The following is a 144,179-nucleotide window of genomic DNA, read 5'->3' as shown; positions in this document are numbered from 1 at the left end:
CTTTAAGTGATCTCACACCTTTTTTATGCCAAAAACTTTTTTTCACCAACCACAAACATCTCCTCACTATCCTCTAGTTGCCTGTCCCTAACACAGTCTCATCCCAAAACGGTGGTTAATGGTTAGGTTTAGGTATGGGTTAGGGGTACCGCTAGGAGGCGCTGCTGGTGCGCTTATGTCTCCGTCTCATATTGACGTTATAGTGGTACCCTTTGCGTCGTATGTTGCCGTATGGTCAAGACACGTAAGTATGTGACGTCTTGGGATGAGACCGGGTTGCTGTCCCCTGAACACACTGTAAAATGCTGTCTCTGCAGACAGCCTAGTCTCCACAAAGACAGAAAAAAAAAACATTTAAGCTACAAACAGAGTTAACCCGCAAGAACGAAACATAACAGACTATTCCAGACAGTCACCGGATGTGGGGTGGGGTTTGGGGTGTTATTGCGCGGATTAGGAGGAGGGGGTTTAGCTAGCCTCAGTTTTGTTTGATAATAATTCAAACAATACCAAGAACAGGCATGCTCAACTCCCAAACCGTTTATGGGTGCGGGTTTAAAGAGGTAATAATTCAAACATCAACAAGAGGTTACTTCAACCAAGAACAAACTTGTCTACACTTTGTCTTAGAAGGAGATTCCTAAAGCAGCAAAATGTTCTATTACAGATGTCTTATTTCTTAGTTTACAATCATTAAGACTGGAAACATATTTATTACTTGTAAAACATTTTCTAAAAATGTTTTCTCATTTCACTAAATCTGTTCAACAAATTTGAATAATGCAAATTTAGATTTGTATTTGAATTCCATAGAGTCATAATATACACATTAATTAGAAATGTAATTATATTTAATTAAGCAAAATGTTTAATTGAGCCTCTTCTAACCTTGTGTCCAATGTATCAAATACAGGCTGTACTAGACAGTGACGATGAATATGGAGATAGAAGTCTTTTGCAGAATACATCTCCCCGGAAAACCAATGTTGAGCTTGATGCTGATGTTGTCAAAGCTTTGAAAGGTAAAGGTTTGTTATTTAAAACAAAATCTAACTTGTCGCAACGGACAAACAAATTTTATAGTATGAATTAAGGTGAAAAGCATGACCTATGCTAATTTGTAGTGATGCCTTCTTCCTTTTTTTATGTACGTGCATTACTATATACTCTTCATATGATTCAACAGTAGCTTGTAATTTAGTCCGTAACATTGATTTGTCTATAAGAAAGTAGAAAAGTTTAGCGTCTTTTTTAAAGCTTTCAATTTTAGATAATAAAATACTTTAAAAAACTACACAATTTTTTTAGCTGAAGCTAATATGATGCCTCATGGAGGTGTCTGTGTTTGATCAGTTAAAGGGAGCATGGGGAGGAAAAGTCATCACGGTGATTTTCTTAACAGCTATGGCCAAGTATTGCTTTAAGACAGACTGAAAAAAAAATTGATTTTCTGATAATACAGATAATACAGTAGCATGTGTTATTTTCTCCAGATTTATGAAGCTTTTATAAACATGACTGTTATACATTTATATGCTTGTGCTTTTTTTTTTTACATTTAATCAAGTCGTAGCATCAAGTGTACCAGCTGCCACCAACTTGTAATTTTTAATGGAATTTTCTGTCTTTATTAATATTGATTAATTACTGCAATAATAACATGGAAGTTACAGTAATGTTTCATTTCAAAATATGGTTTCACTTTATTTTGATAGTCCACTTTAGACATTCTACTAACTATAAGTAACTTTTCAACTACATGTCAACTAACTCTCATTAGAGTATTTGTAGGCTGTAGTAGACTGTCAGTAGACTGTTAGGTTATGGTTAGGTGTTTGGGTAAGGAGAATAAGTTGACTTGTAGTTGCCAAGTTACTTATAGTCAGTAGTGTCTGTTGGGGAACCAACAAAACAAAATGTTAGCAGATATTAAGCAGACAGTCTACTAATACTCTATTGACAGTTAGTCGACATGTAGTTGCAAAGTTACTTATAGTTAGTAGAATGTCTAAAGTGGACTATCAAAATAAAGTGTTACCCAAAATATATGTCAGCATTTAAAAAAGAGACCAAGTACATGTACACAGGAAAAACATAAATTAGTGTTTGTCCTGCCCTTACTTTGTATAACGCATCTTAATTTTGTCTTGTAGATCTTCCAGGGATAGTAGCATCTCTCAAAGAGGTCGTAGAGTCCATGAAGAGAGGCCCACTCAGCTCAAGCCCAAATTCAAATGAGATGTGTCTTTCTGAAACCTCAGAAATGGTCAAATTCTTTATGATAAAGAAAAGTGGTATTTGTATCGTTTTATCTGTATTTTTGTGCATGAACACTTCAGTAAGTGATTTGAATCAAGTAAAAAAATTATACCTTTTTAATTGAATTATAAAGGAATATATTGATGTTTTTTTTTTGTTATGTTTGTTTTTTAGATTTCCCTCTGTGATTCTGATGTAAAAATCCCTAAAAGAGTCTATGACAGACTGAACAAGTCACGAGCTTCTCTTTTTACTCAAGAATTGGCCACTGTACTTTTTGGAAGAGAAATTTTTGCCAGATGCACCCTTACTGGTAAATCCGGGACTCAATCAAAAGACCAGTTGGACCCTCACAAGGTGCAAGCCCTCATCGGTATGTGTTTTTGTACATCACTTTTATTTGGTCTTGAAGTTAAAAGGGGACTGATAAAAACAAATATTAATTCTAATATTAAATATTGGCATTATGCATTATAATTATTATACTTGTTGAATGGGTATACTGTTTCAGTTAATCAGTTAAATTGCCTATGATACAGTAACATAACATGTAGACTTCACTGTTGTTCAGCCAGACTTAGGGCCTCATTTATATAGCTTTGCGTAGGATTTGCGTCAGAAGTGGCGTACGGATGAAACATAGGACGTCCGTAAGCACAGAACCAATAGTTGCCCATAAATAGTCCGTGAAACGCCTAGTTTTACTATGCATATCCCCATTTGCATATCATTTGCATATGATTATTAATCCACATGATAACGTTTAATGGTACAAAATGTTAGGAAAATATGAAATGTGGATGTCCGTCACATTACGTTAATAAAAATAATTTAGTAGCATATCCTTGCACTGTTTTTAAATAAATTAATCAAATAGTGATAGGCTATTTAATGAATATATATATATATATATATATATATATATATATATATATATATATATATATTAGGGATGTTCCGATACCACAATTTTTGCTTCGGTACGGTACCAGAACCTAATACCTCGGTATCGATACTTAATCGATACCACAGGTCATAAAAAACAGCCTCACAATTTAAGTTCATTGAAAAATTTGGTTGAAAAACAATGCTTTAAACTCCAGTACCAAATGTGCAAAGAAAAAGTATCAAAATGTAAAAAAAAAAAAAAAAAAAAACTACAGTCAGGGAACATATATTCAGTAGGTTAAACTTTGATTTAAAAAAAAAAAAAATTATACCATTAAAATAAGTTAATATATATATATATAATTATAGATTAATTTAGAATAATAATATCATAGTGAAATGACATTTAAACCATTAGCTGTCATGCGTCAACAGAATTATCAACATTTATAGCATTTATTCATCCTATTTGGTTTGTGTTTGGGTTCATATTAGTTTAATCGATTGCATAAAGTAATGTTAATATGCTAAACATGTATTAATATATTTAAATAATAATTACTGATTGATCTAGCTTAATAAATGCTATAATACTGTTAGGTCAGGTTACCTAATCGATGTTGACAAACTAGCAGACTATTTTAACTCTCTCTTTTGGTTTATTCATCTAGGGTTTGCCACAGCGGCAGTAATATGCCATTCATTTTACTATCACTACTAAAATTAATATTACTTGTCTCTATCCATTCAAATTCAATTAATATATGATTGTTTCAAAGTGTAAAAATGATGAGACCTAAACTGAATTGGTTCTAGCGTGTCATGTGAGCAGATTTTAGCTTTCGTGTTTACCGTATCACATTTAGTTGATAAGCTCTTATGTATGTGCGCTGTTCAGTGTTGTGAATAAAAGCCTACATTAAATCAGTTTACTGATGGACTGACCTGTCGATCTCTGAACTCTTTGAACAAGTCGGGATGAGCAAGTGACAGATTTGATGCGTTTCCTCTCGTGGCAAAACACATTATTTAAAGCAATGTTTGCAGAGCGGTGCATTGAGGTCTGTTGCTTTGACTTTCTCATTACTTTTGTAGGCAAAGTAATGCCTTATTTCACTCATACTGCCCTATTTATTAATTTCGGACGTCTAGAAATTAGAATGAGCTTCATCTGCTTGATCCATTGTGTTCCTTCGTTGTCATGTTTGCCGGTTTCGCGTGACCCGCGTCAGTTTAACTAGCGCACTTAGGAACAGCAGCGCATTAAATACCGAATTCAGCAAAAATACCGAATATGATTAAATATTCGGTATTAAATACCGAAATGATGATATTGTACCGTTTGAAATATAATATATACCAGTATTTTTGCAGTACCGGTATACCGCACATCCCTAATATATATATATATATATATATATATATATATATATATATATATATATATATAGCCTATATCTTTTCAGTAGCCTACATTTCATAGTATAAGTGTATAACTCCATTAATGAGATTAATCTAAATGTTTAAATAGAAGTAAAACAATTTAGCTCATTATTTTATTTAAAGCGTTATTGTGAACATTTATCATTATGACTGAAGACTTATGGTTTTACTTCATCTGCCGATATGTGTCAGTTTCACTAAACGATCCAACGTGGCCGCTGGTGAGGACATTTAGGGTGTGGCTGTGGATATATTTGCTTTAAGTGATAGGCTAGGCTGAGTGAAATTATATTTATATTATCTTTCTCTATAATTTTATTTAGATTTTCTATCTGTCTATAATTGCATCTAGGCCTATTTGCTCCACCAGACGGACAAATTGACGAAAATATCAGTTGATTTTGTTCTGTTTACCATATTATTTATGAGAATAAATTGCATAATGCCAATATTATTGCAGAACAATCCTTTTGCAAATATGTGTTAATTTGCATTTCTGTTAGGTAATCTTCTTTTGATTTTGTTTGTTTTACACTGCAGATCAATCAAACGGGTGTTAGGCTGTTAATTTTAAGACTTGCTTTGTGAAGCAAGCTTCATGTTATTTATGAGAGGCAGTATTGTCATTTCTTTTACACAACGGTCTACAGTTTCACACACTTTCACGTGTTTCTTCCATCTGCCAACGTTGTTGCAATTTCTCATTTCACCCGTTTTTGGGCGTACGCCTGGGTCAGAGTTTGCGTGAAGGGCCGCTCTTTTTCCTGTCAAGTTTGCTTTTTATAAATAATGTATTGCGTAGTATAAAGTATTTTTATAAATAAAGTATTGCGTAGAGAGCGGCGTACGCCTTCTTTTGTGTGTACGCAACATTTATAAATGAGGCTCTTGATGTTTGTTCTTTTTGAACTCCTTATTTGCATTATATTAACATTTTATATTGAATGTCTACTTTTAAAATATATGAACTAAGCATTACATGCCATATTAAAAAATTGTCTTTACGACTGTAACATTGGTTCCCTGAGAACAGCTGAGAAAAGCCATAAAATCACAGCAATTGAATTTGGTGACAACCAAAAACACTGTTAAGTATAAAGTATAAAAAAGAAGTATAAAAGGGGCGCCTATACACAGTGCAATTCCCTTTCGAAAGGGAACAGTTACATTTTACAGATGTTCATTTTGCATTAATATTTTAAAAAAATAATAATAATCTTTTTCCCTTTTCAAAGATACTGTGATCAAACAGTTTCCGACCACGACAGTGTCTGAGGTGAGAGCCTTAATCCGAAGAAAGTGCAACAATGAAGCCAACTCCAAGTTTAATAACTAAATTCTTAAATTCTAAATAAATTAAAACTTTATCTTTTTTTATATCACTTTGTTTGTTTGTTCTGTTATACAGATGCATTTTATGTTAATGTATTTTGTTTATTTTTCATGTACTAGTTCATTAAAGTTTACTATCTTTCAAAGTGTATTTGTGTTTTATACAAATATTTTTTCTGTGTTTTTTAATATATATTTTAACTGTACTTTTAATACACTAAAATATATTAATTTCATAATGAATGGTTTAGCATAAAAAAATATATTTTGAATGTACTAAAAGTGGGTCTTATAGTGTTTTACTAATACATTAATAATAAGCTAATATCATATTTAATATATATTGGGAACACATTAATATTTTAAGTATGTGTTTTTAAAACATATTTTTTTACTACTTTTAATACATTAGAATATATTAAATTCATAAAGAATGGGTTTGCAGAAAAAATAAATTTTGAATGTACTAAAAGTGGGTCTTATATTGTTCTACTAATACATTAGTAATAAGCTGATATCATATTTAAAATATACTAGGAACACATTCATATAAAATTAAAAATATACTTAAGTTGTATTTCTAAAGTAAATTTTAAATGTTTTAAAAATGCAATATAAAGAAATACTAATAAAATACACTAAATGTACTTAAAATAGGGCCATTTTAACACAATTAAGTATAATAAAATATATTACTATTATCTTAAAATTGAACTTAAATATATATTTTAGTACATTTAGTATACTTTAATAGGTTCCAAAATAACACAATTAAATATATATTTAATACAATACACTTAAAATGCATTAAATATATCAAAATAAACACAATTTAAATATATTTCCTTTTCACCTGGGTAGTGCTGCACAACTGGCACAGGCTGCCTCTGCGGTGCCACAGGCTACAGTGCCACTGAGAGGATCACAGCATCTCTCTCAGTCTACAAATCTATATTTCAATGACGTTACAGTTTGTTCTTTGGTTTCTAGATACAACATTGTAATATTTGGTGGAGTGGACGGGTATTCAAGAAAGGCAAGACTGCATTTCACTTCAGTGGACACACATTTTAAACAACCTTGTATTTTTAGGATAACTTTGCTGCCAGCCACCTGATATCACAAGTCAGGGACCAATTCTATATCCTTCATTTATGGAATTGTAGGGATAATAAAGCTTTTGGTCAATGACGTTTATGATGCTTTTAGCCTACAGATTGCTCTTGGTGGGCAATGCTGGGCTGCACTTGTATTGCGAGTCAGTATTGGCCATGCTTGCTTATTTATATTCCACCAGGAACTCAATAGTCACTTTGTAATTCATTTGTGTTTTATGACTTTAATAGAAAAAATTCTGAAAGTTGTTTTCTTTTCTGCAGGTAATGTACTTGAACGCGTCAACCAACAACCGTGCATCAACTGCCTATAGCTTCTTCCTAGAGGCAACTCAAAGACATGGAGTGCCTTCAAGGTAAATTCATAGAAGAAAACCAAAAAAATATATAATATAGCTGCAAGCAGCAATACGGGGCCAAGCCGCTGAAAGGTCTGTAGCACAATGCGGAGCCAGAAGAGCAAAAACAGCAGAAATTGAATGTACATGAAACTGCTAGTGTTGCGGAGCAGGCGTGTTATGGATACGTGGTGTACATTTAGCAATCAAAAAGCATGTCTAATTAATTGAAATCATGTATTTTGAATCATTTAAATGATACAACATTTAAAAAAAAAAAATATGAAAAAAAATGTCACACTAATTCTGTGGTTTTTCTGGTAATAAAATGAAGACATAAAACACACATTTTATCATTTATCATCAATTTTAATCATATGAAATTAAATAAACTTTTTGTCAAATAACGTGCTGCACAATGTGCTTTACTGTTAAAATTAAAACATGGATTATTCCTTAAATTCAAGAGCTCCTCTTGATAAACCGCTTGGCTCCTCTTAATAAGACATGAGCTCCCCTGAAAAAAATCATTCGTGATATTTTGAGGGGGTCTCAAACCATATGCTATTTTTGCCATTTATTCCTATTTTCTATAGTGAGTTACAAACTGAACGTTGAGCCTACTATTTTTCTAACTAAAAACCCAACTATGTTCAAGTTCCACTTAATTACATTTAATTAGGCACCGCTATCGCCAAGTGTATCTGCTGCAGGTTCATCAAGTGTAACACACAAAGCTACACAAATTGGACACGTTAAATATAAAAATCAATGTTTTTCTGTTTTGTTTTTTTGTTTTCTGTTTTATCTGTTTTTCCATTTTGGTTTTAAAACCGAAAACAATCAATTTGGTCAATTTCAGAGTCAGAGGTGATCAGGGAGTGGAAAATGTACAGATTGCGAGATTCATGTTTTCTGTTCGTGGCACCGACCGAGGAAGCTTCATCTCTGGTAAAAGCGTTCATAATCAGAGGTAAGTGCAACATTTTCATTAATCTACTCAGTGTTTCCCCTAGGATGGAGTTGTAGCAGCAGAGGTGAAGCAAAAAGATATTTTGTGCACATAGTGCACATGCTGTATGTCTGAATATAAAACCCCAATACCACATGTCTCAGCAGCAAACTACAAAGCTGGTATTTCCCTTAACACTATAATTACATCCGTAGGATTGAACGCCTGTGGCGAGATGTCCGAGTCATAGTTACCAACAAGTACTATGAGTTGCTACACTCCCTGGAGACGGATGGACTGCTGGACATCTCATCAACGGAGGACCTGTTCTGTGTGCACTACATCATTCTTCCCAGACTTCAGACAGACTTGGGGATATTTACAGAAGGCTGGAACCATCATCCACTCAGAACTGAAGGAAACCGGAGTCCAGAGCAGATGTGGCAGATTGGATTGATGAACTCAAATGTTGATCAGCCTGATATTCCAGAGGTATTGATTGTATGTTTCATAACTGGTATGTTTAGCAACACAACTTTGCTTATGATTGTCACTGAATTTAGTAATAAAAAACTTTACTTTTATAAAGGTGCAATTATATCAAAATCATGTGTTACTTTTACTGTACAGAGGCTTTGCACAGAGTATATGGAACACGGTTTCCAGTAGTTACAGGCTACCAAATTGGAAGAAAGTAAAAATGTTCTGTATACAGTGTTGGATATTAAAATGATTCAAACATGGAAAAACTTTATATTACTGTTCAACTGTGACTTTATAATTTCCAGTAATAAAACATGAATTTATTTCACTTCTTAAGCTCATGTAGTAGCCAGTGTCTTCTCCAACATTGAGGGACAGTGGACATTCAAAAAAAAAAACTTCTATTTTTCAGGAGCCCGATGTTGACTGGGAAATGGCTGCAGACTATGATGGAGAGGACGAGGATGCAGGGATTGTTGTCCCTGAGTTTGATTGCCCTTTGATTCCAGAGGACCTAACTGAACTTCAGTCAATATTTGAGCAAACTGACTCTGACACTCCAGTCAAGGAACTTTACCTTCTTTGCCGTGAGTATGTAGCGGCAAGATGTGGCTCTTAAAGGGATACTCCACCAATTTTTATATTAAACTATGTTATTCCCTTAACTAAGACGAGTTGTTAAGTGCACTCAATCGCTCTGTCTTGCGGCGAAACTTTGTTAGCACTTAGCTTAGCCCAGTTCATTCAATATGGGCCAAGCAGAGAAGCTACCAAACACCTCCACGTTTTCCCTATTTAAATACAGTTACTCGCGTAGTGTAACTCGACCTAGGACGGTGACACAAAACAAAACGTTGCGCTTTTCTAAGCGTGTAAAATGGATAACTATATTGTATGGCGGAATACCATAGCAAGTGCTTGTAAGCACTTCGACTTGGCGCAGTAATATCTTCACTCGTGAAAAATCCTCTCACCGGCCCCGCTCCCTCTAGTGAAGATATTACTGCGCCAAGTCGAAGTGCTTACAAGCACTTGCTATGGTATTCCGCCATACAATATAGTTATCCATTTTACACGCTTAGAAAAGCGCAACGTTTTGTTTTGTGTCACCGTCCTAGGTCGAGTTACACTACGCGAGTAACTGTATTTAAATAGGGAAAACGTGGAGGTGTTTGGTAGCTTCTCTGCTTGGCCCATATTGAATGAACTGGGCTAAGCTAAGTGCTAACAAAGTTTCGCCGCAAGACAGAGCGATTGAGTGCACGCACTGAGACGAGAGAGGTATGTATCAACTCGTCTTAGTTAAGGGAATAACATAGTTTAATATGAAAAAACGGTGGAGTATCCCTTTAAAAAGGAGGCATGGAGACAGTAAGCCTGTGGCACTGCTGAGGTGTTATAGAAGTCCCTGTTGCTTTGATAGCAGCCTTCAGCTCATCTGTATTGTTGGTCCTGGTGTCTCTCATTTTCCTCTAGGCAATACCCCAAAGATTCTTTATAGGGTTCAGGTCAGTAATACCATGGTCAGCCATCCAGTTATCCAGCAATCCTCTTAAGGCTGCGGTCATCTCTGTTGCTTGTGCACCTTTTCCTTCCACACTTAAACCTTCCAGTCAACTTACTATGAATATGCTTTGATACAGCACTCTGAACAGCCAGCCCTTTCAGCAATGACCTTATGTGGATTCTGTGTCAATGACTGTCTTCTGGACAACTGTCAAGTCAGAAGTCTTCCCCATGATTGTGGTTTTGTGTACTGAACTAGACTGAGAGATTAAAGGCTCTTCCCTGGGTTGATATTTCTGTATTATACATTCTTTATTCTAATATTCTGAGATATAAAGTTTTGATTTCTATGAGCTGTAATCATTGGCAGAACTATTCAGATAATTTACTTAAGTAAAAGTAATATCACACTTTAAAATTAAATCGATCAAGATAAAATCCGATGAGACCTGAGTCGATATTCATGAAATTAAATCGAATTTTACTGTTTCCATAAGGCATTTTTCATTCGATATCACTAAATGCGGATAAAAACGTGTGGATGGAAACATAGCTAGTGTGAAACCATTATATCTGATGATTCTGGTTTAAGAAGACTGCTGCATTGATGTGTATGTTGCATTTTACTGCTGTAGATGTTTGAGCTCATACTGTTGGGTAGTTTAATCTACAGCAATGCATCATATTGAAAAAGATCTTGTTCTTAATATCACTGTCCTTTGGGAACCATGTATCTCTACAAAGCCAACTTTTCATGAGCTTGGGAACATATTTATCTGAGAGTGCATAATTTTTTTTTAAGTAGGAGTAAGAATTTTCTCAAATCATAAAGGGAACACTTCATCCTTCAGTCACAAACATTCAAAATCAACATCTGAAGATATGTTGTGTATACATGATTATTATAAGATGCAATGGAGTGTATTGATATAACTGCATAAAAGGGAAATACTAAAGCTTCTCAAGTTTGTCAGAAAGTGTCTTTTCTTTATGGTTTACTATTCAACATATTAGAATAAGAAACTGACATTGTGGAGATTTCATTTCTTTTTATTTCCAGTATTCTAATCTTGAAAACACAGAAATGATGCACTTGTGATGTTGCTACCATAGTGCACTCCACAATGATGGTCAAATTCAATTTGAAGCATAAATCCATCTCCCTGTTGAGGTGATGGGCCTGTCCAGTAGGCAAATGACAGTCCTCTCCTGTTTCTCAATCTCTCTCAAGCTCGTCCGCTGTTTGCATCTGTCTCCCTGGTCCATCCTGAAGTCTTTTCCACATTTGAAGAGGCCTGGGAGACTGAGAAGTTAACGGAAATGTGTAAGAAAAACAGGGTATTTAAGAAGCGCTTAAAGGGGTGGTTCGGGATTTTTGACATCAGACCTCATTTTTAAGTCAGCCTGGTTGTTATTCATCAGTGGAGACATTTAAAAAAAAAAATTATCCAGTCCTTATATTTGGATAGTTAGCCGATGCTAGGCTAGCGCGAGTCAATGGTATATGTTAGCCAGCCATTAAAAACCGTTTTACCCACTCCACAGTGCACCAAACGCAAATCAATTATAACACTAGACTATCGATGCAAATGTCCGTTGAGAGAATAATGTTAGAAATCAAACTTGCCTTTCATCTCAATGATCCCAAAGGAACTAGTTTCTCAGCAGCTGCGGAATTTTACTTTGCTCCGGTTAGTAATGCGTCAAAAAGTAAACACAGAACAGAAGCGCACTGTAATCAGTGTACCAGCGGCAGGTAAATACACTTGCATCATGTGTGTACCGGCTCACTCGGTTGCCTAGGTAATCAATATCACTCCGCTGCTGCTGTAGACAAGGCTTATGATTACAGGGAACAAATTATAACTAATGCAATGTGATGAAAGGTAAGTTTGATTTCTAACATTATTCTCTCAACGGACATATACATCGATAGTCTAGTGTTATAATTGATTTGCGTTTGGTGCACTGTGGAGTGGGTAAAACGGTTTTTAATGGCTGGCTAACATATACCATTGACTCGCGCTAGCCTAGCATCGGCTACCTATCCAAATATAAGGACTGGATAATTTAAAAAAAAACATGTCTCCACTGATGAATAACAACCAGGCTGACTTAAAAATGAGGTCCGATGTCAAAAATCCCAAACCACCCCTTTAAATAACATTAATTTTATTACATCTAACAATCCAAGCTAACGTTAGCTTACGTCAAGTCTACAACATGCTGCCGGCAGATAGCGGCGGCAATGTAAGGTAAGCTAGTAAAATATTTAACTGAATGTCAAGCTAAGGAAATGATAAGCTGTGTTATACCCAATATGCACAGAATATTATATGCACTGTAAGACATAACGTTACGTAACTTACCTCCTGATGGTCAGCCATGACCCTGTCCTGGCTCTACTTTTACTGCTATTGCCGCCGCCGCTCTTCTTCATGGGATTTTATTGGCGGTTGGCACACAGCGAAATGGTACAGCCAATCACAGAGGACAGGAACTGTAACCAATCATGTGTAGTGAAATGATGCAGACTGGATCCGCCCACCTACTGCCAAAAAGATTAACCGCGAGCGAGCAAGCAGGTTAAAGTTTCGCGAGCTGCAGAGATGGATGATGGGATGAGATGTACATGGGATTCTGCTCGTGCGAGCAGAGAAATTCTGCGCGCAAAAGTAATGTGCGCGCATGCGGCTTTCGCTTGTGCGCGCGCGGATCTCATTTCCTCTCGCGAGGATCTAATTTCTTCTCGCGATTATTGACATTAGCGCGCGCTCAAAGTACAGTTTTCTCCTTGCGGGTTATAATCCTGCTCGCGCGAGCAGAGAAATTCTGCGCGCAAAAGTAATGTGCGCGCGTGCGGATCTCATTTCCTCTCGCGATTATTGACATTATAATGCCGCCATAGGACTCGGAGAACTGTTCTGGACTGGAGAGAGTGAGAGAGTTCAAACAGCGCGCGCTCACTCAACCGTTGAGCTGTCGTCACGTCAGAGGGTGGGGGAGGGGTGCATTGCTTTAATTGAGTAAACTTAATCAATTTCTTATGCGTGTTAAATATTAATAATATTGATTTTATCTAAGTAATATTTGTGGTTCTTGAAACAGTTTAGTTCAATTATACATTCTCAAATATTGTGATGGAAATTTCACAAATATATTAGCTCAGTGTATTTTAAATAAATAATTGGTTAGTCAAATACTAAATTATTTTAGTGAAAAACTTCAAACTTACATATAAATGTAAATTTCAGACAAAATTAATTGTTGGAGTTTTAGTCAATTATTCCGGTATGTTCAACTCAAACTATCAAGTAAATGATATTCAGAGATTTTATTTAGTTAATAAAGTTAATTATTAATGTGATATTTACTAAGTCACTGAATTATTTTTTAGAGTGATACGCATACGAATCACTTCGACATTTAGGAAAGTTTTATGTTTGTAGGTTAAGAATAGAACTGTTGTATACCATAGTAGTACTGTGATAAAGTTTAGAGAAATTGTCACAAATGAAAATGAAATCTGGTGATGCAGGATTTAAAATGAAAACTATCGATATGTGAAATATGCAACTGTATCTTGTAGAACACACTCTAATAAATCATTTTGTAATTAAAATGTGTGCTTGTGTGTGTAGTTTAAATGTTGTGTTTCATCTAAGGCTGATTATACAGTACAAGGTTCGTACGTTTTGAAAAAACCTGGAAAAGTTATGGAATTTGAAAAATGCAAATTCCAGGCCTGGAAAGGTTTTGAAAAAATAAAAAGACCCAGAAAGTTTTGGAAAAGTCATGAAATTTTTTTTTAACACAGCATAATATGTGATTAATACAAAAACTGTTTAATAAAAAAAAATATTTCGCGTTGTCTTAACGTCCTTATATTCGGGCGGCATAACGTTCAGTTCACTTCCGATTCACTCACTTGTTGCGATGTTGCCTGAGGCGGAGTCGGTGCTGACAGAAATTTAATTGAAATGCCAGGAAAGTGGCACGAGCATGCTAAAGTTTTGCAAGCACCGGTGGGTCGAGAATGTTAACGTAGCGGAAAGAGGATTGCAGCTCTGGCCGCATGTGAAACGATACGCAGCATATAAGCCTACGTATGTCTCCAGCACGCGAGAGGAGAGAAGAAAACGAGTAAATGTCAGTTCAATTGTAAGTTCATTCTTTATGTGCTTAGGAGTGTGCGATATTGTCTATGAACTATGATGATATTGTAATCAATAAAATTTATTTAATGAAATCCGCGTTTTGAACGAATCATTTTAACGATTCAATGAACATTCACTTGTTTTTCTGAATGAAACAAATCGGTTGAATAAATGACTCCAACAACTCGCTTATTAAGACAGTGACCTACTGGTGGTTTTAGTTTCATATTTAAAGTATCCTTTAATACTGAGGACACTGTACATTTATTTTATCCTGTGTCCTTCAAAGATCTTGCACTTTGTGTGTGTTTAAATAAATGTTTATTTTGGATTGTACCACATAAATTGTCATCCATTGTATTGTTAAACCTCTGAGGGTAAACTTTAACACATTTTTATTCTTATAATGTCGACTGACATTTTCAGGAATACATAGTCATGGAAATGTGCCGAAAAGTTATGGAAAAGTCATGGAAAAGTATTGGTTAAAATGTGTATGAACCCTGACAGTATATACAGTAACCATGATTGACTACAGGCATAGGGCTTGATTTAGGACAAGATAAGAACAAGCATGAGTGATGTACAGCCTTATACTGATTGGTAAACTGCACTGTGTTTTATACACGTCCATGCTGGACATTCATATTAAATTAGCATTATTTTCCTATGTTTTTACATCATGAAAATCTATATGGCTTTAGTTGTATGGAGGACATATATGACATAATATGATTAAAATACATTAATATTATGCAATTTATAAATGTGGTTTTTGCAGCATATATGTCCCTTACAATATTCTGTTGGAACATATAAGAATCACAGGTGTTTTTAGCAAACCTTTTCCATATGGGGAACTGATCCATTTTAGATCATTTATGCAAGATGAAGAAAAAATCCCCCTCAAAATGCTCCAAACAATGATTAATCTCAATTTACAATCAACTTTCCCAAACGTGTACATTGCGTTAAGACTTTTTCTAACACTGCCAGTTACGAATAGCGAGGGAGAGTGCTCATTTTTTAAAATGTCTTGAATTAAAAATGAACTGAGAACGAGAATGTGCCAAGAACGTCTCAACTCTCTGTTGCTTATGGCCATTGAGTCCGAACTCTTTTAAGAGCTCAGTTTTGAGGAAGTGGTGGATGACTTTGCGAGGAGGAAGACAAGAAACTCCTGTAAATTTAGTGTGACCGGGTTAGGTAACCATATTTTGGATTGGATGCTTGAGTTGCCAGGGGCCTGTTTCAGAAAGGAGGTTCAACCAACTCTGAGTTAAAACTTGAACTCTGAGTTGACTTACCCTGAGATGGGAAACTCTGAGTTTTCGGTTACAGAACAGCTGAAATTAGTTAGTTCAATCAACTCTGAGTTGACTGACTCTGAGTTAAGCGCGTGCGCCACAACTATAAAAAGCCATTATCAATGGAGCGCAGATATTATGAGTCACCATAGCAAAAGTGCCAGACAAAAAGAGGTCTGCATATTTCTCACCAGCAGAACTGGATGTGCTTCTGCAAGCACATGGAGAGTACAAACACATATTATTATTATTATTTAAATATCGGCTCCAGCAGCGAAGGACAGAGAGTTAGCTAGGGAGAAAATAGTTGCTTGAGTCAATGCGTAAGTTTACATTTTAATTACTGTTATACAGTGTTGGGTGTAATTAATTACGAAGTAATCTAAATACTGTAATTGAATTAAAGGGATTACTCTTAATTCTTCTGTAATTTAAAGTAAAATCTGATGTAATTGCATTAGACTATAGATCAATTCTGTATATTTAACATACATTTTTAAAAGGTATATTTTTTATGTAACCTTCTCCCTCTACACACTTTGGTCAATTCAAGAATAATTCATGCAACTGTATATTGTTTATTTGAAAGCATTAAAAGTGCAGTTTCTTGTCTCTCCTTGTATTGTTCAAGTGGTTGAGGTTGATATTGGATTTAGTAATTAGTAATAAGTACACCAATACTTTCTAAAGATAGTCATTATTACATTAATTTAATTACACTGTTGAAGATGTAATTTGTAGTTAGTAATTAATAACTATTTTAGAGTAACTTACCCAACTGTTATTATATCAGAGGTGAAACTGGAAGAACAGTATGTTATTCAACCTAATTTTAATTTTCATGTAGGTGTAATCCTGCAGGTATTAAAAGAACATGGCAGCAGCTGAAAATTAAATATAAAAACATAATTCAATCAGGTAAGGCTTGAGCATATCATAGGTGTAGGCTACCTGACTTTACAAACATTTGACATATTAAACAACTAAATGGCATCCAGTGTCTAGCAGTGCAGAAGCATTTTTGGCTGAGGGAATTCCTGGAGGGACTTCAGAGCCAGTCACTCCCGAAGATCCAAGGGCCTTCATAAAATGTAAGAGGTTTACATACGTGTTATTTTTTATATAGGCTATGTGGTGTTTTTTATATAGGCTATTTTTTTCCATTTATTTTACTCTGGTTTGGGTTTTTTGTTGGTCCCAACTGATTCTGATGGTAATATCTGTCTTTTGGAGCTTCCTGTCCCAACAGAACCCTAGGCAGTTGTAAGTAGCCTACTCAATACACCAGAAATTATGATCATCTTCACAGGACGATGGGGATAAAGAGTTTCTGCTGCCACAGAGAGGCCTACAGAGGTAATGTTAATATTATGTGTCTACACATCAAACAATCTTCACATTCAGATTTTTTCACATTTTTATGTGGAGTATAACACATAAAAACATAACACATATGTTCTTCCCCCAGAGTGTGGAAGAACAGCAGGAGGACGGTCCATCAACTTCTGGTGCACAGATGAACACAGTTCAGTGATTTTCAGTAAAAGCCACAGTTTAATTCTGTAGAATTTGTTTAGAACTACATTATGTAACTCTAATCTACTACTGTATTTTCAGTTGGCAGTTAAGGAGTTATATAGACTTCATCTTATTAAAAAAAAAAGAAGAAAAAAAACAGCAGTAAAAACAGCAATGAATAAATTGCTAAAGGCAGTTGCTAAAATTGCCAAAAATAAATAAAAGGCAGAAAGAAACTCTGGGTTTACTGAAGAAAAACTGCTTCCGACCAGGTTAGATTCACAGAGTAAGTTACCATGGTAACTGACTCTGAGTATAAGGCCCCGTCCACACTACTGCGTTTTAGTTTAGAAACGGAGAATTAAAACGAATACGATCTCCGTCCACACCAGCGTTTTAGCTGCGTATTAGAATTGATCTCCGTCCACATTAAAACGACTGAAAACGCGGATCACGTGACCATTCACCAACACTGGGCATGCGCGTACCGGTGTAAACACAACTTCATTGATACAATTATCCCACCATGCGCTGGTTCTTCCCGGGTTAACCCAAAACCGATGCTCCATGGGAATTGTCACAGATCGCTCGAATAATAGCTTGCCTCCGGCGCATGTAGGCAGTTATAGCATTGTAAAATGCAGAATTTACTTGCACAACAGCTGCTGCTAGCAAAGATATACGCCATGACTGATGACACCCAATCATAGAGCCGAGCGTGAGCCTCTACTACGTCATCGTTTCTAAAGTCCTCCGTTTTGACCCGTCCAGACTAAAACGCCCTCCGAACAAAAGCGGAGCTAGTGTAAGAGTGAGCCATTTTATCAGAGCAATATTGTCAACGTCAGCCAGTATTTGCATTAGATTATTATTATTATTATTATATAATGACATCAATAAAGCTTACCCGCAATGAAGTGTTGGGTGTTTTATTCGCGGACCCTGATTCTGAAGGAGAATATCTGCCTTCAGAAGATGACGGTGATTCTGAAAGTGAAAGTATAGCCCTACACCAAGCACAAACGGTGAATCCTTTGCCCAATGTAACTTTAGATTGTCCTTTTCCCAATGTCAGTGGTGGAAACAATGTTTCCCGGGGTCGGAGTGTTCATCGCGAAGTTAGCAGGCGTGTTAGTGTTGTGGGGAACGAGGCGGGAGATTTTTACCGCGCTAGCCATGTAACTTCCCGCGATCGCGGCGGCGACAGTATTGTGGTGGAGACTTTGTCTAATGCCACTGGGTATGTTAGACGAGGTCGAAGTATTCATAGGAAAGTTAGGGGGCAACGTGGAGGCAGGGTGGAGAGTCGCAATGACAATGACAGTAGTCCGAGCTGTGCACACTCGGCGCGCGCGCGAGGCAGATCTGGCCGCGCCCGCGCTGCTCGTAGCAGGAGCAGAGATGGTGTGACACGGGGCAGAGGGGCTATTATGCATAGTTTATCGCAAGCTGATGGGAATGCCAGCTTTGAGTACTTGGCCAATGAGGATGAGTACCAAAGTTGGATCACACACTTTGATCAGCCAGTGGGATATCTGGGGGAAAGAGAACTCTCCAATGCCAATTCGCCCCTAGATTTTTTATCACTCTTTCTCTCTGATGATTTCTGGAATTTAGTTGTAAATGAGACAAATCGCTATGCCCATCAGTTTTTAGCCTCCCATCAACTCCAGCCACACTCCAGATTTCATCAATGGTCTGACGTAACTGTCAGTGAAATGAAAGCCTTCTTTTCTCTGCATTTGAGGATGGGTCTGGTAGAGAAGTCAGAGTTGGAGGATTATTGGGCCGAATATTGGCCAACAGCAACACCTGGATTTGGCAAGGTGATGTCCAGGAATAGATTTGAGATGATTTTGTCTTTCCTTCACTTCACCAATAATGAAGAGTGTGTTGACAGGGGTCAGCCAGGGTATGACAGGCTATTCAAAATCCGCCCAATCATCAATTTGGTCATCCCCCGGTTTTCAGCAATGTATGGTCCATCTAAGCAGCTGTCATTGGATGAAATGACCATTGCGTTCAAAGGGAAATCAACTCTAAAAATGTACAACCCAAACAAACCAGACAAATATGGCTACAAAGTATTTGTTCTGAGTGAAGCCAAGTCAGGCTATGTGCTACAGTGGTCCATGTACACTGGACAAAGTAGGCCTAATGCAGGTGATTTCGGTGCTACACACCTTATTGTCCGTGAGCTGATGGCCCCGTACACAGGGAAAGGGCATGAGGTGTACATGGACAGCTATTACACCTCGCCAGCCATAGCAGATGAGCTGGCAAGCAATGATTCGGGTTTGTGTGGGACTGTCAGCAGTAAGAGGAAGGGGATGCCAAAGGGCCTCACCCGTGAACAGTTACCATTGAGCAAGGGAGATGACCCAGTCTTCATGAGGAAGGGGAAAATGCTAGCTTGTGCGTGGCATGATACAAAGCGCCTCACAATGCTCTCTACACTGCATTCCAACTCATGTGTCAGAAAGCGCATCAGGACCAAACACACTGATAGTGGCTATAGGGAGATAAATAGGCCTGTTTGTGTTGATGACTACAATTCGTTCATGGGGGGTGTCGACACAGCAGACCAGAGAATGAAGACCTACCTCTTTCCCCATAGGTCAAGGAAATGGTACTACAGGATTTTTAATGCCATTCTCAGTGTAAGCATGGTGAATGCCCACATCATTTACTGCCGCTGCACTGCTGCTCCTCACAAGCCCCTGAAAGTCTTCGTGCAGGATGTCATCACTGCTTTACTGGAAGGCTTCTCCAGGAAAGAGAGCAACAAAGGCCGAAAGTCTTCCTCACTGGAAGACTTGCCACAGAGACTCACTGAGCGCCACTTTATCTGCCAGGCTGATGGTTACCCAGATTGTGTAGTTTGTTCTGATCGGACCCGCCCTAAAGGCCGCCGTCAGACAAAATACATGTGCAGGCAGTGTGGGGTGGGTCTTTGTGTTGTGCCTTGCAATGAGAGGTACCACACCATGAAATACTACAAAAAATGTCACCTGGATGGATAGGGAGTCATTATCTCTACAGCAAAAGGCCTGCTACATAAATTCTTTTTTTTTTCTTTTTTTTTTCTGGCATTTATTAGTAATGATTTACACTGTTGATTTACTATCTATTTCCCTGACCATTTAGTAGTGTACAATATGTGTTCTTTTTTGTGTTTTCATGTCCTTGTGATGTGTGCGTCTTTGTCAGCTAAAAAAAAAACAAAAAAAAAACACATCAACAAAAACCACACAAAAAAAAAATACTAACATTGTCTCTCATCTTGTCTCGTCTTTGTCTCGTCTTCTCACTCATGATCTGTGCCTTGCCGTGGCGAGTGAGCTTTTGAACTAAACAGGTCTTGTCTACTTGTGTTTGTGTGTCATATGAATAATATGTATGTGCCCCATACATGGAATCAGAGTACAGTAGGTATGTAGCAGAGCATGTGAGCGGAGTGGAGCGGGAGCGAGCGGGGAGCGCGAGCGGGCGGATCTTGGACAGAGCGCAGAGCGGCAATTTCAAAAGGACGGAGCGTCGCCCTATTTCCCGCTCCAATTCCGCTCCGCTCACGCCACGCATCAGTCAAAAAATGCGCCATGAAGAAGAAAAAACATATATAGGCATAGCCTAAGTCGCACTGGACTATAAGTCGCATTTATTTAGAAATTTATTTCACAAGGGACAGTTCTCCAATACGGACGTGAGCGCTCTGACAGCGGCACTTTCACTGAGACCTCAAACAGAATCTGTATCTTAATTTTGATCAGTGTTTCATCAACCAATTGTCTGGATTTAATAAATAAGTAAATATATTAGAAAATAGATAATCACGACACGAAGGCGCCGCCGGGTGAACCTGGAGTTTGTCTCATAAATGAACTGAAACTCAGTGTATAGCCTACTTGCCTGACAGACCTGAGACATATATATAAAGCTTGAAATGTCTACTTTTAAACAGAACAATTCAAAACGAAAGAAAACAGACTGCTCTCTTATGTAATCCGTATGAAATGTGCATTTCTCTTTGGGGCGTTCAATACTGCGAAGATCGCGAGTCAGCATTTTTCCAGCCGACACAGACATAAAAAAAATGGTTTATTAGTAAACAATTAAAATGTCTCCTGCTATATTTTACATATACATAATCATTAATTTTGCCGGTTCGTTGTGACAGCTTTTAGGTGCGTTATTGGCAGTGCCACCCTTATGCTACATGAACGCATCAGCACCGAAAACATGGAGATTTTTTTTCTTTTGGGGGCATTTTGTTTGTGTTCAGACTTTCTCAGTTGTCTTTAGGCGCGATGTTAGAGAACGCTGCTAATAAAGTTGCTAGTATGGCCTACACATATTGGATTCACATTTATTATTATAGGCTATTTAAAAAAAATACCCCATTTTTTATGCCGTTCGTATCATTTTATTTTGTTGTATTTATCCGCCACACCTTGGCCGGTCCGTGAAAATATTGTCTGATATTAAACCGGTCCGTGACGCAAAAAAGGTTGGGGACCGCTACAAGTGATATACATGTAGATTTTTTTCCTTTTTTGGAGCGAGCGGGGGGCGATTTGAGTGGAGCGCGAAGCAAACTGCGTTGAGCACTGAGCGAAAATGAGCGGAGCGGCCTGATGTAACTTTGATCGGGGGAGCGGAGGGGTGAACAGTTCCGTGAGCGATGAGCGGAGATTCTCACCGCTCCACTCCGCTCATATGCTCTGGTATGTAGTAAATGGAAAATCTCTACAGCAAAAGGCCAACCGCTACATGCATTCGGTTTGTTTCTACCATTTATTAGTAATGATTTACACAGTTTGTTTACTACTTACTATTTACCTGAGCATTCAGTATTGTGCAATATAGCATACAGAAGGTGAGGGACATTTTGGGGGGGAAAGAAGTGCTGCATTTTATCATTTAAACATGTGACTTTTCATGAAAATTCTATAATCCAAGATGGCCGCCACCATATGACGTCATAATATGCAAATTAGATGGAAAAATTGTATCCCTACATAAACTTTGGGTCATCCTTAATATTTCTCTAATTTACAGAAAGTCTCCATCTTTTATCACTTTTAAGATATATATAGCCTTTTGAAATTAAGATGTCAAAATCGAACGTTTTAGGAAAAAACCTCTGGCGCCTAAAGGGTTAATTCATTAAATACGTGTTTCATAAACCTCAGTGTGGCGCATTGTTGATTATTCGTTGTGTAGCTAATATTAGACTTGTAGAGAGAAAAATAGCAGAAAAATGTATTAGTCCTATGCCTCGATTCTGTAAACCCTGTACAATGTAGGCCTATGTTTTTTTTTGCGCAGGTGTAGCGCAGACATTTTACGCAGAGTGAGAACGGTTTCACAATCATCATAACTTTCACGTTCTGTTACTGTGAATGCGCAGCTAACATAACAGGGAAAAAAATAGTGGGAGTGGGGGCCTTTGAGATAATTGGCCCCTGGGCCTTTGCAAGTCATAATCCGTCCATGACTACGGGTGTCCCCAACTAAGGATTTTCATAGTCGAATCATATGTGTATTTTAACATTACATTTTAACTTTTTTTTCTTATCCCAGACATTGTTAAAGATTTAGATCCCTGCCGCCAAGATGCTTCTCTGTTGGTCACGGATTGTGGAAAGTGAAACATAAATCTGTCACGGGTGAGACATTATAAATATTTCTTAAAAGTTTCTTTCTTTGCACTGTTTTATTTATACTGTATCATAATAGGCTGTAGCTATATTAACTTATAGACAGAAAACCGGTAGTTGGATGTAAAATCAGACAATGAGCACCCTCATATAGCCAAAATGGCACGATCTTCGTTTCATAACACCTCTGCGAAGATTCGACCGTGAGATTGGTAGTCGAATCAGGCTCCTCCTATCAAAGCATTGAGGGTGTACTCACACTAGGCACGGTTGCCATGAACCGGGCCCGAGTACGATTGTCCCCCCTCCCCACTCCCCCTCTGGCCTGCACTCACATAGGGTTTCAGTATTCGTGCCGGAGCACGCTTACTTCATTATGGTGCGACGGTTTCGGGATAAACAGGAAGAGCGGCGCTCTCACTGAACACAATGGAGTCCAGCACGGTTAGCGCTCACACTGCATGCGAACCGCGCCCGAGTCCAACTGAACCGTGCTCTGGCCCACCTCTTCCAAGCGGGCCAGGGCCGGCTAATCGAGCCGCGCCCGGGCACGGTTCGGAGCACTCACACTAGTCAAACGAACCGCGCTTTGGAGGTCAAACGCACTCGGGCACGGTTCAAACTGGCTAGTGTGAGTACACCCTGAATCTTCAACTATTCGGGGTCACCCCTAATACATAAATTATAATTGTCAGGGTGCTGGACGAAGGAGTAACAAAACTTGTCCAAAACTTAAACTCAAAAACTGAAATCTGAGAAATTGCAGGAGAAATACTAACACAAAACAACAATCTGACTAATACCAGACAATGAGTAAACCAAGACAGAGGGTAAAAATGCCAGCAAACAAGGAACATCAAAGGAGTAAGTAAGTAAGTAAAATTTATTTATACAGCGCCTTTCACAGACTAGGTCACAAAGCGCTTTACAATAGACAATAAAACATAATAAAGAACAAACTAAAAGAAATAAAATAAAACGGGTACAATTATCAATATATATAAAGGACAGAGATTACCCAAAAGCTAACCTGAACAAATGAGTCTTCACTTGTCCCCTAAAACTATCCACATTCTCAGCAAACCTAATACTGGTTGGCAAAGCATTCCATAGTCTCTGTGCCATAGCGGCAAAGGCTCTGTCCCCACATGTCTTTAAACGAGTGCGTGGCGTAGATAGCAGATTTTGGTCATTAGACCTGAGAGACCGGAGAGGGGTATGAAGATGAATTATGTCAGCAAGATAAGCAGGGGCCTGGCCATGTAAAGCCCTATAGGTTATGGTTAACATTTTTAATTGGATCCTGTAAATTACAGGAAGCCAGTGAAGGGAGCAAAGTATCGGGGTGATATGGGTGCGCCTATTTGATCTAGTGAGTAACCTAGCAGCAGAATTTTGAATAGATTGCAGCCGATGAAGAACAGATTTGTTAAGTGAGGGGGAAAGTGAGTTACAATAATCAATACGGGAGGCATGAATGAGCATCTCCAATTCTGAGTGTGAGACTACAGACCTCAATTTACTAATATTACGTAAGTGGAAAAAACAGGATTTGGTCAGTGATTTGATGTGCGTTTCGAAAGATAGAGATTTATCAAATGTCACCCCAAGGTTCCTTAAACTAGGCCGGACCGCAGTCTGGTGCTACAATTAAAATATCTGTCTTATCTTGGTTTAGCTGCAAAAAACGTTCAGCCATCCAGCTGCTTATGGCGTCTATACAATCTAAAAGCCTTTTAACCCTCTGGGGTCTGAGGTGTTTTCTGGCCCTGGAGGTGTTCTGACATGCTCTGACATTTGTGCTTATTTCTGTTACTTGTGACATTTTCATGGCTAAAGTCTGATTACACTGTATTCAGCACAAACTCTGCTACAATAATATATCAGCAGCATGTATGTAAAAGTTTGTAGTTTTGAGATAATGACATTTATGCGTGGTTTGTGAAAATACAAAAAAAAAATTTGTCACTGAAATAAGGTCATGAAACCCATACAGATTATTTCTTCACAAGACCTTTGAAATCACATAGCCTAGAATGTTTGCTCCAAAACTATGTGAAAATCATCCTGACTGCTCATTCAGATAAGACAATATATTGCTTTAAAATTTGTAAGACGTGTTTTGTGTAAGAAAGCTTTATGCGAAGAGGCGTAAACATGTAGCGGATGAGCAGATCATTCATTTCACTTGGTTCTGAATTAATGAATCATGACCCGTTGAATCTGAACACAAATGCACATTCCTTCTTGCTTTCACACTCTGAACCCCGAATGCAAATCATTTGTGTTGGCCCCAGCTAGTCGGCAACAAATGGTCTTTCGCGACACTTTATGGCACCCTGGAGTATTACCAGAACCTAAAATCAACATTCTCTTGCGAGCTCCGCAAGCCTTTCTATGTGACATTACACACACACACACACACACACACACACACACACACACACACACACACACACAAACATCCTTTGTGTATAACTTAGGATAGAAATATCCTTTTAATGTATGTAACTCAGACTTGTACCTGACCTTCCTGTATGCATGTTTGATTAGTGTTGTTTTGATCATATAGTTATGATCTTCTAGTGTTTGGCTCTGAAATGTATTTTTGAAGAATGTTTCTCCCAGTGGAATCGCATCCCGTAGCCCGATCTCACGGCAGGTCATAAAGTTTATGACCAACAAGCTTCAGCAGCTCATCCAGTTCCTCTGCAAGAGACATTCCGACACACACATTAAACGCACACACATACACAAACTTTGAACATTAAACCACAGTCAAGGTATATTGTTATCAAGATACCTAAAAGGGATAAATGAAAATGAAAATCATGTCATCATTTATGCGCATAAACATTGATCATAAACCTGTCCCCCCATAGACTGCAATGCAACTTCCATAAATGTAAAGATTCCTCAGTTCACTTTGCAGGTCTCTGAGAGAACGCTGAAAGTGGTCGATGTGGAGATCATTGGATTGTCAGAGGTGGATGACATGTTAATTCGGAGAACAGATCACGGAATACATCAGATCACGGAATACATCAGATAATACAAACTGCCATCAGATTTGTACATGGGTACCAGCGAAGACCTGCTCGGCGAGCTGCCCATGACAGTGACAACTGAGCACTACACTTTTAAAATAGTCAAGTTCACTAAAAAGTGAATGAAAAAAAAGTAGCAGTCAGATTTAAGGGATAATTCACCCCAAAAAATTACATTTCTGCCATTATTTACCCATGCTCAAATTGGTACAAACCTATATTTTTGCCTTTCTTGTGCTGAACACAAGAGAAGATATTTTGATGAATGCTTGTAACCTGACAGTTTTGTGGTCCTTGTTGACTATAATAGTATTTTTTTTTTCTATACTATGGAAGTCAATGGGAACTGTCTGGGTACAAGCATTCATCAAAATATCTTCTTTTGTGTTTCAGCAAAAGAAAGAAAGAAATATAGGTTTATACCAATTTAAGGATGAGTAAGTACTTGCAGAATTTTCATTTTTGGGTAAACTATCACTTACATTTTTGGTTTATTTGACTTTTTTGTTATATACCTGCCATGTTCTGCTGCAAGTTCAGTTGTACATATATTTTAGTTGTACAAATAAATGTTCCAGTTATAATTTAATGCTATGTTTTCAAGCTATGTTTTTGTGCTTCTCCAGTTACTCAGTCTCATCTCAAAACAGAGTGTCCAGAGCGGATCTTAATGGGGCAGAAAAACGGGCGCACTGAAATAAAATCACAATCATCATTGTAGTTTTGTTTGTTTTAAACGCCATGCGACATTTAAACAATATGTTACTCTTGGGATGCCTGGAACACACAAGCCTTTCCACCACGTCAAGGTGTCGATCCTTGGAAAGGACATTCACTCTCTCATTCATACTTTATCTAACACACACACACACACACACACACACACACACACACACACACACACACACACACACACACACACACACACACACACACACACACACACACACACACACACACACACACACACACACACACACACACACACACACACACACACACACACACACACACACACACACATAGCCCCTACAGCCGGCCCTCACCCATGAGATGCATTTGTGTGGCAAACCGCAAAATACATGGGGGTACAGCATTTGTCCAGCAGGAAGGCGGTGAAGTCAAAATAACGGCCTTCAAAAAAACAACAACTAGTGCGTTCGGCACTGGAAATCATATATATTATAGCTCCCAAAAGCGGAGAAGAGGCCAAATTTGAGGAAGGGATTACATTATGTAATAAAAAAAAAATTACACTCTGTCTTTTAAAGATGGGCATGAGTGTATTTTCCTGGGACCCACAACAGCAAATATTTAAAAGTGCTCCACTTTCTCTGCCGGAAGAGGCAAGGTCAAGGGCACAGGAGGCTCTTTGCCCATCGTCATGCTGGACGAGTGGCGAGGACAGCGATGTGTTCCTGTGTTTGTAGGTCCTCTTTGCATGGCTCTGGTTCTGAAAGGGAAAAGTTTTTTAAAGTGTCTTCACAGCAACTGGGATGCCGAGTACAGTGTCCAGAGCGGATCTTAATGGGGCAGAAAAACGGGCACACTGAAATAAATCACAATCATCATTGTTTGTTTTTAACGCCATGCGACCCCTTTGTGACTATATTCATGGTGAGAAAAATTTTTTTTTACTAAAAACTTAAAAATATATTTGATTTAACTTTAAGTTTCTCACTGGTTAAAACCAGCACAATCTACTAAAACATGCTTTAATGATAAATAATTGACAGAAAGAACATGTTTCACAATTGTACAAACCATTTACATTGGTTCAAAATGGATAACATCCTATTGTACCTCATTCCCCTTTTAAACGCCCATTTGTATGATACTTTAAATCAAGTAACAAGAAAGCCTGTCATTTTCTTCTTAAGGAAATCAAAATTAAGAATGTTTTTTTTAAGAAAATATCTGAGTGCCTAAGAATTTTTCAAGGAACAATTTATCTTGTCTTTTTTTAAACTTCTTTCTTAAAAAGATTTTCATTAATCCAGCCCAATATACTTTCAAATAAAGAAAAACAAATCTAAATAAAACAAATCTTATAAAAAAGCAGTCAAAATAATAACATTATTACTTAAACTAGATGCGAAAGTTCGTCGAGACAAACTTTAAGTTGGCTTGAGAAAGCCGGGCCAGAATGTTTGAAGGAGTTTGAAGTTTAAATTAGTTTAAAGTTTATATTAAAACTATATAAAAATTTTCTCACCATGAATATAGTCATATAGTAAACTGCTGCTCAGCTCAGCTACCGTTCGGACGCTCTTGCTTACTGCTCCGCGCTTTGCTCTATCGCTTTTATATTTTATCTTCTATATTTTTATATTTTAGCTCCTTTTATCACCTAATTTTAACTTCAGCAAATCAGCACAGTGCTCAAACGACAAAGTTTGGATTACCACAAAAACGCAGAATTCTTCTACCCGACCAGCTTACATTCCGGGGAAAGGAAAACACAACTGCCTACAAGGATAAGAGAGAAAATGCCTCTTCTGGAATCTACTTGCTGCACTAACTGCCACAGACTTTTACAAAGGATTGCAGTTCTTGAAACAAAGTTATTTACGGGACCACCAAACCAGACGGAACACACAATAGAGCTTCGTCATGGACACCCTCAGCATATAGCCGGTGAGTCCCATGAAACTAGTGCTCCTCGACAGGTAGAGAAACAAGCCGATCGACTTACAAATCGATGGCACAAACAGGGAGCGAGACCCAAAGGCACTCGAGACATCAGATTGTCACGAGCCCCACATATTGCCGCAGTAGCATCCTCTACCCCAGATACAGCTCTGACAAGGATGGCAAACACTGGTCTCCCACCAACACCTATACATCTTGAGAACAGATTTGAAGTACTAATGAATGTAAATGAGGAATCCCCAAACGTGATGAATGTGATCGAACACAGACTGTATCAGCCAGTAGCTAACACTGATGCTAACTGGCGCTCAAGGTCGAGCAGACAGCGGCACTCAGCTCAGAGCACAGCCGAGCCCAGGACTCTGATAGTGGGGGACTCCATAATCAGAAACATTAGCAGCAGGGATACAACTACATGCTGCCTTCCAAAAGCAACAACTTCTGATATAAACAGGGAACTTCAGAACATTCTGATGAAACATAAGACTGCAAATCGACTCATAATTCATGTGGGGAAGAATGATATTCATAAAGAGCAGTCAGAACTCCTTAAGAAGGATTTCAATGAACTTTTTGAAACACTTAAAAGACTGAAAGTTCAAACATTCATCAGTGGACCACTCCCAGCAAGAGGAACAAACAGGTTTTCTCGGCTGCTTGGGATTAATACATGGCTGCAAAAAACCTGCAATATAAAAGGAGTAAACTTCATTGACAACTTCAATCTTTTCTGGAGTCAGAGACAACTATTTCATCGGGATGGCCATCACCCAAACAAACTTGGTTCAAGAGTGTTAAAGGACAATATCGACTTCTCCCTCAATCATCCTTCTGCAGTGTGTGTCAATCTGAACGACACACACACACCTGGAAACAGTATGAATGAACACGGGACTTCACTTCAGCAACAAGATGGACATGCGGTTGACATATCACACAAGGACAATGATAACACCACTGAGCCACAACAACCTCTGCTCACGGACACAATCTCAGCTGAGCCATGCCCACAGAGCTCACCACAGACAGACACATTAGAACTGCTCCAAGATTCAGCACCCAAGGACGACTTCCTGGAAAACAGCCAGGGAAGCCAGGACAGCATATCACAGCCTCCTATAACACCTGAGCAACAGCCCCTTTCACCAGATACTTTCTCACTCTCGCCAGCGACTCCACTCCTGTGCTTCTCACAGAAAATGGAAGAATTAGTGCATGCTGGAACCAGACTATCCCACTCTTTTGCTGCAAGCCCCCAGATACCAACCAAAAATCGTCAGGCACCTCAAACACCGAAGCCTGCGCGCCGAGCTCGCCCGCCCCCTCCTCCTGTGAGAGCTCTTCGGCCTCTTCGGCCAAAACGCCAGGGCCCACACCCTCCTCCATCTGCTCGAGGTGAACCAAAAACAACTGATACCAGCTCTCAGTGATGTGTTTTGGGTTCCTGTTATGATAACAGTAACTTTCTCAAATGTTTACAGAACAAGCGGGAACCCAGTGTGCCTGTATCTTTCTCTATTGCTGTTCTATTACAAGATAGAAAGTCTAAGGCCTTCAATAGCCGTACAGCAAACCCAACTAATCTGGTGCCTATTACATGTCAAACTAAGATTGCTGTGGGGACAAAAAGTAAGACTGTTAAGTTAGCACTTTTAAACATTCGCTCACTTAAAAATAAATCACTTCTAGTCAACGACTTAATAACCACAAACAACCTGGACTTTATGTTTCTAAATGAAACCTGGCTAGAAGCCAGCTGCAGTGCAACAATCCTCAATGAAACATCCCCTCCTAACTTTACTTTTATGAGTGTCTGCAGAGCTGTTAAGAGAGGTGGGGGTCTAGCTGCTCTTTTTAAAGATATCTATCAATGTAAGCAAATATCATTTGGGAATTACCCGTCTTTCGAATATCTGGGTACTGTGTTAAAAGGTGCTCCTCGCATTTTACTTATCATTATTTACAGGCCTCCAAAATATTCTCCAGCCTTTGCTGAGGACTTTACAGAACTGTTATCAACAATTACCTCAGAGTTTGACTGTTTTGCCATTGCTGGAGATTTTAACATTCACATAGATAACGCAGAAAACAATATGGCAAAAGAAATCAAAACTGTTTTAAAAACTTTTGATCTGACTCAGCATGTACATGGACCCACACACAATCATGGACACACTCTAGATTTACTTATCAGTAAGGGTCTAAACATTTCATCGATTGTTATTAAGGATGTAGCACTGTCTGATCATTTCTGTATTTTCTTTGATATATTGATCTCTCCTGCCACTGAAGCTAAATCTGTGTCTGTCAAGAAGAGATGCTTAAATGAGAACACTAGTGTACTATTTATGAAGGCTATATCCTTAACACCAAGCATATCTGCTGACTCTGTTGATTTTCTCCTTGATTCTTTTAACTCAAAAGTTAAAAATATAATTGATGATATTGCTCCTGTTAAAGTCAGGAAGAAGAGTGGCAGACAAAAAGCACCTTGGAGAAACTCAACAGCAGTGCAACATATGAAAAGACAATGCAGAAAAGCAGAGCGCATGTGGCGGAAGACAAAACTTGTAGTCCATTATAACATCTACAAAGACAGCCTGCATGCTTTCAATATGGAACTAGGCAAAGCTAGACAGACTTTCTTCTCAAATATTATAAACAGCAATTTAAACAACACACGCACTCTTTTTGCTACTGTAGAGAGACTGACAAACCCCCCAAGCCAGATTCCTAGTGAAATGCTCTCAAACAGCAAGTGCAGTGAGTTTGCTTCTTTCTTCTCTGACAAAATCAATAATATCAGAAAGGTGATCAGCACATCCTTGAGTTGCACTGAGGTCAGACAGATCAGACCACCTGAGAAAGTAGTTACTATGTCTGACTTCAAAGAAATTGATGGCAAAATTTTGGAAGAAACCGTACAACACCTTAAAACATCAACATGCGCTCTTGACACACTTCCCACATCTTTCTTCAAAATTGTGCTAAACAGTTTAGAAGCAGATCTTCTAGAAGTGGTAAATGCCTCACTTCTCTCTGGGAGTTTTCCAAACTCCCTGAAAACTGCAGTTGTCAAGCCCCTCCTGAAAAAGAGCAATCTGGATAAGACCATATTAAGCAACTATAGACCGATCTCAAATCTTCCTTTCATAGGCAAGATCATTGAAAAAGTTGTCTTCAATCAGCTGAACAAATTCTTAAGCTCGAATGGATACTTTGATAATTTTCAATCTGGTTTCCGACCGCATCACAGCACAGAGACAGCGCTCATAAAGATAATAAACGATATTCGCTTAAATACTGATTCAGGCAAATTATCAGTGCTGGTACTACTCGACCTCAGTGCTGCATTTGACACTGTCGATCACAACATACTTCTTGACAGGCTGGAAAACTGGGTGGGGCTTTCTGGGATAGTCCTAAAATGGTTCAGGTCATACTTAGATGGGAGAGGTTATTATGTGAGTATAGGAGACCATAAGTCTGAGTGGACATCCATGACATGCGGAGTCCCTCAAGGCTCAATTCTTGCGCCACTCCTGTTCAACCTGTATATGCTCCCAATGAGCCAAATAATGAGAAATAACCAAATTGCTTACCACAGCTATGCAGACGACACACAGCTGTACTTAGCCCTATCGCCTAACGATTACAGCCCAATTGACTCCCTGTGCCGATGCATTGACGAAGTCAACAGTTGGATGTGTCAAAACTTTCTTCAATTAAACAAAGACAAAACTGAAGTTATTGCGTTTGGAAACAAAGATGAAGTTCTCAAAGTGAACGCATACCTTCACTCTAGGGGTAAAACAACTAAACATCAAGTCAGGAATCTTGGTGTGACACTAGAGTCAGACCTTAGTTTCAGTAGTCATGTCAAAGCAATAACTAAATCAGCATACTATCATCTGAAAAATATTGCAAGAATTAGATGCTTTGTTTCCAGACAAGACTTAGAGAAACTTGTGCATGCTTTCATCACCAGCAGGGTGGATTATTGTAATGGACTCCTCACTGGCCTTCCCAAAAAGACCATAAGACAGTTGCAGCTCATACAGAACGCTGCCGCCAGGATTCTGAGCAGAACCAGAAAATATGAACATATCACACCAGTCCTCAGGTCTTTACACTGGCTCCCAGTTAGATTTAGGATTGATTTCAAAGTATTATTACTGGTATATAAATCATTCAATGGCCTAGGACCTCAATACATTGCAGATATGCTCACTGAATATAAACCCAACAGATCACTCAGATCATTAGGATCATATCAGCTAGAAATACCAAGGGTTCACTCTAAGCATGGTGAGTCTGCTTTTAGCTATTATGCCAGCCACAGCTGGAACCAGCTTCCAGAAGAGATCAGATGTGCTCCTACAGTGGTCACATTCAAATCCAGACTCAAAACACTTCTGTTTAGCTGTGCATTTACTGAATGAGCACTGTGCCGCTGTTCGTCCGACTGTTTGTACTGTACTGTATTTTACTCTATTTTTCTAAACTGTTTTAATTATTCTTATTTCTTTTAATTATTTTAATTTCTCCTATGTCAGCAGGGCATTTAGCCCGAAACTGTAAATGCCCACTCAGAAGGTGATAATGTGAAAGTGATTAATGTGGGTTTGAAAGTAGAACAGTATTTAAATGACGATATTAAAGTTTTCGTCTGAGAAAGAATGTGAACGCAGTGCTAAAGTGCTAAAGAAAGTGAAAAGAACGTGTGAGTAAATGAGGGAGAAAAGAAAGTTAAAGGAAAGTTGATAGATGGAAGTCGTAAGAAGATTGAAGGTTAAAAGAAGGTTGAAAGATTTAAGTCTTAAGGGAATCCTTTGAAAGAAAGATCTATAATAAATATTCTTTTTTATTTTTTAAAAGTACTGTATTTTATTTTATTTTTCTAAACTGTTTTAATTATTCTTATTTCTTTTCATTATTTTAATTTCTTCTATGTAAAGCACTTTGAATTGCCATTGTGTATGAAATGTGCTATATAAATAAACTTGCCTTGCCTTGCCTATATTAGTCTGTAGTTTAAAGTAGTATAAAGTTTAAATAAGTTTAAAGTTTAATTTAGTTTAAAGTTTAAATTAGTTTAAAATAGTTTGAAGATTAAAGTAGTTTGAAGTTTAATTTAGTTTAAAGTTTAAATTAGTTTAAAATAGTTTGAAGATTAAAGTAGTTTGAAGTTTAATTTAGTTTAAAGTTTAAATTAGTTTAAAATAGTTTAAAATAGTTTGAAGATTAAAGTAGTTTGAAGTTTAAATTAGTTTAAAGTTGTTTGAAGATTAAAGTAGTTTAAAGTGATTTAGTTTGAAGTAGTTTGAAGTTTAAAGTAGTTTAAAGTTTGATGGAGGGATAGATAGATACTGTAGCTAGATAGAGCCTCAATGGTTAAATTTTATCATTGAGCATATTTTAAAATCTTCATCATAACTTTTATATCAACAACTCGTAATAATATGAAAATTATATTGCAAGAACCGCTAATGTGGTGATGGACGCGCGTTGTCACAGTAACCAGGTGAAGGAAATGAGGAAATTAAATTGCTACATTATGAGACACAATTGCCCTGCTTCTTAAACCTCAAGGGTTAAAAAACTCCCCCTATATAGTCAATTTTGTATTTAATGACAAAATGCATTTCTGATAAATGTGACCGTTGTAATGTAGGCTACCAGGAAATGTTGAGCATGTTATTTTGTGGTGTAAAAAATATAGTGCTGAGAGGATCAGTTTACATGACAAGATATACGGATTAGAACGTGGATGGATAACGACATTCACATTTGAAGTGAAATATGAAAATGAAGGAAAGTGTTGAGGCATTACAGGTAAAGGTGCTCACATGCAAGATTACTTTTCTTTTCAGCGTTGAGCATTACCACCAATCACACAAGTGTCTGTTGAGCTCATAATGCAATAACAAATCAGATTAGTTACCGATGAAGAAACAATCTGCGGGTTCGCGGGTGCTTTTTGCCGCATTCACGTCATGTGCTGTTCACCTCAGTCAGTCAGACACTCTGGCTGGATTCTGCCTATTCGCTCGAGGAAAAGTGTAGATGCGATGTAAGTAAGATATTAATTTATAATCCTTTAGATTTTTCATGCTACTAAAATAACAATGTCTTGTTTTTCTAATGCGTAAAAAGCAATTAACTGATTCCTAAATGGTTCTTGTCATACAAGAATGACATTTTCCCCCTCACATAAAAAACGTTTAATATTATTTTAACAGACTTTATTCATTATTACAATATCCAGAGCAATAATTATGTTTTTTTACTTAGATAGATTACAGCCTCAATGGTTCAATGTATCAGTGAGCATATTTTAAATCTTCATCATAACTTTTATATCAACAACTCGTAATGTGGTGATGGACGCGTGTTGTCACAGTAACCAGGTGAAGGAAATTAGGAAATTAAATTGCTACATTTCCCTGCTTCTTGAACTTCAAGGGTTGAAATAAATCCCCCAACACAGTCAAACTGAATCTATAACGACTTTCACTGAAACGTGAAACGTGAGATGGGAAACTAAAGGAAATTGTTGGGGCATTACAGGTAAAGATGCTCACATGGCATGCAAGATTACTTTTTATACTTTTTTTTCCATCGTTGAGCATTACCACCAATCACAAAGGTCTCTGTTCTGTCTAGCTCATAATGCAATAACCAATCAGATTAGTTAACGATGAAGAAAGAAACTGCCGGTTCACCTCAGGCGTTTCCATTACAGATTTGCGCAAAGTCACTTTATTGAGTGGGTCATTGAGATTCAACAGATTCATTTAAACAGCGTATTTATTAATGAACGAAGCAGCGAGTCATTGATTCATTCGTCAACCAATTGATTTAAAAAGCTGATTGATTCATTCAGTAATGTAACACCCATGTCATGAAATTCAGTCATTAGTGATCTTTTAAGAAATGTCGATTTTAACCAAAAATTGACAAACGACATTGTGTGTCTTTGAATGCATGAATATGTAGAGCTAATCTCAGCTATTGTGTTAAGCTTTATATTTGTGTGTCTACACTGTATCTGGAAAATTAGTCACAGCGGAGGACATTACAGTACGTTAACACAGTGTTAATGTTTTGTTGCTATCCTGAGGGTAAGAGAAAAATAAAATAGAATGTTGATTCTGAAAAATATACAGAACATAAACATGGGCTTTTGTTTCCTCTTTTGTGAAAGGCTGAGGATGTTGGTGCTAAAGCTAGCATGTGCTCCCCAGTTGGACATGACTAATTAATGAGGTAATTTTTAAAAGCATGTAGCGTTTATACGCCCATATAAATATAACTAATTATTATTCATAACGGATTATGATCAATAATTAATATGAATTTACTGTAGCAGAATCAATAGTATGATTGATTATATGACTAACACATAAAACTAATATCTAACACACGCACACGCATTCATACAAGTTGCCGAAAGAAAGAAAGAAGAGTTTGGAAAGAATGAGTTTAAGAGTGAGATGATGAAATCTCAAGATTCTATGCACTTATAAGACATAACCTGAACGAACCATCAATAATTAATTTCACCCTTCGTTTCTTAGGTGGGTTACTAAATCTGTATCAAATACACCAGTTCAGTTTAAGAGTCCGGAGGCAGTACTTGCTTTCGGTGTAAAAGGGGTTTCCCGAGTTCGTTCATTGGCTGGTCTCCGTGCCTGGTCTGAGGCGGCCAATCACGTGGTGTACTGGCGGGTTGATGGAAGTCTTTGTTTGAAGCTGGCTTTGCAGAAGAAACGTGGACCGAAACTTTGCCGCAAAACTGAACTTAGAACCGAGACTCACAACGGAAAATAAAGGAAAACTTAGAAAAGAAAGAAAATTGAGACGAGAGTAGATGATGGCTTGAATGAAGCTGTTCAACCCGTTCTTTTGATCTTAATTTGGGTTCTTTGTCTCTGCGTGTCTACATGGTTACTATAACCATCGTCTGCTGTCTCCACCCGACTCGTTGTTCTGCACCCCCAACCTCCTCGAGAACTTTTTGAAGAGACTTTTTCGAGAGCTTGTTTCTTTGTTCGGGTCTAAGATTTTAAACTCCAAGTTTGTCCAACCTCCAGGATGAGTTCTGGCCAATTAGACACTGGCTAAATTTAGGAGGTGGCGTTCTTTTCAGTTCTGATCGTAAATCATGCTTATCTGTGCTCTCCTTACTAACAGAGAGAACAAATGCTACAGTTTAGACATCAATAGTATTATAAGAATACAAAACATTTTACACAGATTTCACTCAAGCCATCTCTTGAGTTAAGAGCATACAGTCATATTGATATGAAACACAACACACTTTCATTCAAACATCTAACAGTTATAACCATTAAATGACTTGTAATGTAGTCTAAGCAAGTATAGACACATATAGGTTGTAGACAACAAATAATTATGTAGTTGAACGATTGTTTGATTATAGGTCAGTCAAGAATTGTTCTGGGATGAGTTTTATGGATTTTGATATGTAAAGTGTGTTGGTGTGTAAAGTTTATGTGTTTTAAGACATTCCAATCTGAGGTCATGGATAGTTCCTGCTGAAGTCTGTTTTGTTCATCTCTCGTGGGACCTTGGTCCTTAAGAAAGATGGGGTCTGTTAGTCGCAGGGGTCAGGTGACCTCTTGGTAGGGCCCTGAGCAGTACCATTTCTGAACAGATCTGTCTTGCAAAATTATCAAACGTTGACAACGTTCTTCCTTTAGTTAAACAATAAAAAGTATTTTTGGTTGCAGACTCTCTGGAGCCTGTGGGTGATTTATGGCTCTGGGTTTGGTGATTTGAGTCTTGAATGTGAAGACTCTTTGTGGGATTATGTATGAACAAAATCACCTAAAAGCTTCAATTGTGTTTGGTTCATTCTCGTAGTCGTTACAAGCATATGTTTAAGAAAATATCACACAAACAACTTTTTGAAAACAAAATATTTTATAAAATGTAAAATGTGACAAAACAAACAGTTACAAAATTAAAAATGAAACAAACACGATAAAAACAAAAACACTTTCAAATAACCACTAAACTAACTTATTACTACTTATTAATACTAAACTAACTTATGAATATATAAACTAACTGAACTACTAATATTTAAGCTCTGCAGCATATTTTGGATTTTTTACAGAATCAGGCATACCAGAATTTAAAAGAGTGCCCCATTCACATACTTTGGAATAAATTGATAAAAATGGTCTCATTTGACAGGAAACTCTCTGAATTTTAAAACATGGGTAAAATATTTCATATTTTGTATTTCATATGTTTATAATATTGTAATAAACACAGACGAAAAGTCAGATTTTTTATTATTTTTCAATTAAGTTTTTATTTAAAAGTCTGTTATTTAGGATCTGTTTGGTCCACATCTGTTCAGAAAGTTTCTTTTGATTCCTCTAGGTGGCAGTAAACAAAGGAAAAAATAATTTTGTTGATAACATCTTCTAAGCAAAAGTTATTTAGCTTTAACCAAAGGGAGGCGTTGGAGCATCCAAGTGTACATTTCGAGTCACCATTTTTGATTTCTGAAAGCAGTAGGCATACCTGAACTTAAAAGAACGCCCTACCCACATACTTTGGAATAAATTGATAAAAATGGTCTCATTTGACAGGAAACTCTCTAAATTTTGAAACAAGGGTAAAATATTGCATATTTTGTATTTAATATTTTTACAATATTGTTATAAACACAAGACGAAAAGTCAGATTTTTATTATTTTTCAATTAAGTTTTTTTTTTAAAGTCTGTCATTTAGGATCTGTTTGGTCTACATCTCTTCAGGAAGTTTCTTTTGATTCCTCTAGGTGGCAGTAAACAAGGGAAAAAAGAATTTTGTTGAGACCATCTTCTAAGCAAAAGTTATTTAGCTTTAACCAAAGGGAGGCGTTGGAGCTTCCAAGTGTACATTTCGAGTCACCATTTTTGATTTCTGAAAGCAGTAGGCATACCTGAACTTAAAGAATGCCCTACCCACATACTTTATGCATAGTTATGTGTGCATGCATAGTTATCTATCACCCTCTTCACAAAAGTTCTGTAGCTTTACCAGAAGAGTCTTATGTCTCCAAGTTTCCTCCATAAACTCATGTCATGTAATAAGCAAAAGTACCGTTCTTGCATTTTATTTTACACATACACAAAAAAACTCAAAGTAAATAAATCTAATTTATAGAGGGAAAAAGTGCAAAAACAATATACAAATCTGAGAAAAAGTAATGGAACACAAGAGCTCACTTAGACAGTCTGAGAGTGTCCATCAGTGTGCCATTTCCTGAAGCAATTTCTGGATGCCACCAAGCACAAGGGTACACTGCATTTTGTACAGTACACAGATGTCTTTACTTTCAGGCCTGAAAGTTTGCACAGAGCACAAACTCTCCTCCCACTCCTGGCATCTGACCCAAAGTACTCTGGACAACATAGCTCTACTGTTGCTTTGGCAGATGCAGGCAGGTCTGGGGCATGCGATGTGGATGCAGGCGGGTCTGAGGCATGCGATGTGGATGCAGGCGGGTCTGGGGCATGCGATGTGGATGCAGGCGGCTCTGGGGCATGCGATGTGGATCCAGGCGGCTCTGGGGCATGCGATGTGGATGCAGGCGGCTCTGGGGCAACTGAGGTGCTGGAAAGTGCAGCCAGCTCAGATACAAGTTTCTCTCGAAATTCTTTCTGGCTGAAAGGACTTTTGTTCTGAGCTCTGGAGAGATGCTGGTGGAGAATAAAACTGTTCACCACTGCGATATCAACAAAATGAAAAAAAAAAACGTCTTGTACCATTTAGTGGTTTTGTGGAGCACATTATAATACCCAATCAGGGCATCAGACAGGTCCACACCTCCCATGTACTTGTTGTAGTCCTTCACTGCCGCTGGAATCGGGATTCTGCTTATTTCCCAACCGCCATCTGGATTTTTGACACGCCTAAGGACTGTCTCACCGCCATAAGCCTTGTGCATGGTTGAGCACATTGTAACTTCACGTGTGTCCTTCCACTTGAGAAAAAGCAGCTTCCCATCTCTAAGCCATCGTATGGTTCCCCTTGGGTCTCTCCGACTGAGATCATTTGCTTTTGTTTTTGGAAAGCCTTGCCGATTTGTGCGTACTGTGCCACACGCCAGGGTCTTCTTGGCCAGCAAGTCCATGAAAAGGCGTGGGCTTGTGTAGAAGTTGTCCGTAAACAACTGGTAGCCACCACCAAGAAAAGACAAATCCAAGAGCTGCATAACAGAATCATAACTGAGCCCTTTTCCAGTGGCCAGGGATGATTTGCCTTCATAAACAAAGTTACATGTGTAGCCACATGCAGAATCTGCAAGCACAAAGAGTTTGTAGCCCCACTTTGTCGGCTTGTCTTTTATGTACTGCTTGATTCCGATTCGTGCCTTTGAAGCCACCATCCTTTCGTCCACTGCCAGCTGCCTGTCTGGATGGAAGTAAGTTTTGCATGCTGTGATGATGTCAGTGTACAGAGGCTTGATTTTGAAAAGTTTGTCGTAGACAGGAGTCCCCTTTTTTCTTGCATTTTCAAGATCGTCCTCAGGATCACAAAGATGGAGGTTCCAGGAAATGGCCTGAAATCTGGACCTGGACATGACAGATTTTGGGAAAGGCAAGCGGTAAATTTCTTTGCCAGACCAGTAATCGATGATGTTTTTGGCACCAAGGAGCCCCATGTAGATCACAAGCCCAATGAATGAACACAGTTCCTGCACTTTCAGAGGCAACCAAACGAAATGTTTTCCAGCCTCTGATCTCGTTCTTGCAAAGGCGTTTGTATTCTTCACAATTGTGTCCACCACAGAACCTGTGAAGAAGAGCTGAAAGAGCTGCAGAGGGGAATATATCCTGTCCATTACAAGTTGTGGTCGCGGGATTCGTTTTGGCAAGAAACGTGGTAACGCTGGAGCCTCATCCTCCTCACTGCAATCATACCACCTTTCTGTGCCACTGCTCTCTGACATCACACTTGCTGGCCTTTTTGTCCCCTTGACAGAATGAGACCTCCCTCTGTATTGCTTGCTGCAAGTTTTTGTCTTCACTGAATCACCTGCAGAGTGTGTGGGGGTTATGGTGGTCTGAGGTGTGCTGCTGGTGGATGCTGAGCAAACATCCTGATTGCTGCTGCGTGGCTGCCTTGCTGGCTGCCATTCTTCATCACTGGAGGCTACACTGCAAAACAAAACAAATGTATAAATCTACATTGCAATCCCAAAATGCATGCTGAAATTACATACACAATTCAGATATGTAAGTAACACATACAGGGAAGCCATCTGATTATACATACACAAATACATGAGTATGCGTAAAAATGAGAACAACCCTTGCATACATGCAATAATTCAAATATGCATGGAACGAACACATGCATGCAATTTACATATAAGATTTAAAAATGCACAAAGCAATACACTTAAGTATACTATATGTGACCACCAGGGGTCTTTCATATATTCTCAATAATACTTAGAATCAAAGACCTATAATTATAAAATAGTCAGTTCAAAAGAACTACCAGGTGGCACGCAAGCCACCCTAATTAAAGGACGCAGATGGAAGCTGGTGTGTCAAAAAATATACATTTATTTATTTCACAGTAGTTCAATTATAAACAATTCTAAAAGACAGCTGTAATACTTTATGAAACTTCTCTCAATCAAAACACCAAATGGTTAAAGGGTGTGTACGGAGTTTCCCTCCTGAGACGTGTCTGAATATAAAACACACCACACGTCACTCTTAATACATAATTTAAGAAGAATACACAGGTAAAACAACCCAGTTAAATATTTCACGTGATTCACAGCAATATTACCCCCTTCACTTCACACACACCACTGCAGGCGTTTGTCTCTTTAGAAAACTACACATTACCCAAGTATTTCAATTAAAAGAACCTCACCATGTATACATGAGTTATCAGAGAGAGTCAAAACAAAACAAAACAAAACAAACGTACAATGTAAAAGCTCAAACCTTCTCTCTCTCTTTCTCACTGGGGCCCCTAGGGCGTTCAGCAAACGGTCATATAAATTATGGTAGGCAGTTTGTATAGCTAAAACTAAGTAGGAAAAACAGTGACTGGACACGCGTCCTGAATAGCAAACAAATGTTTGCACAATGCGTCTTCACCACAATCGCACTGCGTTACCGTGACAGAATAGGATGCATCCTCATCACAATCTCAAACTGTGTTTACTGCAACACTTTTGCCCCAAACAACCGTTTTGTCCACTGGCCAATCTCCAGCCTCAAGCAATGACAACAACACTGGTTTGAACCATCGATCCTGGTGCTTTCATTCCCCACGCTGTAACGACACGCTATGCTGGAATGCTAGCTTGGCTTGTCGCTTTGTGACTACGTCACACTAAATAGCCGGCTGAGCAATGACGCGCTCTGAGGTGGTGTCTACTGGGTCCTAATGTCCTACCCCTTACATTCACCCCCCTCGTAAAATGTCACCGTCCCGGTGACAGAAACAAAATAAAGTCAACACCAGGGTCTAAACACAGCATGTAATGCATTGACTGTAGGGTGAGTTATAACCTCCTCCCCACCCCCATTTCTTACGGCTGCACGAGGGAGATGAAAACGATTTGAGTGCTGGCCTGCTGTTAGCCGTGTGGTTCGTCGAGTTGTTTGAATTGATGCTTGTTCCTCTTCCTCCGATCTACCACACTCAAGGTCTTGACTCAATTCCATGGAGTCAGAACTTGGACTAGCAGGTTGTTCATTTAGCTGCCCGGATAACAACGGGGCTGCAACACATCTCTGTCTTTCTGAATCATGTGGATTCAACGGTGCACACACCCCCAAGTCAAATTCCTCGTCTGTACTAGGGTCAGGGCTAAGTTCCACATCCCCCTTGGGCACATCTCCAAATAACTCCACCTCAATCGCACATGGGTGCGGGGAGCCTAAATGGATTGGCAATGGGCGCAATTCTTGTCGATGGATATTCCGCTCTGGGCCTGACTGACCCTTGGGCTTGATTTTGTATAATGACCCAACCTCATCCAGACATCGCACTACTTCATATACAACAGGCTCCCACTGATCTTGGATTTTATGGCGACCAGGGGGATGACTTCGCCTGTACACAAATGAGCCAATAGGCAGAATTGGCAATGGGACCGAACGATGTTGTGCTCGAGAAGCGGCTGCAGCTTCCAATTGAGTTCGCGCTTTAAGATAAATTGATGTTAAATGCTTCTGATGTTCTTGAACCCAATCTTCTACTGTCCCACCCGATGTCACCTCAGTTAGTCCCAGAAGCGAATCTATAGGAAGAAGAGGCTTTCTCCCAAACATCAACTCATAGGGAGAGAATCCTGTAGAGCTATGCACTGAGGTGTTATAGGCAAACAACAACTGAGGCAAATGATGAGGCCATCTCTTTTTCTGTTCTGGGGGTAAAGTGCGCAGCAAATCGTGCAATGTCCGGTTAAAGCGTTCACATTGCCCGTTTCCTTCTGGATGGTAAGGGCTAGTTCGTGACTTCTCAATTCCATACAACTGGCAAAGGTGTTTCAGTAGCTCTCCCTCAAAGTTTCGTCCTTGATCTGAGTGGATCCGTTTTGGGACACCATAGGCATAAAACCATCGTTCCTGGTGCTTTCATTCCCCACGCTGTACCGACACGCTATGCTGGAATGCTAGCTTGGCTTGTCGCTTTGTGACTACGTCACACTAAATAGCCGGCTGAGCAATGACGCACTCTGAGGTGGTGTCTACTGGGTCCTAATGTCCTACCTCTTACATATAGATAAATAAATTCATGCAACAAAACAAATAATCATGCGTTCATTGGTTTAATTCATGAGTTGCATGCTTATTTGCATGGATGCAAAATGCACGCTCGCACATGGATGCAAAATGCCCGCTCGCACATGGATGCAAAATGCACGCTTGCACATGGATGCAAAATGCCCGCTCGCACGTGGATGCAAAGTGCACAAGGCCATACATTTCTGAATGCAATAGATAAATGCATCCATGCAAAAACACAAATTGGCATGCAGCTTATGAATGCAACAGAATGCAATTCACGTATACAAGAAAGCGATAAAATGCACAAGGCAACACACTTATGAATGCAATCGATGAATAAATTAATGCAATAATAAAATTAGCATGCAACTTATAAATGCAACCAATGAACAAATGCATGAAAAAAACAATGTGTACTTACTCAAAATCAGGGTCTTCTCCCACGTTGTAAAAAGCTTCTCTGACCGAGTCAAAGCTAGCCTCGCTGCAAGTTTCAGTGTCAGACATCCGATCTAACTCCTCCAAAACCGCCTCCACACCAACAAAAAACTTTCTTGAGGTCATTGTCAGAGACAAAGGACTCTAACAGTAATAAAAGCACGCAATAATTCGCTGAAAAAACGGTATCCAAAATCACCAACCAACTTCTAATCAACTCCTACTCATCTGCACCTGTAGGAGGGCGCGCACGCGATTCGTGTTCATTTGTCCCACCTCCTCAACTTTGGAAAGGGAAAACTCGGGCTCTGAATGGTCTAGAAGCTTGATCGACGTGTCTATTGAGAGGTGAGGGTGTCAGCTTTCGTGACATAGGACGCACTACGTGATGACGTCATTGCAAGTCGCCCGTTATCAAAGAGAATCAAACACTGGTCAAAACTATTTTTACGATGCATTGCATGTTTTGATCTGCACATCTGAGACATATTATAGTGCCGTTTAGCCATGCATGCTCACAGACACACGAAAATGGTCTCATTTTGAAGAAAACAACCTAAGCTAAAAGTTGATATAGGATTTTAGGCTAGTATGTGAGCACAGATGTAGTTATCAGCGCAGAAATATGATGCATAAGTTTGCTTGTTCACAGGAGTCATTTCAGTTTTCGTGATTCTTTTGAAAATTATTCTTTGTTATGTCACTTGTAATGTGTTAGATCTGTGAAATAATGTACACAGTGATATTCCTGAGAGTGAGAGCTTTCATTTGATGTGTTACTTGTCTATGTTTGGTGAGTTTGAATGCTATAAATATGAAATATGAACATTATTCCTATAATTTCCTCTAGGGGGGGTGGTTGTGGAAGAGTGAATTTAGACCTTATTATGTTGTTCTATGTAAAATTAATACAAATATCATGGGACTTCCAAGAAAGCAGAGGTTCTAAGCTTTCAAAAAATACCAAATATGTCTAGTTTTGTGCTTCACAGTTTATAGATTTTTAAAAAATAATATGATGACCTCCACGCGGACCCACCGGTGGGTCCAAGGCCTTTCCAAGGCGTGGCCAGAGCTGAAGAGAATGAAAACTGATGTAACTAATTAATAACTAATTATGTACTGAATAGTACAAAATGATTTTATTTAATTTAAAAACTAACTGAACTATACTATGAAAACTGATTATAACTGATTATATTAACTAATTGAACAAAAAATGTATAAACTACAAAAATGATTATACTAATAAAAATTAATTGAAATCACACGTGTATTGGCGTGTGAAATTTGGATGTGGACTGGCAGCTGCTTGATCAGATCCTCCACACTGCCATGGTACAGGTCGATTGGCACTATAAACTCTGTGAAGTCCTCACAGAGGAGAGTGAGGCTCTCATCTCCTTCAGAGACCCCAACCACCAGCACGTCAGCAGTCTCCACCTTCCTATCCGCAGTCTGGATTTGAACAAAAATACAATTTACATTCAGGTTTAGCTCTCCTTAAAAGCACAATGAATGTATGAATTAAATGCTATACATCAGTTATATTGCACCCTACTAGAAAAATGACATATTGCTACAAGAAAATTATATTATAGCAACCATGGAAACCAGCAATGAGAATGGTTAATGCTACAATTCTAAGAATAGGTTAATACATTTTTATTGGGTGCTTAACTTCATGTTAGACTTACACTGTGCACAGTTTTTAATATTTCTAATGGGGTGGGGGTTTGTTACACGTGTTGTGGATAGGGATGGACAATATTATCGGAGCATCATCGGTAAAACCTTAAAATGTAGTCATCAGCCCGATATGGAAAATGATGCTGATTATGTGCTTGCAATAACTTTCATGTTAGCGATAAGATCATGTCAGCAGTGTCGTCATTCTTGAAGTGAACGTTTGCCTGTGATGAGATTCACTTTATTGGATTGCTGCATTGAACTTGACAATGCGAGTACATTTGCGTCTGGTGTGTGATCCAGCAAGAGCTTCCCCTGGGTCCTAGTGCTTTATTTAGGGGTGCTGTTCTTGTTACAAGTAACATTAAGTTACGCGTGTTTAAGGCGAGACACGGCAGGCAAAAACATCGTTTTTTTTTTACTGGTCAATTTTGAGATTTTTGGATATTTGTCTTCAATAGCATGTTTTCTTTCAGACTGTGGTGAAAAAACGTCCGAAATACACATGTAGGTCTTTATTTTACAACACTTTGTCTGTTTGCGTCAGTAGATTTCTCATAAATTCAACAAAAGTTGTCGTTGTAAATCATCCCGCCGATCCGCGATCTCTGTCTGCTCTCTGTCATCACAGGCACCGCTGGAAAACTCTCTCTTCACTGTACAATGCTGTCGGATCCAAATAGGGTCATTTCCTTTTTATCAGCAACCAATCGCGAAAGTAAAAGGGCTGAATAAGCAATCTCATTGGCTGATGAAAAATCTTTAACCCTCTGGAGTCTGAGCGTTTTTTTGGGCCCTGGGGGTGTTCTGACATGCTCTGACATTTGTGCTTTTTTCAGTTGCTTATAAACATATTAATGGCAAAGGTGTAAATTCACTCTATATAGCACAAACAGGGCTACCATAATATGTGAGCCACATGTATGTACATGTTTTCATTTTTGAGAGAATAATGTTTATGCGTGGTTATCGAAAAAACAAAAAATTAAAGTTTTTGAAATAAGGCCACAAAACACATACTAAATATGTGGCAAGAAGACTTTTGACTATTGGATGTCGTCGCCTATAGGTTTTGCTTGGAAAGCCAATATGCGAGGGGGCGTGAACGAGGAGTGGTTTACACCTTAGAATACACCCACCCACTCTGCATAATGATGAGCCATTCACTCAGGTGTGACACTGACTGAGCCACAATGCAAGGACAAAAGATATATTTAGAAGAAGACTTATATTGACCATTTAAGATTTTGCTTACATCTATCTTGTAAATATGTTTTGCTATTTTATTAAAACGGTTACAATTAGGCTACAACAATAATTACAATTTCAACAATATTTCAAGTGTACTCTTTCTTTGTAAAAAAAATGATTATAGGCCTACATTTTATATATGTATTCATTAGTTTGAATATAACCAACATTGGAACAGCTAACATCTTAGTTGATGACTTTATTTTTGACAAAAATAGTATTTTATATATAGAAATTGCTAAACAAAAGCTTATTTGATGTGGCAGTATATTCTACAGTAAAAACTGTACCCAAATCTAGTCAACAAAATGTTGTCTTTCATATTTCGTCTGACTGTAACGTTGTTTTCATGAAATATTAGGGCATATTGTTAATTTGCAGTTTAATACGTTGCTTATACAAATAGCCTACATTTTATTTCAACATTCAGTCGATGTTTACTTATCTCAGTATAGCAATGCAGTTTGCTAAAACATCATCATTCATTCACACACGCGATTTAAATTTAAACTGTCTTTGCCAGCTGTGGTAAACAGCGCGCATCTCTGCCGTTTATTCATTCATAAACAGAAACCCACGTGAAGAAATTCACGTGAGAAGGAAAAAACTTACTCAGCTCGCTCCTCGATATACCCGCACTTCTGAGGGACATTTCCCATTAGTATTATTCCTCACAGCGCTGCAAGACGGTGTAAACAAGTAATGATCTAAATAAACTTGTGTGTTTTCTCGAGCTGATGGGGGCGTTCACAGGATTGCCTCAGCCATTTGCGTTTGAATAGCGCGCGCTCTCCGTGGGCGGAGTCACATTACATCTGAATTAGCTGTAATTAGGTCGACTGGAATCGCTCTCTTTTAATACAGATTTCACAAGATGAGAATATTTGTTTTTTATATAAATTACTTCATTTAAAAGAAGAGAATTCAAGCTTCATGCCTGTGTGTCTGTATGTCTGTTTGACTGAGTATTCGCTGAGTTATTGTTAATTTTCGGACGCGTTTCAGAATGGACTACACTGGCAGAGAGAAGGCAGAACTCGCTTCGTGTTTATTTTTCTTTATTTGGCAAAAAGCACAACACTTTGTTTTTATTGTGAGTATACACAAAAATAATACACATTTAACAGAATCGATTGATGTATGAAACTCCTATGGAAAATCAAAGTCAACAGAGTATTTATGAGTTTCTTTTACACTAATAAAAAAAAAGCGAGCTGGTATCGCCGGCGATACCGTAGACCTCAGGGGGTTAAAGCCCGTTTTCTCAAAATGACCTTTCTCTCATACTCCAAGTACGAAATCTCCACTTCAGTAGCACCTACACTGTAAAAAAAATCCCGTAAAATTTACGGTAAAAAACTGGCAGCTGTGGTTGCCAGAAATCTACCGTAAAAATTACAGTGGAAATGTTTATCCGTTTACGGTACAAAGAAAATTTTGACTGTAATTTTACGGTAGATTTCTGGCAACCACAGCTGCCAGTTTTTCACCGTAAATTTTACAGTTCACTTTTAAGTGTACTGTAAACAGAAAAAATGTAAACCGTACTCGGTTACTAACGTAACCTCGGTTCTCTCTAGAAGAGGGAACGAGTACTGCGTTTTGTAAAAACGCTACGGGAAGTCTCTTTTCACGAAATACTGAAGCAAAAAATTATCCTTAATTTTCATACATGTAAAGCGCGTTGCGGCAGTGCTTAGCTATGGCGAGACGGCTCGCTCGCTCATTGGCTGCTCTGCAGCAACTGCATAAGCCTATCGAGCGAGGCCTGAGGTGACGTCAGGCCAATGAGGACGCTTCGCGCCCTCCTAGCCATTTCCCGCCGAGACGGGTGTGGCTAGCCTCTATATAAGGAGCTCGAGAAGGCTGATTCACTTGATTTTCATCGCCGAAGCGAACCAGAGTGAACCGTACGCACGGCAGAGAACGCAGTACTCGTTCCCTCTTCTAGAGAGAACCGAGGTTACGTTAGTAACCGAGTACGTTCTCTTACGAGAGTCCTCTCGTACTGCGTTTTGTAAAAACGCTACGGGAACCCCTTGTAAAACGCCGTGCGTGCTGGGATAAAGACACCGATCACTGGAAGCAAACCAGGTGTACAGTGCATAATCACCAGATAGACTCACAAAGAGCCTGGGATTACATAATTCCCTATATTGTAACGTCCGCGGACGTAAAACATGACCTCACAGAGAGAGTCTAGAGACAAGAGGGGATTCCTCTGTCCTTATAAGGTTGCGTCAGCAGACGCGAATATGACATAGCATAGACAGGGTGGGGAAACCTGAGCTAAATGCGGGAAATGTGGGTCTTACACAGTTCTGCCCATAAGACAGTCGGCAGCGCATTGCGCATGCGATTTCAGTGTTCTAGTTAGACAGCTGAATCGGCTACACCGATAGTAGCTTAGCCTGCAAGGCGGGAACCTCTAGGTTGTAAAACCTAATAAATGTAGACGGCGAGGCCCAGCCCGCCGCCGTACATATATCCTGTAAGGAAATCCCGCTGGACCAAGCCCACGAGGAGGCAACACCCCTCGTGGAGTGCGCTCTAACTCCCAACGGGCACTGGAGGCCCTTGGCAGTATAAGCCAGCGCTATGGCGTCAACTATCCATCTGGATAGGCTCTGTTTCGAAACAGCCATTCCCTTGGAACGTCCACTGAACGAGACAAAGAGCTGCTCAGTCTGTCTGAAGACAGCAGAGCGGGACACGTAAGCTCTTAAAGCCCTAATGGGGCAGAGAAAACTTGAGTCCCCTTCCTCACTTGATCCCGGCAGGGCAGACAGGGAGATGACCTGAGCCCGAAATGGTGTGTTGAGGGATTTTGGCACGTATCCATGCTTAGGTTTGAGTATGACTTTAGAGTCGTTAGGTCCAAACTCTAAGCACGCTGGGCTCACAGAGAGCGCGTGCAGGTCGCCTATGCGCTTCACTGAAGCGAGAGCCATCAAAAACACTGTTTTGAAAGACAAATGCTTGAGGCTAATAGATTGGATAGGCTCGAAAGGGGCACCTTTCATGGCCGCCAACACCGTAGAAAGGTCCCACATAGGGACTGAAGGAGGTCTGGGAGGATTTAGCCTCCTAGCTCCCCTGAGGAAGCGGATGACTAAATCGTTCCTTCCTAGAGACTGCCCCAGCGTTGTTCTGGAAAACGCTGTAATAGCCGCCACATAAACTTTGAGCGTGGAAGGGGATCTGCCCTTATCCAACAGCTCCTGTAGGAAGGAGAGAACCTCCGTCACCTCACAATCGAGAGGTGATATGCTCCGAGCTGTACACCAGCCGGAGAAAACCGACCACTTCGAGGCATAAAGCCGCCGAGTCGACGGCGCTCTGGCCTGAGTGATGGTATTTATCACTCCCTCTGCGAGGTTAACGGATAACCGTTGAGCGCCCACACGTGAAGCGACCACAGCTCCGGGTGCGGGTGCCAAATCGAGCCCCCGGCCTGCGAGAGGAGATCTCTCCTCAATGGCACTGGCCATGGAGCGATGTCTGCTAGCTGCATCAGGACTGGGAACCATGCTTGGTTCTTCCAGAACGGTGCTACAAGCAGCATTGAGCATTTCGTTTCCTTGACCCGCTCTAACACCTGAGGCAGGAGGGAGACGGGGGGAAAAGCATAAAGCGGGCAGCGCGGCCACATGTGGGACAGCGCGCTGTCGTTCTTGGAAAAGAACACGGGGCAATGAGCGTTTTCGCGGGACGCGAATAGGTCCACCTCCGCTCTGCCGAATCTCTCCCACAACAGCCGGGCTGTCTGTGGGTGTAGAGACCATTCGCCCAGGGGAATGTTGTTCCTGGACAGTCTGTCTGGGCCCACATTCTGGAGCCCAGGCACATGCACTGCTCTCAGCGAGCGCAAACTGTGCTGAGCCCATATTAGGAGGCGTTTCGCCAGCCTGTACAGGGATGTGGATCTCAGACCGCCCTGGCGATTTATATAGGACACCACGGCCGTGTTGTCCGAACGGACTACGACGTGTTGGTCCTTGATGTGGGGATAAAAGCGCGTTAGCGCATTGTGCACTGCCAGCATTTCCAGGCAGTTGATGTGTTGGAGCTTTTCTCGTTTCGACCACAGGCCGAAGAACGGTCTGCCCTCGAGCAGCGCTCCCCATCCCGAGGTGGATGCGTCGGTCGACACCATCCTCACTCCCGAGGAAGTCCCCAGGCTTACACCTGATCGGTACCAGTCGTCTGCCAACCAAGGTGTCAGGGCTGTGACACAGCTCTGATTGACCTTGAGACGCAACCGGCCGGACACCCACGCTCCGCGCGGTACTCGCACTTTCAACCAGAACTGCAGAGGGCGCATGCGGAGCAAGCCCAGCTGGAGAACCGGTGATGCTGAGGCCATGAGACCTAGCATCCTTTGAAACGTCTTGAGCGGGGTAGACGCGCCGCAGCGGAAAGATCTCGCCACGCGCTGAATGTGCAGCACGCGCTGTGGCGACAGCCGCGCTGTCATAGACTGTGAGTCCAGAATGGTACCCAGAAACGAAATCGTTTGACTGGGGTTCAGTGAACTCTTCGTCCAATTGACCGTGATACCAAGATTCTCGAGGTGGTCGAGTAAAATGGTTTTGTGCTCCACGAGCTGTGATCGTGATTGAGCTAGGATCAGCCAGTCGTCCAAATAGTTCAGCACTCGCATGCCTCTGAGTCTGAGAGGAGCGAGCGCCGCGTCCATGCATTTCGTAAATGTACGAGGTGCCAGGGACAAGCCGAACGGAAGGACTGTATACTGGTATATCTGACCCTCGAAGGCGAATCTCAAGTATCGCCTGTGATGTGACGCTATCTGTATTTGAAAATACGCGTCCTTCAGATCTATTGACATGAACCAGTCTCCTCGGCGAACCTGCGCGAGAATTTTCCTGGTCGTGAGCATTTTGAAACTGCGTTTCACTAATGCTTTGTTCAGCCGTCTTAGATCCAGTATGGGTCTGATACCACCGTCCTTTTTGGGGACTAGAAAGTATCTGCTGTATAGCCCCCCTTCGCTTTGAGCCAGGGGTACATGCTCTATCGCCCCTTTGCATATCAGTTTTGATATTTCGGCGCGAAGTAGGTGTGCTACTTCTAAATTCACCGTAGTCTCGACGCGCGCTGTGAAGCGGGGAGGGCGTCGACAAAACTGTAGCGAGAAGCCTCTCTTTATAATGCCTAGCACCCAGTCCGAAACCCCTGGAAGCGCTGCCCATGCTTCTGCATGGCTGGCTAAGGGCTGGATGCGAAGCGCGCTCTGTTCGCCGTGCGACAGAGGTGCTTCGAGGTGCGATAACATAGGCGTTATGCCTGTGGCATTCGAGGCGGGGGGCGCGCTTAATACAGCGGGCAGAGCGCTCGTCCTCGACCTTACTACAGTGCTTAACTGAGTGAGGGAGGTCTGAGTGAGCCCCGCGGGACTCATGTCTGCGAGCAAACGTGGGCGGGAAGCGGGCACATTCACTGCTTTGGACGCGCTGCCTGTCTGAGCAGAGCGAGCGCGCACAGGTTTCGTTTTTACAGAGAGCCTGTGGTCTGTGAGACATAGTGTGTGTGGGCACTGGGAAGTGGGCACTTTCACTATATTGGAAGCGCAATCGACCTGAGTCGATTTTATGTGCGCGAGCCCTAAGTGTAGGGCTGTGCTTGTGTGTAGGGATGGGCACTGAGGAGTGGGCATCGACACTACATTTATAGCACCAACGGCCGTGGCCGGGACACCAGAAAATACACTCTTTTCGGGATATATCTGGGTAGCCGTGAAAACGGCTTTTGTGTGCAGGCGAGCGGGCAACTGTGCAGGCTTGCGTCTTGCAGAAAACGCTGGAACAGTCGCAAGTCTTGGGACTGAAACAGCGGTGCGCTTGGGTGAGAGACCGGCCGCAGCGGGACTCACACACCTGCGCTTCCCTAGGAGTGCTAGGACTTCTTCGGGGCTTCCGGCTTCACCACAACCCTCGGCCGAGGCCCGCGCTGAGCAGGGCGTCGGCTGGTAGAGCGAGAGCGGGACCTAGAGCTGTGCTGCTGTCGCTGCTGTCGCTGCTGAGAAGGTGTGGCGGAAGGCGGGGGCTGATGCTGAGAGCTTCGCGGATTCTGTTTTTCGCGATTCGCTGCAGAACCGGAGCGCTTCGGCAGGAAGTGCTTGAAGGCTTGAGACGCTTTCTGGGCCTCGGTAAATCTCTCCACGAACTCGGAGAGAGAAGAACCGAAAAGGCCAGCGGAAGACAGCGGGGCGTCGAGAAACGCGTTGCGCTCGGAATCAGCCATTTCCGTGAGCGTAAGCCATAGGTGTCTCTCAGCAACAGTGGCGGAAGCCATACATCTTCCCATGGCCTGTGCAGCAGACTTGGTAGCGCGGAGTGTTAGATCCGAAGCGCTCCTCAGATCCGCGATGCAGATAGCCTCCGGTCCCATCTCATCCAGCTTACGGAGGAGATCACCTTGGAAAATCTGCAGTGTAGCCATGGTGTGTAGCGCTGACGCAGCCTGCCCAGCGGCGGAGAAAATTCGCGCGAGCAGCGTCGACGTCATGCGGCAGGCTTTAGAAGGCAACACCGGTTTAGTCCGCCGTCCAGCAGAGGGCGGGCAAAGGTGGGTCGCTATCGCCTGTTCCACCGGTGGAAGTGAAAGGTAGTCTCGGTCTTTCGCATTATCCAGGGAGGAAAATGCTGGCGACACAGACGAGCGCGTTCGCGCAGAGTAGGGCGCATTCCAAGCCTTCGCCACTTCTTCATGAAGCTCAGGAAGAAAGGGGGCGGGCTTAGATTCCGGAGAAGTGCGCTCACCAGGGAGGAAGCTACCATCCAGCCGGGTACGAGAGGGGAGTTCCGGTGCAGACCACTCGAGGCCGAGGCTCGCCGCGGCCAGCGCGAGTACTCGCATGAGCTCCTTCTCGATGTTGGCTCTCGTAGTGGGCTTGCGGGCAGGAGGCGCGAGGTCCTCAGAGCTCGCCCAGTCCTCGCTGCCTGAAGCTAGCAGAGAGCAGGAATCCTTCTCTCTCGACGCGGCCTCAGAAATGACTTCCTCTGATGAAGCGGCGGCAGACTGCGGGCGCTGAGCATCAGGAAGTGAAACAGGAGAAGCCGGTGAAGCAGGCGGGCAAACCGGCGAGCTTGGTCGAGCTGGAGCGGGTTCCGGGGCCCGCTGCGAGCGGCGCTTCTTACGGCGCGGCGGGGAGTGCAGACTCTGAGAAGGATGCCAGGCGAGTCCGCAGAGTCACCATCGGCAAAAGGTCGCAGTGAGGGCAGCCGCCGTCAGCGAGCGCGAGTGCTGCATGGTTCTCACCCAAACAGGAAACGCAGATGACGTGTTGGTCTCCCTGGGCGAGTGGGGCTCGGCACGAGCCACATGAAGGCATCTTTAAAAAGACGCAGCTCTTTTAGGGGGTGAGTGTCGCGGCGGCGAACACACACACACACACACAAACAGAGTAATAAAGGATATAGCGCCGGAAAGCGCAGCAGGTACGGCTGTAGAAGGCGGCGTTGCCAGCAGCTTCGAGTGGCTCGTCCCGCTGAAGTGCTTGCCTCAAACGACGCTTGCTTCCTCGTGATCCAGCGATGCGTGAGCTTCGCTGAAGAGATGAAAATCAAGTGAATCAGCCTTCTCGAGCTCCTTATATAGAGGCTAGCCACACCCGTCTCGGCGGGAAATGGCTAGGAGGGCGCGAAGCGTCCTCATTGGCCTGACGTCACCTCAGGCCTCGCTCGATAGGCTTATGCAGTTGCTGCAGAGCAGCCAATGAGCGAGCGAGCCGTCTCGCCATAGCTAAGCACTGCCGCAACGCGCTTTACATGTATGAAAATTAAGGATAATTTTTTGCTTCAGTATTTCGTGAAAAGAGACTTTTCCCGTAGCGTTTTTACAAAACGCAGTACGAGAGGACTCTCGTAAGAGAACTGTATTTTTTACAGTAGATTCCTGACAACCACAGCTGCTGGTTTTTACTGTAAATTGTACAGTTCACTTGTAAGTATTTACATTATACTTAAGTGAACTGTAAAATTTACAATAAAAACTGGCAGCTGTGGTTGTCAGAAAAGTGAAAGTTGGTATATTATTCAATAACACCCAGAACTGGTAAGGAAAGCAAATATACCTTTTATTTTAATACCACAAACATATACCATGACAACTATATTCTTTTCCTTAAAACAGCAGGAAAATGTATTCCAGGTTGACTTTGCAGAATAAACATTTTGAATTATTACAGTCTTTACCAGAAGGCAACATTCATTAATCTGAACAGTATTCTATGCTCTTAATGGCATGTGGTTAATCAAGGAAATACAAGGAGGAAAAAAGATTTTGTAGCGATTATAGCGACATTCAATTATTAATGCAAAAGTGAGTACTCACTGCTCAAATAATTACTGGTATAGTAACAAACATACCATAAGTACAAAGCAGTATATTGGGAAAAGATACATTTCTAAGATGACGGCTCACACATTTTCAACATTCTCAAGTCATTTTCAACATTTTCAAAGCATCTTCCAGTATAAATTTGAAAAGCATCATCACTGCCAACGTTATCCTCAGACATCTGTCAAATAAGATTTGTCCAACCTTAGGCTATGTTCACACTTACCGTCTTTTTTGACAAGAAAAAGTTGACAACGGCGTTTTTTTTTGCAAAAAAAAAACGCTGGCAGCGTTCGGTTACAAATAGCAGCCGAGCGCGTCTTTTGTTGCTATAACAACAGCTGCAACAGTAGCCTAGTGCTGTGTGATGCAAAAAATGTCGAGAAAGAGAAAGTTGGCTCTTGCGTTGGCTTTTGAAGTTACCGGGGAGGAGAATGTCAGTAATAATACTACCTAGTACCCAGTGTTGTGCCTGAACGCGTTCATTGAACGATAGTTCATGAACTCGTTCATATTTTGGGCGAACGTGAACTGAACGTACTCTATTTCTGCCTGATGAACGTTACTGTGAACTCGTTCATTCTGGTGGCTGTGAACGGCACGCTCTCTTAGTTTAACTTCGTTCATAAGGGTGCAAGATTTCTATAGAAATGTATTTGTCCCGTTCGGAACCTCCGTTGTCCCGTTTATTGACGCTGATCTAACCACTGATGTATGACTGAATCTGATACAACAGCAACACTTGATCACGACACCGGTCATCATCCAATCACAGTCCACACTCTCTCGCACCAGACCATACGAATAACAAACTCTAAATTGAGAATTAATTATTATTTTGGGACAAATCATTGTTTGATTTGCGCACAGAATCCTCCGCTGTCTGGTCGCTTCGATCCGGACTCGCGCTACCGGCAAATCCCTTTCACTGTCCGACTGGGTTTTGATTTCGGCAAATCAGTTTTAACGAATTCAAACAACGTGATTATTGTGAGTCCAACATACATCCAGCCACGCAAGAAAGCATGAAATCGTCCTGAGGGAATAATATACTGATGTGATTTGCTGGCCAAGAAACATTTCTGATTATTATTAATAAAAAAATAAAAAATCAGGATTCTTTGATGAATAAAAGGTTCAAAGTAAATTTATCCGAAATAAAAAAAAACGTAACATTATAAATGTACTTGCTGAATAAAAGTAGGCTATTCATTTCTTTAATTTCTTTAAAAGTAGCCTATGTATCATTACAAAAGCTTTCTATTTCAGATTTAAATGCTATTATTTTGAACTATGGTTTGTGTGTAATATGACTTTAATCAAAACAAATGTGTTGTCTGAAAACCTTTTAAACGCATACGAACCTGAAATGACATATAGGCCTACTGTGTTATGTTGGCCTAGCTAGCCTATAGCCTACAAATATTTTGAGTGTCCCTCATTTTCCTGTAAAGAACCATGCACGATTGTCCCGCATTTGTTTAGTTGGCAACCCTACCCTCAATGCTATGTAAACCCTGGTTGGATAAGGATTTAAAAATTGGATATGAAGATGAAATCTGACGCATAGTTTCAGTGTTAAAACTGATAACATAATTGCTGTCTGTGGTTTTATATGGGCTGTGGCAATAATTTTGAAAAATAATAGCTTGCAGCAACATATGGAAAAAAAGAACTGAACTAGTTCATTTTTTGGAACTGTGAACTTTAGTTCAAAATGTTGAAGTTTGAACTATGAACTGAACTAGTTCATTTTAAAATTTGTGAACTGAACTTTGAACTAGTTCATGTAGAAAGCGAACTTTCCCAACACTGCTAGTACCAATAATGCCAGCAGAGATGCTGTAGCTGTGAGGGATAGGTTTGCGGAGTACTTCATGTCTCCAGTTGGTCGAGTTCCCTGGCAAGACCGCTACTGATGGAGCATACAGCTCTTTTAAGAGCTACCCAAAATATCTACTTTTAACATACTCAATTCTATCGCTATTAAAAACAAAACACACTTTACACAATGTATTGTTGTTGTATTGCAGACTGTTTCAAGTATCAGTTTTTCAGTATATGTTTATGTATTTATGTTTATGTATGTTACTTACAAAATACTCCCTCCCCATGTTGCTAATTTGTGCATACATGGAGTCTACCTTTGCATTCTTTGCCACCATCCCATTCTACAATTGTTGTCATTGCAATAAATCAGTATTTACCTCAAAATGGTTCATGTAATTATTACAACAAATTAAGCAGCAGTATCTGTGGCATGGGCAATGCTTTTAGATATTTACAAAACCTCTTCCATATCTTAAAGAACAAAATGAAACACATAACAGATTTTTAGTAAAAGTTTATTACCATTGTGCTTTTACTGAAAACAAAAATTTAATATTTGTAAATTATTATTGCAGTTAATAGTAATGCTATAGCCATAACACTATGGACAACTGATAATCTAAGACGTTTCACCAAATTCCAAGTTGAACAGTGTTTGCATTCTCAGCCTCGCCATAGCCTGCTTGCGAGGCTCAAGCCTTCTTAATGCTGGTGCAAAACTAAGCAGAAAGTGCTCATGCTCATCTACATCTTGCTGTATAGACTGCAGCACTTGTTTTTGGTACGGGGTGAGACCTGGGGCTACCTCCCTCCTTTTTCCCCTTGATGCTGGAGAAGGATTTGGCTGAGGTCGAACTGGAGTAGATTCCTGTGTTGGTGCTGGTGGTGGTGGTGGTGGTGGTGGTGGTGCTGGCTGGTGTCCACCAGGGCTTGGTGGATCGCTGACCACTGAGTCACCCATTGCACCCTGGGGGGAAAAAAAGAGAAGACAACACACCAATAAATACACTACCAGTCAAACGATTATGGACAGTAATGTTTTTTAACGAAGTCTGTTCTGCTCACTATTTATTTGATCCAAATTACAGCAAAAACAGTACATTTTTTTAATATTTTTACCATTTAAAATAAATGTTTTCTTATTTGAATATATTTTAAAATGTAATTTATCCCTGTAATCAAAGCAAAATTTTCAGCACCATTTACTCCAGTCTTCACTGTCACATGATCCTTCAGAAATTATCCTAATATTCTGATTTGCTCTTCAAGAAACATTTTATTATAATTATTATTATTATTGTCATCAACATTTAAAACAGTACTTTTTTTTTCATTATTCTTTGAATAGAAAGATCCAAAGATCAGCATTTATCTGAAATAAAAATCTTTCGTAACATCATAAACTATACCATGCAAAAGCTTGGAGTCTATATACAGATATAGGTATATATATTATTAATTATATTATATTATTTTGGGGGGAATTATATTTGGGGGATTATAGAAATTGTATTTAGCAAGGATGCTTTAAAGGAGCATTTCACCCATGGGAACATTGATCTTTATTGAAAGTGGGTCATATATGTAGTCGAAATGTAAAATAAATTTTGAATTTGGTGCCTTCTTGGCCGAGGAAAGAAAGAAAGTAACTTCAGGACGCATTTGTATGAAAGACACCAACTCCCACAATGCACCACATTGCACAGCTGCGCAAGCCACTCCCACTAATCCAGAAAGCGCATATCTGCCTATAAGAGAAATAACTCTTCCGTCTACAAGGCTAGCTACCACCAGAGCTTGAAATTCATTTCACACAAAATGTCTAGTTAGTTGGCGAACTCATTAGTGAATTACTCTTCATTTGTATTTCTTTCGAAGTGGTGAATTATTGCATTGTAACGTTACCTGGATGTTCAGTCAGATGCGGTGCGAAACTAGGATAGTTCACAACACAAACGTCCGTGTCCTCGTCTGATTCACAACACAAACGTCCGTGTCCTCGTCTGATTCACAACACAAACGTCCGTGTCCTCGTCTGATTCACAACACAAACGTCCGTGTCCTCGTCTGATTCAGAGATTTCATCCAGGAGAAGTTGTCATTGTTGAAATTCTTTGCCGCAGACGGACTCTATCTCTGTGTTCGTAGCGGTTCGTAGTTGCATAGTGAGATCACCGGCGCCACCAGTCCGCCCTAACTCGAGCCAGTCCGGGCTCCTCGTCCGCGGCAGGCAGGTCTTCTGCTGCCTCGGCTGCTCTGCGCTATAATGCGGCTTGTAAAGGTAGCCACAAACACCTGATTCGAGCATCAGACTTCCGAAATCCTCTTCTTCTACATCATATTGAGTAACGTTACCCTCCGCTATTGTCATATCTTCACATCTGGCTCCACAGCGCCTGTTAGCTTAGCTTCCAAACAAGATGGAGGATATTGCTTTTAGTTTCAGAAAATCAAGTCCCACCCACTGATCTGTAATAGGCCTGTAGCGTGAGCGGTTCCCGCCCCCTGGGAAAGATGAGGAACGAGTGTCTGTAGTCTCTACACTTTTCAATGAAATGTGACTTCCTGCTTATTATGACGCAAAATTATGATTTTTACGTCATAATAAGCAGGAAGTAAAACACTTAAATCCTTATTTCTCCCATCTCAGGGAAAAATGGATGAAAAATCCACATTTATTATAATATATGACTGGGTTTCTAACAATACAAAGCTTAATGCAAATGGGTGAAGTCTCCCTTTAAATTGATCGAAAGTGATGATAAAGACAGTTATAATGTTACAAAAGATTTCTATTTCAGATAAATGCTGTTCTTCAGGATTCTACTAATTCTACTTTTTACATAATAATAATAATAAATGGTTTTTGAGCAGCAAATCAGCATATTATTATATTACAATAGGCTTACACTAGTACATGTCACAGACTACATAGCTTGTTACCTCACTCTCTTCTCCTGCACTTTCACACATTGCATTTAAAATGCTTTCTGGTGTTTCAAAATTTGTAGATGTCGGCCTATCCTGGACATGGGGATCCAGGAACGACATGACCCCCATGAACTTCCATTGCCGTTTAAAGCCTCCCTCAGAACCACTTCTCCTGTCTTTCTCATTTCTCCTTTCGCGCTTGTACTTATCTCTCAAGTACTTCCATTTCCGATGGCAAGCATCGCCTAAAAGGTTACAGTTGTTGACAGCTGCTGTTACCAGCTGGTTACGGTATTGATAACTATTGCTGAGCGAACATTAATGCTAGCTAATAGCTAGGTGATAATTTTAACGACAAGTAGTAGATGATAACCTTAACTGAATAACCAAGGATCCGTCCAATCTGTGCCCACACAGCCTCTTTGTGATGTATGTTATGATAGAGTTGTGTACTCATATCAAACAGCTCCTTGTGCTCCGAAACAAGGACGATTAGTTTATCTACCGGCACCTTCTCCATTTATTCTTGTTGTTCTTGTTGTTATGGAAACGACAGGTCTCGCTACTCGCTTGTCATTGGTCAGCTGTCAAAAAGGCGCTTGACGTAGGGCGTTCTTTTCAGAAAAGTTGAACTTTTTTCAACTTAAAAAGACGCTCTGAGCTGCAGAAAAAGACGCCGGCGGTGGCGTCTAAAAAAGCGCTCAGGACTTTTTTGAAAAAACGGTTTACTCCATAGGGTTATAATGTAGAACAGACGCTGGCAGTTTGAAAAAAGACGCTAAGTGTGAACATAGCCTTAGTCTGTTCTCCATTCGTGATCAGCAAGGTCTGCTATCAGTGTAAGGACTCTGGGATTCACTGGAAGCAGTTTTTTGTTTTTTCTTGACTCAACTTTGGTGCCCTTCTCTGGATTTATGCTGAAGAAGTACCTACAAAAGAGAATGTAATCACTCATTTTGTTGATCACAAATACAGATGGAATAAAAGTTCACCAAATTACTTCACTAAAAAAATATATACTTTTTTTTTTTTTACATGAACTAATATTATAGTACAAGTACATATTAAGTTAACAGTACAAATCTTGGTTCACAGTGCATTAACTAATGATAAAAATATCTAACATGAATAAACAATGAACAACTTTATTTTTCTAACCAAAACGATGTACAAAGAACTGTTACAAATGTAATTCCCATTGTCAGTTAATTTTAGTGAATACATTACCATACGTTAACAAATGAGACCTTACTGTAAAGTGCAATTACGTGTTAAAAATGGTTTAATGCCTACCTTTGTATGAATTCCAGAGTAGAATCAAGTTCCAAAGGGTAATGGATATTAAAACAGTAGTAACTGCTAAACATCATGCAAATTGCTGCGACAAACGTAGAAATGTGCGGAGTTGAAATCTTCTGGTCGATGCTCAGCATGAAAAGCTTTGATGTGTAGCATGAGGTGCCTACAGACAAAAACAAACAATTAAATGCCTTTGGTCTTAATATATTCAGTTTGGAATGACATGATAGTGAGTAATTAATGTCATCTTTTACTCACCAGCAAGTAAAACAAAACCTGTATACATTTTTTTTTTTTTTCTAAACACTAAGAAAGAAAATTTGCAGAATGTTTGTAACCACACAGTTGTGGGGCACCAATGATTTCCACAGTACTTTTGCTTAATAAAGTCAATATCCACCCATAACTGTTCGGTTAACAGCCTTCTTCAAAATAATATATAGCAGAACAAATAAATCTATACAGGTTTTGAACAAATTAAATTTGAGTAAATTACAGAATTATAATATTGAACTATCCTTTAAATTGTAAAATATAGCAATTTTATTAATTCAAACTCACCACAGACAATGATGCAGGGTGTTGCTGGTAACTTGTCTACATCCACATCTTCAACAAGGCAAGTCTCTTCCACATAATGAAACATCACTTCTTCCTTTTCGTCAAAGTAGGCAAGCAGAAGAAGCACCACATCTTTCAAATCCTCACTGCATCCTTCAGGTTGACACCTCAAAACATCTAGTTTTGCAGCAGTTTGCATAACTTTGGGCTTCTTTTCTGCACCAACTATTTTAAGAAAGTTCAGGAGCCGCTGTCCTTTTTTATCCAAGCTTTTAAGAAACATCTCCTTCAGATCAATTCCAGTTAGCTGCTTGAAGTGTGAACACATACCAACCTCTTGAAATAGAAATGGCCAGTTCTCACAAAGCTGTTGTATGCTTGCTCCATTGTTTATGTCTTTGCGCTGTGTGTAGTATGTTGCTTTCAGGAGGGTGCTAACTTCTTCTGAGTCAAAATGTGTTGCTTTAGACTTTATCTTCATCATTTCTTGCTTTTCCAGCTGGGTCTCTTTGGTCTCATTCAGCGGCATAAATTCTACATTCCAATTTACACAGCCGTAAGTGTCTTGAATCTTTGCCCTTCTTTCAGCAGGAATCTCCTCTGTGTCAGAGTCTTCTGTTCTGCTGCGTTTTCGGATTTTCGGAACATTGGTCCTTTTCACATTTTCTACACGATTCTGGATCTGCTTAAGTAGTGAGTGATACCCTGCACCAATTATATCACCATCAATAACATCCTGCAAGGATGCAGGGTATTTGGCTACCATCTTTTTGGCAATGACTGTAGAGTTTTGCTTACTTGGAGACTCGCACATCTTCATCATTTCGGATACAACAATTTTCACCATATCTCGTCGCAATCTTGGGGTTGGTCTTTTCTGCCTTTCTAAACATTGCATCAATGCTTCTGGCAACTTCTCCCATGGTATTTTAAAATTGTCAGCCCAGTCAGAAGCAACCGTGGAAGCCTTGCCAAATGTTGGGGATGGTGATGATGAGCATGAAGAGGACCGTGTGCCACTGCTGCTCTCTCTAGAACTTGGCAAGCTATCTGAACTTTCTTCTAAAAGGACAAACGTAAAAAATGATCACTTATGAAACCAATTTAAGAAAACTTTTACATTTTAATATTTCATTATAAAAATGAAATGTACTTACTGTTCTGGCTCCAGGCAGATACAAGTTTTCGTGCCTGAATGGGTCGTAATACTGGGAAGAGATCTGCTTCCTGAACATATCGGAAATCATCAGGTGAAGATACTCCAAGTGAGTTCAGTGTCTCCACCACTGACTGTAGCACCGAGGATGAAATATCTTTGAGAATCTCAGCAACTGCAGTGGTTACACTGCTTTGCTCCGATTCATTCATGACTAGAAAAGAGAAAAAAATAAATAAAAAAATTGGTGACTCTAAAATTAATTAACCCCCTGAGGTCTACGGTATCGCCGGCGATACCAGCTCGCTTTTTTTTTATCAATGTAAAAGAAACTCATAAATACTCTGTTGACTTTGATTTTCCATAGGAGTTTCATACATCAATCGATTCTGTTAAATGTGTATTATTTTTGTGTATACTCACAATAAAAACCAAGTGTTGTGCTTTTTGCCAAATAAAGAAAAATAAACACGAAGCGAGTTCTGCCTTCTCTCTGCCAGTGAAGTCCATTCTGAAACGCGTCCGAAAATGAACAATAACTGAGCGAATACTCAGTCAAACAGGCATACAAAGACACAGGCATGAAGCTTGAATTCTCGTCTTTTAAATGAAGTAATTTATATAAAAAACAAATATCCTCATCTTGTGAAATCTGTATTAAAAGAGAGCGATTCCAGTCGAGCTCATCTCATCTCATTACGTTATAATCGGCCACGCCCACGGAGAGCGCGCGCTATTCAAACGCAAATGACTGAGACGATCCCATACAAACTGTGAACGCCCACATATCAGCTCGAGAAAACACATCAAGTTTATTCAGATAAGTGTAGTCGTCTACACTGTCTCGCAGCGCTGTGAGGAATAATAATAATGGAAAACTTACCTCAGAAGTGCTGGTATTTCGAGGAGCAACGGATGGAATAATGTAGTAAGTTTTTTTTTTCATTCTCAAGTAAATCGCGTTTCTGTGTAAATGAATGAACGCAGAGATGCGCTGTTTACCACAACTCGCAAAAAGACGGTTTAAATTTGAATTGCGTTTCTGTGTGTGAATAAATGATCTGCTTTTAGCAAACTATTTTGCTATACTGAGTAAAATCGATTGAAATATGTTGAAATAAAATGTATTTGTATAAGCAACGTATTAAACTGCAAATTAACATTTATATTCCTTATAATAAAAACAAAAGACCTATGTTACAGACATATGAAAGACAACATTTCGTTGATTAGTTTTGGATAGATTACACATTTTTACTGTAAAATATCTGCCACCTCAAATAAGCTTTTGTTTGCCAATTTTTGCTAATATGTTAAATATAGTATGTTTTGTCAATGTTCGAAGTTTGAAATATGTATGATAAAATGTATACTTTAGTTTTTACAAAGAAAGATTACACTTCAATTGTTGTTGTAATTGTAACCTTTTTAATAAAAAAATATATATTTACAAGGTAGATGTAAACAAATTTTAAAAGGTAAATATAAGCATTTTCTTTAAATAATTTTTATTGTGTTTTATTATTGACAAATTTGGGGAGAGGATACATATTCCAAAACTGAAAATACAGTATGAGAATTAACTGCACAATTAATAGACATGTTTTCCTTGGATATTATACAATTTGCAAGCAAAATTTGTGAAAAAAAAAAAAAATTGACATGCTTCCAACTGTGAACCAATTTGGTAGAATATATATATATATATATATATATATATATATATATATATACTGTATATATATTGCTCTTGCATTCTTTCTTGTGACTATAGGTGACACACCTGAATGAATGGCTCATTAAGTATGCGGGCCCCATTGTCTCCTGAGGTGTGAATCACTACATATGCATGATGCTGTTGAATGGTTGACGCCCCTTGCGCATATTGCCTTTACAAACAAAAAGTGTTTTACAAGATTTAAATCAATGTATTGTGTTATGTGAATGATAAGGGCAGGATGATTTTCACATCATTTTGAAGAAAAAACTCTAGGCAAAGACATCAATTAGTCAAAAGTCTTATTTCAGAAACTTTAGTTTTTAGTTTTTTCAATAACCATGCATAAACATTATTCTCTCAAAAATACAAACATGTACATGCATGTTGCTCACATATTATGGTAGCCCTGTTTGTGCTAAATAGAGTGTAGTTATACCTTTGCCATTAATATGTTTATAAGCAACTGAAAAAAGCACAAATGTCAGGGCATGTCAGAACATCTCAAGGACCCCAAAAACCCCTCAGACCTCAGAGGGTTAAAGGTATAATTGGCCCATTTGAGCACAATTAAACTGTTTCAATTCAAACCTGTATGAGTATCTTTCTTCTTTTGAACATAAAATATATTTTCCAATGAAAAAAAAAGAAAAGAAAAATATAACCAAAGACTTTTAAAGTTTTTGAAAGTGACACATTTTGTGTTTTCTTTTATGTTCAATAGAAGAAAGAAACTTGTAACAGATTGATGTTGTCGAAACTATATCAGAAATACCATTTTTGTCATACATGTTAGGTGTGTTGAGCTGTGCAAACAACAAAGAGTGAAATATTATAATGCAAAAATATCAGTTAGAATTGCATTATTTTAGTTTAAAACTAGTTTTATCAATACAATACAATGTTACAACTATGCAAGCCTGTATTGATCTAATGAGACACTATGCTGTGTTTCAGTGGAACTACCCTATGTCCTTGCAACATGTAAGATGACAGTGGGTAATAATCAGGCAAGTGGTCAATGTTCAGACACTGAACCCTTTTACTGGTGTTTCGTAGAGTACAAATGATACTCAGGAAGAAAATCTGCTATGAACACCCTGGTCAGCAAATCAACATGCTCCTCTGTGATGAACATGAGCATAAGTTCACCAAACTCCACTGTCTCCTCATTTCTAATGACAAACAGTTGGCCCTTTTTGTACACAGTTCCTTTATACTGTATTTCTGAAGAAACCCTTGTTTGTGTTTCACTGAATTTGAATGGACTGACTGCATCTTTGACAGTTTCACTGTAAAGCTCAGAATAAAATGGGGAACTATCTTTCAGTTGTAAGAATGGGGGACAAGATCCAGATGTCAAATAGGCCTGAAACAACTGATGCCTTTCAGAAAGTGTGCGACACAAATTTGTAAAATTCTTCAGATGTCTGGTACATCTTTTGAAGTAACTGTGTTTATTTTCAAATCACATTGTCCATAATCGGATCAATGGACCAAATTTGAGTATCAGACCTGGATAATGTCGAAGGTAGTGATGTTTTGGTTTTAGATTCACTTCTGGAAAGGCTGCTTTTCTAGATTCCAAGTATTCTTGGATGAGAACATCCAAATATGCAACCTGTGACACCGAAATTTTCTGAGCGCAAATCAGTTCAACAATGTCCTCTAGTTGAAGAGTTATTTGCCAAACCTCATCTGCAGGATCCACAACTCTATCACCAAGTATTACAGGTAGAAGACGTAAAAAATTCCAATTCTGAATGGCCTGACCAGCTAGCTTAGGTCCATGAGAATTTAACTCACAAGGTTTTGTGAATGCATCAGAACCATTGTATTTGAACTGCCTGATTCGACGGTTAAGAATTGGGTATGTGAACCACTTCTTAACAAAATATTTGACGTAAAGAGCAACATCGTAAGACAACACGCCTTCAAAAATGTCGTGACCAAGGCAAGGTGGCAAGCCAGGTTGGCAAACTTTAAAGTTCTTCAAAGAGTTGAAAACTGAATCAAACTTTATGCCTTGAATGGTTTCATTTTCGGTCTGTAATTGGTTAACAACAGCACTGTAGTTTTCAACAGTGCGCAGTGGACCACATAAATTTGGGTCAACACTCTGGAATTCTTCTTTAGTAATTAGACAGTACCTGCAAAAATAGCTTGACTGACTAAAATTTTCAGTGAATCCACCTATGCAGTGGGATCCCAAATTGTCTCCGGCAATGCAGTAAAGTGTGCCTTTTATAATAGATTGATCTGACAAAGCAATTCCATTTTCCTCAAGGTCTTTCAGGTCTGTTACTTGCTCTGAGAAAACACTTTCATGGCCAAAGTCTTTAAAGTCTTTTTCTCTGCACAACATAACCAGCTGCATAATGTTCTGTGTTTGACCTGAGATGAACTGGCAAATTGACAAGAGAAAGGTATACAGCCAAAATTTTGTTCTGGAGGTTTGGGATGTCTTGAGAGAAATTCCTGCACTTCAGTATTTGGCCATCTGAGCAATCACAAAGTACATCAGCAGAGTTTTTTTCAGGCAGGTGCATTGAAATGCACTTCCTTCCAAAATCTGAATTCAGCAGACACTTCAATGTGTCTTTCACAGGTACATAGTATGCAAATTGCTCTGTCCGATTCTCATCTCTACCTATAAGTATTCTTTTTGGTTCAACGTATTGAAACACTTTTTTAAAGGTCTGACTCCTTGAATACTCTGTTCGCATTGGTCCTTTATGACACACAGAAAACAAGTCTGATTCCTTCACAGTAGCAAAGATTTGAGAAATAGTCTCATTAGGTAATGACAAATTCTGCAAAAGTGAATGTAGCTTACTAAAAGTATATGTCTGTCCCAATTCATGAATATTTTGCATTTCATCTACAATATTTTGTATTGTAGAAGCTGGAAGAAGAAACTGTCCTTGTAATTTCATATAAAACAGGCTCACATTTCTTAAATACAAATCATCAAAATTTTGAAATGAGCCCATTTCACTTACTTCAGACTCAACTGTATTTGCATTCAGGTCATCAGGACACTGCTCTGATGTAACTGAAAGTATCTCTGATGCAGAAGGCCGATGTGAATCAGTAATGCTGTTAACTGAACAGTTCCTGTGCTTCCTAGACATATGAGAGGTAAAAGAGGACATGACGTGAAAAACACTTTTGCACCCTCTTACTGGACAGTAAACTGCACGACCTTCCTTAATATGGTTCTTTAAGTGAGCAACAAGACTAGCCACATCCTGACACTGATAACTACATAGTGAAACACTACAAATTAAATCCGTATCAACCACTGCATGTGCAGTCACAGCAGCAGTAGAGCTGTTATGGCGCAGATAAAAATGGCTCTTAAATGCTCCGTATTTCGAAAAGGACTGTTTGCAATCACCTGCGACACATTTGAAAATGGCGCGAGGTTCGTTGCGATGCAGTCTGCAGTGCAGAACATATTCCCTCAGACTCTGCACTATTAAACTACAAAAACAGCAAATGTACATTTTAATGTATTCATATCTCACTCGTCGTGAACTTAAGTGATAACGTTAATCGAGGCGATATGTTGTTTAAGCAAGTTCGCTTCGCCATAGTTGGAACGGCACAATCATTTTAAATCAAAGCAATCAGAGCAAATGCGTTATTTTCTAATGACTTGAATGAATGGCTGTATATTAAAAAAGATAAAACTTTACCATCAATACAGCCAACAGGTTCACGTCATGTGAGTCATGACGTTAAAGATAAGAAAATAACGCTTTTTACCTCACAAAAGCTGTATTCAAATGACTAAACCAATCATTGAAATTACAGAATGAGTTTGAGAATGAGTTGTGCTTACCTGACAGACTTCATGAGGAAAATGATGTCAGAAGGTTGTCGCGGTTTGCACGTTGTTCCCTATTTCTGTTTCAGAGAAAAACCGCCAGTTGAAAATCTCAAAATGCGCGTACCCGATGCAACGTCTTGAGTGCTGATTGGACAAGTCAAAGGACATTGGCCAATAACTTTAAAACACAAAATGCTTAATAAATACATGATTTCTTTATATTATGCAGCGTAATTGCACGTATTGTACATCTATTGAGCCACTGAAAAATCGAAACAATTTAAGACTGAGCTTCCAAAAAAAACAACATATATGTGACCCTGGACCACAAAACCAGTCTTATGGGTAATTTTTTTTTTATTGAGATTTATACATCATCTGAAAGCTGAATACATAATCTTTCCATTGATGTATGGTTTGTTAGGATAGGACAATATTTGGCCTCAAAAATCTGGAATCTGAGGGTACAGAAAAATCTAAATATTGAGAAAATCGCCTTTAAAGTTGTCCATTTCTATTGGCGATAGTGCTGCATCCATTCACAAAAATAAATGTTTTATATATTTAAGGTGGGAAATTTACAAAATATCTTAATGGATCATGATATTTACTTAATATCCTAATGATTTTTGGCATAAAAGAAAAATCTATAATTCTGACCCATACAATGTTTCGTTGGCTATTGCCACAAATATACCTGTGCAACATAAGACTGGTTTTGTGATCCAGGGTCACATATATATATATATATATTTTATTTTATTTTATTTTTTTGTGTGTGAGTGAGAGAGAGACAGAGAGAGAGAGAGAGAGAAAGAGTTCATTAACACTCCACTCTGAATCTAGGCGTCATTGCCAAATGTTCATGTAATGTCATGTTTCTAATATTTTATTTTCATAGAGGTACACAAATTGCTGTATTGTTGTAAAAACTTCTCTGGCAGCATGCATCTGAGGCAGTAATTAGGTAAATAGCTTATTTATTTTTGTGTACTTTACTTTTGTTTTAAGGGATTTAACTGAGGTTTTACAAATAAATAATGCAAAATATATCATATTTTATTGTGTTTACATGTATAGTATATAACTGTTAATTCAATGGTAATTTGTTAATTCAATGGTAATTTCACATTTCATAATTTACAGTTTTTTACCGTTGCTATTTTACAGTCTTTCACCGTTAAAACTACGGACATTTTTTACAGTGTACATACACCAAACTTTCTAGTCTTGTACCTAGTTATATTATGAAGATTTTTTCAGGTGATCGAGCAGCGTGAGCGCTAACAGGCGGCGTGATCTCAGGCTCCCAGCAGCACTGAAAAACCGGGTGATCGCTGCTGAGGCCTATTGAACTGAGGAACAATCAACTGCTCTGTAAAGCTCAGTCAAGTCATTCAGCAAAGAGGGATTGTGTATTCAGCCAGAGGAAACAGGATTACTGAACTCAAAGGATTGGATGGTTTTTGAAAGAGATGATATTTGACGGATCATAATCAGCCTTGGCCTTCCTCCTATTGAGTGATTTTGCCTGAGTGGATCACCTGGCCAGGCCTCTGGCCTTTCTACAATCCACAATAATCCAACAAAACAGGTAATCATGTCACGAAGTAGCAGTAAGAAAGCACTTCATAATGAAGAAGACTATGTTACTATGGACATTTTGAAAGATATGTTGGAAGAACAAAGGAAATTTTACACTAATATGCTCGATAGACAAGAATCAAGCTTCTTGTCTTTTACAAAAACAATGCTGGATTCTTTAAACACTAGAATTGATGGGATCATTAAAGATGTGCAGGAGGTGAAGACCAGCCTTCAGTTCTCTCAAGCTCAAATTGACGATCTTAGGGCAATAGAGAAGAAGGCGGATTCATTTGAATCTCAATTGCAGCAACTGTCCTCACTGTGCACTAACTCTGAAGTGAACGATCTTGCCTTAAAAATTGATTCCCTTGATAATCAGAGTCGCAGAAATAATCTGATAATTGATGGCTTAACCCAGGATAACGCATTTGAATCGTGGCCAGACTCTGAGAAAGAAGGTGAGGGAATTTTTTAATGACAAGCTTAAAATTGATCCGAAATGTATTGAAATTGAAAGAGCTCATCGTATTGGAAACTTGAAACAGCAAATAACCACAAAACCAAGACCAATTGTTGTAAAATTTCTACGCTACAAGGACAAAGAACTTATTCTCACAAAGGCGAAAGCTCATCTCAAAAACACTGGTGTCTATGTTAATGAAGATTTTTCAGATCGCATTAGGAAGAAGAGGGCCGAACTGTTTCCAGCTATGAAGGAGGCCAGAGAGAGGGGAAACTTTGCTGTTATTAGCTATGATCGGCTCATAGTTAAACCCCGTCAATAACATCAGATGGCAACTACCAGTGAAGTTCAAATAATTCCTCCTATGTACATGCATGACGATTTATTTTGATCTAGTCCACATGCATGATGATTTCTCCTGATCCAGACCGAAACAATATTCTCCAACTACAACAGAATTATTTTGGCACCTCTGAATACTATTGTGAAAGTACTTTTAAAACTTTGATAAATTCTCTTAGTACTGGAAATGATCTTTCTTTCCTTCATATTAATGTTCGTAGTTTGTCTAAAAACTTTGAGGGTTTATCCACTTGCCTTGAAAATTTAAATTATACCTTTAATGTGATAGGGCTTACTGAAACATGGCTGACTGACAAAACAGCTGGGAATTTTCATTTAGAAGATTACAAACATATTTTTAGATGTAGAGAGGGAAGGGTGGGTGGAGGGGTTTCTCTGTTTATCAATTCTAGTCTACATTATAAAGAAAGATGTGACTTTGAAAAGCTTTTTAATTCGTCTTCGGAAGTAGTAGCAGTAGAAACTAAATTAGCAATAATTTTATGTATCTATAGACCACCTAATTGTGACCTCTCTGCATTTATTACAGACATCTCAAATGTACTGGATATCATTTCTAATGAAAGGAAAAATTGTTACATAATGGGTGACTTTAACATTAATATTGAAAATAGTCAGGGAAATATGTTAATTAAAGAATTTACTGATACTATGTATTCTTATAGCTTTAATCCTATGATTTCAGTTCCCACCAGAGTGACTAATACCTCAGCAACTCGTATAGATAATATTTGTACTAATGTGTATAATAAGACTATGAAATCCGGTGTCCTGTGCATTGATGTGGCTGATCACTGTCCCATATTTTTGATCACTGTTGATGAGACTGAAAATTGCCCCCCTTTACAAAACGTTAAATATAGACGAATTGTTTGTGATAGAAATTTGATAAATTTCAGACACGCTGTAAGGCAAATATCATGGAGTGAAATCTATCAAAAAGTAGATACTCAGAAGGCCTTTTCATTGTTTATAAAATTTTTTACTCAGGTTTACAACTCATGTTTTCCACTCCAATCAGTGCCTCTGAAGCGCAAATTGTCCAAACCGTGGATAACTCCAGTTATTATAAAGTCCCTGAAAATCAAAAATAAATTATATAAAAAATACATTCTTTGTCCTACTCCATTTCATCTGTTGCAATTCAAAAAATACAGAAACAGATTAAATCATGTCATAAGAGGAGCAAAAACCCATTATTATAATAGGAAATTAGTCGAAAATAAAAATAATGCATCTTCTTTGTGGAGAACCATTAATTGTATTCTTAATAAAACACATTCTAAAAAGCAGTTACCAAATGAATTTAAGATTGACGATTCTATTGTTTCAGATCCGCAACAAATTGCCAAAAGATTTAATGCCTTTTTTTCTGATGTAGGTCCAACGTTGGCTTCTAAAATTCCACCTAGTCATTTTGGACCACTAGAATACATGAATTTTCCAGTGTCTGAGGATTTTAACTTTACTTTTGTTACCGAGGATGAGATCAGAGATATAATTATCAATTTAAAAGACTGTTCACCCGGACATGATATGATTGACAGTAAAATATTAAAAGCAATTTATCCTGATATCATTAAACCATTACTTTATATTTATAATCTTTCCCTAGACCAAGGAATTGTACATGTAGAGTTGAAAATAGCAAAAATTACACGTTTATAAAGAAGATGACCATGCTATTTTTAACAATTATAGACCAATTTCTGTGTTACCAGCCCTGTCCAAAGTTCTTGAAAAACTTGTTTACACAAGATTAATTAAACATCTGGACAAAAATAATATTTTATATGCACACCAGTATGGTTTTAGGAAACAACATTCCACTTACATGGCACTCGTCCATTTTTTGACTGAGATATATAAAGCAAAAGATAGAAATGAAAACACTATAGGTATTTTTCTGGATCTTTCAAAAGCATTTGATACCGTTGACCATTCCATCCTGTTAAAAAAACTTTCACATTATGGTATACAAAACAAGTCACTACTCTGGTTCACCAGTTATCTTTCAGACCGATATCAATCTGTTAACTATAATGGGACAGAATCCCCTTTCCTTCCCCTTCAGTGCGGCTTACCACAGGGTTCCATCTTGGGTCCTTTGTTATTTTTATTATATGTTAATGACCTCCCTAATGTCGCAGATAAACTTTCTAAAATTTTATTTGCAGATGATACAAGTGTATTTTATTCTCATAAAAATCCAGAAATTTTAATAAAAGTAGTTAATGAAGAACTTGACAAGTTATCTACTTGGTTCAAGTCCAACAAATTGTCACTTAACATAAAAAAAACAAGTTATATATTGTTTGGTATTAAGTCTGACACATTTAAATTTTCAATGAAAATTCAAATTGATAATATCTCCATTAACAATGTTAGATCTGCTCGTTTCCTCGGCGTTATACTAGATGACTCTTTATCTTGGAAACCTCAAATTAGTGCCATAAGTACAAAAATAGCCAAAGTGGTCGGTATATTAGGAAAAATCCGGCAATTGATTAACAAAAAAGTTGCAATTATGTTGTATTATTCAATGTTGTATCCATATATCAATTACTGTAATGTTGCTTGGGCTAGTACCCATCCAACTAAACTAGAATCTATTTTTCGACTTCAGAAGCGAGCTTTAAGAATAATATTTTGTGTAAATCGTAGACACTCCTCCCAATCACTGTTTGCTCAGGCAAGTATTCTTAGTGTTTACCAAGTGAATCGATTAGCTTCAAATTGCTTTATTCGTTTATAGCTCTATAAAAAAGTTATTTCCCCAGCATTTTTGTAATATTTTTATTTTTAATAATGAATTTCATCAGTATCCGACTCGTAGTAGTCGTCTTATTAGGCCTCCCTACTCTCGTACGACTCAAACACAGTTTAGTATATTATACAGAGGGTCAAAGGTATGGAATAGTCTCCCCCCATCATTTGTTGAGGTTTCTAAAGAACAGTTTAAACAGAGAGTAAAATTATTGTTACTAAGTTGTTTGAATTTTCCATATGGGTTTGTGCTTTAAATCCAATTTTAAATTGTATTACAATATGTTTTTAATTTGTTAAATATAATTGTTTCTATGGAGATTGCCACTAATTAAGCCCCTTGAGGGTTTTTCGGCAATTGTCCATCACATTCTTTTTGTGAAATGTATAACACTGTTTTTTTCTTGTTTTTGTTTTTGTTTGTTTGTTTGGTTTTTTTAATGTTTTTGATTTGAAAATAAAGAAGAAGAAGAAGAAGAAGACATTTACAGAGGGATTTGTAAATATATTATTCCTAGCCTGATATACATAACATTTTATTCCAAAAAACATGGCGAAAATAATTTTTTTAAGGCTATTGACAGTATATTCTGATTTACAGGATAACAAAAGTAGATATCCATAAATCCCTCTGCAATTCTTTTCCCATCTAATATGTGAACACAATGAAAAAATCATTTTTAACCTGGCTTTATCCAATACTCAGATTTCGTTTTTTTAAATATATACAAATTAGCGCATATTTAATTAGATATTGCCTAATTTGCATATTTAAACATTAAATTACAGAAAACTTGTAATACATTTTTTTCTCATCTTAATGTAGGTAATCAACTGGGAAAGTTTTATGGTGATATCTGCTAGTTAAAAATTTTACCCTATTCACCTGTAGTGTCTCGCCTTAAGAATAAATTAAGCTGTAATTGATGTCATAAAGTAAGTCTGATTTGACTTAATGGTCTGACTCAATCATAACACTTGGAAATTAATATATATAAAAAAGAGAGATGTATAACAGCATAGACTATTGGGCAAAATTTTAAATAAAAAAAAGTTGGATATTGGCAAAAATCTTGTGCATCCCCATAAAGCAGCTAATGTGTTTTGCATTGTGTACCTTCACAGTGGTGTAATTGGAAGAATTAAGTTTCCCGCGTCCGCTGTCCCAAATAAACACCTTGAGGTGTGTGAGCTCTACCTCATCTCCGAGGTAGAGCTCACACAAGGCTTCCTCCCTCCACAGGGAAGCTTCCAGGAGCCTCTGTCCACACCTCAATGACAGATCCAGGACTGGGACCGGGTTTCCCTGGACCTCTGCCATCCTCAGCACTTGTATCTGCAGAATAATAGCCCAATGGTTACGTTGTGTTGGGGGTAAGTAATTCAGGTCAAATTACCCTCATTCAGCTTTGGGACCGTGGTTGAGTTGTCTAGATAGTTGTGTGAGTAATATTTTTATGGTTTAGCTATATATATATATATATATATATATATATATATATTTATTTATTTATTTATATTTGTACACTGTAAACCCGGATAAGTTCTACTAACTCCAAAAAATTGAGGCAACTGAGTGCCGCTATTTTTGTAAGTTTGCAAACTTAAATATCATCAGTAAGCATATAGCTACTTACTTTGAGTACCTGTAAATTATAAATAAACATTAATTTAAATCAAAATGTATATTTAGTGTATTGCTCATCTTTACTTTAATGCAACTCAAAGTTTTGAGTACTGACAACTTTAATTATTTCACTTAATTAAAATATCCCTCAAATATATATCAACACTTTTAATTTATCTAAACTTATGAACTAATGAACTTTAAGTGTTATTAAATTAAATTATATAATTTACGTAACTTAAATTGTAGTAGTAATGTTACTTAAATATTTTGTGGCAACTGATTGCCTTGTTTTTTTAAAAAAAAACAACTTAACAGTACAAATTACAAATCTGAAATCATTAAACAAAGTACAAAAATTTATTATAAAACATGAGAAATTAAAACAGTTCTGTGCAATAAAAAGGCACACCAGGTCAAATAAAAAACATTGAAATATTACCTAAACAGCCATTATGCCAACAAAAACTGTGACAACAGTTCTGTGCAAAAAAAAAAGGCACACCTGGTCAAAGAAAATCAATTGTCATATTACCTAAAGGAATAGGCATTATGCAAACAAAATTAGTGACAACAGTAATGTGCAATAAAAAGTTACACCAGGTCAAAGAAAATACATTGAAATATTACCTAAACAGCCATTATGCCAACAAAAACTGTGACAACAGTTCTGTGCAACAAAAAAAGGCACACCTGGTCATCTGCTGTCTTCAATTTTTTTTTTACTTTGTGACAGAAGAAATTGCTATTTTTGTTTTTGTTTATAGTATTTTAGGCAGAGCACCAATTGTTGTCTTGTTGAAATCTTGCACATATGCCTGATGTCACATATGCCAAAGAAAACAACACAACAAAGGCACGTGCATGAATCAGCAAGTCATTCTTTAGAGCCAGCACCCTTGGCTTAAGTTTGCCATCATCAAGACCCAAAAGAACCTTCTGAATAAACTCAAATGTGTTGGCCATCTCTTTTGGATATGAGAGATCCAATGCATAGATTAAGCCAAACATCAAAAGGAAAGCATCAGAGAGTCTCTGAAGGTTTGTTATGACAACTTCATTCTCAAGGATGATCGAAATCTTCTCTGGATTGTACTGAACAGCAATGTCTGGGAGTTCTCGGACGACTGTCAAAAGGGCAACTGATGAATCAACATCTGGCTCTTCTGAATCATCTTCAATCTGGATGTAAAAAGTATTGAAACACAATTACCAAATGCTATCTTACCAGTGTGAAAAAAAAAGTTGACATATAATCCTACGAAATATGCAGAATAAGTGACTTGCCATGCATGTTTTAAAGAATTTTGAAGTGTCTTCTCTCAGATACACAGGAAGTGCACAGAGCACTGTTGTTCGCCTTGTGTGTACATCATGTTGATCCTTAAAGTTCACATTGAAAACAATGTTAAAAGTGGAACACACATTTTAGCCAGCACAAAACCAAACAATGCTAACTTAAAACGGAATGAATGCCAAAAAGTTGATCAAGGCATAGATAAAACAAGTAATCACGGTAAGAGTCCTGACTCTTAAAGGGATACTTCACCCAAAAATAAAAATTGTGTCATCATTTACTCACCTTTAAGTTGTTCCAAATCTGTATAAATGTCTTTGTTCTGATGAACACATGTTTATAATTATGTTTATAACCAAACAATTGACTACCAGTTTATAACCAAACCCATTGACTACCAGCATTCTTCCAAATGTCTTCCTCTGTGTTCATCCAAACAAAGTTAGTTATACAGATTTGGAACAACGAGCAAGTATTTCATGACAGAATTTTTATTTTTCAGTGAACTATCCCTTTAAAAGGACACAAAGACACATCAGAAGTTTTTTTTAATGTATTCTAAATCAACGGTTCTCAAACCTGTCCTGGAAGACCCCCTACCCTGCAAATTTTGTATGTCTCCCTCATCTACACAGGTTTCTATTCATCAGCTCGTTGTAGAGACTGCAAGAACTAAAATGGGTGCATCTGATCAGGGAGATATACAAAATGTGCAGGGCAGGGGGTCCTCCAGGACAGGTTTGAGAACCACTGTTCTAAATTAAATACAAAAAATTCTGAAAAAGGTTTACTCATCACTTAGTACATAATAAATCCAAGTCATAGTTAGACTTATATATTTAGATCAAGTGATAATATTCAGTATATACAGTCAAAACAATGTCTGTTGAAGCCTTAATGTCACCCTAACTGTATGTATAGGTTTACCATACATAGGCCAACTCTTTATTCTGGACATGGCCGTAAAACATCAGCTGGTCGGGATTTCTCAAATGTCTGGGCACACATGAACAGAATCCGCTGATAACAGACACTTTGACACGGAAGCGCGTCAAATTTTCCCCAATTAACCACATCTTATGCCATGCATTGTAGATCTGTACACAGAAGCAAACTGCATTTTTAATGTATCTTCCAAAGCCAATGTTGACAGCAACAGAAACAAACTTTTCCATAAAGAAGTGATATTTCCGCTATAAATTGATTTCCTGGGGCATTTTTTAAAACCTTATCAAATAGTAGGCTATATGCATTTTCCTGTAGCCTGATCAATTCAGTTAATAAGGCACTACTATAGGCCTGTTACTAGTACCTAAAATAAAATCAGTTTCAACAAAATCCATCTTCGCACTGCAGATGTGGGACATGCAGATGCTGACTCTGAATGGCATTAGATATTATTTACACAGACTGTTAATGCAGAGGGGCCATGGATGCATTTACACTGCAATTACAATTGCATAAATAATGTTATGAGATCAATTTTTTAATATAACATTTTTAATATTTAAATCTGAAATGATAGAATTGATGAAATTATATGTTTAAATATGAAACTAAAACAGCCAGTAGGTGGTGCCAAGCCACCGTCTTAACGAGTGAGTTCAATCATTAACTCAGAAGATTTGTTCAAATAGGCTACTGATTTGTTCAGTAAGAAAACACCACGTGTTTTCACGCAGCGGTTCTGTGGAGTTTGGAACTTTTTTCTGAAGAAACAGCAAAAAAGAAAGAAAAGGTATTTTTCAACACTCTTCCCGTGTGATAGTATAATTATAATATTATGTTATATAATAAAATGTTCACATTCATAGGCTTTTTTTTTACACCAATTTTAATTGGGGCATTTATTTATTCATTTTGTTGTTTGCGAGGTGGCGGAAGAATTATTATAATTTTAAGATATAAACCTATTTACATACACAATAGGCATTGAACAAACAATAGGCTATTAACAATTTACGATTCTCAAAAGGCAGACATAGTTGCAAATTACAATAAATAACAGCAATGAAGTCTCAAATCATATTTACAACCATGAAAGGCAATGAAGAGAAAATAAATAAATTAAAAAATATATAATTGAAATAACTGAAAGAACAACATTTATAGAAAAGTAAGTTATTGCAAGGGGTATATAGCTAATTGAAGCAACTGGCTATTGTAGTAGCTTTTTAATTTGAAAGAGAAGTAGCAAAAGCTTTAAGTTCATTATGAGTATAGGCGTAATTTGCGAGTGGGATGGGTGGGACATGTCCCCACCACTTTTTGCTAAGGTCGATATTGTCCCCACCACTTCTTTGGCCCAAGACAAATTTCCTTTCGTGGGACAATAAAGTTTTACTTACTTACTTACTGTAAACATCTCGCGGCACGAATGTACCAATACAAATAAATAAAACATCTCCAGTTCTAGCAGAGCATTCATTTAGTTCATTTGTTAAATATGAGGCGATGAAATGTGTTGTTTTTTAAATCAAGTGATCAAAGTGCTCATTGTGATCAGTGGCGTGGATACTGTGTTCTCTTGTGGCACAGTCTTCACTCGAACGCGCGCTTCAATCCGTTGTGGAGACTCTCTATTCGTTCCGGTGAAATTACAAAACAAAATGCACACAAACGTGTCCCTGCCTGATATACAACCACTGATAAACATAATTGGTTTTGATGAGAGAAAAAAACCCTATATGAGTGCGGATTAGAACCCAGAACCTCTGACAAGCTTGGCAAAAGTTCTGCCACTAGACCATTTATATGCACGCTTAACATAGTCGAATCTATGTATTTATTCACGTGAAAATTCTCACCACGAACAACAACATATATCAGACCTCATTAAACGACAAATTAAACCCAATGTACTATTTAAATCGATTGCTGGACATAAAAAAAACATAAAAATCCGTAATTTGTTTTACGGCCATGTCCGGAATAAAGAGTTGGCCTATGTATGGTAAACCTATACATACAGTTAGGATGACATTAAAGGACATAAACCATGATATAAGATTTTGACCATATTGCCTATCTCGAAGTCATTTATTTCCTGCGTGACCTGTAAAGTCACGTCCACAAACCTCTTGCGTATTGTTTGGTCACACCACAAGGTGTCACTGTGGCCTCAAAGCTTCAGGACTGCCACTCTGAGCTCGATTGCTATGTCTGAGGTAAAACACGCCCCCTCAATCAGCACACAGAGCAATAAATGTGTAAATAAATAAATGTAGACATAAATACATATTATGCATAAATAAATGTGAAAATAAATGAAAGTGGAAATAAATGCATAAATAAATAAATAAATGTGGAAAAATATATATAATTATACATAAATGGGGAAATAAAAGTATAAATAGTCATTTATTTTTGTTTGTTTTTTACATTTCTTTGCATATTTATTTATGCATATTCATTTTTAATTTCTGCAGGTTTGGTCCTCCATATATATATAGGTTTTTTAGAACTAGTCAGTGTTTATGATGAGGAAAAATATGTTTCTCAGTTGTTGTTTTAGTGTAACTGTGTGTCATTTTAAGTGTTCAAATGCAAACATCCAAATGCAAACAATGCACCCTCCCTCACTAACTCAAGTCAGCTCCTGAGACGAAGCACACTATATTTACTTTTATCCGCTCTATCCCGCTCACAACTGAGCTCCCAAGCCTATCAAAGCCTATCAAAGCATGCTTCATTGTTAGTGTGGATTTGGTTTTGTGATTTCACCCATCTGTGAAGCGCTCGTCTGTGTGAAGATGAGCCATTTATACTAATAACAGGAGCAATGAACACTTTTCATGATTTCAAAAACACATCCAGGGCCATATCGCCTCTTAACACAAACCAATGAAAATAATAATTTGCTAGTCAACTGGAGATGTTTACTTTGTTTTAGGTAGATCAGTGCCTCAAAGGGTTTCCAAAAGTGTTGTGCACATGTTCCACACGTCCCACCTGCAAATTATGCCTAGGATTACATTTAAAATAAAAAAAGGTTCACCAATTGTCTCTACGATTAATAGCTCATGATACAAACATTTAAACAATTAAATAATGCATACAAATTTACCTACATGTTTTACATGTAACATTTTATAGTGCTTTTTTACCCAGACAGAGAGCCATATAAGAACCATTATTTCATAGAGCACATAACTGGGATATTAACTGATCATTAGCAGAAGTTTGGTTGTTATTTAAATGGTTACAATCACGCTTGCTTCTTGTTGAATAGCTACATAATTGTGCAACTGTTAAACAAAAAATGAAGGGCTCATAGTGTTAACATTTACGTTACTTAAATTCTATGCAAATTATAAAGTCATTTCAGTACTGTGATTATGAACTCATTTTACTAAAATGGTTTCACTTGAATGTATCTGCTGGTTGAGAATGAACTGTTCACTTTCTAACTTTTCAAAGTCTGTGATTATAGCGCCACTTAGCGGTAAACGGCAGCAAATACACGTCCCTAATGTTGTCGCCACGGGAAAGGCAGAGGTGTTATTCTGGTTGAGAACTATCTGTACTTGTTGAGTTAACACGGCTTAATCCATGTGAGTGGAGCTTCCACTTTATAAGCTGAAAGTGCAACAACATTCAGGATGGGTCAAGTAGAAGCGAGTACAAATGTGGTGTTGCTGAGAGTTTTTAAAAAGTGTTTTCTTTGTGAGTGGAAGGAAGTTTTCAGCCAAGCACTGTATATATACACATACACACACACACATACACACTCACAGTAGTGTTCTTAACATCACGCCTCGTCACACTGCTTTACAGACACGCCTGTTTTACACACGTCACTCAAACACAGAACCAGGAAACAGGAATCACGAGAGTTCAGGGAAAGTGAAACTGAAGTGTAGTTGAGCTGTTGTGTGTTTGTGTCTCTGTATTCATGCAGCAAAATGGCAGAAGCCAGAATATCTCAGGATGAGTTCATGTGTTCAGTGTGTCTGGATCTCCTGAAGGATCCAGTGACTATCCACTGTGGACACAGTTACTGTAAGATCTGTATTACAGACTGCTGGGATCAGGAGGATGAGAAGAGAGTCTACAGCTGCCCTCAGTGCAGACAGACCTTCAGGCCAAGACCTGCTTTAGCTAAAAACACCATTCTGGCTGAAATGGTGGAGAAACTGAAGAAGACTAAACTTGCTGCTGACTGTTACGCTGGAGCTGGAGATGTGCAGTGTGACGTCTGTACTGGAAGAAAACACAAAGCCGTCAAGTCCTGTCTGGTGTGTCTGAACTCTTACTGTCAGAATCACCTTGAACAACATGAGAGTTTGTTTAAAGGAAAGAGACACAATCTGACTGATGCCACTGGACGACTGCAGGAGATGATCTGCCAGAAACACGACAAGCTCCTCGAGGTTTTCTGCCGCACTGATCAGAAGTGTATATGTTTGCTGTGTGTGATGGATGAACATAAAAACCACGACACTGTATCAGCGGCAGCACAGAGGACAGAGAAACAGGTATGAACTTACAGAGATCCCATTATGATTATTTACAGGCTCATTCAACACACTGCTAACACTACTTTAGCGTAATTCAGGGCATTCATTTATTTATTGAGAAATATTGTGACAGTTTGTTCAAGACTATAATGTTTCAGGAATTTCAGAAACAGTGACACTGATATAGAGAATAACTCCCTCTGGAGGGACATTTTCATGCTTAAACAGCAACATTACACACTAAAGAAAGATGAACATGGAAAAAAGCATAATAGGACCCCTTTAACCCTCTGGGGACCAGCTCGTTTTTTTTTTTTAGCAATGAAAATAAACACTAAATGCTCTGTTAATTTTGATCTTTCATTTTCGTGTAATACATCAATCGATCCTGTTCAGTTTCTATTTTTTTTCTGTATACTCACAATAAAAATAAAGTGTTTTGCTTTTTGACAAATAAAGAAAAATTAACATGATGCGATTTCTGCCTTCTCTCTGTCAGTAAACTCCCATTTGAAACGCGTTCGAAAATTATCTATAACTCCGCGAAAATTCAGTCAAACAGGGAAACAGACCCACGGGCATGAAGCTTGAGATCGCATCTTTTAAATGAAGTAATTTATATAAAAAACAAATATTCTTAGTTTCTGTAATCTGTATACAAAGAGAGCGACTCCAGTCGACCTCATTACGAGATGATTCACAGTAATGTGACCACTCCCCGGAGAGCGCGTGCTTTTCAAATGCAAATTCCGAGAACCATTTCAGATCTGTGAAACGCCCACATCAGCTGTAAACAAAGCGCGTCGCGAGTGAGACATTATAGCCTTTATGGAGAAAAGTTTCCACAGTGCTGATGAGGAGAAATATCTCCTGATATGAGCAGCAGATCGCGCTGAGGAGTGAGGTAGGCTGTTTTCTTTTCTCAAGTGTGGAATAACGTTATGGAATAACGTTAGTGTAGGCCTATGTAAACCGCAAAAAGATGAATCGCATTTCTATAATATGACTCGCGTTTCTGTGAGATGAATGAAGGGTACATATTTGTAAAGAGTGTTTAGCCTAAATATGAATCGCGCGTCTGTGTGTGAAAGAATAAACTGCTTTGCTATAGCCTACTGAGATGAGTAAAATCGACTGGAATATGTTGAAATAAAATGTATTTGTATAAGCAACGTAAATTAACATTTATATGCCCTGATATTTCAATAAAACAACGTTAGTCAGGCGTTAGTCACACTATTTTTGTCAAAAATAAAGTCATAGACTAAGATGTTAGATGTTCCATTGTTGGCTATATTCAAACTAATGAATACATATGATAAAATGTAGGCCTATAATCTTTTTTTTCTTTCTTTTTTTTTTTTACAAAGAAAGAGTACACTTGAAATATTGTTGAAATTGTAATTATTGTTGTAATTGTAACATTTTTAATAAAATAGCTAAACATATTTACAAGATAGATGTAAGCGAAATCTTAAATGGTCAATATAAGTATTCTTCTAAATACATTGTCCTTGCATTGTGGCTCAGTCAGTGTCACACCTTGAATGAATGGCTATTCAGAGTCATTATGCAGAGTGGGTGGGACATCCCAGGTGTAAACTACTCCTTCACGCCCCCCTCGCATATTGGCTTTCCAAGCAAAACCTGTTTTACACCATTTAAATCAATGTATTTTTTTTTGTGAACGATAAAGCAAGACTATTTTCACATAATTTTGAAGCCAGTACTCAAAGGTACAACATCAATTAGACAAAAGTCTTGTGGACACATATTTAATGTGTTTTGTGGTCTTAATTCAGCCACTTTCATTTTTATTTTTTCCAATAACCACGCATAAACATTATTCTCTTAAAAATACAAACATCTACATACACATTGCTCGCATATTTTGGTAGCCCTGTTTGTGCTATATAGAGTGATTTTACACCTTTGCCATTAACATGTTTATAAATAACTGAAAAAAGCACAAATTTCAAGGCATGTCAGAACATCTCAAGGGCTCCAAAAACACCTTGGTCCCCAGAGGGTTAAACCAGCGGTTCACCCAACAAAATGAACATTCATCGTTTTCAAGTTCAATTCTCATTCAAGTAATTTCAAACTGGTATGACTTTATTTTTTCTGATGAAGACAAAAGAAGGTATTTTAAGGAATATCTCATCTGTCCATATATTGAAAGTCAATAGGGTCCAAAAGCTCAATCTTCAAAAAGGACATTAAGGTAGCATTAAAGAAATCCATAACAACTCAAGGGGGGTAAACTAGGCTGTGTTACACTCCACTTTTAGATACGCACTCGCAAACTTCCTTCTCTGGGAATCCCTGTCGCCATTTTGAAAGGCGCTCCACTTCGTGAAGTGGACGAGGGAAGTTTATATGGACAGACCCTCGACCGCTCAATATTGACAGAGGGAGTGAGTCTCCTCTGATGTACTTCAAGCTCCTCTATATCCCACAATTCAACTTGATTGTGACGTCACAGCAGATCACGCTGAACTGAAGTGTATGATATATTAATTATTTTGAGAATTAATTACATAAATAGTGTATAATATATTAATTATTATAAGACTTGTAGCTATTGATATTTTTGTTTTGTTTGTGTAATTCTATTTTTCCCTAACAGCTTTTTACCTATAGGATTTTATATATTTAATATATTTTCTCCAACAGCTCATATGCATATAGAACGGTGCATAAAACAACTTCATAAGTAAAAAGGGGGTTTAATAATAAACCAGCTGTGAGGAAGCAGAGGCAGATTCAGTAGCGAATGATCGACTGTCTATTGTGGGCAAACACCAGATCTTCTGTAGTCACCGCAGGAATGAGCAGGAAGCCAGGAACCGAGAACCAGTAGAGAAACGAAGAGTAGTTCAAGGAACACAGATGGGACAGCCGAGAATGAAGAGCCACAGCTGGTGCTAATGAGCTGATCAGCCAAAATCAACACAAGCACACACACACACACACACACACACAGGGAGAGAGAATGAGTCAATGAATCCATGAACCGTGACACCATCTCAATTGTGAATTAAGTGATCAAGTGTGTTCTATTTAAACCAGTAGTGGGCACTCGTGAAACGACTAAGTGAACAACTAAGTCAATGACTGAGTGAACAAGACAGAGGGAAGATAGTGAGTGAAGGGCATAAAAATTTGGAGTCTGAGACTTCTGAAGTGATAAGAAAAATAAAATATGGTGGCATGATTAGTCATGATGTCACATGAGCCAGTGAGATTTGAGGTTATTGACATCACCATATTTGATTTGGGCTTTAGAAACAGAGACAGTCTTCAGAATTTTTGCAAAGACATGAGGATGAGTAAACAAAGAAATAATTTACATTAATAGGTGAACTATCCATATAAAACTAGGCATTGAAGAAATTATGCTGGCACTTATGAATGACCTTTAACCCCTCAGTCTCACCACTTCACTGATACTGGATTCATATCTGTTTAGTTGTTGATTAATGTGATGTTTCTCCTGTCATTGGTTTGTCCTTTAGCACCAGCTGAAGGAGACGCAGAGGTCGTTCCAGCAGAGGATCCAGCAGAGAGAGAAAGATCTTCAGCAGCTGAGAGAGGCTGTGGCGTCTCATAAGGTGAGTCTGGAGAAGTAGAGAAGTTTGAGACGTCTCAGTCAGGACTCTCTGAAGCCACTGTGTGATTGTGATGTGTGTCCTAACAGCGCTCTGCACAGACAGCAGTTGAGGACAGTGAGAGGATCTTCACTGAGCTCATCCGCTCCATTGAGAGAAGCCGCTCTGAGGCGACACAGCGGATCAGAGATCAGGAAAAGACTGCAGTGAGTCGAGCTGAAGGACGACTGGAGCGACTGGAGCAGGAGATCAATGATCTGAGGAGGAGAGACGCTGAGCTGGAGCAGCTTTCACACACACAGGATCACATCCATTTCCTGCAGGTAACAGAGATCTAGAAGAACAGGGTCATAGTGGACTTGAGCAAGAGACTCACAGAGAAACATTTCATGAGAGCAGAATGAGCCGTTGACTGAAGTGTTGATCTGTGTGTTCGGTTATTATATCATCATCAGTCAGACTCTCATCTGATCTTCTTCTTTTGAAAGAGATGCACTTACAAATGCAGTTCAGCTCTGAAATCTCTTAGAAAACTTGTTTTCTGAAAGATATATTGAGCTTCCAGACAGCAACAGCTCAAAACTTTATTAAACACTTTTTTTATAACAATGTGAAATCCATGAACCTGATGGCACCAGTTTCACTACTAAAGATCAACAAGAGCCGCTGAAATCTGAAGTGTGGAGGTGATGAGCTTTGATTTCTGTTTTCTGTAGAGTTTCCAGTCTCTCTCAGCTCCTCCTGAATCTACAGACGTAAATGACAATCCCTTCAGTTCTCTCTCCTCTTTTGATGGCGTGAGAGAATCTGTCCGTCAGCTGAGAGACAAACTGGAGGATTTCTGCCAAGAGGAGCTGAAGAAGATCTCTGACAGAGGTAAAGTCCTGGAGATTCATCAGCTCTCAGACATGATCCTCCATCGTCTCATATCATGTAGAAGATCATATTAGAAATGTCTTAGGAACGGATGCAGGGATCATTTTCTCTCGACATGATAATCACACTCTTCATGTCTGTTGATTTCCACAGTCACTTTCACCAACATTGTTCCCAGAACCAGGAACGACTTCCTAAAATGTAAGTCACTAAGAAAACAAGTAGAAATACTGTCTGAGTGTCTTCATGTTCTTCCTGTAGAAGGTGAAAGAAAACATGATAGAAGAGTTTTAGAGTTGATCATGTAAATTAGGGTTTCTCAACATCGAGGGGCGCTGGAAGCAAAATCAAATTGAATCGTGACTTTAACAAAGATGTAAATCAGGGGATTCAACATATTCTTCAAAAACAGGATGTCCTCTAGAACGAATGAATAACTATAATTATTTTTCACTGAAAGCCAATTAAAAACATTCATCCAAGATTTAGAGGTAAAATCACAGTAGTAAAAAAGCTTCAGGAAAGTAAGAACAAACTGTCAAAATCTCTTCTGTAAATATTCCTCTATGGATTTATCCTAAACAGGATTTTGTAACAAATCTCTTTAACTTTTGAGGAAACAGATATAAATTTAAAGAAAGCTCAAGATTGCCAAAGGCTACAGCACTGAAAATCACCAACAATAGGCCTAGAATTATTAAAAATGTTGTAGATTAAATTATTATGAAAAAATCATACTGACCCCACATATTTGAGTGGTGTATATATTAGGCATAATTATAATAAACACAGAATAATAACCATTAATATACAGTAAATGATACACTGATGTAAATGATGATTTGCACAGGATATCTGGTAAACTAGTAAACCATATTATTGCTCTTCCTGCATTGACACCATTATATGAGAACTGAACTGAGCTGGACGATGATGTCACTGCTTTCTCCAGAGCGGCTGTATAGATAAATGAACTAAATTAATAACTTTTTTACATCAGAAATGAATCAACACTGAACTTACTTAAGCTGGACAATGACACTATTTTCCTCTAGATCTGCTGTACAGACGAAACAAACTTTGTTGCATTATTTTCCTGTTATCACTGTAAAACTGCTTTGAAACAATCTGTATTGATCAAAGCGCTAAATAAATAAAGGTGTCTTGACTACTGAGACACTGCTGATATATTGAACATGAAGAGTTCAGCTATAATAAAAGATCAGACAGATTCATAATTCCTGATTCTGATGTGTTTTCTCTCCATCAGATTCTCATCAGCTCACTCTGGATCTGAACACAGTGAATAAACTCCTCCGTCTGTCTGAGAGGAACAGAGTGATTACATTCACTTACACAGATCAGCCGTATCCTGATCATCCAAACAGATTTGATGATGTGTGTCAGGTGTTGTGTAGCGAGAGTGTGTGTGGACGCTGTTACTGGGAGATTGAGTGGAGTGATGATGTGTGGTGTATGTTTGGTGGTGTGTGTATATCAGTGTCATATAAGAGCATCAGCAGGAAGGGACGGAGTAATGAGAGTGTGTTTGGATATAATGATCAGTCCTGGAGTTTGTTCTGCTGTTCCTCCAGATACTTATTCACACATAATAACATAGAGACTAAACTCCCTGTAAAGCCCATCAACAGGAGAATAGGAGTGTATGTGGATCACAGTGCAGGAACTCTGTCCTTCTACAGCGTCTCTGACACAATGAGCCTCATCCACACAGTCCAGACCACATTCACTCATCCGCTCTATCCTGGGTTTAGGGTTTATAAGGGATCATCAGTGAAACTGTGTTGATGAATGAGAACAGACTGTAGAGAGATTCTACCCATAATGCTTTGAGCTGCATGATAAATCAGTAACAGTGAGATGTTATAGAGAAGCGGTTGGCAACTTTGTTGTCATGAAGGGGCCATTTTTAAGTTTCTGAGTTAATCACTCTGATTGGATCGCTATCCGTTAAAACTTCCATTTACACTGAACTTCACATCACTAAGTTCACGTTAAAGAAAGCAAGATATGAGCTTGATTTTATTTATCATCAAACTATTTCAAGATCATAGAAGCGGCATCAGCACTGGAAAGATAATTTAGTGTCACTACTTTTAATGAAGACGACTGTGTGTTGAGCTTCAGCATGTGACGCTGAACTTTCAGTTTCATTTGCTTTTCAGTTTTCACGTCGCTGACGAGATGCTCAACTTCTCTCCGCGATGCGTAGCGCAGAAACTACTGTAATAGCGCTGTTATATCTGTGTACCGGGAGCTGTTATAACACACTCTCACATGTTTATTTTTTTACCATTTTAGGAGGAGTAAAATTTACATTTGTGTCTTTAACAACCAGATGTATTTTGTCCAGTTTCATCTAGAATGTGAAAAAATTCCCTCTTTCGTATCCATGAACAGTTTCCACATGCATCATTCAATCTTTTCATGATTGGATATCCGATCACAGAAAACACATGAAGTGACCATATCCATTATCAGAGTTTCCACATGCATCACAGTAATTTGTGTGTTGGATGTTTAATAATGACTCATATACTTGGTAGAATATCTCTAAAATTGATAGCATTAATTATGTACAGCAGAAAAAGCTTGATGGGTTGAGTGTGATGCGCAGTGGTCACGCTAATGTTTTTTTTAGCTAATGGTTTATCAGAGCTGCGCACTTTCATTGACTTGTGCAGTTTAATTCTCACACTTTAATAGTACTTATAATTCCTAACTTAATAAAACAAGCTGAGCTAATATGAGGAATGATTACCTCAAGATGTAGATCTGTATGCAGGTACGAGGAACTTTATCTGAATGAAACACATACACCTCTCTCACTTTTACTGACATCACGTGCCAGCGATTGTGCCATAGGTCGTTGACTTCTGTTATAGTCTCTTATTTTCTCTTCATTACTGTCCCAGTCATCAGCTGAAGTGCTGATTGTCCACCAGTGGGCTCTCCATCATAGACTATTGGTACTCTGTCATGGACTACACTACCCATAATCCTCGGCCCTTTTTCATCATCACCCGTCTACAGCTGTTGCTTATTAGCCTTGTTTGTTCTGTCTATAAAGCCTGGTTCACTCTGTCATTCATTGCTAGTTTTTTCTTTGTAAATGTTACCACTGCATTTCTGGACCCTCAGTTTCCTGCATTTCCCAGTTTTCCTGCGGTACCTGCTTTGTGTTTGTTTTCGGATGGTTTATGTGTTTTGACCCTTTGCCTGCTGTATTGACTGATTCTGGACTACTGTCAAATAAAGCTGCACTTGGATCTTCACTCTTCGTGTCTCTGTGCAGTAGGGATGGGCAAATAAAGGTTTTTGACCGAATGTTTCGGGAAAAGATCCGAAGCATCAAGAGTGTCGAAAACAGCGCCATATTGTGGCAGGTCAAATTTATAGCAGCCATGTTTATGAGCAGCTGAGTGCGCGGCACTGTTGTTTTATCCATTAAGCACAAATAAAAGCCTGACAACGCTAAATGTTCAGTTTTCTGATCGTATAATTCACATATTAAAGTGTGGCAATAAAATAAATGTAACAATTATATTAATACTATACAGAAATAAAATATACAAGTTGCTTGATGCAAGTAAATGTTGGCTTAATTATTTTATGGTTTCTATGCTGTCTATGTGTCGTGTCAGAATACTGTATATGATCATGTAACAGGCTGTAGGCTTATTTATATATAATTTTTTTTTTAGTAAATGGACTTAAACTTCCAAAAACCTGTAGAGTTGGTCTGGGTTCAAACATTCCGACACGCAAAGTGAAGCATTCACGTGACTGGAAAGAAAGTGAGGCTTTGTTTTCGTTGATCACGTGTTTCTCTGAAAACAATATGCGCTCCGGCACGGAGCTTCAAGAGAAACTGCGCTGCGTACTCGATACGCGCTTTGAAGCTTCAGTGTCAAATGTGACATCACTACTGTGCAGTACATAACAATTACATCAATACTACAGCTGAACTTCTGTCAGTGAAATAACACGTCAGAATAAATGTGTTTAATGAATCCTCATATAGACAGTAAGATCAGTGTGTGTTTGTGAGTCATGATGATTTACAGTGTGTATCTGTGCTTTTCTTACAAGAAAACCAAAAGTCTAACAAAGTCGTTTTCCAAATAAGAGATTAATATGACAAAAAATGAGGATCCTGTGAAATTTTGTTTTGACGATACCAGGTGACACCCTCACTCCATTATAATTTGTACGCTGATCGTCACAAATTAATACATTTGTCTAAAATATCACTTCTATTGCAAAACACTGGTCACACATTGACGCTTGAGTCTCAGATATTTTAATAGAAGGCTATATGCTTTGGCAAGATTAGAGAAGGATGTGATCGTAAATTAGTGCAAAGGTTTCCATGGTAAGGCAAACAAGATTGCAAAACAGGATCAATTTGGTCAATTTAAGCTTTCAGGTAGGGATGTCCCGATACCACTTTTTGCAGAACGAGTCCGATACCGATACTGTAATTTTTGGTACTCGCCGATACCGATACCGTAACCGATACCTGAATTTTCACTGCATTTGTAATTTTTAAATGTATTAGTAGATAAACCAAAAGATTATAAATCATATTAGTTGGCTTAATTTGTTCATCAAATATATATATTTCTTTCAGTTATTTTCATGCTTAATTAAGCCTGCTAAAATGCATTGTATGAGCTTCTGTAAGCCTTCTGTCACTGTTCATTCTATTGCTCTATCATATTTTATCTTTCATTTAATAGCACAGCACATATTTAGAGCTGCTTCAGCAGGGCTCAGTGCTGAGGACTGGGTCAGCGGTTCAAATGTGTGTCAAAACCAGTGAAATATCAATTATTTAATCCAATTTTGATACTACAACAAAAACTAGCAGCCTAATTAATGTGAATTTAAAACAAGTAAGCAGTCAGTAACAAAATAAAAACAAACAATCGAATTACAAATAGGACAAATATATACAATATAGAACAAAGAAAGGCTACAAATGAAATAAACAGTGTTTTTAGAGTTTTTCGGGTATCTAACAGTACAGAAATTTGAATAAAGTAATCAAATGTGAAAAAAGCATATTCATTACTGTATGAATTATATATAGATGGATATTTTCTAAAGTTGAAAAGGGTAGCCTATTTAGTCAAGAGCAGTGAGTATTTATTTCTCCTTTGTTTGATTAGCATTAAAACACAGAAGCAGGTTTATCAAACTGCTGCCCCTTTAAGACCGAACGCACAGACCGCACTTGAACATGCTACGTTCATTTGAGATATAACCGACTTTGTTTACTATAGAATACTCACCAAGACGGGCGTACAAGCGCAAGACGTGAAAGACAATTTAATTCAGTATTCGCGCTGAGACGCTGGTTTGTGGGGCGCGCGCTTCGGATGTTTGCGTTCATGAAACTTCTTAACCTGCACACGTCCTGTAATAACGTAGGGAACCACTCGTTATACTTCAGTCAGGTAACAGTTCATGTTTTACTTTACTTAGGCTACATATACGATTTAGTTTTCATCCAAATAACATGTGCTGAGTGAACGATCAGCAATCAAGAGCATTCAACAGAAGTGCGCTCGCTCTCTCGCTCTCTCTCTGTCTCTCTCTCTCGTCAGTTAACGTTAATAATAAGCTAAAGCTACATGCCTCGTTTAATTTCGTTGCCATTGACATCCGACTGAACAAACTTTCCACTGATGTCTCGTCTGTTTAAACTAAGGCATGTGCTCGACCAGCTCGCGCGTCTATGCCTCAGTTCACCTCGACAAAGCACTCGCGGCGGCCAGTTTCGTTTCGCAAAATGGACGTGGTATCGGTGCGTGGTATCGGCGAATTTTTATGAGTACGAGTACGAGTATTTGAGGACAGTATCGGCCCGATCCCCGATGCCAGTATCGGTATCGGGCCATCCCTACTTTCAGGTGAAACCTAGTTTATGTTGATTACTTAAAATATGGTTTGAATAAACATATTTCTGTTCATTAAACTCATTACTAGTTTATTTATTTAGTTTATTATAGTTTATGATTTCTTTCCAATGAACTTGTTTATAATGAGTTCACTGCTTTCATAAGAAGCTAAGAGCAATTTATCTGTTGGGTTCTCTGATGATCAATAACATTTACAAGATCTTTAACCAATATTTTTTTAGCATATGTAGAGTTATTTAGCATTAATGATAAACTAAACCCTATAAAATCATCTGCTTCAGTCTATTGTCATCCATACATGCATGCGTATAACTAGGTTGCAGAAGCACAGGCAGGGGTTAAAGGGGATTAAACTAACCTGAACAGAAATTTCATCCACATGAAGTTGGAGACATTGGAATGACTAGATTTGACTTGAGCCAAACTGACTTCTTTATTCCTCTGGCTCTGTGGTTGCTTCACTGGCACCTCCTGGGAGATAAGTCAAAAGACATAGGAATAGAAGGCATTAACATATACGTTTTTAACATACAAATTCAGATCGGCACCGATAGCCTCATGGGCAGCGCCGACATTGACATTGACAGTCGTTGCGCTTCGGGTGACTCGAGTTAGAATCTCGGCTCGTGGACCTTTCCCTATCCCGTCCCCCGTCTCTCTCCCACCTTCCTGTCCACTTTATACTATCCTATCACAATAAAGGCAAAAATCACCCAAACAAATCTTTAAAAAAATACAAAAAATAACAGATTCAGATACAGTAGTCAACGTGTGGTCTACAGTGTTGGAAGCACATTGATACAAGTATTGTACTTTTGATTTGGAGATACTTTTATCTGAGCTTTTTTATGCTACTTCATAATTTACTCCACTATGTATGAGAAAACATTTGAAAAATACTTTCACTACATTACATTCATTTATCTGACATCTATAACTACTAGCTATGAAAATAAAGTTGCATTGCATAATAGTCTAAGAAAAATTAAAACTTTGTATGTATTAGTATGCTTTAGTACAAGGGCATTTTTACTTAAATTACAGATCTCAAAAACCACCACCCCCACCTTACTTATTCAAAATGGTTGTCAATTGGTTCTGTATGGTTATGACCACAGGAATTACATTTAATCATCATTTTTAAGTTATTTTTTTTCTTTTGCAGCCATTTTCAGATGTTTCTTTCCCTCGACCAGCTCACTCAACTTTCTTGCTAAACTTGGCATCTTTTTTTAACACCTGGCTTGTAAGTGTAGGTCTCCTCTGGTATCCCACCCGCAGATTGTGTGTGGTCCCGCCAAAAACGTGCAAATCGTAGCGCTGGTGTTGACCAACCGGTTGTACCTGTGGTACGGCCATACACTGGACACAAACTCAGCAACTCTTCTGTCACTTCAAATTGGTCATTAATACCCCTGATGAAAATGGCAAGCTGAGGACAGTCGGTTTTGTCTGTGCCTTCGTCAAGCGCCACACAGTATGCAGTGAAATCTCTAGCTTTGCCTCATAACTGATCATAAATGAACACTCAATAACTCTCTAATCCGCTCTGCCACTGTATTTGCCGACAGAGAGAAGACATAGATTATCAGTGACTTTAAACATGCAATCCTTCACAAACTGCCCTTCAGTGAATGGCTTTCCTACTTTATCAATCAACTCACTCGGATCAAGTCACCTTGATTTATAAAGCGCTTTTTACAATACAGATTGTTTCAAAGCAGCATATAGAGCGAATTATGTGCCATAATTAACCCTCTGGGGTCTGAGTGGTTTTTGGGGTCCTTGAGATGTTCTGACATGCCCTGACATTTGTGCTTTTTTCAGTTGCTTATAAACATATTAATGGCAAAGGTATAATTACACTCTATTTAGCACAAACAGGGCTACCATAATATGTGAGCAACATGCATGTACATGTTTGTATTTTTGAGAGAATAATGTTTATGCATGGTTATTGAAAAAACTAAAAACTAAAGTTTCTGAAATAAGGCCACAAAACACATACTAAATATGTGACAATAAGACTTTTGACAAATGGATGTCATTGCCTAGAGTTTTTTCTTCAAAATGATGTGAAAATCATCCTGCCCTTATCATTCACATAACACAATACATTGATTTAAATCTTGTAAAACACTTTTTGTTTGTAAAGGCAATATGCGCAAGGGGCGTCAACCATTCAACAGCATCATGCATATGTAGTGGTTCACACCTGAGGAGACAATGGGGCCCGCATACTTAATGAGCCATTCATTCAGGTGTGTCACCTATAGCCACAAGAAAGAATGCAAGAGCAATATATATATATATATATATATATATATATATATATATATTAGAGGTGGGCATAGATTAATTTTTTTAATCTAGATTAATCTAGATTAATTTTGAAATTAATCTAGATTAATCTAGATTACAATGGCTCATTTGAATTCTGCCGAAGGCATTCAGAATATGTGTGCTACCCAAATAATGACTATAAAAGTAAGTCTTTGAGAACGGGTTTCTCAAGCCAGGTGGCGCATTAGACCAGGGCCTCATCTCCTGTTTCCAAAATGCATCACAAACTGCTTGAGAAAGCTGTTCTACTCATAGACTGTAAAAGGTTACTACTGTACTGTTACCGTCCGTAGGCAACATTAGGTAGGCCTATGTTATTATCAACTACTATAGGCTATCAATTAGGGATGGGCGATATGGCCTAAAATCTATATTGTGATATACATTGCAGCCTCTTGCGATAACGATTTACAGTATTTTATAATAAAACCATTTCAGAACAGAATACACAGACCCATGCTAAACAACTGCTAAATGTATTTTTTTTTAAAGGGTGTATGTAGTTTTGAGAACATATATTGTGCAAAACTGTAAGTATACAACATAATTTTGCAGATAAATAAAATTTAAGTACACTAGCTGCAGAGACTTAAGTAGGTCTAATGTTTATTATGGCTTGGAGCTTATGAAACCCCAAATTTAAAATTAGAATATTGTCTAACTGATGTCTTTTCAGTTAAAAAGAAACACAACAACGATTCTTAAAATCGAGATGATGTGCTACACCACTAAGCAAGGCTGGATTAGTACCCTCAGGGGCCCCTGGGCACTGAAGCTCATGGGCCCCCTCCCCTACCTGACAACCACACCCTCCAAAGGAACACACACCAGGTGTGGGATTTAACATGCCAATCACTATTGATCAAAAGCTGAATGACTAGTTCACAAGACAATGATACGAAATACATTTTTCTGAAAAGTATGGCTGCACGATTTGGGGAAAATGTCATATTGTGATTATATATTGCGATATGTGATTGCGATATAGTAAACAAATGGTTTCATGAGTTAACTTGCTTATTTCTCAAGTAAAATGCACACACAGATTAGTGATAATGCTGAAATTTGTAGCCCATTTCTCAACTCAAACTAGAAACAACAACTAAATGCACTGTTTTCAAATTAAAATAAATTCAATATTGTTATTTGTCTCAATAATACAAGAGTTAAAAATAAATGTCATATTTACCTGTGCCTGTCAAACAGGTAGACCTAGGACATATACCGAAATTGTCAAACTGCACTGCATAAATTAAATATATAAATATAGACTAATCCTTATTAAAGCAAAAAAAAAACAAAAAACTTTAGTCAACAGCAGTGAGTCATTTTCTCTGTTCTTTTTGTTCTTTGATTAACTTTACTGACAGAAAGCTTTATTGGCTGCTGTCTCTTTAAGACCAGCTGACGGAGACGCGGCTCTCGCACGCGCCTCATTCTTTCACAACTCTTGACGTTCATCATAAGACAGCTCTTATGTTATGAAGATACTCGACAAAAAAGGACATTTTGGCATAATTGTGTGTGTTATTGTAAGTTCAAGCACGAAAGATAACTGTATTCTGGCGTGCTGACCCCACACACTCTGTATATAGTTTGCTGCTGCTCGTCTGACGGCTTAAACCCGAACCAAGTCCAAATAATGGATGTTGCACCGATCTTTTTCACCAGCTTTCACTTTCAGCCGTGTTTACTTAAGATGACGACGAATATGCGTTGCAGCCGGGTTTACCTCGCGGCCGCGGGTAGATTGCGTCATCATAGCTTGTGTAGTATAGAGACATCTCCCAACCCAACTTGGAGAATAGATTAACGGCGATATTTTTTTTATCGCGCGATAAGAGTCTCGCGTTAACGCAGCACGTTAACGCCGATAACGGCCCACCACTAATATATATACCGGCATATATATTCTACCAAATTGGTTCACAGTTGGAAGCATGTCAATTTTTTATTTTATTTTATTTTTCACCAATTTTGCTTGCAAATTGTATAATAACTAAGGAAAACATGTCTAGTAATTGTGCAGTTAATTCTCATACTGCATTTTCAGTTTTGGAATATGTATCCTCTCCCCAAATTTGTCAATAATAAAACACAATAAAAATTATTTAAAGAAAAGGCTTATATTTACCTTTTAAAATTTGTTTACATCTACCTTGTAAATATATATATTTTTTATTAAAAAGATTACAATTACAACAACAATTGAAGTGTAATCTTTCTTTGTAAAAACTAAAGTATACATTTTATCATACATATTTCAAAGTTAAGGATTCATTACTTCGAATATAGCCTACATTGACAAAACATACTATATTTAACATATTAGCAAAAATTGGCAAACAAAAGCTTATTTGAGGTGGCAGATATTTTACAGTAAAAATGTGTAATCTATCCAAAACTAATCAACGAAATGTTGTCTTTCATTTGTCTGTAACATAGGTCTTTCGTTTTGTATTAATTGTATCTTAATTTTAATAGTTGTTTCATTAACCAATTGCCTGTATTTAATACATAAGAATTAAAAATAGCAGGAACTGGAGGCCTCATAAATGAACCCAAACTCATAAGCTTTGCCTAAAATACCAGAGAAATATATAGAAAGCTCGAAATGTGTTATTTTAAACAAAACTATTAAAAACGAAAGAAAACAGACTGCATGAAGCCTCTCTCCTACTTTATAAAGCATAGCCTAGACCAGTGGTTCTCAAACTTTTTACACCAAGTACCACCTCAGAAAATATTTGGCTCTCCAAGTACCACCATAATGACCAATATGAAAATACAGTAGCGTAGTAGGCCTATTCAGCTACAGTTATGCACAGCTCAAAAATGAGGCAGCTTACAGTAATTTCTAATAAGAATATTTATTATTGTCAGCCACTTTAAACATTGTAAAAACACCGTTTGAACATTAACAATGTACTGTGCTGCTTACATACAGGTTAATAAAAAACTAAAAGTGAAATAAAAACTGTAGCCTACTGTCCTTAAAATATTAATAATAAAAAAACAGGCTGTGTATTCATATTTAACCCTTTTAAATGTAAATTTAAAATATTTTGGATGACCCCTGTGAGTTTTTCAAGGCGATCATTATTTAGAACTGATCACTTTACTGTTTCCATGGTGACGCGTCATTGCTTGTCACGTGACACACCGCAGCGCTGAATGACTAATTATCTGCTTTTATTTCATTTTTTTATTCAAAATATTTACAAATTTGTTAGCTATGGCATGAAATATTTGATATTCCGATTGACAAATATATGCAAGTGGAAGTGTTATGTTGTTTAAACACCTTTAAAACGATCGCGTTAGTTGAGCTATATGCGCCGTGTTACGTTAGTTTGTGCCACTGTTCAGAGAATCGGATCTGTTGGATTTACAGCACGTGAATTCATCCACTTCTCCCGAAATACATGAAAGTAAGTGGCCGGTGAACTGGGGGAAGAATAGAGTTAACTTTAAAGTTACTTACACAATGTGTAAAACGTGTCGTCTAATTATAATGGTAATTATTATAATTTCCGCTTCCATAGAAATCAGTGTGTATTTTACAAATTGTAAATGTATTGTTTTTTTAGTTCTTATGTGAATTTAAATGTCTGAAACCTAAAATAAACATTATGTGGTTTGTGGCGCGCGTCCGTCTCTGGCTCAGCGCCAGCCAACTGCGAAAGCACAATTTAAATTTAGCAGTTGATCACGTGATGCATTGGCCGTTCTACTCACACCGGTGTAATCGTATCGTACGCTCCAGGGACCAGCCAAGACTGATCACAAAATAGACAGTAAAAGATCACACCGGTTTGATCTTACGTGCAAAATTCAGTGATTCCTCTGCGTACCACTAGACGGAGCCTGCGTACCACTAGTGGTACGCGTACCACACTTTGAGAACCACTGGCCTAGACCATTTAAATATAAATTACTCTGAATGACAAGTATGGAAATGGTCCAACCAGTAAAATATGTAGCCTACGTTTATACAAAATAGCTTGTCAACTAATGCAAGTAAATTTAAAAAGACTTACTCATCCGAAATATTATCCACGCCTGGATCAAGTCGCTCTTCAAAATACAAACGTTCGTTGTCAGAGTCCTGTTCTTCTTCTGAGGAAAAAGTGAACTCTTCATCGCTATCCAGGACTAGCTGAAGGGCTGTGTACCGTGTCATCTTCCAACGGCGCAGGAAAGTGAATGAATGAAACTTGCTGGTTTTAAAGCATTTCAGGGGGCTTTTTACCTTATTTTGCATAGATCACCTCAGCACATTATCTTATGAATAGCGCGCTCTGCAAGAGGGCGTGAACTCATTACAGCTAATTAGATGAGACGGGAGAAACTGTACTTCTCTTTAGTTTCATACAGATTACATTGCAGGAGAATATTTGTTTTGAATGTGAACTGTTTTATTTAAAAGTAGAAATTTAAAGCTTTCTTTAGACGCATGTTTCATGGTTGTGTGATAAGTATTCGCTGAGTTGCAGTTCATTTTCCAGACTTGTTTCAGAAAGATTTTTGCGGAGACAGAGTGAGCTGAAAGCGCACCCTGTTTATTTTATTTATTTAAAAATAAAAACAAGGTTTTGATGTTAATGTGAGTGTACACAAAAAAAAGAACACCCTCTATAGTTTATAATCATGTATTTATTTTATTTATATGACCATAAATGACAGATTTTTTTTAAGTTTACGTTGCTGCGTCGGCGCGTTTCTCGACCTCAGAGGGTTAAACAACAATAATACAAAGATAATACCTTTAAGTCATGAACCCGAAGAAATTCAGCAAGTGCATCAGCAGTTTTTCCAGTCTTCGCTGCTCTCTGTCGATATAAAGTCATCAGGCGAACACTGTGGCGGTCTAGCTCTACGTAAAATGTGTTTGTCAAATTCTGGTTGGTAATGCGCTGAAATTCAGCACATACCTGAAACAGAAGACAAGAAAAGCATGTCACAAAACGACTGAAACTATTAAATAAATTCTTTAAACACATAATTAAATTTAATTATACCTGTGATTCCAAACGTAGAGCTGGCCAGCGTCCAAGGATCTCTTTCACTGGTGATGGACTGGTAATGATCTCATTCCTGCGTAATGCAAATGTCATCTGTATCTTCTTATCAACAACAACAAGATTTTTTTCAGCCTTCTGAACTTCTTCTGTAATTTCAACCCTCTGCTGCTCTAGAGTCGAAGAATCATGACCTTGGGGGAAGTCTGGTAAGTAGTTTACCTCGGCACGTTCTTGCCCTTTTTATGTTCGAGTGTGATTGTTCATTGTCTGGACTGCTTTTGCTTCGTTTTCCAGCGTTCACTGCAACCTCCATACATCCTGCTCTCCTCAGCTTGTTTCTGAAGTTTCCCATTTAAAATTTGATGCTAGTTTTCCATCCAAACCATCCGGTGTCTGAACCCAGCTCTTTCAGACATGGGTGTTTGGTGACCAGAGCTTCTGCTGCTTTTGACAGCTCTTTGTCACTTGGGTAGGCTTTAAAATTATAGATTGCAGCTGCTAATTTGTCAAGGACATCATGCTTCTGGTCTCTGGTTAGCTGCAGCACTTTTCCTGTTTTTTCAAAGGCAGAATTTCCTTCTCTAAGTATGTGTTCGACCTCATAAGAAAATGCAGGCACTGGAAAATTGTCTTGAGGCCACCCTGAAACACGTTCAGGTGTGGAAACATCAGTTAATAATTCACTGTCTGTTGTTGATGTAGAACTACTTCCTCCATCAAAAAAAAGCTTAACAGTAGCTTTTGGTGGCAACTCGTCGATGTCCACCAAAGATACAAGTTGTCCATCGAAATCTGGGTCTTCGTATTGTATGCTGAAGTTTTTATCCAAGTCCAGTTTTTCTCTTAAAACATTTTTCAGGTCATCGGTGGATTCAGGATAGGAGGCGAGTGTGATCTTCCGAGTAGTCCTGGCATCAACAATGACACGAAGCATCAAACAGGAGGAAGCTGCCATTTTTCTATGGACTTAAGAGTAGTAATAAAAAAAGAAATGAACAATCACATGCACAACATCTGAAAATGTGTTTTGTAACACAGATCAGAAACATTTCCCATTAAACTACCCATGTTGAACTTCAGCAATACCTTTGCAAGATGTATCTTCTGGGAGACAGCATTAGCCGACCATCAATGAAGTACGCAGCAAGTGTGATTGTGTCATTCAGATCCGAAATCTGAAAAACAGAGAGTCTTCCTGGCATTGGTGACAGCTCATAACAGCGCACATGTTCAACATACCATGACCCAAATGAACTGCAGAGCAACGACACATTGTTATTGACAAGAAAGATTTCATCAATCCTCCAGAACTGAGGCAATCCACCACAGGCTTCTGCAGACACAAACATTCCTGGGGCATAGTCAGTGCCATCTATGGTGACCCTAGATGTGGTGTAGACTATGCTAGTAGTTGTCTGTCCCTGAATGAAAACCTTAGCACAATCAGGCAGTGTTGAGACTAGCACTGAAGAGACACTTGAAGTATGTGTATGTGGCTTAAAATATGATGGTGAGCTCAGATGATACGCCATCATGTTCTGGTGTCTAGTTGCAAGAGTAGAAGTCACATTCTTAAAGTTTTGGGTGTCATGTACAACTCTTTTAAAGAATCTGTGCTTCCCCTCAAACCTCATTGTCCAGAGATGCACTAGCGGCCCGAAACGCCTTATAAGATTCGGGTAGTGCTCCACAAAATGATGTTTAGGGCGGAAACACGATTCAGGGAAAATCTCAGAAAATATCTGCCTGTGGTCACTGATCTTACATTGCAAATACTGGATAGTTTCTTCCGTAAATGCTGGTGATAATGACAGCTCAACAATGTCTTTTAAATCCATTAAGACAGCCCATGACTTATCTCCCTCTGGAACTTTGCTACCTACCATCAGAGGAAACAGTTCCTTTAACATTCTGCCGTAATGACTCAATAAACACACCTTCTTCCTCAAGAATGCTAATGTCTTTCAACAGTGGAGAGAACACAGCTTTATACCCACTCTTTTTAAGGTCAGCTACTTTACATAGAAGTTCCAGCTGAATTGTTTGCAAGGCTGAGCGATACTTACTGGGAAGGCTGGCAAAGACCCAATAAACAGCACATAGTTTGTGGATTTTTTTTTGATGTTCCAAGTGGGTTTGCTATTTCTAATTCATCAATGTATAGTTGGAGTGGCAGACTGAACTCTCCTGATGAAAGCAATGTGTTAGTTTGAAAATATGAACCATCACAGCAGGATGTATAGTGACCAGGTAAACTAACAGACTCCTGGAGTTTGTGAAGAATATCTGTGTTTTTGAACAGCTCCTGAATCAGGTAAACTAACAGACTCCTGGAGTTTGTGAAGAATATCTGTGTTTTTGAACAGCTCCTGAATCATTGTAAGAATAGGCACATAAACCATTTTTTTCCCTGACATCTCCAAGTCATACTGCACAGGTTTAACCAGAGGGTAATTTTTTTCGACAAAGACCTTTCTGCGCTTTGCAGTAGACAAATCTGAGCCTTTTGACGTGGCTTTAACTACAACATTGCAGTCCATAACAGCCTCCGTTAGTTCGTCCAGAACAGAACTAGAAACAGCCAAGTTATGTTTCTGAAGTGTCTCTGTTAAGGTCTCTTTTACTATTGGCTTTGATAAGGAAAATATCTCATTCAAGTGTTGAATGATTTCCTGTGAAGCTGTGTCCGAGACATGGAGGATGCTTTGCATCTTCAAAAATAATGAGGACAAATTACATTTTAATTGACATCTCAACTTGTCAATATCACACTGCATCTCTGCTACATCAAGGCTGTCATTACTTGGGCCAGGTTCATTTTCTGTAGTGTCAGATGCTGTAGCATGAGAGCACTGTGGTACATCTGATTCCTGACTGACTATTAGACCATCTTTATAATCTGAGGTGGAATGAAATTGGTGGTTCTTGCTCTTGTGTGAATTGAATGACGAGTACACATTACTTTTAAATTGGCAATTCTTGTATGGACATTCAACCACTTCATGGCTTTTTAAATGGACTCTCAGGTGCCTGAAGAGAGTGGTGTCTGAGAACGGCTGCTTAACCCCCTGAGGTCTACGGTATCGCTGGCGATACCAGCTCGCTTTTTTTTTATTAGTGTAAAAGAAACTCATAAATACTCTGTTGACTTTGATTTTCCATAGGAGTTTCGTACATCAATCGATTCTGTTAAATGTGTATTATTTTTGTGTATACTCACAATAAAAACAAAGTGTTGTGCTTTTTGCCAAATAAAGAAAAATAAACACGAAGCGAGTTCTGCCTTCTCTCTGCCAGTGAAGTCCATTCTGAAACGCGTCCGAAAATTAACAATAACTCAGCGAATACTCAGTCAAACAGACATACAGGCACACAGGCATGAAGCTTGAATTCTCTTCTTTTAAATGAAGTAATTTATATAAAAAGCTAATATTCTCATCTTGTGAAATCTGTATTAAAAGAGAGCGATTCCAGTCGAGCTCATCTCATCTCATTACGTTATAATCGGCCACGCCCACGGAGAGCGCGCGCTATTCAAACGCAAATGGCTGAGGCAATCCTGTGAACGCCCCCATCAGCTCGAGAAAACACACAAGTTTATTTAGATCATTGTTTACACCGTCTTGCAGCGCTGTGAGGAATAATACTAATGGAAAATGTCCCTCAGAAGTGCGGGTATATCGAGGAGCGAGCTGAGGAATACTAGTAAGTTTTTTCCTTCTCACGTGAATTTCTTCACGTGGGTTTCTGTTTATGAATGAATAAACGGCACAGATGCGCGCTGTTTACCACAGCTGGCAAAGACAGTTTAAATTTAAATCGCGTGTGTGAATGAATGATGATGTTTTAGCAAACTGCATTGCTATACTGAGATAAGTAAACATCGACTGAATGTTGAAATAAAATGTAGGCTATTTGTATAAGCAACGTATTAAACTGCAAATTAACAATATGCCCTAATATTTCATGAAAACAACGTTACAGTCAGACGAAATATGAAAGACAACATTTTGTTGACTAGATTTGGGTACAGTTTTTACTGTAGAATATACTGTCACATCAAATAAGCTTTTGTTTAGCAATTTCTATATATAAAATACTATTTTTGTCAAAAATAAAGTCATCAACTAAGATGTTAGCTGTGCCAATGTTGGTTATATTCAAACTAATGAATACATAGATAAAATGTTACTTTTTATGTTTTATTTTAAAGAAAAATAAACACGAAGCGAGTTCTGCCTTCTCTCTGCCAGTGAAGTCCATTCTGAAACGCGTCCGAAAATTAACAATAACTCAGCGAATACTCAGTCAAACAGACATACAGGCACACAGGCATGAAGCTTGAATTCTCTTCTTTTAAATGAAGTAATTTATATAAAAAGCTAATATTCTCATCTTGTGAAATCTGTATTAAAAGAGAGCGATTCCAGTCGAGCTCATCTCATCTCATCTCAAAAAAAATCATTTTTTTTACAAAGAAAGAGTACACTTGAAATATTGTTGAAATTTTAATTATTGTTGTAATTGTAACCGTTTTAATAAAATAGCAAAACATATTTACAAGATAGATGTAAGCAAAATCTTAAATGGTCAATATAAGTCTTCTTCTAAATATATCTTTTGTCATTGCATTGTGGCTCAGTCAGTGTCACACCTGAGTGAATGGCTAATTATGCAGAGTGGGTGTATTCTAAGGTGTAAACCACTCCTCGTTCACGCCCCCTCGCATATTGGCTTTCCAAGCAAAACCTGTTTTACATCAATTTAAATCAATGTATGGTTTTATGTGAACGATAAAGCAAGACTATTTTCACATAATTTTGAAGAAAAAACTATAGGCGACGACATCCATTAGTCAAAAGTCTTATTGCCACATATTTAGTATGTGTTTTGTGGCCTTATTTCAAAAACTTTAATTTTTAGTTTTTTCGATAACCACGCATAAACATTATTCTCTCAAAAATGAAAACATGTACATACATGTGGCTCACATATTATTGTAGTCCTGTTTGTGCTATATAGAGTGAATTTACACCTTTGCCATTAATATGTTTATAAGCAACTGAAAAAAGCACAAATGTCAGAGCATGTCAGAACACCCCCAGCGCCCAAAAAAACGCTCAGACTCCAGAGGGTTAAATAAACAAATTGGACAGATAAAAACTAAAGGTTCCGGATTTTGAGCCTCTTGTGTAATACTGTCTCCTATGTGATATCGAGATAAATGGGTTTTCAGGGCATTACATGAGTAAAATGAACATGCACAGTCTTCATGTAAACATGGCAACGGACTAACTTTTGAATAATGACTATGCTGCAATCGAATGTGTGTGAGCAAGTGTGTTCTGGATTGAAATGAGGCTGTACACAGCTTACAGTTCCAAATCATCCCTCTAATTCACCAAACAAAAATCTTAGACAAATTTACCTGGAAGTTGTCCCAATTTTTGTAACTGTAACTTTCAACTTGCTCGGCAGAGCAAAAATAAAAAATAAAAAATAATTTAAATGAAACCTAAACTTCAGATGCAATAAATAAACATTTAATTCAGTAGCACATTTTTTGGGGGGGTTACAAATTTTTATATTTTGTAATAGAATTATATTTGCAAGAATGTGTGTCTCACCTTAGGAACTGCAATAGGAAGAACGTGGACTCAATAGGCCTGTGCCTCAAAAGGTCGAAGAAATTATAACACAAAGAAAAATAATTTTCATCAAATGATCTGCAGCTGACTCCACCTATACAAAAATACACACATTTTCAGAAAGGCCATACTGTAAGACTGCATATGCACTGCATCATTTAATATCCTTTTTTTGTAACAATCTTTCAAAACAAAACACAACCTTATTTGGCACTTTTTAAAAGAAATTTTGAATTTTAACAGGCAGTGACAATCCTAAAACATATAGGGCTAATTCAGATGAAATAACATTTAACTTCAAATTTACAAAACTTCCATCAGTGAGGCAATTTTCATTACCAATTTATTAATGTTAGTCTAATAAGATTATATTTACAAGAAGGTTCTTGTCTCACCTTAGGACCTAGATTTGCGGGAACAACCTGGACTGGACAGGCCTATTAGGTTCAGACGACTTTTATGCACCGAATCGTCGAAGAAAACTACCCGTAACACAAAGAAAACAGATTGAACACGTATTTTCATCAAATAACCTGCAGCTTACTTTACGTATAGAAAGATAAACGACTTAAAAAATTAATTTAAAAAAAAAACAGAAAGGCCTAACATACAATTAGTCCGTTGCATGTGCGCTGCATCATTTAATTTTCACAAAAAGTATGCATCCCAAACAAAAGACAACCTTATCTATCACTATCCAAAAAAAACAAACATGAATTTCAACTGGCAGTGACAATCCTAAACACATAATGCCAATGAAATAACCTTTAACTTCAGATTTACGTCAACATTTAGCGTCAACCGGGCAATTTTCATTAAACAAAATCTATGTTCGTGTAAGGATTATGTAGCAAAAATGTTCGTGTCTCACCTTGGGAACTGAAATTGCGGGAACAGCGTGGACAGGTGGACCGGACAGGCCTGTTAAGTTCAGACTACTTTTATGCTTCAAAACGTCGAAGAAAACTATCCATAACACAAAGAAAAGAGATAGAACACACACTTTCACCAGATAACCTGCAGCTGACTTCACGTATAGAAAAAATACAGGACTTAATATGATTTAAAAATGTTCATGTGCGCTGCATCATTTAATTTACATATGTTTGTACACTTTTGACTGGTAGCTCTATTCTAAATATTTTGAAAAATGGAAAACCTAACGTGGGTGTTAGTGTAGCTGATACCAACTAGACGGCAACATTATTTGAAACCGCTGAATACTTGCATATGTTTGTAGCCATCCAAACAGTTCGCCCTCAGAGCGCGAACTTCTGTGCATCTGTTTGGAATACGTCTGAGTGCATGTTCAGCGATGACGTCACTTTTTCTTTTTTTTTACGCCACTAGAGGGCGTATGTTTGACATTAAAGTATTTGATTATGGTTGAATCTATTTTCAAGTTCCCTAAACTCTTAACTTTAGTGTAGTTGTAAAAACTCAAAAAAAAACTATTACTGTTAATTTAAATCTCTGATAGATGTTGAATAAACTGAAAAATAATAGTTAGCTAAACTTTTTGACACATTTTGAGTAACAGGTACTTTCCATTTTAAGTTAGTTATACTGTTTGGGTTTACAGTGTACTAATTTTAATATTGTTTCTAGCCAATGAAAAAATTAAACATTTTTGTAAAGATTCTCAGTTATCTGGATTAATGTTGTCCTATTTATGGAATTTCCAACTTTGATGAGATACTTTTAAAAATATAATAATATGCTTTTAGGCTTGCACCTTCATGAGGGTGATTACATAAACCTGATTCTTTATTTTCATCTTCATGTGAGCACCAGAGGAATGCAGAAGAAACTATTTTTAGATATTCAGTAATAATGGCATTAAAATAACTCAATTTTTCCACCTGTCCTTGAAGGGAAATGTAGTCTGCTCGGGAAAAGATGTCTTCCTCTGGTGTGGCTGGTAATGATGGAGGACACAGGGCGTCTCTGGCAGCCTTTTCCTGCTCTTCATCAATAATGAGTGGTGCTGCCCTGAATTTTGTAGATCCCCGGCCGAAATATAAATTGTGCCTCCCAAATTTAGTCCCAATGCTAATATTCTTTAAAAATAACTTACACCATCCTCAAAATAGGGTGTCCAATCATTATTGGCACATAAAAAAAATGTTGCCATCACTTAAGGCACTAATCGATCTTGCCTTAAGTGATGCTATTTTTATATTTTGGCCAGTCTGCGAAAAGGTAACTGCTCTTTGAACTGTTCTGTTCGCCACACATTTGCAGTGCATCGGTGCTGGGCGCATGTATGGACTCTGTGTTGCCATCTAGAGGGTAAGACAAAAGTACACAAAATACTTAAGAATACTTGTAATAAACTCTCTGAAGCCCTAAACTCAATTAACCTGTTAAGCTGCAACGCCACTTTTGAAAAATCCCCAGAAATGACATACCCAAACTGAAACACATACAGTTCATGAACCCTTTGCACTAAAAGCACAAGTATGATCTCATTTGAAAGCTGACACCTGGTAGTTTATTGTAAATGTAGAATTAATTATTGTCATAATGAAAAAAACATTTTTTAAATAGCTTCAAAGTTTTGTAAAGTTATTAGAAATTAATTTTTATGAAACATATTAATGAAAATAAAATTGAAGTGGGCACTGTAGCAATCTAGAAATGCACTGCAGCTAAAGCCATATGTGTGACCATGTTATATTTAAAATCTGAAAATGATAAGTCTAAAACTCTGTATTTAGTTAAATGTTTTTCAAGATCATGTCAAATTACTTTTTATTTTGGGCCTAGCTAGCATGTTAGCTTAGCACACCATCAATACACGACCATTTATGAGATTAAAACCATGTTTGTGCTCCAAACGTACTTTATAACGCAATTCGAGTGTTTTAAATAATCTTCTGTGATCTAATTTGGCTTCAGATAAAAAAAAAAAATCAGACAGAAAATATATTTATAGAATTATGTACAATGATAAAGTCTATATCGATTAGCATTACATTATAAATATAATCTATTATTATAAAAAATACCTGGCATTGCTTGAAGAACACAGGCAAATCAAAAATCATTGCAATCATTTTTATTGTCTTCAAAACGTCTGTATCTGCATATTACAGCGATCTCTGTGTTAGCTTTGTGTGTAGCTGCTATCAGTGACGTCCTGGAATGTCACATGATTATGGCTCTTCTTCATGTTCCATATATGGAGTATTTTTGAGCATATAGCGCCCTCAGGCTATTGGTATGAATTGAAAACACAGCACATCTCAGTAAGAAGCGCTCATAATGATTACATCGACGCATTTGGGTATAAATTCAATAAATATTATTCCTGTCTATAGAAATATGATGTGAATCTATGAGAATATATAAATATTTCTCCAAGTCTGCACATTTTTTAGCTAAAAGCCCTGAGGGACGTTGTTTTGTGAAGCACTGTCATGACAACAGCACGGAGTTTTTTTTTCTGAATGGACCAGCTGACGCTCATAAATCAAAAGGGATCGACGCATTTTTTTCATTTCATAACTCCTGACACAAATTAAGACATAACTGTCACTATAAGTTTCTCAGAATACAATAGTGGTCAAATACTGAAACTTGAGTCTTATATCTTTTTAATGATGTATAGTTTGTCAAGATATAACATTAAATCTGATAGTAACTTTGAAATAAATTAATAAAAAAACGCTTCAATGTACCGACGCACTGGTGAAGTTAAACACAAGTTAAACTATCATTCTATGGACTAATAAACATATCTATCTATCTTCAAACTTTTTCTATCTATCTATCCATCTATCTTTAAACTTTTTCTATTTATCTATCTATCTATCTATCTATCTATCATCTTTTCTTTGTAATTTCTTTCTTTCTTTCTAACTAATCTATCTTTCTTTCTAACTAATCCATCTTTCATTCTAACTAATCGATCTTTCTTTCTATATAACTGATCAATCTTTCTTTCTTTTTAACTTATCTCTTTCTTTCTTAGTAATCTATCTTTGTTTCTTTCTACATAATCTATCTTTCTTTCTTTTTAACTAATCTATCTTTCTTTCTAAGTAATCTTTTTCTTTTTAACTAATATATCTTTCTAACTAATCTATCTTTCTTTCTTTTTAACTAATCTATCTTTCTTTCTAACTAATCTTTTTCTTTTTAACTAATCTCTTTCTTTCTGACTAATCTAACTATCTCTTTCTTTCTAACTAATCTTTCTTTCTATCTATCTAATCTTTATTTCCTTCTTTCTAACTAATCTATCTATATATCTTTATTTAATTTTTACTAACTAAACTCTTTTTTCTTTCTTTCTAACTAATCTATCTTTCTCTTTCTTTCTAATCTATCTTTCTTTCTAACTAATCTTTCTTTCTAATTAATCTATGGTTCTTTCTGTTTCTTTTCCTACTAATCTATCTTTCTTTCTTCCTTTCTTACAAATCATTCTTTTTTCTTTCTCTCTAACTAATCTTTCTTTATTACTCTTTCTTTCTAATCTAACTTTTTCTTTCCTCTAACTAATCTTTCTTTCTTTCTTACTATTCTTTCTTTCTTTCTAACTATTCTTTCTTTTTTCTTTCTTTCTTTCTTTCTTTCTTTCTTTCTACCTAATCTTTTTTCTTTCTTACCTAATCTTTCTTTCTTTCTTTCTAACTAATCTTTCTTTTTTCCAAACTAATCTCTTTCTTTCTTTTAACTAATCTAACTTTCTTTTTCTTTTTTCTTTCTTTGTTCTAACTAATCTTTCTTTCTAACTATTCTTTCTTTTTCTTTCCTTCTTTTTTCCTAATCTTTCTTTCTTTCTACCTAATCTTTCTTTCTAACAATTCTTTCTTTTTTCTTTCTCTTTCTTTCTAGCTAATCTTTCTTTTTTCTAACTAATCTTTCTTTCTCCTTTTCTATCTCTTTCTTTTTTCTTTCTTACTAATCTTTCTTTCTTCTTTCCTTCTTTCTTTCTACCTAATCTTTCTTTCTTTTTTCATTCTTTCTAATCTTTCTTTCTTTTTTCATTCTTTCTTTCTTTTTCTATCTTTCTTTCTACCTAATCTTTCTTTCTAACAATTCTTTCTTTTTTCTTTCTCTTTCTTTCTAGCTAATCTTTCTTTTTTCTAACTAATCTTTCTTTCTCCTTTTCTATCTCTTTCTTTTTTCTTTCTTACTAATCTTTCTTTCTTCTTTCCTTCTTTCTTTCTACCTAATCTTTCTTTCTTTTTTCATTCTTTCTAATCTTTCTTTCTTTTTTCATTCTTTCTTTCTTTTTCTATCTTTCTTTCTAACTAATCTTTCTTTCTTAACCCCCTGAGGTCGGCTGGCGCGATAGGCTCGTTTTTTTCCTTATCAGTTTTTCAGAGACGAAAAATACTCTGTTCATTTTGATCTTATACTTGTGTTTTACATCACTCAATCCTATTAAGTGTGTATTATTTTTGTGTATACTCACAATAAAAACAAAGTGTTGTGCTTTTTGCCAAATAAATAAAAATAAACATGATGCGAGTTCTGCTTTCTCTCGGTCAGTGTAGTCCATTCTGAAATGCGTCCGAAAAGGAACTGTAACTCAGCGAATACTCAGTTAAACAGGCATACAGACACACAGGCATGAAGCTTGAATTCTCTTCTTTTAAATTAAGTAATTTTGATAAAAAACAAATATTCACAGTTTATGTAATATGTATGAAAAGAGAGAGATGTCAGTCATTCTCATCTCAGCTCATTAAATTTAATGTGACCCCGCCCACGGAGAGCGCGCGCTATTCAAACGCAAATGTGAGGCGATCCCATACAGACCTGTGAAACGCCCACATCAGCTGGATCACACACACCGCGAGTTCACTTTCAGACTCATGTACTTAACGACGCTGTGAGGAATAATACTATCTTGATAATAATCCTGGAAAATTTACCTCAGAAGTTCTGGAAGTTTAATTTCGAGGAGCAAACGGATCCGGCTGAGGAATAGGTCAGTTCTATATTTGCTTTGTTCTAATCGCAAGTGTCTGTACGCAAAAAGACTGTTTAAATATGAATCGCGTTTTTGTGTGTGAATGAATGAACAGCTTTTACCAAACTCTATTGCTATACTCGGATGAGTAAAAATCGACTACAAAATCGGATAGATTATAAAGTTTTTACTGTAAAATACTGCCACATCAAATAAGCTTATAATATTGCCGATTTCTGCTCATATGAATTGAATTACGTATGATAAAATGTATACTTTAGTTTTTACAAAGAAAGATTACACTGGAAATATTGTTACAATGTTGTTGTAATTGTATAACCTTTTTAATAATATATATATATATATATATATATATTAATATACATATATATATACACACACACATATATATATATACACACAAGGATAGATGTAAACAAAATCTTAAAAGGTCAATATAAGCCTTCTCTTTAAATAATTTTATTATGCTTTATTAGTGACACATTTGGGTAGAGAATATATTCCAAATCTGAAAATACAGTATGAGAACAATTAACTGCACAATTACTAGAAATGTTTACCTTGGATATTATACAATTTGCAAGCACAATTTGTGGAACAAACAACAACAACTGTGAACCAATTATATATATATTGTCCTTGCATTCTTTCTCGTGGCTCAGTCACACACCTGAATGAAAGGCTAATTAAGTATGCAGCCTCATTATGCGGGCCCATTGTTTCCTCAGGTGTGAATCACGCCCATCCGCATATTGCCTTTCCAAACAAAAAGTGTCTTACAAAATTTAAATCAATGTATTGTTTTATGTGAACGATTAGGCAGGATGATTTTCACATAATTTTGAAGAAAAAACTCTAGGCGACAAAATGCATTATTCAGAAATCTTGTGGACACATATATAGTATGTGTTTTGTGGCCTTATTTCAGAAATTTTCATTTTTAGTTTTTTCAATAACCATGCATAAACATTATTTTCTCAAAAATACAAACATGTACATACATGTTGCTCACATATTATGGTAGCCCTGTTTGTGCTAAATATAGTGTAATTACACCTTTGCCATTAATATGTTTATAAGCAACTGAAAAAAGCACAAATGTAAGGGCATGTCAGAACATCTTAAGGACCCCAAAAACACCTTAGACCCCAGAGGGTTAATCCCCTTAAGACTGTTTTTTCCACCATGGCTTCCAGGATGGGTCTAGTGCGAGGGGATCTTGTGGTGGGGAAGAAGCAGTTTTCTTCCCTGCTAAAAGCAGTCTACCCCACTGCTGTCACTGCACAAAACATCAAGGCTGGGTTCCGGAAGGCAGGCATCTTTCCTCTGTCCAGGGGGGCTGTGGACACAACCCAGGTAATTTTAACATTAATACAATGATAATTTATCATCTAAGTTACTTGCATTTTTTGTGGTGTGCTGATGAGTTTTAAATATGCTTTATTGTCTTAGGTGGTGAGAGTGCTCCCATCTGTTGATGCCAGGCCATCCAGCGCTCCCGTCACTACCTCAGCCACGCCACCCATTACTCTTGTCACTCCCTCAGCCACGCCATCCTTCGCTCCCGTCACTCCCTCAGACACACCATCCGGTGCACCTGCCACTCTCACACACACATACAGCGATCCCACTACCGACACACAAACATCAAACACTCCCTCCACCACTCCAACACCTTGCCCCACCTGTAAAAGGGGGATTCCAAAAAATGACCTAGTAGCAGCGGGGGTGATTCCAGAAAGTCTCGCAAATGTCCTCATGAGCCCAGCCTTGGCCAGGAGGGAGAAGGTGAGGCGTCGCCTTCCGCTGCCAGCCCGCGTCATCACGAGTGACGAGTATGTTCGACTGCTGGAGCAGAAAGAAGCAGAGGAGAAAGAGAAGGAAGAAAAGAAGAGAAAGCGCAAGGAAGATATGGCAAAGAAGAAGGAGGAAAAAACACAAGCGCAGGAGGCCAAAAGGCAGAAGATACAGGCACCACCTCCAATTGAGGAAGATGGGAAACACTGCGCTGTCTGCAGTAGGGTGGTCCCACCTGGCTCAGGAGATGGGGCCATTGATGAATGGGTGCAGTGTGACCTTTGTCATCTTTGGTTCCACGTTGAGTGCGCTGAGGTGGAGGAAGTGCCAGACGCTGAGTGGCTTTGCCATAAATGTTGTTTGTCCACAAAAATCTAACACACACACAATGTAGATAGTTTTAAATAGTGCACACACACACACACAATTAACACACCCTACTGCTGATTTACTGACAATTTCTAATTTTATAATCAGTTTTAGTGTTAAATTTAAATGGTGCACACACACACACACACACACACACACACACACACACACACACACGTTACAACACTCACACACGCACACAATATCCTTATCATTTTATCAGTTCACGGTTGCCCATTAATTAGTTACTTTCAATTATTAAATGTTTTAAACAAATGCAAATTGTTTACCCTCCTTCTTGTTCTTCAGAAAGATATGATCAAGTTGTTTTATAACGTTTCACATGGTTCATGCTTAATTCACGTGCCATAATTAACATAATATCATGACACAATCATGACTAACCATCGCGTGGTCGTCTAGCTTATTAGGCAGTAGGCAAATTAACTTAAGTTTTAACAAAAAACAAAAAAATTACTCACCTTTCTTATAGATTTCAATAATATCCTCTTCTTTTAAAATAAATAAACAGCTCACAAATGATAATTTTAACGTCAAATTTTGCAGTTGAAATCTGAAATGCGCTCTGTACGGAACACCGTTAACGTCTGTGAGCATCCGAACCCAGGCGGAGGAGGGACTTTACCCCACTTTTCTCAAATACTATTGGTCCAAAAGACATCAATCAATGGGAATTTCCCCAGAGAATGAGCACTCACACAAGCTTGTCTGGCTCTCAGCAACAGAGGAGTGGCCGTTGATGTGCGGTGAAAGGTGTACGGAACATGGTTAGTCTACGTTACAATAGTTACTGTAACCACTGTCCATCTTTAAATTATATGAAAATGTTACCTTTTAAAACGTTTGCTGAAGTTGTCTGCCGTGTACCGCTGCTAACCGTTATGCTAACACTACGAAGCTAACGTTATATGTTAAGATGAGATGACGTTATATTTCACATATATGGATATATTATATAGACATATACAATCATAACACTACTGAATGTGTTCATTTTGTTGTTTTGGTGGATGCCAAGGGGAAGAATTGCTATCGGACTAACCCCGCAGCTGACCGACAAACGCACACACAGCTGCCAGCGCGTTTGAAGACACACACACATACACGGAAAGAGCACAACACCTTTACAATTGTTCAAATAAAATAAATTTACTTTGTTCCTTACAACTTGTCTATTTTCTTTGGTTAGCCAGAAGTAAAATAAAATAAAATGATATTCAGGGGACTGAATGCGAAAGTCCCCTAAACATTCCGAATGGCCGCTGGTGGTCCTGTGAACGTCCTCTTGAACGTCCGGAGGACGTCTTCGCGAACGTCCGCGGAACATCAAGCACGGGGACGTTCAGGGGCACGTTTGCACAGGCCATTTCGGGGACGTTCTGGGGACCTTTTTGTGTTAGCTGGGAGAGCTCCTGAGAAAGGAGCTGTAAAAATATATTGAGATGGTTTTTGGTATACCACAAATATATATTCTTAAGGACATCAAAACCTAAAATAAAACTTCAGAAAGGTTTACAATATGGGACCTTTAAAGTAATTTTTCCACTTATTTCAAATAAATAAACAGTAGCGTTTTATTTTGGGGTGAAGCATTCCTTCAAAACTCAACACAATTTCCTTCAAAATATTGCTTTGACTTAAATTTTATGAATAAAACAAAAAGTAAATTATATTTGCCAGAGTTTTTACATGTACCCTTCTCTGCCTTTTCTTCTCTTCAGCAAGGCAACTCCAACTTCTCTGCCAGCATTTCTATGTTGCAAGTGCGTTGCAACAAGGATGAACCAGCGAGCCCTGAGCTACACAAAGGGAAGAAAAATTGCAATTGCAAACTTTAAAACTGAATGTTACTGTGCACTGAATGATGGGTTAAAAACCTATATAAATAAAAAAGATGGGTTTACCCCGGAGTTTGAGGAGGGGGTTAGCTATATTTTACAAAAATACACCCTGTCCAATGCCTTTGGCCAGATGTGTTTGTTTGTTGGCCCTGGAACCCTCAAATTTAAGACGGTTCAACAGGACATCACAGAGGAGGCGGAGAATCAGGCCAAAGATGCCCTGTGTCCGTCTTCTCCAATGATGAGTGGCGAAGAAGAGGACATCTTCTCAAAGGGTGGATACCTCAGCCTCCAGGGGAAGATCATGGAAGTGAGTACATTGTCTATCCGTCTAATACATTTTGCAGTGTTAAACTAATTCTTTAAGATTTTAACCTAATATAATTTACTAACTTGACAGCATTACATCCTCATCATCCAGTTGTGATAATGTGATAATGACCGTGTTCTGCAAAATTCAATTATATTGCTAATTTTGTATATTTGAGCTGAATAGTCTCAAAAACATACTAAATACATTACAACATTGAATTTTATTTATTTTGAAATAGTTTGTGTATCTAATGGGGGATTCAAAGTTATAAGAAAATTCACAGGACATAACAGTTGAGTAAGACTGTTAACACCATATATGCTTTTTCACCCCCAGATTTACTATCTATCTTTCTATCTGACCGTCTTCATCTGTCTGTCACTATGGCACTGTGATTTAAACACACGTTCAGGAAATCTCAACACTCCATATTTTGGATTTTTCACTTATTTGGAAAACAAATCATGTAATTAACAAAAAAAAAAAAAAAAAAAATCTAAATGTGCAATGTTGAGGAAATCCAGGAACAAAAATAAGAAACAGAACTGTATTATACTCACCCATGAATTTAATTTTTCCAGTTGCGTGGCGTGAAGATGACACGCACTAATGTCCCCGTTCTGGACATTCAGCTGCAGTGTGGAGGAAAGGTCTTTGAAGTGTCGCTGTGGAGGGACGTGGGTGATGAGGTGCTGATTACACACCTTCGGTCCTGCATCATCCACAACGGGCGAGGATCTTCACAAAGGGAGGAACCTCAGCCTCCAAGAAGTGAGATCAGAGAAGTGAGTAAATGTTCTATCCATCTAATACATTTTGCAGCGTTAAATTCATTAACCTAATATAATTTACTAACTTGACATTAATAGCTCCTTATCATCCAGTTCCAAGTTGCCTAAAACAGAAAAGTGATAATGACCGTGTTTCTGTAACACCTGCACCAAATTCAATTACATTGCTGATTTTTGTATTTGTGAGCTGAATAGTCTTTAAAACATACTTAATACATTTTGTGTATCTAACGGGTGATTCAAAGTTATATAAAAAAAAGTCAAAATAGAAATTAACAGGACATTTTAACATGTAAAATGTATAAAGTAACAGTGATGAAGTGTTCCAGTACCGATACACCTAAACTTCCCGTACTGGTTTGTTTTCTACAGATCGCTGAGGGTCCGGGAAACAGAGGCAGAAATCATCGGTGTCTCTGAGATCAAAGACACTGGTCTCTTCCTCAGCAGTGAGTCGGTGATCTACATTATTCCTGCAAACATCTTCTCTGGTAATCCAGATGATCTCATCGGCAAACTTCCCATGAAACTTGTGCTGAAGCGCATAAATCAACAGGTCATGGAAATCAGATCCGTTGAGAATTAGACCTCATCACCTGTACATATAGATTAGTCAGCTCCTCATCCCTTTTTCTTTTTTATTAAAAACTTTTGAATGTTTATTTAAGCCTTTTAGTTTTGTTTGTTCTTGTTCAGTGTATATAGTGTGTTCCAAAACAATAACACCTTGTTGAAGGCAATAAAAATATTATTTTACATGTTTTAAAGGGTTTTTTTCTTCTCTAACATCATTATCTTCAGTTGTGTCACAAAGTCTTCTGGGTTTGGAAATACACGAGGAAAGGTAAATGGTGACAGAATTTTCATTTCTGAGTGAATTAACAGAGAAACACATCCACTTGAGTAACTTAATAATGGAGAATCAGCACAGATATTTTATTTTACTTCTGAATTTACTACCTTTTTCCCAATTGCTAGAATCTATAATGCAATATTTAGATGATTTGAAGAGAATTAGCTTGTTGTGTCAATATTCACACTCATGTTACAAGTTTAAATAAAACTACATACAACCATCAACCTTTGTCCTAGAGTCACCCGAAACTACATTTTGTCCCCGTTTGATCTGAATTGGGTGTAAGATCATGTAAAATCAGCAATGCAGGGAGACAATATAGGACTGAGATACACTTTATTATTATTATTATTATAAAACACAAAAATTACAGAATTACAATTTATTAATGTCAGGGAGTAAGAAAATAATGTACCTTTTTTAAAGATTCAGTTTTCACAGCTTTCTTATTAGAAGAATCAGAAATTAGATACATGTTAAAAGATTGAAGAAAGGTTTATGTGAGACAACGGGTCTTTACAGGCCAGCGGTCTGGCAAAAAATGGGTTCGCAAAACAGAAATATGACCAAAGCTATATACAAAAGTAACAAATAAGTGAAAAATGGCAAACAAAACTGCACAAAAAGAACAATAACAAAAAAAAAGATATAAATCTGTATACACACAAACTTCGTCAAGGGTCAGGTTAACTGACACCCTAGATTAGTTTGGGGCTCCTTTTTATAGTCTAAGCCCCGCCTCTTTAGTTAACCCCTTAACTGTCACCCCCCTTTTTGAGAATGGACATTCAAATCCACTATTCAAGCTTAAATGGTTGTAATTCAAGAATGCTTTGGAGTATAGACCTAAGTTTGGTCTTGTATTAAAGGGAAAAAATAGCAGATTATTGCTGAAGTGAAAGCAAAAGTTATGGAAGTTTAAATTTACATTAAATCAAATATAATTTATTTAATATTTTTCTTTTATATAAAATATATATTTTACAAAATATTTTTTACTATAAAATTACTATAAAATCAAAGCCATATATCTAACCAAGTTGTGTTCCAAATTTGAAGTTGATATCACAAAGATTTAAGTTCCCATGAGATTTTGTTTAGGCGTAATACAAAAAAAAAGCAACCGGGTGTCATTGAATTCTATTGAATTTAACTGTATGCATTCTGCCATAGCAAATTAATACATTTCTGTCCAAATATCACTTCTGTCACAAAATATGGAACCTTGAGACTCAGACCTTTCTGACAATATGTGTTTTGTCAAGATTAGAAAATATTTTGATCATAAATTAGTACCGTTTCTATGGTAACACAATGTCCAATTTCACAGGATGAATTCTGAGATCGTAAGCTTTCAAATGATAGCTAATTTATGATAACTACTAAAATATGTAATAAAAAAAGGCGATAAAAAAAGATAATATATTTTAGAGTATAATATATATATATATATTATACTTTTTAGAAGATAATATTATTTAATAATTTTTTATTGACAAATACTAGATTATATGTTTTCTTATTAAATTTTAGCATGAAAACCAACGTTTCAATTATTAAAAGTGTGTGCGTCGACTTTTTGTGACAAAGGTCAGAACTCCTGTTATTATGTAGATTTTTTGAGGTGCACTCTTGTCATAAATTCATCTATTTCTGTTCCTACATAATTTGTAACAAAAAACAGTCCTAAAATATCTATTTAGGAGTCTTAGACCTTTCCAACAATATATAGCTTGTCATGATTAGATTAGGATTTAATTGTAATATAGTGAAGTAAACTTAAACGTCCCGCTAGCAGGACGGTGACACTTAAGGGGTTAAAACCATTACAAACATTGGTGAGGTAAGTATAGTTAAGTATATACATTTTCCAATATCCCATATATATATATATATATATATATATATATATATATATATATATATATATATATACACACACACACACACACACATAAATTAACGACATCAGAAACAAAATGCAGACAAAATAACAAATATTAAATATAGACGAATAATAATAAACACATAACAATAACGGCACATTTACATAATCCCCCTTATTAACACAAACAATGGACGAGCCGACTTCCGGTTGCTTTGCTGTCAGGGATGGAAATGGAGTGGATAAGTTTGCGTGTGTGAAAACCAGCGTGCTAATGGCATGTGTGTGCACCCACATCGCCCCAGCAGGGAACGGAGGAACGAGGTAAGATGAGGTGTGAATGTGTGTAAGTGCTGCGCTAACCAACAGGGACAGGTCACTCTGTCACAGCTTACGTTTACTGAATTTACATTTGTGTTTAGAATATTATATGGGAGTTTTTGCGAAGTTGACTTTGAAGTTGAAAAAACGCAGCTAATTGTATGGAAAGCTACCAGCATGCCCTATCTAGAGTTTCATGATGTCAACACCAATGCCAGATGACTCTATATGGGCGTGTGTGTTTAGTAATGTCATGATGACTGATTTTATGGACTACATGCAGGTTTAGGTTTTTTAACCAATTAGACTTTAAAATGTAGATGTTTGAAACTGACCCCAAACCAGCCCAAATCCTTTTTTACCCACACAATCAAATTCAAAACCGCCCAATCTGGCAACACTGGACAAGCAGTCCTCTGTGTTGTCTGAAGATAAGCCAGGGTTGCCACGGCAACTCAAGCTCTCAACTGTCACCCAGAACTTAAAAAATGCAGCTTAATTCACTTCAATATACGCTCATTTTAACACCTTAATGTAGTGACAAACCTTATAAAAATACATGTTAATACTACACACATGCAGACAACATTCTTGTGAATTACACTAAAAAAGTCACACACATTTTTTGTAAAGTATGAAGTAAAAAAATTATAATTCTCTCAATTTGAAGTAAAAACAGAAATCCTGTCAGAGGATTTTTTTTCCCCCACGGTTTGACAGGACAGTTCATTATTTGAGATAAATCTTTACTGCACAATAAATTTTATCAATGACTTTCAATTAATAAATAAATACATACAATTCTTGTGAAGTAAAAAAAAAGAAAGAAAATTCCTGTCAGAAGCCCTGCTTTCACTCCCCTGAAAGGATAGTAAAACAATTTTTAGGTAAATCTTTCCTTTACAAGAAATTAATGAATATCAATGAATAAATAAATTCTTGTTAAGTATGAAAGAGAAAAAATCCTGTCACAGTTTTGAGTTACAAAAGAGAGAAAAATCCTGTCGGAGGCCCTTTTGGTACTGACAAGATTGTGTATTTTTTGGTACATTTTTACTTCACAAGACATTTTACCAAATCCTGACTGATCAGAGATTGGAAACCATCAAACCACAATCCGACATTTTATAAGAAATATCTACGATATTATGTTATAGGATAAGATAAAAGATAACATAAAAATAATAATATACATACTGTATATTATATGCTATAAAAAAATAAAAATAAAAACTTTAAGACAAAACTACATTACCTAGAATTATAGTTATTACTTGCCAATCTCTGACAGGACTATCCTGTAAAGTCATGGATATATATATATATATATATATATATATATATATTATTTTTTTTTTATTTTTTTTTTTTTTGGAAATAGATATTCTTTATTATAAGTATTCTAAAGTATTTTGTGTACTTTTCTCTTACGCTGTAGATGGCAACACCGAGCCCGTATACCCGTCCAGCACAGATCCGCTGCAAATGTGTGGCGAACAGAGCCACTCGCAGAGCTTTTTCAGCTTTTCAGCAGACGGCACAAAAATGTAAATATCATCACTTAAGGCCAGATCAACAAGTGCCTTAAGTGATGGGAAGAAGATATTTTTGTCTTCCAATAATAATGAGACACCTGATTTTGAGGAGGGTGTCACTTATTTTCTGAAAATCATTACAATTGGAATAAGATATGGTAGTCAAAATTTATATTTTGGCCGGTTATCAAGTAAATTCAGGACAGCAACACTTGTCATCACCGCAGCGGAGGAAAAGTGTCCACCATCACTCCCAGTCACAGGCGAAGAAGATGACAGCTTTTCCCGTAGAGACTATTGAAGTCTTCGAGGGCAAGTGGAAAAAGTGAGTTATTTTAATGACATTACTGAATATCCAGAATTAAGTTCTTCTGCATTCCTCTGGTGTTTACATGAAGATGACAATAAAGAATGGTTTATTTACTCACCCTCATGAAGTTGCGAGCCTAAAAGCATTTGAAATATTAATATATTTTTAAAGGTATCATATCGAAGTTGGAAATTCCAGTAACGTGACAACATTAATCAAGATAACTGAGAATGTTTACTAAAAGATAAAAGTTTTCCAATTGCTAGAAACAATATTAAATTAGTAAAAAATAATAATACAACTGAACCATAAAAATTACTCGCACAACTATAGACAACTCAACCCCGGTCCCAAAACTGTAAATTTTGAATGAGGGTGATATGACCTGAATTTAACTTATTCATAACACAATGTATGCATTGGGCTATAATGCTGCAGATAAAAGCGCTGAGGAAGCCAGATCCCTGTCCTGGACCGGTCCCTCAGATGTGGCCAGAAGCTCCTGGACGTTTCCCTGTGGAGAGATGAAGCCTTGTGTGAGCTTTACCTTGAAGATGAGGTGGAGCTCACACATCTCAAGGTGTTCATATGGGATAGTGGTAACGGCAAAATGAATTCATCGACATACACCACTTTCAAGGTACACAAATATAATACAAAACACATAAAGCTGCTTCTCTAGAACTGAGGATGCACAGTATTGGATTTTTGTCAATATCCAACATTTTTCAACTAATTTTGGCTGATAGTCTTGTATACATATCTCTCTTTTGTTGTTGTTGTTGTTGTTGTTGGAAATATTAATTTACAAAGTGTTATGTTTGCGTCAGACCATTAAGTCAAATCAGACTTGTGACTTTATGACATCAATTACTGATAAATTTATTCATAACTTAATGTTACTTGTAGTCTAACAAGAACAGTGCCTTTAAATAAAAGCACTAAGACTCAGGGGAAGCTCTTGACAGTGTGACTGTACACCAGACACAACCTTCTGTACTCGCATTGTCAAGTTCAATGCAGTAATCCATTAAAGTGAATCTAAAGTTCACTTCAAGAATGACATGATCTTATCGCGAACACTCCTTATTAAGTTATTGCAAGCACATAAGCAGCATAATCGTCCATATCGGGCTAATGCTGATGAATACATTTTGAGTCTTTACAGCCTTTTCTGACGAAACTGCCAGCCCATCTTAAAGTTAAACACATTAATAAACTGGTAATAGCAATTAACTTCATTCACGAGGAATAAAATAATAGTTTTGTACTTTTAGTATTAGTTCGTTTAGTTTATAAATTTTTTCTTAAATTTAGTAGTTAAATCAGTTTTCATTAAATAGTAGTAGTTCAGTTAGTTTTCATTAAGTTGTATTAGTTCAGTTAGTTTATATTAATAAGTTAGTTTAGTAGTAGTATTCGTAGTAGTGGTTATTTACTGTTCATTTGAAATAGTTATGTTTTCATCGTGTTTGTTTCTGCATGTTTAAAATTTATAAAAGTTTTAATAATTTTGTTTTCAAAAAGTCGTTAGTTTGATATTTTTTAAACATACACATGTTAAAAATGACCTCAATAATTAGTCATGTCCAACTAAAGAGGAAACAAAAGCCCTTGTTTATATTCTGTATTTTCATAATCAAGATTCATAAATATTCTGTGTATTTTATTTTTCTCTTACCCTCATGATGGCAACAGAACATTTAACACTGTGTTAATGTACCCCAGCAAGCAATAGCCGTCATTTCAACGTCTAGGTTAAATATAGACCTAATATAGACCGGCTATTTTGTAACCCACTTTTAGCCCAAATAACATTTAATCTGGTTTAATGTATTTTTTTCCAAAATAACTTGCGAGATGTATGATATTCCATCATATAAGCAAAGTCAACTGTGATGACAAGGTGTTTGGATTACTTTATTTGTCATATTATAAGTGTAGGCTGTGCGTAGCCACGATTTAGCTCATATTTAGACCCGGCTATTGTAGCCCACTTTTAGTCAAAACGAATTAATTGTATATTTTTTGTGCCAGACAGTGCATGAGATGGTTGATATCTTATCATGTTCGCATTGGTAATAACATCTACAAGGTGCAATGTGTCATTTAACGACATGGTCGATGTGGTCACGATTTAGCTCTGAAGTGGACGGGCTATGTGCAGCCTGCTGTAGCCCACCCAGCGAAATCGAGGAAATCTGGTCTACGTACGACCAGCAATTGTATAAGAATAAAATTAAAATTGTTTTCACACACACAGCATAATGTTTGCTGTCACACATAAACATAACATTCATACATACACAATCTACGATATTATTTGACTGTCTGTCTATCATTTTTAAATAAATAAAATGCAATTACATCACAACCGCTAGATGGCAACAGAAACCACTGTTAAATATAGACCCGATATAGTCCGGCTATGTGTAACCCACTTTTAGCCCAAATAACATTTAATCTGGTTTAATGTATTTTTTTCCAAAATAACTTGCGAGATGTATGATATTCCATCATGTAAGCAAAGTCAACTGTGATGACGAGGTGTATGGTTTGCTTTATTTGACATGTTATATGTGTAGGCTGTGCTTAGCCACGATTTAGCTCGTAGTAAGACAGGCTATTTTCCCTGCTTGCAATAGCCGTCATTTCACCGCCTCGGTTAGTAAAATAATATTTATTTATAAATAAAAATCAAATTCCAATTCTCAACCGCTAGATGGCACAAGCGAAGCCGTACTAAGACATGACTACTGCTACTCATAGCTGCTACTGGGACTACTGGCATCGCGCGACTAGATCACTTTAGCCAGATCTCGCGAGAAACATTTCCGCCCTTTTAAAATTTTATTTTACACGAGCCATACAGCCATTTTGCACCTGTAGAAGAGCAGAGCAATGGACGAGCGAAACTCGTAACACTTCTACTTCGATCTTGTAAGTATGAGTGTCTTTTTGACATGTTCATTATTTAAATTCATTATTTGTTATAATGTGTAGGAACCGTGACATAGCGTTAGCAAAGAGTTTTTTTTCTCCAACAAGTTAACGTTATCTGCACGTGTAACTTTACTGCACGTGCAACTTTACAACCCTTAAACTAAAGTTTATTTAAATTCAAGCTGGTAAGCATGAAACTTACCATTACTAATTTTTTATTATTATTGAAGATTAATATAGTGAAATATGAGTTTTTGATTTAAGGCAAGTTTTCAAAGTGCTTCACATACAACTTAACAGCAACATAATGCAATATGAAAAGACATGATAAATAATCATTATTCCTTTACAATTAATAAAAGGCAGTGAAAAACAGTAAAGTATTTAAAAAGAATTAATAGAAACAGCATACCTTCAGTTTTCAGTGGATTTGTTCCAGATATATGGTGCATAAAACTGAATGCTGCTTCTTCATGTTTAGTTTTGACTCAAGGAACATAAAAGTAGCTGGATACTGTCACAGATGACCTGAGAGGTCTGCTCTGGATGGTTCATAATGCATCAGAAGATTAAAAGCCTTAAACCGTTTTAAAGCCTTAAAATGTTTTTCCAGAGTTGTCAGATACTGATCTGAATAGTCCAAATAATAATATATCGGTACTTCATTACAGTTACCAGGATTGAGAGCCAATCAGCCAGGACTCCTCAAGGCCGAAACTCCAAAGGTTAGTATGAACATACTTATTAGCTGAGCTTATGCCCGTTAAAGGGATAGTTCACCCAAAAATGAAAAATGTGTCATCATTTACTCACCCACAAGTTATTTCAAATCTGTATAAATTACTTTTTTCTGCTGAACATAAAGAAATATATTTTGAAGAATGTTGGTAACCAGACAGTCGATGGACATCATTGACTTCCATAGTATTTTTTTTTTCCTATCCCTTTAAGCTCAGTCAAGGGGCATCAGTTAAAATAACCTAATTAACATATTACTTTTAATGTGTCAATGTTTGAAAATTTAGTGGGCGGTGTATCTTCTTTTTCCCAATATATTAGGAGAATCAAGGTTTTTTTGGGGTTTTTTTACAGAAAAGCAAGACAAGTTCCCAATGACAGACAAAAGTAAGTATCAGTAGATTTTTACTAGAATATTTTTCTCTATTTTCCTGAATCATGACCGAGGGAGTAAATAAAGATTCTCTACTTTATCTTTTACCCTTCTGGTTTATAGCTGGCCTCAGTTCTTCTCCTTGTTGTCCCCTATAGATGAGGAGGCAGAGATTTGTGATCAAATTCACATGCAAACTGTTTGTTATTGATGTATTGAAGTCGTAATACCTCAGTATTGTGATACTATTTCGTATGGTATTTGAAATTAACAGAATGCCTTTGTTACATTTAGGATTCCAAAGAAAAGTGTTGACACAACTTATAGAAATTAAAGAAGAACTGAGAAGAATTGGTAAAAATGTGGCACCAGACACTGTGTTCCACCTTTCAACCCTGGGCACTGAGGAGGAGTTCCAGTACCTAGAAAGGCAGTTGGAAAGTGAGAATACCCGGGCAGCAATGGTAAAAAAAATTAACACTCCAAAGCAACTTTTCCTCACAAAAAACGCTCATCTTTGACAGTCTATAATTAATTTGAATGAAAATATAGAATTTATGACTGAAAAATGGCTTGTTGCACACTAAGAGACTATGAGCCAAAAAAAAACAATATCATTGTCATTGTACATTAAGTACATAAGATTGTTTAAACAATCCGAATTGATTTAAAAAAAAAATTTTTTATTTAAAACGGCAATAATCATAAAATAATAATACTTGATTTAAAATGAACAATTATACACATTATCCGGCAGTATTGAAATGAATTTTTCCTGCTGAAATAAGAGTTTTATAGGGTTAGTGATGGAAAACTTGCAGGTCAATGGGCATCAACCTTTAAGGTTGGTAAATACTTGTAAAATGAAGCATATACTGTAATACTACCTTGCCAAGTACTGACATTGTGATGTGGTGTTCAGGTGTCAAAGTTTTGCAAAATAGGAGGGAAAAACCCCAAAGACAGTGCCAAAAGAATGCTGGACAGGTAAAGCCTACAAAATGTGCAACATTTATCAAACATTCTGTTGTCGATACTGAATAAGTCTTTCATGTGGTCTACGCAAATGGTTAACCAGTTTAATTTGTATTATCTTTTAGTGTTTTCAAAAATTCCCTCATGTCTAAATTCAATATGAAAGGAGGAGGTCCACTGCAGAAGGAGGCTTTTCAAACCACTGCCTTGTTCTCAGTCATCAGAGGTATGTGTGTCTGTGTTTAGGCTAAATAACAGTGATGCGCTCTCTCTCTCTCTCTCTCTCTCTCTCTCTCTCTCTCTCTCTCTCTCTCTCTATATATATATATATAATATATATATATATATATATATATTAGGGCTGACACTTTTGAGAAAAATCTAATTCGAACGGATATCGAATTTCAAGAAATGTATTCGAATATATTAAAATATCTAGGAGTCCCGATTCTTTCCTTAATATTGTTCGCAAGAAACACCAATCTATCAACTTGATCTGTATCAAGTGCGGCTCTCTTTTTATTGACGATGTTCCCCGCGGTGGTGAATCATGCATGTTCGCAGCGCTCACAGACGTGGATGGCACACACACAAGTGCACACACGCACTCACACACACCTACGAGAACTCCCGTCCTTCGGATGAGACGTTAAACCGAGGTCCTGACTCTCTGTGGTCATTAAAAATCCCAGGATGTCTTTCGAAAAAGAGTAGGGGTGTAACCCCGGCATCCTGGCCAAATTTGCCCCTTGGCCTCTGTCCATCATGGCCTCCTAATCATCCCCATATAGTGATTGGCTTCATCACTGTCTCCTCTCCACCAGTAAGCTGGTGTGTGGTGAGCGTTCTGGCGCAATATGGCTGCCGTCGCATCATTCAAGTGGATGCTGCACATTGGTGGTGGTTGAGGAGATTCCCCACTTCTATGTAAAGTGCTTTGAGGTCTCAGAAAAAGCGCTATATAAATTTAACAAATTATTATTATTAATATTATTATTATTATTACCTACCTTATCTTTAAAGCCCCGTTCACACTGCCAGCGACTTTGTCGCTGCGTGTCGCTAGTCTCTGTACTGTGAAGTTGCTTGTGGGCGTTCGTAGTGCTGTCGCTCTAATGTTATTGGTAGACTGCACGTCTGGCCATATCTATACAAAATACCATCACAAGTGACAACTATATCATTTTAATTTGACTAGGAGTTAGGCTCAAAAGAAACAGTATGCTGTTTGGAGAGTGTTTTTATATTACCACAGCAGTGTTCAGTGGATTAAATAATTTAGCCTACTGGATTAACGATCGATCAATCAAAAGATTAAATCATACTGTCATAAATAACGTCATTCAAATTTGACAAATAGTAAATTTTCTTGTCCCTAATAGTCAACATGATAATGCAGGGGAAACTGTAAAATGAACGGCAGCAGTGCTAAACTTACAACACTCGAACTAAATGTGTGAATTAAACTCACTGAGACTGTCGACAGTTTCTTTTCCATGCATCATTTTAATATATCCATGTGGTTACAGTCAAATCATATAAAACAGTGAAATCGCCCTCAAACTCTTCTGTCTTGCCTGCACTCGACGGTGACGTGAGCTGAGCTCCACTGAAAGTCTTCTTTCCTATTGGTTGTCGCTCGCGAAAATCGCTTCTCATTTGCATAAAGTTTAAAATTTCTGAACTTTTATTGCACGTCTCGTGTCGCTTGATCAGGCTCACGCTTCATAGGTACAAGCTGATAAACGGTCCAGACAAACACAATAACGAGTAGCTCAGTTTCGTTCCGCTTACATTACATTTGCTAGTCAATGTTGTGGTCGCGCCAGCGTCTCTAACATTGAGCGCGCTTGTATTTGAAATAAAGTCAGGAGGAAAAATGGTCTAACGGTTCAATACATCACAATTGTGCAGGCAAAGATTTTCATTTATTAATATTAATTGATGTAAATTATTGTCTATATGGATATAAAATATATAGTCTCAATCTATATTCTGTTGGAAATTATACATGTATCTTAACTCTATATTGGCCAGCTAGTGTGCATCCAAGCAAAAATGACAATTACTGTAATTAGTTAAAAATTATGGTCAACAATGCTTTTCTTGTGCAATTATTATTTTTTATTTTTTTTCTCGTTTGGCAGATGCAGTGATGACCAATTTTCCTTCAACAAAAGAATTGGAAATAAAAAATGCTATTTCTTCTCATTTTAAGCAGGCACCAGGGGGTGGTGGGTATGGGAGTAAAGGGATCCATTGATTTGTTTTATAAAATTAAATTCTTTATATTTTTATTATCTTGAGGAGTTTTCCCATATTTTCTAATTTTATTTGCTCATTTTTATGTTTGTATGTTGTCTATGTTGTTAATATTATTTTTTTAAATAAATCCTTTTTTAAATGTTTTACATTTGTTTGGATGATTGTCATTTATGAAAACCTGTTATATTTGAGTGAAAATAATCTTTTAGCTTCATTTTGTTGTCTATTACATGTATATGTAGTCCTTCAATAGCTGTGTAATTGATGATTAGTCTATTCTTGGGCTATGGTTAGACGTCTATTAGATTTTCACTGACAGCCCAAATTCAGCCTTGTTTTAGCCTAGACCCATATTGACTGTCTATTAGACGTATATATGTAGTCGTTTAATAGCCGTCTAATTAATGACTAGTCTATTCTTGGGCTATGGTTAGACGTATATTCTAGGGCTATGGTTAGACGTCTTTTCTTGGGCTATGGTTAGACGTCTTTTCTTGGGCTATGGTTAGATGTCTATTCTTGGGCTATGGTTAGACGTCTTTTCTTGGGCTATGGTTAGACGTCTTTTCTTGGGCTATGGTTAGACGTCTTTTCTTGGGCTATGGTTAGACGTCTTTTCTTGGGCTATGGTTAGACGTCTATTCTTGGGCTATGGTTAGACGTCTTTTCTTGGGCTATGGTTAGACGTCTTTTCTTGGGCTATGGTTAGACGTCTTTTCTTGGGCTATGGTTAGATGTCTATTCTTGGGCTATGGTTAGACGTCTTTTCTTGGGCTATGGTTAGACGTCTTTTCTTGGGCTATGGTTAGACGTCTTTTCTTGGGCTATGGTTAGACGTCTATTCTTGGGCTATGGTTAGACGTCTATTCGATTTTCACTGACAGCCCAAAATTAGCCTGATTTTAGCCTAGACGTCTAGGCTATGTTTAGACGTCTATTAGACGCAAAATTGCTTGCTGGGACCATACTGACTTCGAGGAGTTCACTTCACCTGTCAACCTCTACCAGAGTAGTGTGGACAATCTTTATGATCAGCTACCAACAGTCTGAAAATATTATATCTTGTCATGTATCATTTACAAATGTCACAACTATTTATAATTTTTATGGATCAAAATCTAATCAGCGAAAATATATAAAACTGACTAACAATGAAATATATTATTGGAGTCATCTCATCAATTAATGTTACTCTGATGTTTGCAGATGAGTTAGCATAGACAATAAAAATTAAACTCGCAAGTGATTCAGCAACCTGCAATGCTATCAAAATTAATCAAATTACTCCAAAAAAAGTAATAAAAGTGATATCACCTTTAACATTTTGTCGGAGGACACAAAAGCCCTCGTTTATTTTCCAGTGTAACATTAATATGCAGATGAAATAACTTAATAAACGGTACAGATTTTTAAACATACAAGTTACAATCCTCCTAATGTAAGGACTGAGCAGCAAAGGATGTGTCTGTCTTCTCCTTTAGATTGATTGGTGGGTTGCAAACCAATTGGAAAGGTGCACACCGCCCCCTACTGTGCTGGAGTGTGACGAAGATGTAACAAGGAAGATTTTCTATATTCTGTTTTTCAGTCCACTATTTCACAAGAACGTTATTAAAGCTGTAATTGTTCTGCCGGATTCTGATCCTGTCTTTAAAACAGTATATAAGGTGTATTCTAATATCCAAGGCTTGCATATCTCTTCAGAGCAATTCTTTCTTGTTAATTTTTGTTTCCATCTAATCAAAACATGTACAACAGTTTCCATTTCCTGACATACATTACATAGACCAGTGTTGTTTGTGCCCATGATACGAAGTGTTGCATTAAGATTAGTGTGACTCATTCTTGATCTTGTAAATATAATAAATTCCATCCAATTTATATTATGACAAATTTTACCTTGTTTTATGTTACTTTGTATTCTATAGAAATGTCTTCCTTTCTTACATGCGTCCCAGTATTTCTGCCGTTTATTCCCACAAGCTTGTTGAATCAAATACTTCCCCTCTGCCCTGGTTAAGGTGACTGCTATGTTAATATTGTCCACTTTGAGTGCTTCCTTAGCCATTTTCCAATCATTGTATCCCAACATGTGCTGGTACCCATAAAAACTGCACTGAAAGTCCCAGATGTCTTTATCTATATACAATTTTCAGTATTTCCTTTCCTAAAAAAAATTAAGGTGATTATTCTTCTACCTTTTAATGGCAGATTAAGGTCATAATTAAAAATAGTGTTTATTTTATTAAGAAAATTGTGATTCAGTGTCATATAGAAAATATTGAGAACATTACACTAATAAAACCAAGAGAAACATAACTTAAAAAAAAAAAAAGGTTTTAAGGCTTGAAGTGAGGAACTGATTAAGCTGATATACGGTAATGAAGGAAAAAAGGCTACCTTTATTTTAAGATAATTAGTTATAGTCTATCTATCCATCCATCCGTTTTCCAACAGACTGTATTGCCTTCAAAACCGTCAAACTTTAAAACTAATTTAAACTTCAAACTACTTTGAACTGAAAACCTTCTTCGAACTTTCTGGCCCGGCCTTCTCAAGCGAAATTATCATGAGCAAACTATTTAATAAAATAGCTAAAAAAAAAAAAATCATTAACTCACTCAAAGCTGTGGGCTATTGTGAATACTGCTTCACATTGTGTCTAACAACAACCTTCAGCCATGACAATACTGACAATATAGCACAGCCTTTCATAGTTTAATGTGTTAAAAATAACAAATTATGATTACAAAACAAAAGCATCAAATATTCATTATCACTTACCATAAAAGGGCTTTGCTTTTTTTTTTTTTTTTTACAATCACCACAATATAGAAAAAAAAACAAAGGGCAAAATAATGAAATGTAAGATAACGTTAAATTTGTTAGTGTTCATGTAATACTCCTGTAAAGGATGATATTAATATGAATACACGTCGAAGCGATGCTTCATCACTGTTGCTTTATCGTGAATCAAATACAAATTATGACCATTAACATATGCATCATGAGCACTATTATATAATGTTTGAAGCAGATGTCGTAACAAATGTCAGTTTGACCGGGAAGATTTTAAAACGAGCTGTTCATTCATAAATCTGTAAGATCTTATCTCCATGCTGTGGAAATTCAAACCGGAAGACAGAACACAACGAGCACAGAAAGGGGGTGGGGCTAAAAGGACTATAGGTGATAAACCCTGCCATCTCAAAAAAAAAAAAAAATCAATTACACCTAAAATAATTTACATTTTAGTATATTTTTTTATGTGTTTATAAAGGCTGTATTTGTCATCAACGTATTCATGCTTTATAAAGATAAATATTGATAAAAAATTAGACAGGCAATTGGTTTGCCGATTGGTTGCCTGTCTCCTTTTAGATGCTGTGGATCATACACCTTCTTATTATACTGTAGGTGTGATAAAAGCTTGTGTTTGAATATTGACAGGAAGAGGAAGTCTCCCCTCAGCTCTTCACGTTCAATAACGCAGTGTCTCAACTGGTGAAGATGGTGAAGCAGGTTTTGGAGGACTATGATGAGGACCACCTACTCCTCTCAGCTCAAGCAGATTCTTGACCAGATGATCAAGATCTTTATTGAGCTCCAAGGTAATGCATTTATACCTCAAATTAATTTTTAGTTTTTCCTTTAATCAGAAGAGTTCGATGTTTTCCTGATGGATTGGAGTATTAATGGATGTGTGTCTGCTTGTATCATCAGATAAAGTGAGGTCATTCCGTTCTACCCTCCAAGAAGAGTCTTGTAGGCGTCATGATAGTATTCAGAAGAATTCTGAATAAACTCTTTCCTACTTTCACATGTGAAATAACGCATTAGGTGATTCTCTTACAAATCAGCAGAGGATAAATAAGGGGACTTCATTAAATCCCTTGATGAATGATTAAGATTCTGAGGAAAGTTTTAGAATTTTTTTTTTTATTAGTATCGATTTTATTTATTTACTTTTTCATTGTAGGTTAAGGGTCATACCTGCAAACTCAGAAGGTCTGAAAGAGGTGACACATTTTATAAACATCTATTAACCTGTTAATATAATTGATTTTAAAGTTTGAACATGCAATACAGTTACAGATTTAACTACTGTGACTTAAAACATATCTTAAAATTAAATAAAACCACTTTTCCTAAAGTAGAACAGTCTTCTTTTCAATTAATGATATATGCATTCTACTTGCATACATCATTCTTTATTCTTCAAGCAGACATATTTAAATGAATTAAATATAATTATTTTTCTTTTGTTGCTTGATCAATATTAAGGACACAGACCGCATTAGGTTTATTACCCACTGTCACTTTAAGACATTGGATCATTTCCAATGACATGCGGATCCAGAATTGCACTGATGCACATCCGATATACACTCGCAACTGTTTAAAACATAACCGACATAATTTACGTGAATACTCTCCAAAACGGACATTTAGACACGTGGTATGTGTATTTGTCCATTCAGACACGAAACAGCACTTTCTGTGTGCGCACATAAAGATGAGACATGAGACATGCAGCGCATGCCAACTCGTCTCTCCCGCTGGGTACATCAGCACGTTACTGTACGTTCACACCGCCGCCGACTTGAGCTTCCAAAGTTACCGGAAATCATTCATTTTCAATGGAAGCTGGCTTCTCTCTTCTCTCAGCTGCAAGGAGCGTCAAATCCATTTGCGTCGCGTTTTGAGCAACCAGAGCGTCAATCAGAAAGTTGAAAGTAGCTCAACTTTATGGTAATGAGCTATGACGCGGTTCAGCGGCAAGCAGCGGCAAAACACCAGCAACCAATCGGAATATAGATGTCCTTCGCGCTCGCTGATTCCGGAGAAACATACGATGTAAACTTTCGTTCCTACCAAAACATTAGTTCCGAGAAAATGGAGGAGAAACTGATAATTGTTGTTGCTGGGTTTCCTATCATTTATGATATGACGTTATTTTTTCATACAGAAAAAATACAAAAGACCAGTTACAAAAGAGAGAGAGCCCCGGCCACGCGCGTGCACTCACCTTCACCATCTTCAAACAAGAGACGTATGTGTACGCTGAAATAAAAAGTCTTTCACCTCAGAAAAACGGACGTTCCTGTCCTGTCAGCCGTTATAGGCTACTGTGCTCGTAGCGCACACTCTTCAATTCCATGCGCAAATGAGGCGGCACGCGTTGTCTATAAAGTGTAAAGGAAACTACGAGCATGCAACGTTGTTGTTACGTTGTAAATTAGTAAGTCACGAAATAAAAGTAAAATACCAATAATAATAATAATTCATTACATTTATATAGCGCTTTTCTCGGCACTCAAAGCGCTTAATAAATCACGTTACTGGTATGTCGTGTGTTAGCTGAGAAGGATTTGCATGCAGGGATGATTTTCATTCTATTCACCAGGAGCATTTTCCATGTTTCATTAACAGTTCGTGTTAATATTGTGTATTCACCATGGTAACTGTCGTTTCAATATTAACCCCAAAATGCCACTTTATTTTCACTTTGTGTTATTTTTTATATTTTGAAATGACTGTGGTGGCTCATACCAACATTGTATTAACAAAAGCTAGTTTGGGACTGCTATTTAATAGCTTTAGCATCTATGCCTAATGTTTATTTATTAGTAGTCTTTACTATTAGTCATATTCTTACAATTTATGTGTATGTTAAGTAAAGGGGGACAGTGTGTGTGTTCACAATTTTTAAGTAAACATGTATAATAATATGTCTATGTCTCTCTCTCTCTCTCTATATATATATATATATATATATATATATTCAATGTAAATTGTGATAATCGTAATTAATAATCGCAATTACAATTTTAAGTGAATAATCGGCAATTATGATTTTTGTCATAATCGTGCAGCCCTACCCGTGACGTTAGTGTACACTGATGACCGAACGCACGCAAAACACCAGCACCTGCCATTTTTAAAACAGCTATATGTAAACACACAGATTATAGCCTATATATTTACTCCAGAAACTAGATACAAACATGGAAAACAGTGATAGATGGGCCTCTAAACCTTTATGCTGAAGAGAAAATCCAATGCAACTTTGAGGGGACCAAGTCAAACATGATTATGTATTTCTGCTCAGCTAGCAACACTGGACATCAACCACACGGCATAGGCTAATAACTTTTTTTCATATACTGTGTACTTTCTTTAACAATTCTATCTAATAACATGTTAAACAGTACTGTTAGACAGATCGCTAACTAATGAACACAGAGAATGCGAGCATTGTTTGCTCTGGCGTTCTCAGCGCCGTCAAAATAAACGTCCGTCGCTCCGTCAAAATGAAAGTCGCCGTGCTTGCGTCACTCCCTTACCCCTCCTACCAGTTCCTATGGCCACTTGGCCAGTGCGAACGTAAACAGCAAAACCGAATTTGGGGGAGAGTAGTTCATAGAACTGTTTAGAAGTGGACAGTTCCTGTAACTAAGTTCCTGTTACTACTTGGTCGGAAAGCGGCTTATCTAACATTTTTGTCTAGTTTTTATTCGTTGACGAAAATGTCAATCGATTTTCGTCATAGTTTTTGTCATTCATCTTTTCAAAGAAGACGCTGCCGTTATCTTGACTGTGATTGGCCAAATGACTCGCAGACTCGCAAAAATGAAAACTGCTGCGTCTGTGTGTAGATGAGATAAGCAAAGTGTATCAGTGGCGTGTTGTGCACACGCTATATTATGGCAAAGCATGTGCCCTTAAAATAGCATCTGAATAATGCCCTTAAAATAGCATCTGAATATAGTGGAATTGTTTTCTAAACCTGCAAAATAGCACCAGGGAACGTTTGCGCCGGAACACGCCTCCTCTTTGCGCTGAACCGCCTCTGGGAGCGCAAGTTCATTCCCTACCGACGTGCGTCTGTGGAGGGAAAAGTCCACTGTGCGCAGGTGCAAAATGGGAATGATACATGCGTCGGTGTACAAAGTCAATTGCGCTGAGTGCAAGATAGGGCCCAATGTCTTTCAATTTTTAAATCACATCTTAAAACTAATTTTTTTAGATAAGCCTATCCTGCTTGATTTTAGTTATGTTATTGGGTATAGATTTTTTGTATTATTATTTATTGTGTTGTTGTTTTTTCCCCTCTGTTTAATTATGTATTTTATTATTGTAAGGTGTCCTTGAGTGTCTTGAAAGGCGCCCACAAATAAAATGAATTATTATTAATAACTTATATGAAATTTGACAAATACAACTTTATCAGTAACTTGGTGTTTACTGTTTATTCTTTTTTTTTTTTATGTGTACACTAGGTTGAAAATGACAAAAATTCTGGTAATGTTGTTGCAAATTGGGAACAAGATATAAAATAAATGTAAAATAAAACAGTTAAAATAATATTTAGCTTGATCTGATGTTGAAAAACCGCCTTTTCCTGAACATTTTTTGAAAATAAAACCCAGAACATTCTGTACCATTTCATTGTTCAGGGTTCTTACACATTTTAACCATAAAATTTCCATGACTTTTCCATGACTTAAAGGTAAATATTCATGACTTAATGTTCCATAAAACGTTTGTGTATACATGTGAAATAACAATAAAAATCCATGTTCAGATTTACCACAGCATATCTTGAATAAAAAAAATGAACAAGCAATGCGGTTTAATACAAAATAAATATTTATTTAAATAATGCTGACACAGTAACACAATCAAAATAATGGTTTAATGGTTTGCCGTAACAGCTACATTAACATACTTAATTATATATTATATATAAAGAACAAAATCACACTTTGTGTTATTTTCAAAATGAAACATCTCTAGTAATTTAATGAGTATTTAAAAAAAATCACTTCACCATACAAAGTACAGCACATATACACAATCAATACTGTTACAAAGACCAAAAAGTAATAAATTTGCACTGTTTGAAGTATACATATTACAACTAATAAAACTTCAACTTATTATACTTATTAAAAAAAGAAGAACAAAAAAGTCAGTAGCTTACTCTATCCAATGTAGATATTACTCAAGTTTCGCAAAATCCAAATCTATCGCATCACAATCATCCTGCACTTCTACACCCTTTTCCTCATCTATAGCACAAACACTCACAACAGAAGTACAAGGCGAACTGTACTTCTGACTGCACAGTTTTGCTACAAGGTTCACTACTGCTTCTGGCCTCACACACTGACATAGCTTCAGAACCATCTGCAAACTGTACATTCATGATCACTTCACCACACATTTCAATCTTTACTTTGTCATGACTCAATATTTTCAAAGTCAATTCATCAGACTCATATTTAGCAGCTCTTTCCAAACCCAACAACTTGCAAAATATGTCATGGTCCATCTGAATTTTCTTGTTGCCTGCTCCAGTATCAACTGTAACGTGTCCCCGTAACATTGATATTACTTTTGAGGTTTTGCAATAAGCTTTACAATTTTCACAGCGTGTCATGTGTGTTTCAAGGTTAACAATTTCCAAAGTGTGGAATTGTGGACATAAATATTCACCCCTTACTTCTGTGTCAACAATGTCTCCCACTACACTTTCTTTATCATCTTTTTCTGGTTGTGCAACACTTCCACAATCATCAATGACTGAATATGTAGTCTGCAGAGTTGTACTTAAACACGGTCTTTGTTTGAACAAGCGTACAGAAACATTTCGAAATTCGTACCACTTTCCAATTAACACTGAGCTTTTTCCCCAGACAGTTAATGTCATCGTTCTGGTCTGGAAATAAATAAAATAAATGAGAAATAAATGAGCCTAGATCATATTTCACAAATAAATACAAACCATCCTACATATTGCATGTAACCTTTGAACAAATACCAAATCTAGTGCATAAAAATGCATATCTGTCTGTTATGATTGTGAGACACTTGGCTTTTTATGAGATCTCTCAGCTCGATTTTCTCACAAATGCAGTTAAGCAACTTACTCTTCTAAAACAGTAGATGGCGCTAAGATAGGGGATTCATTTAGCGTTAGTCTCCCCGGAGAAGCACTGATTTGAAACTTGCCTTTGCCTGCTACAGCTGAGGAAAATGACCAGTGAACAGGTGTGTTTCTGTCTTAAATATGAGAAATACCGTGAACTTCTCCTGTCCTCAGGAGACTTGACGCTGAAACTCAATGACTGAAGAGGCGCGAGCGAGCGGTGACGTCATCGGCCGCCAACGGTAGATGATCGAAGACGCGCCAAATACTATTCATAACGACTATTCATAACAGTGACGAAGACGTCACCTACAGACGAAACAAAAATATCTTGGACATATTGGTAGCAAACTTTCTGCACCTTCACCCAGAGGCCGGGTGGGTAAATGCAAATATTTCACTCCGTTGAGATGGGTGAGAAACAGATTTAATGGCCAGCTTTTTAAGTTGTCTCATCCTCTGTCTCATGAGTGTGTCAATTGTGTGTACCTCATCTGCTGTCTCAAGTGCCGTAAACAATACGTGGGCCAAACTAAGAATGAGTTGCGCGTCAGGGCCTATCAACACGCACATAACATCGTGCACAAGATTGAAAAACGAAGATACTTGGTGCAGCACTTCTTAAAGCATGGCCTTGAGTCCCTTCGGATGACGGGACTCCAAGCAAATCCACTCTGGTCTCGAAAAGAACGTTTGTGGGCCGAAAGAGTTTGGATCAAACGCTTGGACGCCCTGTATCCGAGGGGGCTTAATGAGACGTAGTTTTGAGTCAGTCCCTTCTTCTTTCTTCCTTCTTCTACTCAGTTGCTACCCTTCTAGCTTGGTGTTTCAACTTATGTATTTTTTTGCTAGGGTCACACACACCACCACCCTAAACCTAACCATCTGTACCCTAGGCTGTCTTACCTTTTATAAATATTATTTGATATGTCTGGTCACCGAACCCTTTACTGTTCTCCCCGGGGCCATACAGCCCACCATGGGGCACCCCGGACATTTTCAGCACTTATTATTATTATTCATTAGTATAAAAAATACCAGTTTTAAATATTATTGTATTATATTTGGGTACTAGGATGGTGTTTGGACAGACCAGTGGAGACACTTTCACTTATGGTTATCAGGAGGTCGGGTTACAGAAAGGTTCAGGAGTATGGGAGAGTGCACGCCTGTGGACTTGGTCTGTTCGGAGTTGTCAGTGGACGGATGGACTGTGCATAACCAGGTCTGGACCTTTAGGTCTGGACTTTGGATGTTTCATTCCCCTTACCAGCCCGTGCCACCGTCTCTGAGCTTCGGGCTGGCTCGGTTTGGACCATGTTTGCAGTTCGCGTCTCTCTCACCTTCAAATACACCACGCAATGGGAGGAATGAGTACACATAAGTCTGACACAGCCGTGACCAACTTTTCTAAAATGTTCTCACTTTTAGGAAATACTATTAAGGAACAAGAGATATATTGGTACAGCAACTACAGCAGTGTGCGCTGTGCAGTAAAATACTTAAATAAATAATGATAAAACAATTTCATATAGAAGTATAAAAAATATATATATATATGTTCATAGACATATACAGATACACAAGCAAAAAAATAATTATTACATGACATAAAAAGATTTTACTCTGGGAATGTAAAAAGGCTGACAAGAGAAAACACAATTAGATTTTTTTCCTGACATGTATAATGGACTGATACACAGTGTACCCTGATTCTGGGTACACAGAATAAATAACTAAGTATAAACTAATAAATATTTTATACACAAATATGTTCATTTACCATCAAATAAATGTGGCCTTAACGACAAATATTTACAAGAACTTAAAATAATCATAACTCTTAATTAATTAACACTCATGATCGATTTATAAAATATCTCATAACCCAGAGCTTTGGACGTAAGATAAAGTACATATTTATATATTTCTGTTTAAGACAGCTTTATTATTTTCCATTCACATGTCAATCTCATATTATTTTTATACACTGTTGTTTGGTAGAGTTAGCATGGATTAACTGTCTGTGCTCCTTATTTTCATATTGGTATATTTCTTCAGTTTCTCAGTAAAACGGACCAAGATTTTTCATTTTAAAACAACATTCCACACGACGATAGATGGACGTGACGTCATCCGATATCGTCCCCACCAGGGAAACACATTTACATTTTAAAATGACATTCAGAATTAAAAATATAATTGATCTTACCCAAATAACATTAAAATGCGATCTTGGTTACATATTTAGGCTGATTATATGCATCTATACTACAGTATTTTAACTTTAAATAATTATTTCCCCTTGTGAAGCACTTCCACACGATGAAAGATGATCGTGACGTCATCCGATGTCGTCGCCACGAGGTGAATACATAATAAATTCAAAACAGCGTTTATAATATATATATATATAAAAAATCTCACTACTATATGGTTAAACACGGTCCTTGGTACATGTTCATGTTACTCTTTCACACTTAATAACCAGAATTCGATTTTATATTGTAATTTTCCCTTATGAGTTATGTTGTTTCATTGTCTCTCCACTCGTTGCTCTACCAGTGCATGAGGTGAGAGTGACCTAATTACACAAAAACACCGTGTAACTTTTATACATTATTACTTTAGTCCTTTATTACATTTACTCACAATTTGCCGATTTACATTTTTGATTTGACTGTTTAGAGCCTATTTTGGCCGTTTTAGAAAAAAAAAAAACGTTTTTTTTCAACAACAGTCTATATTTAGGGTTGAATGTGCTGGAAATCGCTCTGCTGCATTACAAACCAAAAGGATACTATAAAAACATAAACATTGAAAAATAATATATGTATTATAAAATATTATCATATTGTGTAAATATATAATATATTTTCTTTTTCTATATCTTTACATACAGTTAGATTTTTAAAAACAGATTTTAAAAACATTTCATGTGTGTGTGTGTATATATATATAATATAGGTAGTGTTAGTGTTAGAAGGTCAAAGCAAGATATAATTGTTTGATTGTCTTATTTCATGCACAAGGCCAATTTTCACACATATTTCTTCTGTCTTAAAATGTCCTAATGTGGCAAAAAAAACACTCAAACACACTCTCATACACTCGTCCTCACACGCTCTTGCACACTCAGGAACGAGCTCTCGCTCTCACACACTCACGGTCTCGCACACTCAGGAACGAACGAACATGGCATTGACCTTCAGGCCTTGTTCATCAGCACAATATGACAAAAATGTTTCCATGTCATCTAGACACTGGAATATAAACAAAAAGTCATCCTTTGCTTCAGGAAATTCCCCCTTCCTGAGGGCATTTTGTTGTTGATCACTGTTCATCTGCAGAAAAGCAGGCTCTGTCACCTCCCCACAGATCAAGTCTCTGTGACTGCGTATCCAGTACAACGCTGTGAGAAGGTGTCGTAAAATGATTGGCTGTTGCACCTGGTGAAGTAAATATATATGATGGCACAAAATAATTAAACTATTTATCCAGCATGCATGCAAATGCTTGATATATGACCAATAAAATAATTTACCTTATCAGTGTCCTCTTCAACCACAACTCTTTTGCTATGCGACAGTTTGGTGGTGGTGGATTTTGACACCTTAAAGACAGGCTCAAGGGTTCCCTGAAGGAGTTGGGATGCGACCAGTATGTAAATCTCTGTCCATGCCTTTGGAAAATATGTAAATTAAATAGAGTGCCTACATTTGTATAAAACCTTTTAGTGTCACTTTTCTAACAGTGGCTAAATACAGCCAAGATACTGACATTTTAGTCTGTCTTACCCTTCTAGGCAAAACCTCTCCATCAGCTGAATGCACCACCATTGGCGAATCAATGGCACCTCCTCCTAAAAACACACAAAAATACAAATAAAAATTTGATACATACGAGGTGTTTGATGGCATACTTGTGTGAAAATCCAGCTTACCTCTGTGAATATTAATGGACATTAAGTACAGGTACTGAGAGCATACTGTGAAATACAAATAACACTGTAAGACTTTGATTTTATTATCTAACAGCTTTGACAAATTAATTATTCTTACCATCAGCATGTAAACAGCACAGGAATTCTCTGTGCACTGTTGAAGAGAAAACTGTAAAAGGAAAAGTGCATCCACAGTTAGTTTAAAGGGGTGGTTCAGGATTTTGGACATCGGGCATCATTTCCAAGTTAGCCTGGTTGTTATTTATCAGTGGAGACAGTTTTAAACATTTTTCATCCAGTCCTTCCAGTTGCATAGTTCGCCGGTGCTAAGCTAGCGCGAGTCAACGGTATCTGCTAGCCTGCCATTAAAAACAGTTTTACCCACTCCACAGTACACCAAAATCAAATAAATGATAACGCCAGACTATCAATGTAAATGTCTGTTGAGAGAATAATGTTAGAAATCAAACTACACTTTCATCGCATTGCAAAGTTATACTTTGTTCCCTGTATTTATTAGCACAGGTCTACAGCAGCGGCGGAGCGTTAAGTTACCTAGGCAACCGAGAGAGCCAGTGAGCCACATGACAATCACGCAAGTGTATTTACCTGCCGCTGACACTCATCACTACAGAAGCAGAGTATATTTCACGAAGAAATCAACAAGACATAGGACTATGGCCACGTTTAAAAGCCATGCCAATGTTTCGGAAAAGTCATAAAAAATAAAAAGCTATTACCTGTTCATCTGTAGCTGTTGGTGCATCTGGAAAGACGGCTAGAACTGCATTCCTTGTCAGTTACTTTGTGATCGTTTCGATTACGGGGTTTTTCAAAGTCGTCTGGTCTAAAATGATCACTACAAATTCGCAACTTTAGTAGAGTCTCTGCCGGTGTCTCGTTGTCCAAGCAGTAAGAAGCCACAGTTGGTTGCTTTCTGGATCTCTCAATGGAAATTTGTGGAAACTTTTTGGTGACCATCTATTTGGTTTATTTTTTACAATTTCGAAATGCACACCGAATCACCATGTTGCCAATTCCTTAGTTTACAATCGAATGTTTCAATATCATTGTTCAAGGTTACTACTAGCTAGCTAGACGTCCCGACTGTAGTGCGCTTCTGTTCTGTGTTTACTTTTCGGCGCAGTACTACTAACATTAACCGGAGCAAAGTAAAATTCCGCCGCTGCTGAGAAACTAGTTCCTGTAAATGTAATGCAATCATTGAGATGCAAGAGTAGTGTGATTTCTAGCATTATTCTCTCAACAGACATTTACATCGATAGTCTGGCGTTATAATTTATTTGATTTTGGTGTACTGTGGAGTGGGTAAAACTGTTTTTAATGGCAGGCTAGCAGATACCGTTGACTCGCGCTAGCCTAGCACCGGCTAACTATGCAACTGGAAGGACTGGATGAAAAATGTTGAAAACTGTCTCCACTGATAAATAACACCCAGGCTAACTTGGAAATGAGGCCCGATGTCCAAAAATCCTGAACCACCCCTTTAAAAACAACTGCTAGCTTGTTTCAACATTTATACATGCATACTTAAATTAGCTTTACACAATTTCATCCTATAAAACATACCCCAATATCTCTTCCTGTTTTTCCACTCCAGGATCCTGAGTCAATGGAGCTTGCAATGTGTCTGGCATTCCAAAGAAAACACAAAATACATAATATGTAATTAAATGATCAGTTCTGTATGCTGTGAACGAGGCTCTTATGTGAACGAAGCCTGAGAACAAGGCTCCCTTTGGAAACAGCCCAGGTTCATTAGAGAAACATACCAGTGGCAAAACAATTTTTTAAATCCAGAACAGATGACCGTGAATAAGTCAGCGATTTTATTACGTTGGCATTTGTACGTATCATCGCAGCACTGAATTGAAATGTCCGGTGAGTTGCGCTATGAATGCTCCATCACATTTTAAAATAACGTACACCTACACTATACGCCAAACTTACCCGATATGTTAACAAAAACAAATGTGACAAAAACTCAACCATAACCATGCCATTTTAGCTTTTTTATAGCTCTTGTCTTTGAGCTCTTTATTGTGACTTCATCTTTTACAGGACTCATACCCGAACTCTCCACACTGCAAGTACAATTCTGTACCAGCTGAGCTACTGAGCAAGCTTGGTATGTCAGAAAAGCCGACCATATGGAGCTGGTTAAGTGATGCAAACTCCAGAATGTATTAGTTTACAAATCTTGCACTATGGTAAAAAGTGTTTTGAGGTCATAACATAATATTGTGCAAGGAGCCACGTGAAAACAAGTCATTAATCCATAATCTGCCCTTGTAATCATAATTGTGAATAAAAATGATTAAAAGTGCTTGCTATTTTACTGCCTCTAGTGTTCATTTCTGTTGGAAACTGCAGTGACGTCCGTTTTGATGCGTATTTTGCAAATATATTGCCACAGGAATGTTTATCCAATGAGCCTGTGTGCAGAGGGATCATCAGTTACATTTGCAAG

The 144,179-nt window shown here is 37.6% G+C and overlaps 4 protein-coding genes and 2 long non-coding RNA genes across 8 annotated transcripts; 4 read left to right on the top strand and 2 right to left on the bottom strand.

The window, feature by feature from the left end:
• Positions 1-8,564: 8,564 nt before the first annotated feature.
• Positions 8,565-11,017, top strand: LOC309497946. Its single transcript, XR_014205777.1, has 3 exons — positions 8,565-8,819; positions 9,223-9,418; positions 10,153-11,017. It is a non-coding gene; the product is annotated as an uncharacterized lncRNA (long non-coding RNA).
• A 34,018-nt stretch (positions 11,018-45,035) lies between these two features.
• On the bottom strand, positions 45,036-107,818 carry LOC309497449 (uncharacterized protein). 3 transcript variants are annotated; one of them, XM_082167741.1, is made up of 7 exons: positions 105,923-107,818; positions 105,507-105,621; positions 100,966-101,054; positions 99,877-100,845; positions 99,622-99,789; positions 92,871-92,983; positions 45,036-45,343 (listed from the first exon to the last, which is right to left on the bottom strand). In XM_082167741.1, the coding sequence occupies exons 4-7, from the start codon at positions 99,970-99,972 to the stop codon at positions 45,241-45,243; spliced, it is 480 nt and encodes a 159-aa protein (XP_082023867.1). In that variant the 5' UTR covers positions 99,973-100,845; positions 100,966-101,054; positions 105,507-105,621; positions 105,923-107,818; the 3' UTR covers positions 45,036-45,240. The 3 variants fall into 3 exon arrangements, 2 of the variants coding, with proteins under 2 accessions (XP_082023867.1, XP_082023866.1); XM_082167740.1 differs by lacking the exon at positions 45,036-45,343 and adding an exon at positions 83,865-85,012; XR_014205525.1 differs by lacking the exon at positions 45,036-45,343 and having other exon boundaries at positions 91,878-92,983; positions 105,923-106,009; positions 106,399-107,818.
• On the top strand, positions 81,452-89,860 carry LOC309497349 (tripartite motif-containing protein 16-like). Its single transcript, XM_082167580.1, has 6 exons — positions 81,452-82,095; positions 85,596-85,691; positions 85,778-86,011; positions 86,405-86,564; positions 86,718-86,765; positions 87,835-89,860. The coding sequence occupies exons 1-6, from the start codon at positions 81,523-81,525 to the stop codon at positions 88,371-88,373; spliced, it is 1,650 nt and encodes a 549-aa protein (XP_082023706.1). The 5' UTR covers positions 81,452-81,522; the 3' UTR covers positions 88,374-89,860.
• A 4,844-nt stretch (positions 107,819-112,662) lies between the features above and the next one.
• Positions 112,663-116,499, top strand: LOC309496386 (uncharacterized protein; the record flags this gene model as incomplete). The annotated part of the gene is made up of 4 exons (XM_082166379.1): positions 112,663-112,833; positions 112,930-113,589; positions 115,386-115,815; positions 116,400-116,499. 3 exons carry the CDS (start codon positions 112,663-112,665, stop codon positions 115,500-115,502), a joined length of 948 nt encoding a protein of 315 aa, XP_082022505.1. The 3' UTR covers positions 115,503-115,815; positions 116,400-116,499.
• An 8,736-nt stretch (positions 116,500-125,235) lies between these two features.
• LOC309497453 (uncharacterized protein) lies at positions 125,236-128,953 on the top strand. The gene is made up of 5 exons (XM_082167754.1): positions 125,236-125,584; positions 125,865-126,034; positions 126,493-126,557; positions 126,671-126,771; positions 128,693-128,953. Exons 1-5 carry the CDS (start codon positions 125,572-125,574, stop codon positions 128,806-128,808), a joined length of 465 nt encoding a protein of 154 aa, XP_082023880.1. The 5' UTR covers positions 125,236-125,571; the 3' UTR covers positions 128,809-128,953.
• Positions 128,954-141,402: 12,449 nt separating this feature from the next.
• Positions 141,403-143,456, bottom strand: LOC309497494. Its single transcript, XR_014205569.1, has 4 exons — positions 143,279-143,456; positions 141,807-141,857; positions 141,689-141,733; positions 141,403-141,607 (listed from the first exon to the last, which is right to left on the bottom strand). It is a non-coding gene; the product is annotated as an uncharacterized lncRNA (long non-coding RNA).
• Positions 143,457-144,179: the final 723 nt, after the last annotated feature.

This window comes from Leuciscus leuciscus, assembly GCF_965113295.1.
Source record: "Leuciscus leuciscus genome assembly, chromosome: 4".
NCBI lineage: Eukaryota > Metazoa > Chordata > Actinopteri > Cypriniformes > Leuciscidae > Leuciscus > Leuciscus leuciscus.
This window is presented reverse-complemented; position numbering and strand designations above follow the sequence as displayed.

Coding starts and splice junctions, on each gene's coding strand:
- LOC309497349 (XM_082167580.1), top strand. CDS start 81,523: ATGGCAGAAGCCAGAATATCTCAGGATGAGTTCATGTGTTCAGTGTGT. Junction 82,096..85,595: donor CACAGAGGACAGAGAAACAG/GTATGAACTTAC, acceptor TTTGTCCTTTAG/CACCAGCTGAAGGAGACGCA. Junction 86,012..86,404: donor ATCACATCCATTTCCTGCAG/GTAACAGAGATC, acceptor TGTTTTCTGTAG/AGTTTCCAGTCTCTCTCAGC.
- LOC309497449 (XM_082167740.1), bottom strand. CDS start 99,972: ATGACATTTGCATTACGCAGGAATGAGATCATTACCAGTCCATCACCA. Junction 99,790..99,876: donor CTCTACGTTTGGAATCACAG/GTATAATTAAAT, acceptor CTTCTGTTTCAG/GTATGTGCTGAATTTCAGCG. Junction 85,013..92,870: donor TGGATGAAATTTCTGTTCAG/GTTAGTTTAATC, acceptor TTGGCTGATCAG/CTCATTAGCACCAGCTGTGG.
- LOC309497453 (XM_082167754.1), top strand. Junction 126,558..126,670: donor GCCAAAAGAATGCTGGACAG/GTAAAGCCTACA, acceptor ATTATCTTTTAG/TGTTTTCAAAAATTCCCTCA. Junction 126,772..128,692: donor CTTGTTCTCAGTCATCAGAG/GTATGTGTGTCT, acceptor CTCGTTTGGCAG/ATGCAGTGATGACCAATTTT.